The 115,246-nt window shown below is 57.4% G+C and overlaps 12 protein-coding genes across 15 annotated transcripts; 6 read left to right on the top strand and 6 right to left on the bottom strand.

Annotated features, from left to right (window-relative positions):
- The first annotated feature begins 5,111 nt into the window (after positions 1-5,111).
- REG4 (regenerating family member 4) lies at positions 5,112-6,045 on the top strand. Its single transcript, XM_075711488.1, has 5 exons — positions 5,112-5,181; positions 5,301-5,398; positions 5,480-5,617; positions 5,697-5,802; positions 5,972-6,045. The coding sequence occupies exons 1-5, from the start codon at positions 5,118-5,120 to the stop codon at positions 6,043-6,045; spliced, it is 480 nt and encodes a 159-aa protein (XP_075567603.1). The 5' UTR covers positions 5,112-5,117.
- Positions 6,046-7,235: 1,190 nt separating this feature from the next.
- On the top strand, positions 7,236-10,520 carry HMGCS2 (3-hydroxy-3-methylglutaryl-CoA synthase 2). Its single transcript, XM_075711204.1, has 9 exons — positions 7,236-7,348; positions 7,616-8,055; positions 8,330-8,455; positions 8,760-8,924; positions 8,996-9,164; positions 9,250-9,420; positions 9,996-10,102; positions 10,207-10,332; positions 10,414-10,520. Exons 1-9 carry the CDS (start codon positions 7,236-7,238, stop codon positions 10,518-10,520), a joined length of 1,524 nt encoding a protein of 507 aa, XP_075567319.1.
- A 927-nt stretch (positions 10,521-11,447) lies between these two features.
- On the bottom strand, positions 11,448-15,197 carry PHGDH (phosphoglycerate dehydrogenase). Its single transcript, XM_075711094.1, has 12 exons — positions 14,919-15,197; positions 14,487-14,638; positions 14,253-14,318; positions 14,117-14,171; positions 13,930-14,028; positions 13,694-13,826; positions 13,461-13,609; positions 13,100-13,252; positions 12,839-12,971; positions 12,346-12,473; positions 11,903-12,131; positions 11,448-11,602 (listed from the first exon to the last, which is right to left on the bottom strand). The coding sequence occupies exons 1-12, from the start codon at positions 15,195-15,197 to the stop codon at positions 11,448-11,450; spliced, it is 1,731 nt and encodes a 576-aa protein (XP_075567209.1).
- Positions 15,198-15,736: 539 nt separating this feature from the next.
- LOC142593562 (myomegalin-like) lies at positions 15,737-26,017 on the top strand. Its single transcript, XM_075711203.1, has 8 exons — positions 15,737-15,793; positions 22,634-22,702; positions 23,160-23,270; positions 23,534-23,610; positions 24,430-24,553; positions 24,627-24,781; positions 24,982-25,099; positions 25,961-26,017. Exons 1-8 carry the CDS (start codon positions 15,737-15,739, stop codon positions 26,015-26,017), a joined length of 768 nt encoding a protein of 255 aa, XP_075567318.1.
- A 291-nt stretch (positions 26,018-26,308) lies between these two features.
- On the top strand, positions 26,309-52,849 carry LOC104026213 (myomegalin). The gene is given in 39 exon segments (XM_075710918.1): positions 26,309-27,611; positions 31,277-31,396; positions 33,139-33,258; positions 33,502-33,594; positions 33,696-33,911; positions 34,441-34,599; positions 34,967-35,080; positions 35,302-35,439; positions 35,755-35,934; positions 36,213-36,407; positions 37,307-37,450; positions 38,498-38,582; positions 39,131-39,207; positions 39,384-39,500; positions 40,053-40,190; positions 40,527-40,639; positions 41,390-41,517; positions 45,580-45,665; positions 45,777-45,937; positions 46,039-46,354; positions 46,436-46,604; positions 46,736-46,852; positions 46,938-47,412; positions 47,652-47,887; positions 48,084-48,135; positions 48,434-48,651; positions 49,035-49,147; positions 49,149-49,230; positions 49,769-49,990; positions 50,168-50,299; positions 50,450-50,563; positions 50,656-50,833; positions 50,918-51,042; positions 51,289-51,390; positions 51,576-51,763; positions 52,015-52,152; positions 52,231-52,369; positions 52,492-52,538; positions 52,817-52,849. Coding segments are annotated over 39 exon segments (6,729 nt in total). The 5' UTR covers positions 26,309-26,462.
- A 1,117-nt stretch (positions 52,850-53,966) lies between these two features.
- PRKAB2 (protein kinase AMP-activated non-catalytic subunit beta 2) lies at positions 53,967-59,076 on the bottom strand. Of its 2 annotated transcripts, none has more exons than XM_009484081.2 (7): positions 58,902-59,076; positions 58,502-58,668; positions 57,502-57,595; positions 56,800-56,920; positions 55,437-55,570; positions 55,058-55,126; positions 53,967-54,561 (listed from the first exon to the last, which is right to left on the bottom strand). In XM_009484081.2, the coding sequence occupies exons 1-7, from the start codon at positions 59,061-59,063 to the stop codon at positions 54,484-54,486; spliced, it is 825 nt and encodes a 274-aa protein (XP_009482356.1). In that variant the 5' UTR covers positions 59,064-59,076; the 3' UTR covers positions 53,967-54,483. The 2 variants fall into 2 exon arrangements, with proteins under 2 accessions (XP_009482356.1, XP_009482357.1); XM_009484082.2 differs by having other exon boundaries at positions 56,806-56,920.
- Positions 59,077-62,692: 3,616 nt separating this feature from the next.
- Positions 62,693-67,250, bottom strand: LOC104032028 (flavin-containing monooxygenase 5-like). 2 transcript variants are annotated; one of them, XM_075710173.1, is made up of 8 exons: positions 67,116-67,250; positions 65,752-65,940; positions 65,506-65,668; positions 64,654-64,796; positions 64,202-64,401; positions 63,737-64,086; positions 63,290-63,392; positions 62,693-63,044 (listed from the first exon to the last, which is right to left on the bottom strand). In XM_075710173.1, the coding sequence occupies exons 1-8, from the start codon at positions 67,248-67,250 to the stop codon at positions 62,693-62,695; spliced, it is 1,635 nt and encodes a 544-aa protein (XP_075566288.1). The 2 variants fall into 2 exon arrangements, with proteins under 2 accessions (XP_075566288.1, XP_075566289.1); XM_075710174.1 differs by having other exon boundaries at positions 63,290-63,362.
- A 1,175-nt stretch (positions 67,251-68,425) lies between these two features.
- Positions 68,426-71,698, bottom strand: LOC104031605 (flavin-containing monooxygenase 5-like). Its single transcript, XM_075710228.1, has 8 exons — positions 71,537-71,698; positions 71,130-71,318; positions 70,884-71,046; positions 70,498-70,640; positions 69,901-70,100; positions 69,178-69,527; positions 69,017-69,089; positions 68,426-68,771 (listed from the first exon to the last, which is right to left on the bottom strand). Exons 1-8 carry the CDS (start codon positions 71,666-71,668, stop codon positions 68,426-68,428), a joined length of 1,596 nt encoding a protein of 531 aa, XP_075566343.1. The 5' UTR covers positions 71,669-71,698.
- Positions 71,699-75,717: 4,019 nt separating this feature from the next.
- PLPP6 (phospholipid phosphatase 6) lies at positions 75,718-78,808 on the bottom strand. The gene is made up of 3 exons (XM_075710720.1): positions 78,744-78,808; positions 78,037-78,461; positions 75,718-76,090 (listed from the first exon to the last, which is right to left on the bottom strand). The coding sequence occupies exons 1-3, from the start codon at positions 78,806-78,808 to the stop codon at positions 75,720-75,722; spliced, it is 861 nt and encodes a 286-aa protein (XP_075566835.1). The 3' UTR covers positions 75,718-75,719.
- A 338-nt stretch (positions 78,809-79,146) lies between these two features.
- Positions 79,147-81,498, top strand: FAM78B (family with sequence similarity 78 member B). Its single transcript, XM_075710721.1, has 2 exons — positions 79,147-79,409; positions 80,976-81,498. Exons 1-2 carry the CDS (start codon positions 79,147-79,149, stop codon positions 81,496-81,498), a joined length of 786 nt encoding a protein of 261 aa, XP_075566836.1.
- Positions 81,499-87,131: 5,633 nt separating this feature from the next.
- Positions 87,132-96,730, bottom strand: PRDX6 (peroxiredoxin 6). The gene is made up of 5 exons (XM_075710153.1): positions 96,619-96,730; positions 94,223-94,379; positions 90,045-90,191; positions 89,296-89,442; positions 87,132-87,832 (listed from the first exon to the last, which is right to left on the bottom strand). Exons 1-5 carry the CDS (start codon positions 96,708-96,710, stop codon positions 87,701-87,703), a joined length of 675 nt encoding a protein of 224 aa, XP_075566268.1. The 5' UTR covers positions 96,711-96,730; the 3' UTR covers positions 87,132-87,700.
- A 143-nt stretch (positions 96,731-96,873) lies between these two features.
- TADA1 (transcriptional adaptor 1) lies at positions 96,874-112,079 on the top strand. Of its 2 annotated transcripts, XR_012831041.1 has the most exons (9): positions 96,890-97,003; positions 97,240-97,331; positions 98,477-98,542; positions 105,094-105,191; positions 108,089-108,298; positions 109,318-109,469; positions 110,477-110,639; positions 110,911-111,130; positions 111,637-111,674. XR_012831041.1 is itself a non-coding variant. In XM_075710152.1 (8 exons), the coding sequence occupies exons 1-8, from the start codon at positions 96,930-96,932 to the stop codon at positions 111,787-111,789; spliced, it is 1,008 nt and encodes a 335-aa protein (XP_075566267.1). In that variant the 5' UTR covers positions 96,874-96,929; the 3' UTR covers positions 111,790-112,079. The 2 variants fall into 2 exon arrangements, 1 of the variants encoding a protein (XP_075566267.1); XM_075710152.1 differs by lacking the exon at positions 110,911-111,130 and having other exon boundaries at positions 96,874-97,003; positions 111,637-112,079.
- Positions 112,080-115,246: the final 3,167 nt, after the last annotated feature.

The raw sequence follows: 115,246 nt of genomic DNA, 5'->3' as shown, positions 1-115,246 counted from the left end.
AAACTCTTGGGATGAGCGTGAGTGTTTCAAAACCTGTTAACACAAGCTCCCAGCGTTCTTGCACAGTACTGCCCTCCCCTCCATCCAAGGGTGGCTGTGTGTCCTGTCCTCCAGATACCATATGCTGCCTCTTTATGGTGTTATCAAGAAGTGTCGAGGATGTCGTTACATGTTTGCAGTGTGTGTCCTCCTGCATCAGGAATGGCATCCAGCCCTTTGAAAGTGCCGCTTTTGCTCCAGCCCTGGGGCAGGGCTGCCTTGCCTTCCCCTCCCAACAAGGAGGCTGCAGCACTGACTCCCCAGCAGGCTTCCAGCAACAGCAGCATGCCTGCAGCCCGGAGCTGGGTTTAAGCGGCAAACCAAATAGCTCAGAAACCGTTGTCTAATGCAGTTTGGTTAACAGGTTTGGGGCTGTCCTCTGCTCTCAGCTTCAGCCTGTATCGAGATTTCCCAACCGAGGTGCCCCACATGCTCTGTGGGACGGTAGTGCCATTCGTACTGCAGCTCTCCTGATATTTTTGGAGTTACGGAAGCCAGCTGTTGCTGACCTTAGACAAACAGACGCTCCTTCTGCTTTGTCCGCAAGAGTAACGCTTCCCTGAAGGGCTCTGAACCGGTCGGCAGCTGAAGTGAACGTTCCTAGGGATGGTTTGCTCCTACCTCTTCAGGGGAACCCTGCAGACACGCCTTCCAAAGAGATCGGGGCTGTGGGCTGCCGCCAAAGGACAGAGAAGGCCGCTCCCCTCTGAGCAGCGGCCATTCAGCATCCTACCATGTACAGTATTTTCTCTGATGTTTCTTTCCATTCTAATCAAGAGTAAAAGCTTTTTCTTTCAATTCGACTCAATGGTACATGAAGGCAGGGCCTCAGGAGGAGCTGGTTCCCGGGGCCGTCGTTTTGGGCTGAAGTTTTTAATTCTGAAGTTACTGCTTTTTACGACGCACACAGCGTTCCCCGGCACGCTCACCGCAGTGTGCCCTGTGAAGTTTAGCTGCAGCTGACTCAGATCTCCGGCAGGAGCCCACAAGCTCCTGGAGGTCTGTCCAGGTACATGTTTCACTGCAAATAATGAAGTGTTGCTACATCAATGCTAAAGAAACAAAGGGCTTTTCCTCATTAGCCCCAAATAACCAAGTGCCTTTTTATATATGTGGCTACCTTTTACAAGATGAGTGCTTTCTGTGGAATGAAGCCAGTTTCATGCCTGGTGTGTTAATACGATGGCCCTCTGCCTTTCTTTTTTTTTTTAACTACTTGTAAAGATAATATCTCCTTAAGGTGGTATTTTATCTCGTAAGTTGTAGAGTAACCATTCACACAGCAGCATTTTCCTATATTAATAATGGAAAATATTTGCTTATTTTTACATTTTTATAAAAGTCTTTTATGAAAATAGTTGCTTGAAAATGTATAAGCAATTTTTATCCCCAGAATAAAAAGAGTATGTGCCCGGTGTCTGTGTGCTGCTGGTTTTTTTTGTCTTCCCAGCTATTGCGGCACAGCCACTGGATTGTAAAGACAGGATTGTGAACAAATCATCGGTGTTTGACAGCTGTTCAGACCCCTGGCAAGGGAGGGCTTGTTAGGACCTCTGCAGTCCTCATCAGGAGAGAGCTTTTGGGGAGCAAGGGTGCCCAGCAGTGCATGAACCCCACCGCTTAGCTCCATCCAAGGGAGTTGTGCCTGGGAGCTGAAAGCAGCCTAGTTCGGGTGTGTAGCAGGAGGACTCTGGTTACCTGAGAAGGGGGCAGTAACCAGCAGCCAAGCAGCTGGGCGTAGTGGGAAGGACGGGGAGGGACTGGGATGGGGACTTTTTGAGATGCTTTCAGTAACAGCTCTCTCTTGCCTGGGAGCTGGGGAAGGGCTGGGGCTTTTGTGTGGCTTTTAGGAAGGTTGTGGGCAAGCGTGCATCAGGCGGTGGTTCGTGGAGCCGTGGATTCACTCACCCTTTCAGGTCCTGCTTGTTTCCCTGGGCTGTTTCTGTTCCTGCAGCCAGGAGGAGGACCCTCATCCCTGGAGCTGAGGCTGCCTCCCTGGCTTTGGCTTGGCAGCTGATGCATGAAGATGTGCAATTCTCCAGCCTCTGAAACAGGGAATCACGGCTCCTCCGTGCTGTTTTCAGACTTGAAAAGTCTGACTTGAACAATTAGAGAATAAATTGACAATGGCTGTGTTCCTGTATTTTGAGCAGGGAGGTGCCACCGAAACCTTGGGCTCAGCCGGCGCTCGCCCGGCCAGTTTCCAGCTCTCACTGCAGACTTGGATGGAGCTGGTAGCTGAATTACGCCACCTTGCAGGGATAAAGCTGCTAGGGGCATTTTAAGGGTTTAATATGCAAACAGTGCAGCTCCCTTATCTTCTAGTAGAGCCAGCTCGGCAAGTACAAACCTCTGGGAGGCTTTCATCCGTGTTCTCCCACAGGTTGCACATCTGTGACAAAGTTTAGCGAGCTCTGCTGTGTGTCTGGCTCAGCTGCGTCAAGTTTGCTGGTGCTCAGGCTGAGACTTGAAACTGCGTCTCCTTGTGATGGTGCATGCCTCTTCCCCTGCCCGGGATGATGAGGGGCTTGTGAAGACTTGTGTTGCATCCAATTAAGCTTAATTGAACCAGCCAGGGAGCTGGTGTAACCCTAATCTAACTGAGGAATAGTGGAGTAGCCTCAGGCTGCTTTGGGGAACGTTTTCACGGTTTTTCATAAAACAAGGGTGGAGTCCTGTCTTCTGCGGGTGGCGGGGGGGGGGTTGCTGTGTTTGGAGAGTTTCCCTATCAGAGCAGCTGATCTCTGTAAGATTGGTCCATTCAGGAGAAATGATAGCAGGCAGCAGCTGTGTTTGGACACAAGGCTTTACCCCTTTGATCCGGGAGGGTGCCTAGCAAAGCTGGCCGAGCCTTGAGAGGTCTCGGGCAGCAGCAGCAGCCGTATCCCGGCTGTGTGGGCGAAGGAGACAGGTCTGATCCTCCTCCCTCCCCAGGGTGAAAGCCAGACCTGCCTCTGCACGCTGGTGGGGAGCTGCTCCCTGTGAGCGTAGCAGCGCTCGCTGCGCGTTTCTGCAAATGCTGCCACAAAGGAGCCATGGGAGATCCCTGGGGGCTGGAGGACGTGGCTCGAGCCTGACAGCCAGAAAGAACAGCTTCAGCCAGCTCCAAGCCCTCCGTGTTGGGAGATGAGGGGCTTGGCTCTGGGGCTGGATACTCTGCGGGTAGCTGCCTCCTGGGCGGCTGCCAGTGGCCTCCTCCAAGGGTCTTCAAGAGGGCTGGGGGAAGGAGAGCTGGGCATTGGCCATAGCCGGCAGCCGCAGGGCACGGGGCAGGAGCTGGCAGCTTTGCAGGAGACCACGGGACAGGGAGCGGGGAAGAGCTTTCAAAGCTGCTTTGGTATGTTAGGAGCTAACAAAGCAATGCTCCAGAGCAGCGTGGTCGAAGCAGTAGGGTAGATGAGCTTCAGCCACCTCCCACCGGTGCAAGAGGACACCCCGGGGAGAGGAGCGAGGACCACGAGGGAGAAGGCCGTGCCCGACCGTGCCAAAGGGCTCTGGCTGCTGGGGCCCCCCTCTACGGCTCCATGCCAGCAGCAGTGTCCCCAGGGCCAGGGCTGCAGGTTGCCCACGTGGGGCAGGGGCAGTGGGGTGCTGCTGCTGCAGGACCTGCCCCTGTCTCCTGGAGGGATGCAAACTGACGAAGCCCTGCGTCGCTGTGGGGCGTGGAGGCCGGGCACCCCCACCGCTGCCTGATGGCGCCCACCAGCCCCCAGCCGCAGGCTGTTCCTGCACCCTGCTGACAAACATCCCCGGGGCAGTGCAAACAAGGGTGGTGTGTGGGTGACGCATGGCAGGGTGTGGGGCCCAGCTGGGTGCCATCCCTCAGCCAAGGATGTGGGCGATGCCAGGGGGTGGTACCCACAGCCTGGCTGGTAGCTGCAGGGATGCTCCAGCCGGGATCAGTGCAGCCACCCCTGGGGCTCATCCATGCCAGCCCCTGGTCCAGCCAGGGCTAGGTCAGTGGGCATCCCTGCCCGGTGCCAGGCTGCTCTCTGCCGCAAGGCTAGCTCCGTGTTTGCACTAGGAATTAACACTAATTGCAGGGGGTTTATTGACCAACTAGGAGAGGTTCTTCCTGTCTTTCCTGCGGAAACGTTGAAGGTAAACAGAGTGGAGATCTGGGCGGCTTTCCAGTAAAGCAGGGAGGGATGGAGGGGAGTCAGCAGTAAGATTTTTATGGTGGGAATGACCTGAGCTGGGCAAACAGTGATGCTGGTGAGCACCAGGCTATAAAGTGCAGCTCCTCTCCTCTCCTGACAGCCCAGGGGAAGCCATTATTCCTCCCAATCTCCGGATCGCAGGTGAGGAAGGGGACCCTCGCGGGGCAGCTGTGACTGCGGGATGCTCCAAGGTGGCTTGTGAGGGAGCAGGAGCCGGTCCCAGCCCCGGCAGCTCCCAGGGGAGCTGCGTGCTGCCCTTGCTGGATGGGGCAGGCTGCAACGATGCAATTTTCAGAGCCGCGTTGACTTTTGTCCCTGCTTCTTTGAGAGGAAGACGAGCTGAGCCTGCAAATCGGCCCTGGTGCCTGGGGATTAGCCCAATAAAGAGGAACTGCGCTGATACGGCTGATTTGCCTCCCCGGCCTGGGTCTGGCAGTGCTATGAGCTTGGGGGGTGAAAACGATGCTGTGCACGTAGTCCCTGCAGCCCTACTGGCCCTGGCTCTGCCTGTGCCATGGCTGCTGCTGTCCGATGCCAGGGCAGGGCTGGGGTCCCCCCACCTGTACCCATGGCAGCGCTCTCTCCATGTCCCCACAGAGCAGCTCGGCTCACCCAGACGCCTCCCGCTGAGGCTGGGACTGGCGGGGCCGGGACACCCCGCTGCCAGCGTGGGCTGGGGACCCCGAGCCATTCCAGGGGGGACAGGGTGTGGGCACAGGGCAGTGACCTGTGCCAGGGAGGGGAGAGGGGGGCACAGCCCCCAGGGCTGCTATGTCCTCCAGCTGGCTGAAAGGGGCCAGATTCAGTCCATAGCAGGGCAGGTTTGCACCCTCTGGGTGCAGGCAGCATCCCCTGTCCCCGAGGGACCTGGTGGGACCCCCTGAGCTCTTGCAGGAGACACATCCAGGAGCGAGGAGGATGGTGGCAGCAGCCAGGCTCACCCTCTTGCTGCTGGGCTGCGCGGGGCTCCTGCGGCCGGCTGGTAAGTCCCTCGACTCAGGGGGCAGGCACTTTTGCAGCGGGGCCAAGAGGGAGCCACGCTCCTCTCCGACCGGCGACGCTGGCTGTCCCCCATCCCTCCCCATGGCTCTCCCTCCACAGGTGCCAGGTACATAAACTACTGCCCCGAGGGCTGGTCCTACTACAAACTCAGCTGCTTCAGGTACTTCCGTCAGCTCCTGAGCTGGGATGAGGCCGAGGTAAGCTTGCCAGGGTACGCACGTGGTTGGGGACCCCCCCGTCTCCCGGGGGTGCCCCGGCACTGACGGCTCTCCCCGCAGAGGCAGTGCCAGGCCAGCCAGGCTGGTGCCCACCTGGTCTGGGTGGAGGAGCCCCAGGAGGCAGCCACCCTGCAGAAGGTCATCTCCTACTACCAGCGTATGCAGCCCGTCTGGGTTGGCCTCCGCTACGGGCGTGAGGTGAGGCGGGGGGCGGCGGGGGGTGGCAGGGTGCCAGCGGGCAGCGGGGCCATGCCTCTGACCCCTTCTCCCCGCACAGAGCCAGACCTGGCAGTGGGCTAGCGGGCACAAGTACAATGTCGCCAGTGGGCTGGCCAGGAATGGTGCCTACGGGGGAACCTGCGGCGTGCTGACCCACCTCAGTGGTGAGTGCCCGGACCCCGTGTCCACTGCCAGCACTCGGTCTTGGCCGGCTCCCCCCCACACCCACCGCCTCCTCTGGGGCCAGTCCCCCCTGGGGGACTGCGACGGGCAGAGCTGGTACCTCTGTCCTTGCTGTGGCCCCCACTGACCCCCAGCCTGTCTCTCCGGCAGACTTCACCCTGTGGTCCAGTGCCGACTGCGCCCAGCAACATCACTATATCTGCAAGTTCACCCCCTCACACTAGGCATGGCCTCCGGGCCCATGGGGGACCCCATGGAGGACCCCACGCCGGATATGCTCCTTCCTTGCCACTTCTGTTCCTCTCTCCCCAACTCCTAAAAATACATCTATAAAAAAACCAAGCACGCAAGTGCTGTGTGCGTTTGGTGCTGGTGCAAAGCTCTGGTACAGTCCACCCATGGGCATCTGGGTGAGGGAGCAACAGGCGCTGCCGTGGCTCCCTGAGCTTCCCGGCTGCCGGGGGTTTCAGCGCTGCTGGTGCTGGTGGAGCCATTTGGGGGTGAGTCCCTGGGAGCCGCAGGGCCAGCAGCTATCCCAGCTAGGCGCTCGTGCTTGCCCTCTGGTGCTAAACGGGAGGCATGGGGGGATGCAATGTCCCTGGGGTGCAGGTTGGGGGGACAGGAGTGTCTCCAGGGTGCAGGCATGGAGGCGAGCTGGGGCACAGATGTGGGTGGAGATGGGAGCTGTAATGGATGTGCAGGTGTGGGGATGGGTGCACCCCCTAGGTGCAAATGGCTCCACAGGGGTCCAGGAACTGCGATGCTGCCCCGTGGCCGTGTTGACAGCAGCGCCGGGACCAAAGGTTCCTTCTTGTGTCACCGCAGTGTTGCCACAGGCGTCACGTGGCTGTTTGCTCTGGTGTTTTGAAGATGGCTCTGCCCCCACCCAGCTCATGGGTTTTTTTCCCCTCCAGAGTCGCAGCATGTGATGGAGGTGGACCGCGTCCTGGGCGGCACAGATGGTGCCGGCCCCAAACCCTCAGCCGCCCTCTGCTCCCTCCCCGGGACCGCGGGGGCGGTCAGGGAGGCCGCAGCACTTCGCACACCGCGCGATGACCGCAGCCGTGCCAGCAAGCCGCGGGCACCAGAGCTGCCTCCACCCCACGGCACAGGGAGCCGGGGCTATGGGAGAGCCCATCCCGCTGCTCGGCCCCGGCACCAGGCGAGTGCGTCCCCAGGCTTGGGGCACAAGGCAGAGACGTCTTGCAAGTCCCCCCCTCCAAAGCCAGAGCTCGCTCCGCTGTCCCTGTTGCGTTGGCTGGAGCTTGGTGACCTTTGAGCGCTGGGGTCTGGCATGCTGATAAGGGCTGGGAGGGCTGTGCCGTGCTGCCTGTGCAGTTTATAAAAGCACCGTGCGAGGCCCATCCCGCCGTCCATCTGTCCGTCCTGCCGTCCGTCCCTCTGTGCGGCAAAGATGCTGCGCTTGGTCAGCCGTGCCGCGCGCTGCTGGGGGGCGAGGCGGGCGCCGTCAGGGACAGAGCGTGCACCCCGGGGCGCCAATCACCCCATGGCCGTGCAGAGGGCATGGTGAGCACCCACGCGGATCGGTTGGGGTGGAGGCATAACCTCCACTGGTGGAGGGGGGGGGCGTGCTGGGAGGTGGCAGCGCTTTTAAACCTTGCTGGGGAAGGGGATGCTCTCCCCCCTCTCCGCAGCCCCACCGGGCACAGGGCACCAGAAGGAATTTGGGGTGCTCATGGCCTGAGCTGCTTGCTGGTGGCACCTCCTCAGGGCCACCGCCTGTGCCGAGGCTCAGGGCTGCTGCGGGACCGTCACCGTTCCCTCTCCCCGCAGCCTCTCCAGCGCTGCTGGGACGGGCGCCTGGCCCAAGGACGTGGGCATCCTAGCGCTGGAGGTGTACTTCCCCGCCCAGTACGTGGAGCAGGAGGAGCTGGAGCGGTACGACGGCGTGGAGGCCGGGAAGTACACGCGGGGCTTGGGCCAGCAGCAGATGGGCTTCTGTGCCGCTCATGAGGACATCAACTCCCTGTGCCTGACGGTGGTGCAGCGGCTGGTGGAGCGCGGGCGCCTGTCCTGGGACGCCATCGGACGCCTGGAGGTGGGCACCGAGACCGTCATCGACAAGTCCAAGGCCGTCAAGACCGTCCTCATGCAGCTCTTTCATGACTCGGGCAACACTGACGTGGAGGGCATCGACACCACCAATGCCTGCTATGGGGGCACGGCCTCGCTCTTCAATGCGGCCGCCTGGGTGGAGTCCAGTGCCTGGGACGGTGGGTGTGGGCAGGCACTGTGCCACGGGGATGGGGGGCTGGACATGGGGCGGGTGCTGTGGGATGGGGGAAGGAGGCAAGAGGTGGCCTGAAACCCAAAGATGCTCTGGCAAGCCCCAAAGGGAGCTGCTACCCCTCCAGGCTCTCCATCACCCCTGTTTCTCACATGCCTCGGCCATCACACCCAGCAGCATGGGGATGGGGATGTGCAAGGGTTGCAGGATGGAGGCTCCTGCCTGCTGACGGCCCCACTGGCCCCCCTGTCCTCCCCCAGGTCGCTACGCTGTGGTGGTGTGTGGGGACATTGCTGTCTATGCCACGGGGAACGCACGGCCCACAGGAGGTGCCGGTGCCATCGCCATGCTGGTGGGACCCAACGCCCCACTGGTGCTGGAGAGAGGTCAGTGCCATGAGACCCCGGGGGCAACAAGCTGATGGGTGCTATCCCTGCGGGCCATACATCCATGTCCCAGCCCTAGATGGAGCTGCTCTGCTCTGGCAGCACCGGCTCTGCAAGCCCCGGTGGCTGCCCAGTGCTGGGTACCCCAGGATCCCAGCTGGCCACATCCCTGTGGGCACCTCGGAGTGACCCAGGGAGGCTGGTGGATGCCGGGGCTGGTATGGCCGGCAGCACCCATGGGTGCTTGCCATCTGGCTGGGACCCCCCAGCACTCCCTGACAGTGGGCTCTCCCTGTGCCCTCAGGCCTGCGGGGAACCCACATGGAGCATGCCTATGACTTCTACAAGCCGGACCTGGCCTCTGAGTACCCGGTGGTGGACGGGCAGCTCTCCATCCAGTGCTACCTGCGGGCGCTGGACCGCTGCTACACTGTGTACCGCCGGAAGGCGGAGAGCCAGTGGCAGCAGGGTAAGTGGCGGCACCCCTGGGGTGCCCACACCATCCCACCGGATGCTGACAGCCCCCATATTGCCTTCCAGCTGGCATCCAGCGGCCCTTCACCCTCAACGACTTCAAGTTCATCATCTTCCACACGCCCTTCTGCAAGCTGGTGCAGAAGTCAGTGGGGCGGCTGCTGCTGAATGACTTCCTGGCCGCCCCCAACCCCGACACGGCTGCCGGCCTCTACAAGGGGCTGCAGCCCTTCCGGTGGGTCCACGCGCCGTGTCCCACATCCCCGAGCCCAGCTGGGGACGTGCCTGTGCGGGGTTCAAGCCGGCCTCTCTCCGGGCAGTGGTGTGAAGCTGGAGGACACCTACACCAGCAAGGAGGTGGAGAAGGCGTTCCAGGCGGCCAGCCAGGAGATCTTCAACCAGAAGACCAAACCCTCCCTGCTCCTCTCCTCCCGCAACGGCAACATGTACACGCCATCCATGTATGGCTGCCTGGCCTCCCTCCTGGCACAGTGAGTGCCCCCAAAAGCTGGCTCGGGGTAGGGGGGAGTTTGTTTTGGGGAGGGCAGTCCTTGGCCCAGCTGGCTCGGGGGGTAGGTGCCAGCACTCATCCCCCTCCACTGCAGCAGAAACCTGGTGCTTTCATTGCACATAACCCCCGGCATGTTTACCTCCCACCCCGCGCTGTCTCCCAGCCAGCCTTTTCATCCCAGTTTGCTGGAGCTGGGCCGACGCATAAAGCCCTTCTGTCAGCACCCAGAGAATGAAAACCTCCTTGTCGTGCCTGGGAGAATAGCTGTCCCTTGCCACCGCCGGCGGCAAAGGAGCCATGGGAACCGCCAGGCGCCGGGGGCGGACACAAAAACCTCATCCTACTGCCCCTCCTTGGGCAGCCCTGGTGCTCCCTGGCCCTGAGCCCCTGCTGGCCCTTGCCAATGTGGCCATGAGTTGCCATTTAATCCGGCCCCAAGTCCCAGGACCCCCCTGACTGTGAAGGGGACAGGAAGCAGCCCCTTACACCACCCCCACAGCCCTGCATCCCCCCCAGCCCCCAATCCCCTCTAACCCCGCTAACCCCTCACTGCAGATGCTCAGCACGGGACCTGGCCGGCTCCCGGATCGGCGCCTTCTCCTACGGCTCGGGGCTGGCTGCCAGCATGTTCTCCCTCCGCGTCTCGCAGGATGCAGCCCCGGGTGAGCCCCGTGGGAGCAGGGGGCCAGGAGGCGAGGGTGGCGTGGGGCTGCAGGGCCAGGGCCCCTGGCAGTGCTGTCTCATTTGGGGGGTTTCCTGCCACCAGGTTCCCCCCTGGACAAGCTGGTCTCCAGCCTGGCTGACCTGCCAGCTCGCCTGGATGCCCGCAAGCGTGTGGCCCCGCAGGACTTCGCCGAGATCATGAAGCAGCGGGAAGATACACATCACTTGGGTGAGTGGGGCCGGGGGGATGCAACACCTCCCCGCTGGTGCCCCATCGTCCCGCTGAGCCATCACTACCCTCTCCCCGCAGCCGACCATGCTCCCCATGGCTCCCAGGCGGATCTCTTCCCTGGCACCTGGTACCTGACGCGGGTGGATGCCAAGTACCGCCGGGAATATGCCAGGAAGCCCAACTAGGGGGGACCAAAGCGGTAAGCCCCAGGGAGGGGGATGTTCTCCTCCCTACCAGCATCCCTGCTCACCCCCAAATCCGGGGCTGGCCTCCGTGGGAAACCTCACCTTGGATGGCCAGGACGTGGCTGGCAGTGCCTCAGGCCCTGGAGCTGGTGGAGGCAGCAGCGTTTTCTGCAAACCCTCGGGCAGCACAGGGGAATAAACACATCGATGAGAGGGGGCGGCAGCCCGGCTCTGGCTCCTGGTCATGAGTGGTCCCCTCCTGCCCTGGGGCCCTTCCCTCAACCACCGCGGGGCTGGATTGTGGTCCCTTACGGGATTTATCCCATGGGCACCCAACGCAGCCACCTGCCCCATTGGACACGTGCCTCAGTACACCCCATTTCCCCAGGATAGGAAGGTGCCCCGACATTTGGGGGGAGCCAAGTAAACCCCAGCTCCCCTGTCTCCAGTTTGGGGATGGTAAGATGCCATTTTCCCCGTGACGCTGGCAAATTGAAATAGCCCCATGGGAAAACCAGTGGGGGAGGAGGAGGCAGGCAACGCGGGGACTCACGGGAGGGCTCAGCCCCCCTTGGAGCACTGCCTGCTCCCTGGGTCATGCCCTGGCACGGGACCATGGCCGGACGGGACCTCAGCGGGGCCGCAGCAGCCGTGGAGACCTTTGCACCCTTGAACAAACAGCAGCAGGGCCAGGGAGGCAGGAGGGGCTGGGCTGGGGGCAGGAGGGACAGAGCCCACAGGAGCTTTGGGAACAGGGACCCCAAAGACAGACTGCACAGAAAAAGCATCACGTGCTCTCTCCTCCTGGACCCTTTATTGAGCATGGGGCCACCCCAAGCCCAGCGTGGGGGCCGGGTGTGATGCTCCCCTGGCCGCAGGGCAGTCCAGGTGCTGTGGCCACAGGGCATCCTTGCCAGCGGTTGGAGGCTACAGATGGAGCTGGAAGACTTCCGTCACATGTGGCTTCAGCTCACCAAGGTCGGACAGGGGGGCCGAGAGCCCCACGATGCTCCACTGCTCCCCCGCCACCACACCAGAGCTGTGGTAGGACTGGAGCTGGACCCCTGCCTTCCCCAGCAGCCCTGGAGAGGAGGAGAGGGGTTAGGGGCTGCGGGCTGCCCCACCACCCCACCACCCCACCACCCAGCAGGTAGCAGGGCTCTGCCCACCCCAACGCTCCTCAAAAGGTCCATGATGGTGTTTCTTTCCCCCACCCCAAGTCCTTTGCTCCAAGCCCCCAACCCTCTGCCCAAGCCCCCTCCATCCCTGTCTCTCCATGCAACATCTGCCCCCTCCCTGCTGCAGCTGGGGCTCAGCTCCAGGACGGATGTGGGATCCCCCCAGGCTGCCCCCCCTACTCAGGGGTGATGCAGGGAGCTCACCAGTGAGCGTGGGCAGTGTGCTGGGCTCAGAAGCTTTGGCTCGGTAGATGAGGACTGGGCCAGCCAGCGGGGCTGGCTGTTTGAAGGTGGCCCTGTTGAGCTGCTGCAGCATGGGGGTGCTACCCTGCACCATCCCCGTTGCCCGGCACGGGGTGCCCTGCAGGGCCACCTGCAGCAAGCCGGTGCTGCCATTGGCCTCAGGGGCCACGTCGACGTGGGTGGTTTCGACCTGCCAGAGAGATGTGGCCGCTCAGTGCCCAGGCCCTGCATGTGGCAGGGCATGAGGAAGGGATGTCCTCAGAGGCCACCGCAGGTGTTGCCCCCCCAGCCCAAGAGGTGCATTAGCAGCCCCACGGGGTGACCCCAGGCTCATGCTGCTTGGCAGGGAAGGACAGGGTCTGGGTGCACCAGGCTGATGTGTGGAGCCCCAGGTCTCCACACACCTTCAGCCCAGCCTCCTGGGCCAGCAGCAGGGCGTTCACCAGGGTCACTTCCTTCTGTGCCCCTCCAGCCAGCATGCCCGCGGCCACGGCAGGTGTCAGGTAGCTCCCGGCTTCTCGGAGGGGTGTCCCTGGGGGGCAGGGAGGAGGCAGGGGGTGGATGGGCCAGCAGCAGAGAGGTCAACCCCGCGCTGGAGCAGCCAGCCTGGGGCTGGTTCTTCCACCCACCCATCCCTACTCCCACCCTCCCTCCCATCCATGCACCCATCCACATACTCATCTGTATCCCCAGCCCTCCATCCTCCCACCATCCTCCCACCTTCCTTGCATCCTCCCACCCTACTATCCAACCACCCTCCCGTCCACCCCTCCACCTGGCCACGTACCCATCCCTCCTCCCATCCAACCAGCCCAGTGGGTCCCCACACGCCCCTGTGTGCTGCCCACCCATCAGGGTCCCTGTGCCTGGACATGGGGCGCAGCCTGCCCGGCTCACCTAGGGTGCAGACCTGCACGCTGCCCTGTGCTTGCTTGCCCACCGTGCACAGCACCATGCCCAGGGCCCTGGCCAGGGCAATCCAGGGCTTGGTCTGCGGTGCGAAAGCCTTGCCGAGAGCCTGCCCATTGACCTGCGAGGAAGAGCGGGACGTGTGATGGGAACCCACCAGCGAGCACACAGGGTTGCTCCCAATGCACCCACACTTTACAGACAGGGAAACTGAGCCACAGAGGTCAGGTGCCCAGTGGGGGGACTCACTATGCCAGCCAGCCCCTTCCCCGTGGCCATGTCCACGATCTGCATGGCGATCTCCTTGCCGCAGCGGCTTTGCGCCTCCCGTGTGCTGGCACCCAGATGCGGGCAGCAGATGACATTGGGGTGGTTCACCAGGTCACGGTCCTTCGGGGGCTCCTGCCAACACAGTCCCATCCCGCCATCAGCCCCTGGCACCCACCTGGGAGTCCGGAGGGGCATTTCCTCTTCCCTTGCAAGGAGGGGAGCTGGGAAGGGCTGTCCCCGGCTCCACGGTATTTGCCAGGCTGCCCTGGCCCAGCTTGGACAGAGTCAAGGCGATGCTGAGACAAAGCCAAGCTCAGGGGGTCCCCGCAGCCCCACTCACCTGCGTGAAGACATCGAGGGCAGCCCCGCCACACTGCCCCGACCGCAGCGCCCGCAGCAGCGCATCCTCGTCCACAATGCCACCACGGGCGCAGTTTACCACCTGCACGCCGCGGCGGCACTTGGCAAAGGTGCTGTCGTTCAGGAGCCCTGCGGAAGGAGGGAACGCCGTGAGCAGTGGGGGGCTGCCCCAGCTCCCCCCAGGTCCCCCCCGTGCCAGTGCCCGCCCTGTACCCATGGTGGAGGGCAGCAGCGGTGTGTGCACAGTGATGAAGTCGCAGCGGGGCCAGATCTGCTCCAGAGGCAGCTGCTCCACGCCGAAGGTGGCCGAGTCTTCGGGAGTGATGATGGGGTCATAGCCTATGGTCTGAGGCAGAGCGGGAGCTTGCTCCTGCAGCCTGGCACGGTGCTCGCAGCCAGGCCAAGGGGGTCCATGCTCCCCATCGCTCCTCCCTGCCCCAGCTCCTTACCTTCATGCCGAAAGCCTGCATGCGGGTGGCCACCTCCCTGCCGATGCGCCCCAGCCCCAGGACACCCAGCGTCTTCCCGTTCAGCTCCATGCCCATGTACTAGGGTGCAAAGCAGAGAGTGAGCGAGCGCACCCCACACGGGCACCTGCTGCCACATCCTGCCCTGGGTGCTGCGCCCACCTCCTACCTTCTTACGGTCCCACTTGCCCTCCTTCATGGAGGCAGCTGCCTGCGGGATCTGCCTGAAAGGGGAGGCTGCGGTCAGCACGGGGGCACGGGGCCATGGGGCACACGTCCATCCCCCCGTCCTGCCCCGCGCTCACCTGGCCAAGCACATGATCATCCCGCAGGTGAGCTCGGCAGCGCTGAGGCTGTTCCCAGTGGGTGTGCTGGGGATGGAGTGTGGTGTCACTGGTGTGTCACCCCCGGGCTGATGGGGGTCTGCACGCCGTGAGGATGGAGACCCGCAGGTGCCATGGGTGGGGAGGGCACCCTGCTGAAGCCCCCCCACCTCCCCAGGAGCGCAGGTGGGGATGTCCCAATGCTCCTGCTCTTACTTCATGACTAGGACACCCTTCCTGGTGGCCGCCTCCACGTCGACGTTGTCCACACCGGTGCCCGCTCTGCCCACCACCTGCAGCCTCTCCGCCGCCTCCAGCACGTCGGCCGTGACTTTGGTGGCCGAGCGGACGATGAGCCCATCGCAGTCCTGGGGGGGAACGGGCACCGCAGGTGGGACCGGGGCCGGCACCGGGGCCGAGGCTGGCGGTCCCGGGGTGGTCCCAGGGGGGCGGCGGGTTGTGGGCAGCCGCTGCCTAGGGGCTGGGATCCACCGTGCGAAACCGGCCGGGCTCTTGCATCAGACGGGAGGCGGGGACCGGCCCCGCGGGGCGAGGGGGGTCCGCTGCCACCCGGGACAGCCGGACCCCGGCTGCGCCCCCTCACGCCCCCACCCACCCGTGGGTGCAGCCCTGCCGCCCCCCGCTCACCCGGATCTCCCGCAGCAGCTCCTCCTTGCTCAGGCCGGGCTTCTCCTGCACCCGGAGGCCACCGGCCTGCAGGATCTCCCGGCAGCAGGGGTCCAGGCTGTCGCTGATCAGCACCTTCTGCAGCTTCCCCAGCGCCATGGCGGGGGACGGGGCGGCCGGGGCGGGCCAGGGGTGCCGGCTCTCTCCGCACGCCGCCGGGAGGCTGCTGCCGCCCGCCCGCCGCGCTAAAAGGGCTGCGAGCGGGGCACGTTTTTCGGGCTCATTGGGTCCCGTCTCCATAATCCCACCTCCTTCCCTTCCCCTCCCCGCCCCAGCCCGCCCGGCCCCCCCCCCCCCCGCCCCCCGAGGGAGGGAGGGAGGAGGCGGAGGGGAGCGGGGCCAGGGCTGTGGCGAGCCCCCCAGCAGCCCCAGAGCAAGGGGGTGCCCCGGCAGGACCCCGCTGCCCCCGGGCCCGGGGAGCCACGAAGCCGAGGGGAGCGGGGGGCAGCGCGTCCCCACCCCCGCGCACTGCGGCCGTGCCTCAGTTTCCCCGCACATCGCAGCAGAGCGAGGCAGGAGGGGAGCGCTGGTGGCAGCCACGGTGGTGCGGGTGGCTCCCCGCAAAGCGGGGGGTGCTGCCGGCAGGGCAGCAGCCTGGCCCCCAGCCCATGGCAAGCCTGGCCACGTCCCTCAAGCTCACCCAGGAATGGGGGTTCCCCCGGCCCCACAGCCCAGAGGTGAGGCTGTGCCGTGGCCCCTGCCTGCCCCCGGCATTGCCATTGAGCAATGCCCCCGATAAGGGGCCGGGGGCACGGGGCCAGCCCTGGCCATGGCTCCCAATGACGTGGGGTGCATGGGAGCCACCCAGCAAACGCCTTCCATGGGGCAAGAGCCATGTGGCTGTGTCCAGTGAACTTGTGGGGGAAAGTGCTCGCCCTCGAAAGAGAACGGTGTGGGGACCCCATGGGGCTGGGCACAGCCCAGCATGAGTGATGGTGAGGGGTGGAGAACGTCCACTTGCTCATGGGGACAAAACCTCACAGCGCAGCTGGACCAGACAGACCTGGGTCCTGCCCAGGGGGGAGCCAGGATCTGGCCCTTCCTTGCCCACCACTTTCCACACACTTCAGGTGGGCAGCAGGGACACGGCACACCAAAGCCATGTCCTGACGGGACTGAGCCCTTCCCTGGGCTGTGTGCGCCCCAAGCAGCAGGGCTGGACCAAACTGCCCCATGTGAGACCTGCGGTGGCCCCAGAGGCTGTTAAACCCAGCAGAGCCCAAGTGATGGACCAACGCCACTGAGGTGTGAGAGCCTGGTGCTATGCACACCCCAGCACTGCGTATACCCTGGTGCTATGTACACCCTGGCACTACCTACAGCCCAGTGCTACGTACACCACGGCCACAACCAGGGAACAACCGTGACGCCAGAAGGGGGAAGGTCCACGGCAGCTGACACAGGGCGAGAGATGGGGTCAAGGACAGCAGGTGGAGAAATCTGCAGCAGGGTCCAGAAATGGCCCCTCGGCAGGGCTGTGTGACACGGGGACAGGGACAGGGCTCCCTCTCCACGGCCTCGCACATGACGTGGGCTGGGGGCACCCATGCTGCCGGACGTGCCATGGCTGGGACACAGCCCCGCAGCCCCTCCAGCCCTTGGCACAGCCCCACCGCTGGCCCTGGCCTCCGTTAACCATTAAGACCTTGCTCGAGGTGCCCACTGACCCGGCATCTCCACCCCCTGCTCCCCGTGCCGGCACCACCTGGGTCTACTCAACGCCTCCATACGTCTCCGTGGCCCCTCTCCCACGCGGTGCCTGTGGCCCCCTTGTGTGGAGGCCACGCGTGGCCAAGCCACCGCTGCCGTGTCGTATTTGCTGGCTTTTCCCGGCCGGCTGGTGCCCTCTCCTGGGGAGCGGTGCTGGATGCACAGTGGCACCCCGGCACCCTGTCCCTCTTGGGGCGCCTGCTGGGATGCAGGGAGTGCTGGCAGGGTGGCGGGGCCAGCGGGCATGTCCCCCCACTCCTGGCCCTCCAAGGGAGGCAGCCGGGGAGACTTGAATCTGGTCCCTGCCTGTGTCCCGAGGAAGGGCCCCTCAGGCTGGTGGGGACCCCAAAGGAGGGCCAGGGGGATGGGTGCCTGGGGAATGTGGGCTGTGGTGGCCGATGAACCACGGGGATGGAGTCTGGGGCTTATGGGGACACGGCAACCCACTGCCGACCCCATTAACATGGGGGTCCTGGATGGGCTCTGCTTGGTGGCAAGTGTGGGGGGCCACAGGAGACGGCTGGCCAAGGGGCCATGGGTGCAGGATGGAGTGGAGTGGGGGGGGTGGTCCCTGCAGAGGGGATGGGACTGGGGGAGAGGGCAGGGGTGGCACTGGGACTGGGGCATCAAGCAGGGAAAGGAATTGTGGGGGGTCAAAGGGGACTGGGGTTATTAGGGTCAGGATAGGGGGTGGCAAAGGAAAGGCAAGGGTGAGGGAGATTGGGGGTATTAGGTTGGGATGGTGGGTGTTAAAGGGGGGTTGGGGTAATGGTGGGGTCAAGGGGGATTAAGGTGACAGGGGTGTCCCAGTGAAGGACTGGGAAGTCATGGAAGATTAGAGAGCAAGTGAGGGTGTTGTGGGGCCAGAAGGGTACCCAGGGACCTCATGGGGATCTGGGGGTGACAAGGGGGATTAGGGTGGCAGGCTGGGATGGAGGCATCCAAGGAAGATGAGGATGGTAGGGGATGACGAGGAGGACTGGGAGTAACTGGGGCATCAGGATGGATGGCTGGGAGTGCCATGGGGGATCTTGGCTAAATGGGGGTCTTTTGGGGTGACTGGGAAATTGAGAGAAGGATTGGGGGTTCAGGGAGGGATCAGGGATGGTGCCGGGGGGACTGAAGGCTGGGGAAGGATTGGGGTTCAACCCAGAGGGACCGGGGGGGAGTGTAGGGTTGGGGCGGGGGTTGGCTGTGTCAGTCAGGGCAGGCTGGCTGCTGGGTGGGGGGACTGGGGAGACGAAATGGGGGGTGGAGAGAGGGGGTGAGGGGGGCAGAGGGAGGGAGCAGGGAAGGGAGGGAGGGAGGGATGGAGCAGGGAAGGAAGGACGGAGGGTCAGAGGGATGGGTGGAGGGAGGGAAGGAAGGACGGAGGGTAGCAGGGATGGATGAAGGATGGAAGCAGGAGGAGGAGGAGGAGGAGGAGGAGGAGGGGGGATGCAGCGGCGGGCGGAGCCGGCCGGTGCCGCAGAGCCGCCTCCCCGGCGCACGCTGGGGCGGCCCGGCAGCGCCTGCGGAGACCCCGAAAGCTCGGCCCGGTGCCGCCGGTGCCGCCCGGTGCCGCCGGTGCCCGGCCCGGGGCAGGATGCGAGCTCCGCGGCGGAGGTGAGCAGCCTGTCCGTGCGTGCCTGTGCCATCCGTGGGTGCGTGTGTCCGTGGGTGACGCGGGTCGGGATGTCCGCGTGCCCTGGGCACGCGTGGGGGCTGCGTGTGCCCCCGCTGGCTGTGGTGATGCCACGGCGGGCTGAGGCCCAGGTACCAACCGGGACCGCGGCGGCCGGGATGCAGCCGGGATGCGGCCGGGATGCGGCCGGGATGCGGGTGGGATGCGGGTGTGCTCCCTCGGGGCTGCGTGGGGCCAGGAACTGCCTGTCCCCAACACTACCCGCCTTGGGCCGTGGGTGTCCCCTGCCTGCTGCTGGGGTCCCGCGGGTTGGTGCTGCTGGCGGGGCTGCGGGACACCCCGATGCCAGCTGGGCTGTGGCTCGCCGGGCCCTGCGCAGTGCAAGCCCGGGACCGCTGCCGGGCACCCAGGCAAGGGCTTTGGGGGAGCTGTTGGCATGTGGGAAGGGAATGGGGGGCCCTCATCCAGCCCTGGGGGCACACGGGTGTTCGCTGCCCTGTGCCGTGAGGAGCCGGGGGTGCCGGGGCAGTGTGTGCTGTGCCGAGCAAGTGGGCAGGGGCTGTAGGGTCCTGCGGGGCCGGGCTGGCACTGGCACTGGCACTGGGCTCTCCGCCGGGCACCGGGCAGGTGCAGTTTGCTGGGAGGTGCTGGGCCAACAGTGGCCTTACGGGAAGGGCTGTGGTTTGGGGTGCCGGCATGGGGGCCTTGGCTTGTCCCATCTCCCCAGCCCCGTTTGCATCCTCCCTGCTCTTCCCCTGGCTCTGCCCATCTCCAATTCCAGCCTGAGGTGCTGGCCAGACCATTTGTCCCGGCACCTGGCCAGGGCTGCCGGGCCCTGGGAGCCGTGCCGGCTGCCACGCGCACGGTGCAGCGCCGGGAGCCGTCCTCGCCAGGAGTGTGGGTAACGCCGGCCCCTAGCTCCCCACATCCTGCCGCGCTCAATGGAGACCTTGTTGCCGTGCTCTGTGTGCGGGCGGGTGGTGGGCAGCCGTGCCGTGTGCCGTGTGCCGTGCGCCGTGCACCGTGCACCCACGCCCAGGCACACAGGCGGCCTCCATGGTCGTGGCTGGCTGTCCCCGGCTCCACCTCCCCCGTGGCGGCACTCAGCCCCTGATGAAACATTTGTGCCTACGAGTCAGCAGGGAGCCGGGCTGTGCCACGCTCCGCATCCTGGCCTCGGCACTGAGCCGCCACGCTTGCCCTGGCCTTGCCCGGCCCTCACCACGGCCCCTCTGCCAGCCCGGAGGCAGTCACTGGCACCCGGAGTGGCTGGGGCTGAGCACAGGACTGAGGGCTGCCGTCAATCGCTCCGTCCATCCCTCTGTCCATCTGTCTGTTTGCGGGAGGTGATCCAGCAGCAGGAGGAGGTGAGTTGCAGTCAGTGTGCTGAGCGGTGCCGGGCGCTTTGGGGATGCTCTCCCGTGGGGCAGTGGCCACCCTCACGCAGACTACGTGCTGTGGCCCTGGCAGCCACCCATGCACTCTCCCCTCTCCCCAGCGGCACCCCAGAGTGCCGGTGCCGGCAAGCAGCCGCGGTGGCCCCGGTGTGATGCCATGGAGATGCTGTGAGTCAGTGGGTGCTCTGAGTCAGGGCCGCGTGGTACCCCTCGTGCCAGGGCTTGAAGGTACATCAGGGGTGGGAAGCGCTGCCCGGTGGGTGGGGGGCCGGGGCTGTGCCCCCCTCCAGCTCTGCGCCGTGCTGGCGGCTCTGCTCTGTGCCCCAGGGTGGCATGGCCGGCATGAAAGGGCTCTTGTCCTCCTGCAGCCCCAGCAGCACCGCAGCAGCCTCCCCTTTGCAGCAAACAAATTCCCAGTGTTGGGCACAGGGATGGGGAGGGGGGAGCCCCCGTCCAGCCCAGCTGGCTGTGGCCACAGCGGAGCCCGGGACTCCTGCCGGCCCAGCGTCCCCGTGGCCCGGCACAGGGCTCCCAGTCCTGGTGTTGGGGGTGCTGGCCAGGCAGCTGGGCTGCAGGAAAGTGGGTGCTCTGCTTGCTCACCCCAGAGCCCACAGCCAGCGACAGCGCCGGGCTGGCCCTGCCTCTGGGTGGCCCTGAGGGGCCCCCATGGCACTGGAGCCACAGGGGTTGGCCACCCTCCTGTCTGGGTATCACCACTCTGGGCATTGGATCTTCTCAGGTGTTGTGCTTCCTCTGGTATTGCACCTCCTTGGGTGTCACAGCCCCAAGTATCACACCTCCTTGGGTATCGTACTGTGTCCCTGTGGGTATTGTGCCTCTGGGTATCTCACCTCCCCAGGTATCAGGCGTTTGGCTGTCATGCCTCCTTGGTTGTTGTGTTTCCGAGTATTATGCTTCTGGGTGTCGTGCCTCCTTGGATGCCATGTCACTGGGTATTGTGCCTCTTCAGGTATTTTGTGTCCTGGGATATCATGCCTTGAGGTATCATGCTGCTGAGTACTGTGCTTCCTTGAGTACTGTGCATCCTTGTGCATTTTGAGTCTGGGTGTCTTGGCTCCTCAGACGTTTTGCCTCTGGGTATCGTGCCTCCTGGGTATCGGTCCTCCTGGGGTGCCATGCCTCCAGAGATCATGCCTCTTGGATATTGTGCCTCCTGGTATTGGGTCTCCTCGGTGTCATGCTTTTGGGTATTGTTTTTCTGGGTGTTGCGCTTCCTTGGATGTCATGCCTCTGGGTACCGTGCTTCCAGGTACTGCACCTTTGGGTGCTGCACTTCTGGATACTGTGCCTCCATGTACTGTGCCCCTGGGTACCGTGCCTCTGCGCATCATGCTTCTGGGTACTGTGCCTCTGGGTATCGTGCCAGTTATGGTGCCCGGCAGGGTGCAGGGCCACACCTGGCCAGTGCTGGTGTGTTTAAAGCCATCATGCCTCAGTTTCCCCTCATGGTGGGTTGTTGGTGCAGGGGCTGACACCCCAGGGCTGCTTCCCCCTGCTCCCCTCCCATGCTGGCAGTGCTGCGTCCCCTGCCCGTGGGGTGCCCGTGTGGTGTCCCCCGCTCAGGGGGCACGTTCCCAGGGTCCCTGCCATGGCCTGTGCTGTAGGGACCTGCTGGCCCTGCCCGGCCACCAGTGCTCAGCCTCATGCGCGTGGGCAGGGTACCGTGGCCATCGTGGTGCTGGGGATGAGTACCCCCCACCCTGCTCACGGGACCCCACCAAAAAGCTGTCACTCTGGGATTTTTTTTTTAAGGAAAAATATCTGGGTTTTTTTATTTGTGGGTTGGTTGGGTTTTTTTTCTTTCTTTTAAGTCATGAAATGACTCACACTTCTCTGCTGAAAATAAACCTGATTGCAGTTGCGGTGGGGAGCTGGTGAGCTGTGATAGCACGGAGGCAGGGGGCCTCTCGGAGAGCAGCCAGGGCCAGCCCTGCCTTAGGCAGCCCCTGCTCGCTGCCAGCACCCAGACCCCATCCCCGGGGCTGCGGGGGGCTGCTGCGGGGCTCAGGTGGCCCTGCCAGGGCTGCTAATGGGGCTAAAGTGCTGCTAAGGGGGCACGGCCATCTGCATGGCCCCCGGGGCCCTGTGTCTTTGCACTTAGAGCAGATGCCTCCCGGCTGTGGGAACACACATGGGCACCCCCACGTGTGCATGGACGCCCGTGTGCCCCTGTGCACATATGCACAGGGGTGCACCACCCCCCCCCATGCACCCCCAAGGATGTGCAGGGAGTTGTACATCCTTGGAGCAAGTTGTACTTGCTTGGAGTTCACCCCCCAACCCAGGGCAGGCTTTTGCGTGACTATTTGATGTCGGGAGCTCACCCCGCCACCCCCCCCAGCGCCACGCCAGCCATACACGACCCCCCTGAGGCAGGGGAGACGCAGCAGCCGCCCTGCAGAGGATTTGGTAAAATCCCCCACCGCCTTCCCCGGCCCCTCTGGCACAGCAGCTGGGTGGTGCGTGGGGGCCCTAGGGCTGGACCCCCAATGCCTTGCGTGACGCAGCTGCGTGCTCCTCTCTGCAGGGACCCCTGCAGTGGTGACGGGCCGGCCGTGCTCCCCGGAGCCAGCCGCATGGCGGGTAAGACACCCCAAGATCCCCCCCCCCGTACCCTGCATGCCCCGGCCCTGTGCCCTGCCGAGGGTGATGTGCCAGGAGCACCCTGGCAGTGTGCATCGCCCCAGGGAATGCCAGGGGCTTGCTGGGCCCCAAGGCATCCCGATGTCCCTCCCGGTGACATCTTGGGGGCAGGCAGAGTGTGGAGCCGCCGCTTTTCTTGTCTGACCGCCGCTTGCCCTCGCTCCCTCCTAGCTTCCCAAGACGGGTCGTGGGGTGAGGGTGATGAGGACCCCGTGCCAGCCGAGCCGGGGGGGTCCCATGGCCCCCCGGGTGCTCAGCCCCAGCCTGGCCCCTTGGTGCAGACATGTCTCCTCCGGGACCTGGAGATGGGTCCCCTCGCCCAGACGCAGACCCTGCGGGACTTCGAGCAGGTGAGACTGCGGGGTGCCGGGACCCCTCAATAGCACCTCCAGGACCCCCCCAGTAGGTCCGGCTGCTTGCAGGATACGTGCCAGATGCCCTGGGTGCACCGGTGGGGCGCAGAGGGCAGGAGGGGGATGCGGGGCAGGCGGCAGTGGGACGGGAAGAGGGGGCTCAGCCCCCCCGGGCGCCGTGCTCCCCCTCGCCACCCTCCTGGCTGAGGCGCGGGGGCCGCTGGGGCTCGGGTTTCACCACCCGCCTGTCCCCGCTGTCCCCGCTCAGGCGATTCCTCAAATAGCTCCGGGAGGCAAAAAAAAAAAGGAAAGGGGCCGCGACAGGGACAGCGGCGGGAGCTGCTGGCGGGCAGGGACCCCGGGCTGTGTCCCCGGTGGCACCATGTGAGGGGTGCCGGGATGCCCCCCCCATGGAGCGCCGGCCATGGCTAATGGGTACCGCACGCTCTCCCAGCACCTCAACGACCTCAAGAAGGAGAATTTCAGCCTCAAGCTGCGCATCTACTTTCTGGAGGAGCGCGTCCAGCAGAAGGGCGAGGGCAGCCGGGATGATGTCTACCGGCGGGTGAGCGCCCGTGGGGGACGGGTGCCCGATGGGGGTTTCCCTCCTGATGCCTCCCCCCTTTGCCGGGAGGAAATGGGGCCGGGGAAGCACAGCTGGTGGGGATGTTGGGGAGGGCATTGGGCACAGCACTGGGGCTGGGGGAGCCGCTGTGTGGGAGTTTGCTCCTTGCTGCCTTTGACCGGAGTGGGGAGAGGGTCGGGGAGGGTGTTCCCAGGTCCAGGCAAGTGTGGGGGCATCCTACCTGCCTGCCTCCCGCCCCACAGAATATTGAGCTGAAGGTGGAGGTGGAGAGCCTGAAGCGGGAGCTGCAGGAGAAGCAACAAGCCCTGGACAACACATGGTGAGTGGGGCCAGCCAAGCCCCTTGCCCTGGGGCAGACTCGGCACCCATGCGCTATCTGCGGCACTTGTGTGGGTAGAGGGGATGGGGGTCGTCTGCCTGCACCCTGCCCACAGCAGACAGCGGAGGGTTTTGCAATGGGGCTGAAGGGGTTTGCAATGGGGCCAGGCACCCATGGGGCTCCTCTTACAGCCCCAGCACCAGCCAAAAATAAGGGCAGCACCTGTTTGGTGGGGGAGGGCAGTGCCGTGCTCAAGCACCACCGGGCGGGGGGCTGGGGGCACGGCAGCTGGGGAGCCCCTGGTTTCAGGAGTGTGTGGGGACTGCTTTGGTGGTTCAGAGCCTGAGCATGACCTCGTGCTGCCGGAGGAGCCATGTTCCCAGGGCAGAGGCACTTGGAGGTTACAGTACGCTTTTTCCAGGGGTCCTGCAGAAACAGCACCCACGGCATGGGGAGAGCTGGGCTGGGGGTACCTGGGGTGGCACAGCTTGCTCAGCCCAGCTGGTTTGGGGTGGGGGCTTTTGCAAAGGGAGGCTATGCTGTGCCATGCCATGCCATGCCATGCTGCACCCTGTCAAGCCATGCCGTGCCATACCATACTGTGCCATGCCATGTCATGCCATGCCGTGCTGCACCCTGCCAAGCCATGTCATGTGCCATGCCATGCCATAGCGTGCTGTGCCGTACCATGCAGTGTCATACCATGTCATGATGTGAGATGCCATGCCATGCCATACCATGCTGTGCCACATTGTGCTGTACCATGCCATGCCATGCCATGTCATGTTACTCCGTGCCATGCCGTGCTGTGCCTGGCAGGGTGGCCGCGGAGAACCAGACAACCCGCAGCCAGGCAGCGCTCCGGCAGCAGTATGAGGAGCGGCAGCGGGAGTCGGAGCACGTCTACGAGCTCCTGGAGAACAAGATCCAGCTCCTGCAGGAGGTGAGCCCAGGGGCGGTGGGGGCAGTGGGGGAGCGGGGGCTGGTGCCTGGGGGCTCATCCTGCTGCCGTGCAGGAGGCCAGGCTGGCACGGAATGAGGCTGAGCAGGCCACAGCACTGGCCAGAGCCGAGGCAGAGCGGTGCCAGGAGCTGGCAGGGAAGCTGAAGGAAGCTGCGAGGATGAAGGAGGAAGACAGGAGTGATGACAGCTGCAGCGCTACGGCCCAGAGGTGGGTGCCCAGGACCCATCCCCTCTGTGCTGCCAGCCTGTGCCCCATGTTGGTCCTTGGGGACCACCAAGGGGCTGCTGCTGTGTGGGGCTGGGGGGCTGCAGGCATCCAGGGGGTGGAAGAGTCACTCCAAAGGGAGAGAGGTGGGCTGTGGGGGAGAGGACCATGCTGAGCATCCCCCACCCTTCCCTTACTCGCAGGAGGATAGAAGAGCTGACCCAAGAGCTGGCCACCAGCAAACAGCTTGTGGAGATGCTGTCAGCCGAGAAGCGCAACCTGCAGCAGCGCTTGGAGGAGCCCCCGAACATGGGGGGACAGGTGGGTGTGCAGGCGCGGGGCAACACCAGCCCGGCACCCCGGGGAGGAGCACAGCCACCCAGGGCTTGGCTGGCAGTTGTCATCCCCCGGGGCTGTGGCCAGGGCCGTGCCACGTCTGGCCCGGCAGCATCAGGCATTTGCACTGTGCCATGGTGCTGGGGGGGGGGCAGGAGGGCCAGGAGGACCCGATGCGTGGTGTCGGGGGAGAGGCCACCAGCCTGCGCAGTCCTTCTGCAAGGTGTCGGTGCCGCCTGTGCCTGTCTGCCGTTTAAATCCCAGGTCTTAAAATACCCCTGGCAGCCCGGCATGGTGCCAGGCAGGATTTCAGGACTGCAAGGGATCAGAGCAGCATGTTCCTGGCAGCTGCGTGGCTCTGGCCGTGCTGTGTCTTGGTGGCACAGTGCTGTCCCCAGCAGCCATGGGCCAGCAGTGCGTGAGCTGCCCACGTGGCGTGGTCCTGCCGGGACCCCCGTGTGTGCCCAGCGGGTGGCACTGGGTGCCGCGCAGGCACCGGTGCATGGGTGCCGGTGGCCTTGTGCTGTGGGGACATGCCCCCCCCCCCCCCCCGGCGCTGCCTGCTGGGGACGGGCACTGTGGCTGGGCATTGGCACTGGCATTGGGACAGGGACGTGGCGCTGGTGCTGGGATGGGGACCTGGCACTGGGCTGGACACTGGCACTGGGGACGGGCACTCGTGGGGGGCGCTGACACTGCGGCTGGGCACTGGCATTGGGGCTGGGTCTCCGGCAACGGCCCTGAACTGTCGCTGTCGCCGTCGCTGTCGCCGTCCCCGGCCCTGCGCGGTGCCAGCCCCACTGCGCACGCGCAGCTGCCGGGCGTGGCGCCTACAAATCCCGGCAGGCGCTGCGGCTGCCGCGCACGCGCGGGCCTCTCGGCCGCCGCCATCTTGAAATCTGAGCCACAAGCCGGGGCGCCGCCGTGGCAGGAGCATCCTCGGCGGCGGCGGGGAGCGGTGGGGCCTGTGGGGCAGGGGGGCAGCCCGGGGTGAGGGGCAGCCCCGGGGAAGGGGGGCAGTGAGGAGAGAGGGGGCAGCCTCGGAGAGGGGGGAGCTGCGAGGAGAGGGGGGCAGTGAAGGGGGGGGGTGGGCAGCCAGGAGAGGGGGGCAGCTCTAGTGTGGTTGGGCTGAAATGTGAAGGAGATGTAGGGTGGGATGTTTCTGTAGCACCAGGAGTCCCAGCGTGTCATCGTCCTAAAAAGGGGGGTTGGTGGCGTGAGAAGTGCCGGTGGGCTCAGGGCTTGAGGGAGCTGTGCCCCAGGCAATGCTCTGAGTGAGCGGTAGAGGCCTCAGGAAGGTCTCCTGATAACCCTCAGAAGTAGGTTTGGGTGCTGGTCGGGAGGGAGGATGAAGGAAGCCTGCCGGATCTGTGCCCGGGAGCTGTGTGGCAATCAGCGGCGATGGATCTTCCACACGGCGGCCAAGCTGAACCTCCAGGTGCTGCTCTCCCACGTCCTGGGCAGGGAGCTGTGCCGGGATGGCAAATCCGAGTTCGTTTGCAGCAAGTGTGCCTTCATGCTGGACCGCATCTACAGGTTCGACACCGTCATTGCGCGCATCGAAGCCCTCTCCATCGAGCGCCTGCAGAAACTGCTGCTGGAGAAAGACCGGCTCAAGTACTGCATTGCAAGCATGTACCGCAGGAACAATGAAGACTCTAGTACAGATGACAGAGCTGGGGATGGGACTGTGGACCTTTCTAACCTGCCTGATGTACGGTATGCTGCCCTCCTTCAGGAGGATTTTGCTTATTCTGGGTATGAATATTGGACAGATCAAGAAGAGCACGGCTTGGAGCCACACAGCTGCCATGCTTCAGAGGGAACAAGTAACCGCCCGCGGCGCTGCCGTGGCTGTGCCGCGCTGCGGGTGGCCGATGCCGACTACGAAGCAATTTGCAAAGTGCCACGAAAGGTAGCCAGAAGCATCTCCTGCGGGCTGTCCAGCCGGTGGTCAGCCAGCATGGGCAATGAGGAGTCATCTGTGTGCGACGCAGCAGAGTCTGCCAGCACCAGAGGGCCTGTGGATGGGGAAAGCATGGAGGAAGGCACACCTGCGTCCTCTGTTGAGTCCTTGGACACAACCGTGGAAGCGAGCCCTCCGCAGCAGAAGGATGAAGATGCAGATAAAGGGGTGAAAGGGAATGGCAAATGTGACGATTTCTCAGATGACCGCATGACCCCAAACTCTTCGCTGAGCGGGAACAGGCTGGAGTTGGCCCTCAACTTGATCAAGGCTTTGGACTACAAACCCCTTCAGAGCCCCCGAGGCAGCAGGCTACCTATTCCTGTGAAGTCCAGCTTGCCCCCTCCCAAGCTCAGCCGTGACTTGGCAGATGGCAGCGCTTCTGCTGGCTTAGTGTGTGCTGGTTCTGCCTTCCTGAATGCAGACAGAAAATCATTTTCCAGAGCTCCTTTGGGTCTTTCCCTGGAGATTTCTGAACTGCAGGAGCTGTGGGATGACCTCTGTGAGGATTATATGCCGCTGCGGGTACAGGTAGAGGTCATTCTGCCACTGTTCGATTGAGCAGCATCCCTGTGGCCCAATGCTGAGCCCACTAGGGATTCTTCTGTGCTGAGATAATACAGATAGCCATGTGTCACTGAACCCAGGGCTAAGAATAGGCAGCTCAGTCCTTTTTAGGTGTACTGCCTCTCTCTCCTCTGTCATTCTCCTGTCGTCTGTTTCCTCCTTGTGTTCTGGGAAATTAACCTTCCCCCCGCCGGCTCCTCCCATCAGCTCTCCCTGTGAATGCAGGCTGCTAGATGGGTCTAAGCTCTTCGCATGCTTTGTCATTTTTCTGCTGAGAAAACAGCAGTTTCACTTCAGCTTTCTCTTTAAGTCATCAGTGTGACTTTTACCCACCACCAAAGGGAGTGTTTTAAGCTTCTGGGCATGTGTTTTCCAGCAAATGTGTTTTCTTTGTGCCTGGGTAATGGTTCAGTGTCAGAAATGCCTGCCCCCGGAGCCCTGCCTCTGCAGGTCAGGCCTCCAACCTGCCTAACGTGCAGATCCGCGCAGGGATCTCTAGTGCATGCCCTGAGGAAAAGGTGTTTTCCTTGCAGCTGGATTTGTGCCAGAGGATGACTTTAGGGTTGGTATTCTAGATAATTGGTTTATTTTCTGATCCTTTGAAAAGATTCATCAATTAACAGCAGGTGTTGCTGAGAGGTGATAAAAGCTCCCACTTTCATGGGACTTCCTGGTGCTGTTCTCTGCCTCAGTGGTAGTCCTCATGTAGCTCCAGATTGCCTCTGTATTGCTGGCTTTAATGAAATCTTCATTAGTATGCAGTCAAAAAGCTGAACTTGTAACTCCTTTACCACTTTCCTTAATGAATAGAAGGCCTCAGTCAGCTCCAATTCAGGAATATCCATGTCAGCGTAATTGCATTCCCATTAGCCGCCTTAGTGTTGTCTAATGCTAGGTAGCCTGGGGGATTAGAAAAATGCTTGTTTATTACTATGGCAACTGTGGCTGTGCTGAATTACGCTTCCTATTCAGCCAGTGCTGCTTGCTGTCCCATCTGCTTGGGCGTTTCCCAGAGCTGTGTGCTTTTCCCATGAAAGCCTGCTCAAGAGATGATGCTAGGGAGGAACATAGAAGAAACTAATTTTCATCTGGTGCACAAAGGTATTGTGCTGGCAGCCACCAACTGAAGATGCGAAGCAGGGCGTTGCTGCTCCTGTAGTCTGTGTTGCTTGCTACTAATTTTCACTGCTAGGGATATATTTACAGCATAAAAATAGGCTTTCTCTTAACAGAACGTGGTGCAATCAGCATGGTGTGTTTATGGCTTGGCTTTGTGTCATGCATTGCCATCCTCCTCTTGGAACTGCTTTAGAGGAGTTTCTCCAACCTCCAGCCTCTGCCATCCGACTGTCCCTGCCAGGAATTCATCCTGCAGGATTTTTTACTGCCTGTTTCCTGCCATGGCGGCAGCAGCAGTTGTGGTCTTTGCAAGGTCTGGCAGAAGGGGGAAAGCGCTTAATCCTTCAGATGGCTTTAACAGCAAAAATGAGATGATGGATGCATCTAGTAAACTAAATGGTTCTTGTACAAATTATTTTTTCTTTCTCTTTGTACAAGCAACACTCCTTCTAAAAGTCAGGTACTGCTGTCCAGTGATTCATATCCATAAATACTTTTCTGGTAATGTGAAAGGAATATATAGGATATATAGGACCACAGTTCCTGTATTGCTTTTGGGGAACTGCAGTTCTCCTTTAAATTTACTGCTCTAAGCTACAACGACCAAGAGATCTGGTGTCAGGGCATTGATCTTATAGGTACTGTTGTCTTGGGCATTTTCTTGAACCAACAATTCTTCCTCTTCGTCACCACAGCCCCAGGAAAATGCCACCAAACCCAGCCTGCGTCAGACATGCTCTTGCAGCTGCCTGCAGTGCCATGCTGGCACTGAGGGAAGTGTTGCCCTACTGACAGCCGGTCTTTTATGCACTATTCTGGGCAGATGTGAGCTTGGCAGGCTTAGATAATGCTGTGATTATTATTTTTTAAAGAAGTGTTCTCTCTAGGTTAGTGTGTGCTGACATTGCTGGAGCTGTAGTGAGGAAAGATTGTCAGTAAAATGCTGATGTAGGAAAAACCACTGGGGAGCTGTGCTCCTCCTTGTGTGGCATGGCTGCAGGGAAGCACAAGGGAGGAGGAGGGAGGCAGCTTGGGCTTTGGGACTTTGGACTCTGGACCTGGCTCTGCCTTTCCCTTCCTTGCTCTTAACTCTTTGCAGGCTTTTTGCTTATTTTTCTTTGGAATGTGCAAATTGTGAGGAAAGGTGTGTATTTCCTTCCCCCCCCCCCCCCCCCCCCCCCCCGTTTTCTTTTGTCAGCCTTATTTCAAAATAGCTGCTGTATGAGAGATTTCCAGCAGTTCTCCCTGTCTGATCTGAAGCCTTCTAGCTCAGCAAATTTGAAGTTACTTGCTGTGATTAAGGTTTCACTAAAATCTTAACAAAATATCAGGGTAAAGAGAAGCATTGCTTCTATATGGAAGCTTCTGTATGTGAGAGGCAATGCACAGGTCTGGGGGAGCTCCCCTGCGCTGCCTGCCTTTTGCAGAGACAGCGTTTCTGTGGCTGCTGAACACTCATCTTCAGATGGGGATTCAGTCTGACAGGGCTAATCAGAGTTGGCTGTTGTTCTCCCTGCACCGTGCTGCCTGGAGCTGGTGGTGCTGTGTGTGCTCTGACAAGCTCTGCCATGTTCTTATAGCCTCTGCACTGCACCCCTGCATTTGCCAGGGCTCCCACTTAAAAAAGACTCTTACACAATTGATCTCGAATCGCTGATGATATTCAGGAATACTTAACGAGTCCTGTGAGGGCTGGAGTGGGTGGCTGGGTTTGAATGCTGCTCGCAGGAGTTAATAATTCGCTAGGCGGGAGGTAGCAAAATAGTAAGAAGGGATGACAAGGGATTAGTGTGTGCTCAGCCAGCAGGGTCTGGCAGGCCACACGTCAGAAAGTAGGTTGTTTCCATTCTCAGTAAATGAGTATGTGTCATGAAAAATATCTCAGCTGCGGCACTGAATTTGCTATGGCTTGTGGAGTTGTAGGGAATTGCCCACGGCGTGGGTGCTGGAGCATCAGGAGCTGTGAAGGAAAGCCCAAAGAATCACAAGCAGAGTGGTTCAGAGGTGGGGGGGACTGGCAGGTCACAGCAGGAGGGTAGCTGGTGGGAAAGATTGAAGGTTGTGGGCTTGATTAAGATGGAGAAGCTTGGCAGAACAGGGGAAAAAGGAGTTTGGTTCAGTGCTGGCTTTGCTTTTAGGCTTTCTGAAGCTGCCAGCAGGGCACGTGGGAAGGAGGGGAGGTTTCAGGGATGTGTCTTGGGTTTGGGGAGCAGATCCGTCATCGGCCTGCAGACAGTGGTTAGAGCTAGAAAAGCTGCTGGGTTCACAGTAAGGGAGTAAGGAGAGACAGGGAGCATTGGGGCAGCAGGGCGCTTCTGGCAGGCCAGGCAGAGAGTTGCCAGGTGCCAGCCTGCCACCCAGGTGAAGGGAGACATGGGCAGTATGATGTTTCAGAGGCAGTTAGAAAAGCCCAGTGGGACATATTTAAGCTCATGCTGCAAGGTTTCTGAGGGCTGAGAGCTGAATAGAAGCCAGTGCAAGACTTCAGCTGTTTCTCTTCCTTTTTTCAGAATCTGCAGGATGAACATCAGCACCCAGCTCCAGATGACCCTGCAGTGGGGGAGCACGTGTCCAATCTGTGTGCTGCAGAGCTGCAGGGCAAAATCCAGCAGTTTGAAGCTGCCAACAAGGTATTTCTTCATGAACAGCAAATTCAGTGCCTAGTGAGTCCGATGTAGTTCATATTGGAGGATGCCTCCTAGCCTCACCAGAGGCAGGCATCTGCACCTCTGTTCCAGCAAGGGTGTGTGCTGACGCATGATTCTCCGTTGTCTGCCAGCTTGAGTTAAAAGCATTTAAGCTTTTCTGCAGCTGCGCTGTGTAAAGTTTCCATGTTTATTTTTGCAAACCATTATTTTGGAAGAACTTTCCACTTGCCTGGTGAGCCTTCCCAGGAGCTGGTGATGGAAAGATGCACAGGGCTATTTCCCTGCCTCTTGGATTTGCATGGGCTGAGCCTGGTGCAGGAGGGGAGGGCACCTGCCTTTTGAGACAGCTGCCTTCTTTTTTGCAAGCAGTAAGAGAGATCAGTGCAGAGGGGGTCCTGTTTTCATTTTGATTTAAAGGCTTTCTTAGGAAAGAAACATGCAGCTGAGTTGTCTTGAGGCGGATCGAATTTAGTACCTGTTGTGAGGGGTTGATGTTCTTAGTTATGCTCTTAACTCTAAGGTAAATTATGCCCACTAGAAAAACAGAGGGATTAAATGGGAAAAAACATCAGGATGGGATCTTTATTTAAATCTGGAGATAGCTGTAAGCTGTTGGAGCTGCTTGGACCACAAAGGTTGACAGGGAAATAAAGAGGCCCAAGGCCCAGTAAATGCAGTTGGAAGTGTTTAAGCAATTTAGGGGCAGTGTCTCTTAGAGAAGAGATAACATGACAGGTGTGTAAACTAGTGAGCAACAAGAGGAAATCATGTGGCAGCACAAACTCCTTAAGAAATTGAGGCTTGAGTTAAGTTCCAAGGAAAACACGTATCATCCGAGACTAAGAATGCCAACAGGCAGCATGTTTAGAAATGCTAACAAGCAGTTGTTTAAATGCACAATGTGTGCTGCGTCATGAACATTATGGTGAAAGCAGAGAGCTGCTCTAAAACTGTTTGAGATGGTAGTCTCTTTAGGGTGAAAAGTCTAAGGCAAAAGTTCCTTAGGTTGTAAACCAGCCACAGAGACTAGTGAGACGTTCCCCTTTGCTTTGCAGCCATGCTGTTGGCATGTTAGCACTGGCTAGACTCTGTTGTGCTGAAGCCAGAACTTGAGGCTAAATAAGCCACTGATCTGATCAAATGTAGAATTACCTAGACCAGCAGTTGCTGCAAGAGTGCCTGGGTGGTCAAAGAAGACAGTAAGAGTAGGGGCTGGAAGATTGTAAAGGGGTAGCTGCAATGCTCTGGAGGACCTCTGAAGCAAAGGGGACAGTTTTTAGAATGTGTAGCTTTTCCATGTTGACTTTTTTTCCAGACCTCTCAGGTTTTTGGGCTGAAGCAGCCCCTTTCCTCTTAAGGGAACAGAAACAAATGATAGAAACTGGGAAGGCTGCTGGGCAGTCCAAGCAAGACTCTCCTAGAGTATGTGGAAGGCAGTATGATGTGTGAACCCAAGCCTGGAACCTCCACCCTGCACCAGGGGGCTGGATTGGAGGGACCAGAAGCACTGCAACAGTCTTGTGGAGGGACTGAAGGCTTTGTGTTTACTCACTCGTCTCCACCCAGCTCAAACAGTATTTACAGACTCTAGAGGGAGCCGTGTTGATCTTGATCTGATGAACAGCTGAGCTGTATGGACTTGAGTAAGGAGTGGGGGGAGTCCTAAGGGTGTTTATGTAGAGCATTAGGCAGGATTAAAAAACCCAACATATTTCTGTCTTCAGTTGTTACAGGAAAAGCTGAATGAACTGAATTTTGAATTAAAATCTGTCCAAGAAACATCACAGACGCAAGATCGTACAATCCAGAGTCTGAATGAGGCCCTGAAGAGCAAAGAGAGTAAGGTAATAGTTTTGGGTGGACAGGGTGGTGCTCACCGAAGGAAGAAAGTGTGCTAGCCCTGTAGGCAATGACTGAAAAGGAATGCTTAAGCCATTGCTAGGCATTCTGGATCTCATTAAATTATTTCTTGCAAAGCTCTTACTTTCATGCAATGCTGACATGTCATAATCCACGCCAGAGGCTTGGGACGGGAGGGTTTGTGCTTGGTTTGCCAATGACAGGGCTTTCTCTCCTTTGACTTGTAGACAGAAGAGCTGTACCATATCATCGAAGGACAGAATGAGACAATGGCCAAGCTGCGGGACATGTTACACAGAAGCCATCTGGGACAATTGCAGGTATGTCCCTGAAAAGCCTCAAACTGTCAGGTTTCGTCCTGATTTTTAAATCGCTCTCGTGAAGTGAATCTTTGAGTTTCTCTGCTTCCCACTCTTGTTAGATGTCAGAGAACCAACTCTCATCCCAGGAGCAGCAAATGTCACTGCTAGATCTTCAGAACACGCTTTTCTGCACCAAGCTGGAGGTGCGGAAACTGAAAAGAGCTCAGCGCCAGAGAGAGCATCAACTGGCTGAAGCCAGGAGAGCAACCCAGCTCCTAGAGACCATGGTGCGTGAGGAAGAGCAGCAGAAAGAGGCAACTTGGAAACACAACCAGGTATGACAGGCACTTAGCCTGGAAGTCCCTGGGTTTACACGACCTAAGAAGCACTGGTGTAGTCAGTACTCCGCTCTCATTCATCGTTTCTGCCTACACCAGTCTGGGCACACTTGGCTAACCCCTTGTCACATGTGGCAGGGAGAATTCTCCAGCCTCCTTAGCTTCGTATCTGAGGATTTAGAATCAGCAAAGACACTTAATAGTGGGTATGTTGTCACTTGTATGTCTTTGGCTGGTGCATCTCTCTTTGTGATGTTACAAAGTTAATGTCCACTGCTGCAGTGATTGACTGTAAAGCTGTAGCTGTGGCCAGAGCAAGGGGTTTAGATGGATGGATACCCTGAGAAACAAAATAAATTCAAACTTCATCACCATGGAAGTGTGTTTTGAGATGTGAAAGCTGTAGTATTGCAGAGCATTTTTGGCTGTTCCCACAGCCCTTGTTGCTCTTGGCTTCTTCAGATTGGCCTGCTGTATACAGGTCTGTTGAGGACTGACTGCCAAGGTATGTGCTTTTCCCTTGCAGGAGCTGCGTGTTGTGGTACAGCAGCTGCAGGCAGAGCTGCAGGACAAGGCTCAGCAGCTCCAGACTGTGGAGTGGGAGAAATGCCGTGAGCTGCAGGCCCAGGAGCAGAGAGTTCAGTGTTTGAGTCAGCATCTGGCTCGCAAGGAACAGCTTCTGCAGGTGAGATGCAGAAAGATTCAAGTTGAGCATAACTAGCCAGGTCCCCTGCTCCTCCTGTGGTATTTGGCAATGCAAAAGTCAGTCTGTAGCTTTCATGCATGCCTCTCAAAGAAGGGAAGAGATGCTTCTGGGTTCCAAAGATGAGTAAGAAGGCACCTGGTATCTGAGTACCTCAGCCCACAGCAATACCTGGTGAGCCTTACAGGCATTAGTCAACCAGCCCCAGGTGCTGGGACTCTACCACCCTTTAATGTGGGGGCTAGAGCAAGCATAGGGTGGAGGTAGTTAGCCCTGATTGTCCTGTGCTGCTCTCTCAGGGGTCTCTGGACTGACAGTTGTACTAGGGGGGTGTGTGTTTGACCTCTAGGAATCAAGGGAGCTTCTGCAATGCCAGCAAAGCTTGGACAAGAGCCCTGCAGCCATGAATGCCATGTTGGAGAAACTGCAGCAGCGAGTCAGCGACAGGGATGCTGCTCTGGAGGTGAGCACAGTCTGTTGGTGCTGTCTCAGTTTTTCCTGAGGCTCAGCCTTTGGGCTACCATCAGCAGTGCAGCCCCAGGCTGACTGCAGGGGTGATCATGTCTTCTACATGCTCTTCATGGCTCAGCCTGCCAGAGGGAGAGCTGAGGTGCCCCACAAAGCAAGTGGTGGGCTGCAGAGCCCTACTACCCCATTCTGAGTGATCACCCCCTCTCACCCTAGCGAGCAGTAGATGAGAAGTTCTGTGCCTTGGAGAAGAAGGAGCAAGAGCTGCAACAGCTCCATCTCTCAATAAGGGAGCGTGGAAGTGACCTGGAGAGGCTACGCAATGTCCTATCCAGCAATGAGGCCACCATTCATGTGAGTGCTTGTTACCTGGGCACGCGGAGTCCAGCCTGGCTGTGGTGTGGTGCTAGACAAACCTTCCTGTGAATGCTCTGGTTGTTGCTGGGGAGAGCAGCTGCAAGGTGTTGGCCTTCCTCTGGCCCGGTGTGCAGGGCAAGTTCCAAGGTCACTCATGTTTCTGGGCTGGGTGTAGAGGCGGCTATGGTGTCTGGAGAGGACAGGGGTGAATCTGTGTGCCTCCACTAGCAGGAGAGACTGGTATTTCTGGTTCTGCTTAATTCAGGATAAAGTCTCTTTCCCTGGTTGAGCTGCTTCTGTTGTGGTCCCCAGAGCCTGGAGAGCCTCCTGAAAGCCAAAACCCTGGAACTAGAGCAGGTGTCAGCAACCTGCCAAAACCTCCGCTGGCTCAAGGAGGAGATCGAGGCCAAATCCTGCAGCAGGCAGAAGGAACAGGAGGGGATCATCCAGCAGCTGCAGACCTGCCTGCATGACAGGAACAAGGAAGTGGAGGTAAGGCCTTAGCTTGGTTTCCTGAGCCTTCAGCCAGTTTGTCTGCAGAGAGAGTGGTCCCAAACCAGAGCCTCCTGGCTGTCTGCCTCTGAGGAAGGCACTTGAACCTGTGCCCAGTGCTTTGGAAGGTGGCTGCTTTTGGCAACTCTAAATACCTGTGCTTGCTGAGACACTGCTCTCTTGGCTACACCCAGGCTGAAGAGCTGTTCCTCCCTGAACAGCTTGCAGTTCGATGGTAGCAATGTCTCTTCATCTCTCCCTTCCTCCCCCTTGTTCAGGAGCTTACAGCAACTCTGCTGTGCAAGCTGGGCCCAGGACAGAGTGAGGTGGCAGAGGAGCTATGCCTGCGTCTCCAGCACAAGGAGAAAATGCTGCAGGATCTCCTCAGTGACAGGAATCATCAGACCATGGAACATGATGCTGAAATCCGGGAGCTGCTGCAGGCCATGAGCACCAAGGAGCAGCAGAGCAGAGTGAGTTGTGTGCAGTGCTGCAGTGGGGAGGCTGGGGTGGATGGCTCTGCTTTGCATTAAGCAAATGGAAGCTGCTCTCCGGCTGCTGTTGGTGTAGTCTGGTATAGCTGCTGAACGTTGAAGAACCACATGAGATGCCATGAGCCATTTCTAGGTTGGTCTCAACCCATCACATAGGAGCAGTTATGAAGCAGCAGCTCCTGTAGCAGTGTTCAGGTGTCAGGTCCCTGTCATTAAGTGGACTGGGCAGGGTTTGTGTGTGTGGTGAGGAAGGAGGTGCAGATCCCCTTAGATATCTGTGCTCCTGGGCTTGGGGCAGCAGAGGGATGCTGCTTCGTGTGGGTGTTACCAGTCCAGAAGGGAAGACTCTGAGCTATTTCTTGTGTAGTGCAGAAGTCTGAGGAAGCTCTGCTCGTTGCCTCTTAACTTACCTGTTAGTCAAACTAGTGCATGGTGCTGTGCATGTACATGCCACTTAGAGCCACAGTTCCTACTCTTGCACACTGGGTGCGGTTCAGTGTTACCCAAGGTACTTCACACTGAGTTTCCGTTCATAAAAAGGGGGCTAAGAGGCCAAGCACTGTCTTCTTCTCTTTGTCTGCCCTCTGTATTTCTCCTCTCCTGAATGGGGTGTGGGAAACTGAGGAGCTTGTTCCTCTGTAGGCAGAGAGGCTGAGCCTTACTGCAGCTGTCTCGCAAGCAGAGATGGGAGGGCTGCAGTGGAGTTGCTGTGAGTAGCCAGGAGCAGTAGCTCCCAGGCTGGTTTGCAGATCACTTCTAGTCTCAAGTGACAGACAAATATTGAGATGGTTTCCCTTAGCCTGTAGGGAAGGTGAGGGACGGGGATCCTACCAAAGGCTCCAAAGGCCTGCCTTTGCCTATTTTTCCTGTTCAATCAGACGGCTGCTGAGAAGATGGCGCACGCTTTGGCTGAAAGGAGCTGCGAGTTACAACTCCTACGCCAGCATGTGTTGGGGAAGGATCCTGTTGCGACCCAGTTGGCTGGTGCCAGGCTGTTGAAGCAGGACAAACAGCCTGTACAAGTAAGAATTGTGCACTGTGTTTCTCTGCTCATGGTCTTGGGGCTCCAGAGAGAACTGACTGCAACAGGAGGAAATGGGAGAGAGGGGAGCATGACAGAGAATGATAGAAATTAAATGAGATTAGGGAAGAGACTTCCTATAGGAGGAAGAGAAGAAACTGAGGAGCAGAAATGCTGTCTGGATGTTCTGATGTTGATACCACCAGCTTTTGTCACTCAGTGTCTCCTTGCATTTTGATCGGGCAGTATTTGAGTCCTTCAGGCACGTGAGAGCATGAAAGAAATCCACCCTCTGACCTTCCAGTATTGACCCAGTCCTTCCTTGGGCTGGGCTGCCTCGCTGTATTGTCCCCTCCAGAATGTGACAATGTCAGGGAGGGGATTACAAGAGAGCTAATTTTAGGTCCCACTAATTCTTGGCAGAGCCTGCTGGCTGTTTGCTGTCTCTTCCACAATTGGAGTTGGTATTTTTAAAGCAGCTTTGCTAAAAACCCCTTTGAGGCTGAACACAACTCCGAGGCTACATATGGCACGCTCCTACTTGAGCAGCTGTTAATGGTGAGCTGACATATTGAATGTTTTTAAGCAGCTGTAAACAGGTTGCTCATTTCTATTCCCAGGATCAAAGTGAGCTCTGGAGACTTCCAGGGATGTGTATATGGGCCAAGCTGTTTTTTCCTTCCTGCATGGTCCCTCTGGGCCACATCCTTGGATGAAGATGTAGGTCTTCGTAGAGTCTCAGTTGAAAGATGGGTTTGCTGCAGTTGAGTGAAACCTATTTAATCCTTACTATGAAGACACTCATTGCCAGCAGCCTCCTAGTGCCAAATAAAACAAGGCCAGAGCCCTGTTGCCCACACATACAGCTTCTAGGTTGGATGCAATTCACTTGTCCCTGCTGCCTGGCTAGATCCCCTTCATTGGTTTCTCACATTTCGGAGCATCAACAAAGCAGCCAGCAGCTTTGCTGCAATCCTGGAGCTCTGGGGAAGCTGTGAGTGCTAGGTTCTCCACAAAGGTGCAAACCTGGAGGCTTTTATGTTTTCAGGAAATACTGCAAAGAGCTTTTGGAGCTACAGCCATTGTCGGACCCCCACAGGTTGACAGCAGCTACAGGGCAGAGGGAGGTGAGTGTGGTGACAGCTTCTTTCAAGGTCCCCAAACATGACCAGGGCTTTTTGCTGTGGGGGAAACATGGTTACATGAGAAACTGAGAGACCAAGCAAGAGTGAGTATTTTGGAATAAAGCTGTGCCTCTTCTTTGGGTGATGGTTCAGGGATGTCTGGGGATGGGAGTATGAGAAAAAGAAAGGCTGGTGTTGGGTTTGAGCTGAGGTGCTTCCAGTGAAGAGCTGATGCTCTCCAGTGAAGGGTTTTTGACTTTATGGTTCAGGCTGGGCTGAGATAAGTGCAGCTGGTTTGGGTTTTGCCTTGGAGCCAGGCCACCTGAACTTTGCCAGGGGTGGAACAGCAGGCCTGGGATGTTGCTCTTGCCTTGGGCTGCTGTTTAAGGATCAAGCAAGGAAGAAGAGTCTTTACTAAGAGACATGGTGATGGGGAGTGCAAGCATTGTGGACCTGTCTTGCCAAAGAGGGATTCTGTCTAATCTTGGGGTCAGAGGGAACGGCTGACACACGGAAACCCTGCAGTAACCAAGCTCTCTTTGCAGTTACGATGTCAGCAGCAGAACTGGAGAAGGATCTTGTTAATGCCAAAGAGGAGCTGGAGCTAATGGCAAAGAAGGAAAGGGAAAGCAGGGTGAGCTTGTGATGGAGCATGTGCTGATCTCCCTTGCTTACAGGAGACCATTGGGCTCACTGGAGGGTTTGGACCCCCCTATTGTGAGGGTATCCCCAGTGAGAGAAATGGGGCAGCAGCTTGCAGTGGGGTATTGGCTTTCTGAAGTCTTTCACGAACTTCTCTTCCCTCCCTAGCGGGAGCTCACTGCTCTGCAGTCTGTTGTGGCTACGCAGGAGGAAGAGCTGCAGGTGCAGGCCTCGGATATAGAGTCCTTGACCAGGACCGTCCAGATCAAAGAGGACCTCATCAAGGTGAGATAACGCACTGTGCTGGGTCAATTCTGCCTGGAAAGGCTGCAGACAAGTCTCTTCTTTCCCCACATCCCGTACCTCATGCTCGCTCACACTGAATGGCAAGACATAGAAACCAAGCTGTAGGCTTTCTGTGATAGCCATGAGCGGGTACCCTCCGCTAAGGAGCGAGGGGCCTCTTCAGAGTGATGTGGCTGGCTGTTCATGGATGGTATTGCTGGTGGTTTGCCTACAGCCCTCTGTGTTACTTTAGCCAGAAGGCAAAGGCTCCAAACCTCCAGAGTGGCATTATTTGGCTTTTTGCTCCTTGTGTACCAAACACCCTTCTTTGAGAGTCCTTTAAACAGAGTGCATTGTGTCCATTCTCAGTTCCTGCTCCAGGCTGTTGTCTGTGCCTAACACACCCTGGGTGCTTTGGCATTTCTTAGGAGACCTAGGTCTTTCCAAACACTGGAAACTTTTGGCAGTTGTGCTCCAGGGAGGATTACGAAGGTGCAGCTGTCCTTGTTACTGATCCCTTCTTCACTGAGCCCTCCTGCTCTTGGTTTTCAGGATCTGCAGATGCAGCTGGTGGATCCTGAAGAAATTCCAGCCGTAGAAAGGCTGACGCAAGAAGTGCTGATGCTTCGTGAGAAAGTGGCCATAGCAGAGTCACGACAACAAGAGGCTGCTGGAAACAGAAGGCAGCAGGTAGCGTGCCATGCAGGGCAAGCTTGGATGTGTTTATATTTCCGCTGGTGCGAAGTTATGAGGCTTTCTTTTCAGCCTTTGGATATGTTGAGATGTACTTGTTCTTGGAAGTGGCTGCGTACAATAGGGGGAAGTACAAAGGAGGAGACAATTGGTTTCCTTTAGCACTTGTCTCAAGGGCAGAGTCTTTTGGGAGTCCAGGGGTGACACTTACCAGCTTCATCTCGTGGACACAAGCAAGAGGGGAAGGGGAAGCCCCTGTTTCTCTGGGGTACCCAGATGCCCACTTTGATTTCTGTCTTTAAGTGTTGCATCTTGTCTGTTCTTTCCAACCAGTTGTTACTGATGCTGGAAGGGCTGGTGGCTGAAAGGAATCGGTTAAATGAGGCTCTCCAGGCAGAGAGGCAGCTCTATGGCAGCCTGGTAAAGTTTCACACGCACCCAGACAGGTAAGCAAGGCTGCCCTGCTTTGCTTCTGGGACAAGCATGGGTAGTCCAGTGGGGCAATCCTTGAAGCAGAGATCATTCTGCAAGTCTGAGAGCCCTCAATGGGAAAGAGGGAGTCTGGGCAAAGAATCAGACAAATGTGGCTTTGGGAGTCCAGGTTTTAGACTGCCTTCTTCCCTTGAAGAAGCTGCAGCAGCCAGCTTTAAATGCAACGTAAACTCCCCCCATTGCTACCTCTTGTTCAGGCCCTGGGATTTCCATCTCTCTTCCCTGGCTTATCCCTTCTCAGCTCAGCTTCCCACCCGCACTTGGCCACCTTTCAGAGGCTGCTGTCAAATTCCCAACCAACTGTTGGGTTGATAAAGATCTATCTAGGTGCTTATCCAGGCGGTTGTCCCGCAGCGCAGTATGGCCTGCATTCTCTGTCCTCTGCACTAATCCCCTGCCCTTCATGGGGCTGCAGCCTGTAGGATATTTGAGCTACCTGATAGCAAGAGAGCACATAAATGGAGTGCTTGGGTACTGAAGAACAGCTGTGACTAGGAGTCCCCTACCATGGGCTGGAGCCTTTTTTGGGGATGGCTGTGCTCTGGGGATGTTTAGAGGTGAGGCAAGAGGTGGCCGAGCTGCCTGGGGAACATGCAGAGTCTGTGCCTGGAGTTAGTGGTAGTCCCGGATGGAGAGGCCGATTTGGTGTGCACTTGCTGCAGTCTGTCTAACCCTCTTCCCTTTTGTGCGGCGTGTCCGCTTAGCGCTGCGAGAGACCACACTCTGCAGGTGGAGCTGGAGGGGGTCCAGGAGCTCCGGGGACAGCTGGAAGAAGCTCTTGGAAGAAGCTTGGAGCGTTTGAGCAGGCTGGAGACGCAGGGCGCCATAGGAGGTGGGGAACAGGAGCGTGTGAGAGCCCTACCCCAGCATGCCTTCTGAGCACTGATGCTCGCCCGCCTGCCATGGAAACGGTTCACTAACCGAGCGAGCCCGTCTCACTGACTCTGGGAGGGTAGCTTTGGTACTTAGTAATGGTACGATAGAACTGATGCAGGGCTTTTTTTGTTTTATTTTTGAGCTGCTTTGGAAATGGCGATCAGTGCAATCCACCTGTGTCTTGTGTGTGTTCCTGTCTGACCCACCCTGGTGGCCACTGATGTATTTGCACATTCAAATCATTCCATTTTAGATGATTTCCCTCATCTCCCTTCTCCTCCCACCCCCATGGGCCAAATAAAGATTCCCTTTCTCTGAAGGAAACACCAAATGTTCTCTATCATCTCCCAAGTGCATGAGTGTGAATTTTTGTCTTCCCTCACTATTTTTCTTACCCAGTGACATCCCCCTCTTGGGTTGATGGTGGCTGGCCCAAAAGGAGAAGGGGTATATGGAAAAGTGGGTTCCAGAGCCAGAGAATTTGAGAAGGGCCGCAAGACCTGGTGGTGCTTCCTGGGCTCTTACACAAGTATTCAGTGTAGAACCACTGATTCATTTTATGCTTAAACCAAATCCTGCTCCAGTATTGATGATTTTACTGAGTTCTCTCCCCCCGCCCAATTGTAAGTTGTGTTAGCCTGGCTTGTGAGTGCCTTCAAGGGAGAGCTGCCTCCTCTTTTTGACAGATGGTTTGGGGTGACGGAGACCTGTCCCTGCTCCCAGGGGCTGGGCCGGGGCTGCTCCCTCCCTTGTATGTGCACATCTTACAGGCTCCACACCCCCCTGGGCAATGGGCAAGGCCCTATTTCTGCTTTGCTATGGACAGTCCCACTTGTACCACTGCATACCTTTTTCTAGGGCAACTTTCACCTCCTCTGGGAGTGTTGGGGCTGGCGTGAGAGCTGAAAAAGAATAGCAACAGCTTTCTGATGACCAGTGCTTCCCATGCACAGTGCACTATGGATCAGCTGTCTTGTACTCAATCACTTCCCAAGGTGTCAGGAGTAAATTTTGTACCTCTGAGTATCTGTTTCTGCTTGCTGGGGGAGCTGAACTAGGAGCAGGTGGAGCAGAAGAGTTCAGTGTTGCTGGGCTGCACTACCTGGACCTGTGACTGCTCTGCTGCACATCTCCTTGTGACTTTTCACATAGCACCACCTATCCCATGCCTTGCACTCATGCTGAGGTCTTCTCTTCCCTGCCTTGCACAGGGATGGGAGGCAGCACAGCTTTCCCATCACACACAGCAGGTCAGCACTACTCCTACTCCTCTGGGTCCGTGCCTAGCTGTGTGGCGAGTTCAGTGGTTCTCATGTGCCCTGAAGGGACACAGCTGGTGGCTGCTGGGCAGCTCTGGTACTTGGTTAGCTTTTCCTTTCTTGTGTTTCATCTCAGTCCCTTCCTCTCACTTCTCTGCGTAGCACCATCTTCTCTTTGTCCTTCTGCTTCTCACTTTATAGGAGCCTTTGTGTCCCTGTCCTTATCTTTCCACTTTTCCTCCTCCATCCTGGCTCTGATGCCTGGCTGGCTCCCTGGTCCCTTGGGTACCATGGAGCCCAGGGTCCAGCACAGACTCATTGGCATGGCATGAGGGAAATCTTGCCTGGTGCTCCAGCACCTCCCATCTCTTCTTGTGTGTGTGTTTAGCTGTAGATCTGTCCCTGGCCTCTGCTACCATCACTGCTGTAAAGTGCCCCATAGGGGAGCATTATCCTAGGCTAATGTGTCCCAACTTTTCCACTCTGTTCTTTAGGGCCTCCTTTCATCCCTGATACCCCTGGCTATGCACTCCTCTGCCTCCCAGGAGGACCAGCCTGAGCATCCCCTGCCTGAGAGCACCCCCTGTCAAACGGTGCAGTGCTTTGTGCTGTCTCCTAGCTCTTTGTGGAGGGCTTTCCTTCCTCTCTCGATTTTCCTTGGGACCTTGCTTCCCTTCCCTTGTTCCCAGCAGGGTGAAGGCTTCCAGCACAGTCAGTGTACCTGGGTGTCCTGTGCCTGTGGGCCATGTGCAATTTTCAAGCCACGCAACTAATTCTCTTTGCCTTCAGGCTAGGTGTGAAAGACAAGAGGAGTCCCTGAAAAATAGTGCTGGGGTTGCATCTCTTATTTCCTTTGCTGGTAATACACAGAGAGCTGAGCAGCCCCTGTCCCTTTGAATTTGCACCCTGGTGTGCTCCTGCTGCAATGGAGGGTTCAAGCACTTGGCGAACAGCAGCCCGGGCACAGTCTGCCCTACATACATGCTTTTCTGCTCCCCCAGCACTAGCTTCTTCCTCTTCCCTTGTGGGGTTTTTTTCCTTGAGATTTGTGCTCCCTTTTTCTGCCCCAGTCCTGGAGTGCTGGGAGCTGTGGCGATGGTGAGAAGTGGGGTGCTGTGTCCTGGCACAAGGGGTGGTTCTCACGTGTCCCCAGAGCAGCTGTGCTGGCTGGGAGCCACCCTGCCCACCCAGTCCGAAACCCCCATGCATGTGGCCCTCAGCCCCCCGGCAATGCCTGCAGCTGAGGGTCTACGTCCCCTTACGCTTGGGGGCCTTGCAGCCATCGAGATGCAGCCCTAGGTGGTTTGTTGCCTGACAGGCTGTGTCCCTAGGGGCTCACAGGGCTGTGCTTTGGCTGTGCTGAATGACACCCACGGGAGCTGCTGCCTCACTGGGGTTCTGCTGCCACTTCCAGCTGCCTCTAAGTGTTTTGCTCCCAGAACAGCGCTTCTCCATGACAGCTGGCCTTGCTCCCTGGGGCTCGGCTGCTTTGGTGAACAGGCTCCACTATGTAGGGTGATGTCTGCCCAGGCAGGGCAGCAAGGTGCCCCTGATTTTTGCAACCTTCTAGCAGTTGCTTGTCACGAGTGGGTCTCCTGAGTGTGCCACCGTCTCTGTGCACAGTGTGCTGTGCAACTGCCTGCTCTGCTGCAGGGGGTGCTCCTGGCTGGTCCTCGGCTCCCCCTCCCAGGAGCTGTATGCTTCCCTGCTGGCTTCTCCTTCACCAGCGATGTTTAACCTCTCCTGCCAGGATTTCTCCATGTTCCCCTGCTCTATGTTCAGCCTTGCCTGGGACCTCCAGACCTGATGGTGATGTGTTTGGCCACGGGCAAAGCAGCTGCATCTCCTGTGGGGCATAGGCAGCTGCGAAACCTTTCCCTGCACAGCCCCAGTCTTGGGCCCTGTCCAAGCTCCCCTCTCCCTGGGGAGAAGAAGGATTAGGGGTACACCCAAGTCCCAGCCCAGGCAGTCTGAGCCTAAGCAGAGCAGGCAGGGCCCTGCAGCTGGGTGGGAGGAAAGCTGCCCACACAAGGAGTGCGAGCCCTCGCCCCGGGCTCTGCACCGAGGGACTGGGAGCAGAGCTGTGTGCAAGCAGAAAAGCGTGCCCCCAGCTCAGCTCTGTGGGGCAGGGTGGGGCCCTGTGCACTGTGATATGGGACACAGGTGTCCCTTTAGCTCTGCTGCAGCTCTGCAAGGCCAGCGCAGGGCTTGCAAAGAGCCCGGTGCCACTCAAGATAGCGGGGCTTGGGCAATGTGGGCAGGGTGGCTGTTAGTGCCCTCCCTGAGCTCCCCCTGCCCAGGCAGAGCATGGGGTGCACCCCTGCACTCCTGCCAGGTTGGGGCAGTGCCAGCGAGGCTCCCTGCCTGCACATGTGCTGCTGCTGCTGGCTGTGGCTTGCAAAGCGGCTGCAGGGTGGGTAGCATGTATGTGTGTGTGTTGGGGTAGCAAGCACAAGGTGGTGTGAAGGCAGAGATGTGGATGGGGCAGGGGCGGTCGCCGAGGTGCCGTCCCTCGGTGCAGGGCCAGCACAGGGTGCTGGGTTGGGGCTCCAGCATGCAGAGAGGGGGTGGCAGGGCACAGGGACAGTGGGAAGACTTCAGTCCTGCTGGGAGTGCCCCAGCACCAGGTGTGTATGAGAGCAGGCACCTGCCCGGGGGCTGCCCGCAGTGGCCACGGGTATCACCAGGGGGGAGCGGACAGAGGCAGTGCTGCCATTGCTGCTGCTTTAAGCGCCTTGTTGTGCTGTGCTGTCCCCTAGGTCAGGCCACAGGCATAGATGCTGATGATGCCAACTTCACTGACAGCATCAAGGAGGAAGCAGCCCATGGCATGGCAACCCAGCACGTGAGTCAAGGCAGCGTGGCACTGGGAACAGGGGTGGCAGAGTTGGGTGCTGCGCCACTGTTGGACCATGTCCTAGCCCCTTTGGGAACATCCCTGTCTCTGTCCCTCTAGAGAAGCCCCCGGGCCACTAAGGAAAGTGGGGGCACTGAGAGGGCCCTGAGGGGGAACATGGCACCTGCCATGCCAGAACGGGAGCTGCAGGCGGAAGAGGAGCTGCGGGAGCTGAAGGCACAGCTGGAGGAAGCTGGCTTCTCCTCTGTCTCCCACATCAGGCAAGAGCCCCGGGACATGGGAGCTGGTGGGTGGCAGCAGCTCGAGGAGGCACCCTGCGTCTCGGCTGCTGCCTGCCCTTCACAGCACCGTGTACCCCCAGGAAAGCGATGCTGAGCTTGTGCCTGGAGAATGCGGAGCTGAAGGAGCGGATGGGTGAAGCCACGTCGCTGCTGGAGAGTGGGGAGCAGGAGGAGGCTGGGCTGGGTGACCCTCCAGCCCCTGAGCCCCGCAGGCTGCAGCGGAAGAGCCGCAGCACCCTTGGGGACCACCCAGCTGGTGGCAGTAGCGATGGCCAGGGGGTTCTGGCAGAGAGGGGAGCTGTGCCCACCAAACGCCCAGCGCTGGAGGCACAATCCCAGGATGACGTGCCCAAGAGACCCTGCCCTGGCACCCTGGGTGGAGGGGACAGGAGCCATGTAAGTGCCCTGGGCACAGGGGGACCGGGATAGGGATGGTGATGGAGATGGGGAGCTCAAAACCTGTCTCCCCTCTGGCAGGCGGAGGGCACGGCCCCTGGTGGGGTCTGGCCAGGGCTGGGTGCAGAGCTGCGCTCCCAGGTGGTGCAGGGCCAAAAGCAGTGCCAGGAGCTGCAGGACAAGCTTGCCGCCTCGGAGGCCACGGTGCGGGCACAAGCTGAGCAGCTGGAGAAGTACCATGTCCTGCTCCGTGAGTTAAAACCCTGGGCGGGATGGGTCCCGTGCCAAGCCTGATGTGCCCTGTGCACGGTGCTGTATGTGGGGCAGGGATGGGGAATCCTGCCCGGAGGGGGACCCTGAGCTGATGGGGCTGCCCGGCAGGTGAACCCCACGCCCAGCAGCTCAGCAAGCAAGTGCAGGTGGACTTCCAGGACCTGGGCTATGAGACGTGTGGGCGAAGCGAGACTGAGGCTGACCGGGACGAGACCACCAGCCCTGGTAAGAAGAGCCAGTGGCTCCAGGGATCCCTGTGCTTTGCCCATCCAGCATGGAAAAGTGACACCATGTCCTGTCCCCTCTGCAGAGTGTGAGGAGCCAGATGTATTCAGCGAGCCGAGCCTGGGCGAGGAGCTGGGGTCCCCATGCCGGCCAGGGATGCCCAGGGTGGGCAAGGCTGCCCAGAAAGCCGGGGCACCGGCAGACGTGGGGGTCCTGCACCAGCACATCCAGGACCTCAAGGCACAGCTGCTCAATGCCAACAAAGTGATCCAGAGCCTGCAGCGCCGTGCCCGCTCCATCTCCGTCACCAGCGGCTACACCTCAGGTGCTGAGCGGCCCCCACCGGGTCCCACGGCCCTGGCCTCGCCAGCCCACAGCCTCACCGACGAGGACGAGGGCTGGCAGTCAGATGGCCATGGCACCCTCTGCCCGCCCGCCCTGCGGGCGCGCCGTGATCTGCAGCACCTGGTGCACCGCGTCGCCCTCCTCGAAGCGCAGCTGCCCGCAGCCAAGCCAGCAGGGGTTTTGCCCAAGGAGCTGCAATCTGCCACCTGGCCAGGGTATGATCATGGGGATCAGGGCAAGATGGGGGGCTACGGAGGTCTCCAGGGGTTGCCCAAGGTGGTGGCTTCTTGTTGTGTGCTTTCCCTGTAGCTGGGCTCTTTGCGTGTTTGCACAGTGGGGCAGAGCCCCAAGGGTGGACGGTGCACGGACTCCCCCATGGCACCCCATTCCCTGCTGTGCTCTCCAGGGGGGGTCTGGCAGCCCTGTGGACACCCAGCTTGCCAATCCCCCCTAGGAAGTACGACTCGCTGATCCAAGCACAGGCTCGGGAGCTCTCCCACCTGCGGCAGACGCTGCGGGAGGGCCGCGGGGTGAGCCGCAGCCTGGCCCAGCACCTGCGTGATGCCCTGCGGTCCTTCGAGGAGCTCCTCCGTGGCACCGACATCGACTACTACCTGGGCCAGGGCTTTCGGGAGCAGCTAGCCCAGGGTAGGCAGCTGGCTGAGAGGCTCAGTGACAAGCTGGGCACCAGTAAGTACCTTTGGGAGGGCACTGGGGCTGGAAAGGAATGCTTTGATGGGTGCCGTGAAGGGCTGGGGCCATTTGGACACCTTGTGCTGTGTGAGCTACCCACTTCAGGCTGGGCTGTCCTGCTATGGCTCTGTTTGGGGCGGGCAGCCTGGGGCATGGGGGCACTGACTGGCTCTTCGCTGGCTTGTTTTTTCAGGAGATCGACATGATGGGGAGGATAAAACCAGCCACGAACTTCTGGCCCTGAGGTACCTGTTCCCAGGGAGGGTTTGGGGGACCAACCCCGGGGCTATCACTGCTCTTGGGGTGAGGGTCCAGAGTGCCCGCAGGGTGTCCGCTCCAGGTGGACATCCTGTGGCTGCCTCTCCTCTGGGAATGGGAGCCCCGGGCTTGGGCTGGGCACCCCATGGCTCCGAGCAGCCTTGCAGCACAGGTGGGACACAGCCTGTGGGGTGTCATGCTGGAGCATGCACAGCATAGCGGGGAAGGGCTGTGGGATCGGGGTCACTGTGCCCTGCCAGTCCCGGTGATGGGCCACCTCCACAGGCTCAGCCAGGAGCTCCAGGAGAAGGAGAAGGTGATTGAGAGCCTGGAGGCGAAGCTGCAGGAGCGCTGCGATTCCCCGGGCAGCAGCCGCCCGCCCTCTGAGTCGTCCCGCTCTGCCACCAGCACTTCCTTCGTGTCCGAGGGGCTGGAGCCCTGCTCCGACGGGGATGTGGCCAGCGAGTGCAGCCAGTGCCACGAGGAGCCTGCCCGACTCACAGGTACAGCGGAGTGCCTGGAGGCCACAGCTGCGGGCTGAGGACATGCAGCCCCTCTGTAACTTGTGGGTCCCTGCAGCAGTAGGTGCCCATCAGGCCTGGGCAGGGGCTGCCCATGCAGCACCATGCCCCACCGCCAGCCAAGGAGGGGTGAGCACACAGCAGCTGGGGCTGCAGGGGAGCCGTGCAAGGGGCTTCCACAGCCCTGCAAGGCTGGGACCTGACTGGCCTTGCGTGGGCCGTCCCAGCCCACAGTGCCTCTGGACACAGGGACTCGGCTGCTTGGGGCGTGCCAGGGTCCCCAGTGCCCCCCAGGGAGGAGGGGCCCCCACCAGGCTGAGCCAGAGCCACACTAACATCTCTCTCCATCTCTCTCCTGTCTCTAGGCCTTCACTTTGACTCCTTGTCCAAACCTGTTAATGCCCCCCTGCCTGCGCTGCCCCCCGGGCTGCCCCCCTTCCTGCCTGCTGGGCCCCCTCCTCCTACAGTCCCCCCCGCTCCTGGGTTGCTGTGGGACCCCCGTCTGCTCCCTGGCTGAGGCACAGCAGGAACTGCAGGTGCTCCGGAGGCAGCTGGGAGAAAGTGAGCGCGTGCCTCCGGCGTGGGGTTGGTCCTGCGTGCCGTGCTGTGCCGTGCCATGCCACATGGCCCCCTGCCCCCTCTAACCTGCCTGTTCTGCCCTGGCCCTTCTCCTGCTACCTGGGGCTACTGCTTCGAGGCTGGGTCCCATCACTCTGGCTGGGGGTTGATGAGGACATGTGGCTCTCATGTAGAGAGGACCTGGTGGGTGGGATGCACGCAGCCTGAGGCATTGGTCTGGGCAGTTGCACATCCTAGGACCCCTGGGAAAGGGCTGGTTTGGTTAATTGTTCTGTAGGAGTTGGGCTGAGACCTTCCAACTCATGTCACATAATCAGCAAGCCCTGGGAGAGCCTCTGCTCTTCAGGGGGAATGGGTTTGACTGGGACAGGAGGTCAATGATGGGGGATCACCATGGGGGACATGGCTGCACTGTTGGGCAGAGAAGGGGAAAAAAGCACATGGTGTGAGTGTGTTACCCCCATTCTTCCTCCCTGCACATTGCCCTTCTCCTCCTCACTGCTTTACCCTGTGTGTGCAGGTGTGACGCTGCCCGTGGCACCAGCAAAGCCCACAGCCCCACTGGGCCCCTTCGGAGAGGGTAGCAAAGCCCCAGCATCGGTCTGCCGACACGGTACGCTGCAGAGCCTGGCTGAGATCCCTGGGGCCACCAAGACCCATGCCGCCTGGGACGTAAGCCCTCCCAACAGGCCACTTTACGGGGCCCTGCCATCAGGGTATCCCTCCAGCCAGAAGCTAACAGGTAAGGTCCATGCCGGAGAGCATGGGGGCATCCTGGCTGAGTGTGGGGGAACAGGAAGGAGACCCGGCACCAGAATGGCTGCGGGACGCAGCTCTGGTATGGGGTGGAATAGTAGGGATGGCATGGGGCAGGTGCCACAGCCATCCCTGCCCTGAGCGGCCTCCTCGGCTGCGGCAGGGGCAGACCTGCTGGAGGAGCACTTGGTGGAGATCCGCAGCCTGCGCCAGCGCCTCGAGGAGTCCATCTGCACCAATGACCGGCTCCGGGAGCAGCTCGAACGCCGCCTGGCTTCCACCGGCAAGGCCAGCGGTACGGTGCTGCACTGGGACCGGGGCTGCCGGGGAGCCCTGCACTCTGGGGGGGCCCAGCCTTTGCACACCCTGCTGCGCATGGAGGGCACTCACCCCGTGCATGGCGGGGTGTCGGGAGAGAGAGTCAGCACCGGTCCCTCCTTTGCAGGACTGCCCAGCGATGTCTATGCCCAGGGGCTGGAGCCAGGGCTGAGCGGGGAGAACCAGGCTCTGCGTGAGGACAACCGGACCCTGCGGCTCCAGCGTGACCACCTCTCCGAAGGTAGGGGTGGGCTGCCAGCGCCCTGGGTCTGAGTCCCGGAGGGCACTGGCTGAGTGGGGTGGCAGTGACACCTCCATGCTCCCCATCCCCAGAGCTGGCGCGGGTGCAGGAGGCGCTCCTGGCTGCCTGCTCCCGGGCACGGGAGGCTGAAGAAGAGCTGGGCCAGAGGCGCGGGGAGCAGCGGAGGCTGGCGGAGGAGCTCACCGAGCACCAAGAGAGCATCCGGCAGCTCCGAGACGAGCGGCGCTCTCTGCAGGAGGACAACAACAGGTAAGGTTTGGGGCATCGTGGCCTGGGGGCCAGCAGGGCTGGGTGGTGTGGCTGGCCCTGGATCCACATGTCACCCCTCTGCAGGCTGCAGCACATGGTGACGCTCCTGCAGCAGCAGTGCGAGGAGCAGCGCCTGCTCCTGCAGACCCTGCGCGCAGAGCTGCACGTCTACGAGAGCCTCCCTGGCCCCTCCACTGAGACCCGTGCAGGTACGGGACCTGCACCCAGCCCCCCGCCAGGCCCCGCCACCAGCCCCAGCTCTTCTGCCCAGCTCCTGGTCTTGGGGTGCCTGATCCCTCTGCAACCCTTGGGCAGTCCCAAACACCTCTCCTGTCGTGGCAGCAGGAGGGACACGGTGGCCCTGCAGGCAGGCAGCAAGGCAGGGAAGGCTCCTCAGCTGCCCCCAGGCGTGGAGCCATGGCTGTCCACAGGGACTCAGATGCTTCTTGTTCCAGGCTGCTTCCCATCTCCTCCAGTGCGGGATGTTGGCACGAGCTCAGCAGCTCCCCTCTTCTCCCCGCTGCCCTCTGACACGTTGGTGGCCCAGCGGATGGATGGTGGGTACCGGAGTCTGCCCACACGTCTGCCTCAGGGGTGCCGAGACCTGACAAACTCACGTCACCACCCTTGCTGAGCAGGGACATAGAGCCCAGGGCAGAGCCAAGCCCCTGGGATGGGACGGGGAGGGCCACAGGGATGGGGAGCAGACAGCGGTCCTCACCCTGCCCTGCTTGTCCCACAGAGCCACGTGGGGCAGACCCACCGGTGAGGAAAAGCGAGGGACCGATGGGGGCTCACGTCGTCGGCCGCCTGGACACCTACCGGGCCCTGGAGCAGCACATCCTGGAGGGGAAGGCGCTGGCCCACGAGCTGATGTGTCTCACACGCCCGGCCCTCGGGCTGCCCAACTGCCCGCTTCCGGGAAAGGAGGTAAAGCGTGGGCAGGACGGGGCTGGCGCTGGCTGGGGGACAGACCCTGATCTGTGGACCATGCATAAAGCAGCTCCTGAGCCCAGTATCAGCCCCGAGCCTTGCCGGGCTGGCAAGAGGCAGGTAGCATCCAGCCTGGGGGCTGTTGCCGGCTCTGCCCTGCAGCGTTGGGCTGGGCACGGCAGGTCCCCAGGTGCAGCGGGATGCAGGTGCCCCAGCAGCACCCGCTCCCGCACCCTTCTCTCCCACAGGCCCTGGGGTGGGCGGGTGCGGGGCACCTCTGGGGCAGCGCCAGCACCCTGCACCGCGTCCTGGAGGAGTGCGCATCTCTCCTCGCTGCTTTCTGGACCACCGTGCTGCCCGTCAGCCCTGCCCAGCATCACGGCAAGGTAAGCACCGGGCCGGGGGCCGGCAGGGCGGTGGGGCTGGATGCTCACTTGCCAGTCATCATGCTCGTATCGTCCCAGGAGCAGGCGCTGCAGGGTGAGATTGCGGCGCTGCGGGCCCAGCTCTCCGAAAAGGAGGATGCTCTGCAGAGCACGGCCGAGCGGCTGCGCAGCACAGCACAGCTCAAGGACAGCATGGAGCAGTTCATTGTGAGCCAGCGTACGTGGCCTGGGTGGCATCTTGCCGTTGGGAGGCATGGCCAAGCCGGCCTGGTCCCCTTGAGCCTGGGGTAGCTCCACAGCACAGGGACCTCACTGACCCCATTTCTCGCTCCCTCGCAGTGACCAGGACCCACAGCGTGCTGCGCAAGGCCAGGACGAACCTGGAGGTGAGTTTGCCCTGGTAGCCAGCGCGGGTGCCCCTGCCCTGGTGGGCCCTGGTGCCCTGGGATGGGCACAGACGGCAGACACCCCGTGCTCTGCTGGCAAAGTGGCAGCTGATGGGGGGTGCTGAGGGGCCAGCTGGGTGCAGCGTCAGGAGGGTGACACAGGCACCCATTTTCCTTGGCTGCCCCCAGCCTCTGTGTCCCCAGGGCACAGCAGGTCCTCCGGCGCAGGTCTGCCCTGGCAGTGCCCGCCGGTATTGCCACGCATGCTCTCTCACCAGGTGAAGGCCCAGCAGGCCCTGCCCGTCGCCTGAGCCCCAGACAAGGCAGGGAGCGATGCCCCCGGCCATGGAACAGCGTGCTGGCTGCCGAGCTGTGCCACGCTGGAGGGCTGGAGCAGACCCTGTCCCTGCGACTCCAAGGGCTGGGGTGGACAGGGGTCTGGGGTGCCTGGCGCTACACAGTTAGTGGGTTTGGGCTGCTGTGGTGATCGCATGCCCTCCACCTGCCTTTGCTTGGCATCGCAGCAGCAGCTGCTGGCTTGGGCTTTGCCTGCCCCATGCTTCAGCGCTCGCCCCCTTCCACCTGCAGTGCTTAAGAGTGGGGCGTCACAGCCCTCCACACTGAGCACCTCTCACCCTGGGACCTGGTCCCATTTCTAACCCTGCTGCGTACCCATCCCTGCTTGTGGATGTACGTATATGTATATAGCTAGAGGTATCGGAGCTGCGTTTTGGGGGCTCCCCAGGCATGTTGGGGCCCCAGCGCGGAAGGAAGATGTAAGAAATGCCGTGTTCAGTTCAGTGGCTGGAGAGTCCCCAATAAAAGTTTCCCTTGGATTGTGGTGTTTCTGGCATGCCCGTCTGCAGTGGTGCTCCCCCCTCCCCAAGCTACCCACAGCGCAGGGTGCCATAGGCACCGGCTGGCCCCAAGGGGGTGGCTCTGAGCCCCACCCCAGCACCCCAAGGGCAGCTCTGTGCCCCACTGGGCATTCCCTTCCCTCCCCTCGCTGCTCCAGAGCCCCCTGCAAACACCAGGCCAACAGCACCGAGAACAATAAATACTGTAATAAATAGAGAAAACGCTGTCACATAGCACTGCTCTGGCAGCAGGCGGTGTAGCTGGGGTCCTGGGGTACCTGCCCTGCTCCGCTCTCCCCAGGCACCCTCCAGCGTGGGCACGCGCAGGTGACCCTCTGGCTGTGACAGTCAGCCCTGCCCCACAGAAGCACTCCATGTCGGGGACAGGGCAGGCATTCAGTCCTTGACGGTGCTGTCCTGGCGACAGGTAAGCATGGCTGCGTCCAGCTGTACCCTCCCTCCTGCCGGCTCGACGCTGAACCTGGCAGAGGGCTAGGGCTGCAGCCAGAGCTGAGAGCCCTCCTCGAAGCTGGGGAGCACAAGGAGGGGGGCAGCCCCACACTCAGGGCTGCGGGACAGGGGGCAGGTGGCAGGCTGGGGTGTCCCAGAGCCCCTAGGGGTCAAGGTGGCCTTGGAGGCTCATCACCAGGACAGCACAGCAACCTTCAGCAGGTAGGACACGTTCCTGGAGGCGTGGGCTGGGGGCAGTGCCAGGACCACCTCGGGGCCCTTGCAGGCTGGAGAAGACAGGTAGGGTGAAGCCCTTTCCGTGTCGGGCGCGAGGAAAGGCTATTCTGGTGAGCAGCAAACAAAAGTGGCCCCAGAGGCTCAGAGAAGCCAAGGGGAGCTGTAGGTGGGTGGAAACCAAGGGTTAAATCAAACCACACCAGTAGGATTGGGACAGTGTCACAGGCCCCAGCGACCTTGGGCTCATCACTGGGGCCTGTGTCCCTGCCAGGTTCGAGGCTGGAGCCAGTGGCCGGTTCGAGGCTGGAGCCAGTGCCCAGTTCTCACACAGTCCCGTGGCCCAGTGTGTGCAATCAAAGCGGCGTTTCGTGTCCTGTGGGGGGGGCGGGCGAGGCCCCGGCTCAGATGGGCTTGTACAGCAGCGTGGTGACGTACTTCTTCTTGTAGCGGTGCGTGGCACTGAGCACCATCACGCCATCCTGCGAGAGGCAGAGCGTCAGCGGGAGCAGGCGGGAGAGCTCAGCGCAGCCTGGCTGCGCCGACCTGGGAGCCGGGCACTCCCAAGGCAGCAGTCGGGAAGAGGGCTCTGCCGGCTCCGGGAGCAGCCCCAGCCCGTCCCTGCTGTCCTGAGCCTCACAGCCAGCGAGACATGCCCAGCACCCACAACAGGGAACCAGGGCAGAGCGAGGGAAGGGTCTGGTATGCAACAGGAGAGCCCAGGGCTACCCAGCTCCACCCCACCGTGGGGAGGCAGCTACAGGGAACCGGGGGATGTAAGGAGACCACAACCTACATCCCTGCATGCGCCACACTTCACCGGACAGCCAAGCTGTCCTTGTGCGGGTCCTCCCATCCCTGCACCACTGTGTCCATGCCGCAGCTGTCCAGGTTCTGCTCCCTGCAGGTGCTGCAGGCTCCTGGGAGCCACAGCAGCTCCCCTTCCTTAGCCAGCGGCCTCGCAGGACCTGCCCTTACCTTGATGGAGAGCGCGTAGAGGTGATTGAGCATGACGTGGTTGGGTTCAGGCAGCAGTGCTGGGTCACACTAGGACAAGAGGAGTGTCACAGGGGAACAGTAGAGCCCTGAACCCCCAGCCCCAGCCATCACAGGGAGCTGCCATTCAGGCAATCTGAGCTGCTGGTGTCTCTGGCTGTTCTGAACAGGAACAGAGCTCAGCTAAGCACCAGGCAGAGCAAGGGGCCAAACCAGCATGGTTAATGGGAAAAGTGATGCTTTTCCCAGGAAATGCCAAGGGCCAGGCCCCAGCCAAGGGGAGACCAGGCACCCTGCAGACAGGACTCCCCTTCCAACCCCAGTGTGGTTCTCCGTATGCAGGCGGTATGCTGGTACCCACCGAGATATTGGTGTCCTTGTTGAGGATGACCTGGAGGAGGTGAGGCGGGAGGATGGGTGGGGATTTGAAGCGCTCCTCGGGCCTGTATACGTACATCTCTTGGCCATAAGGACCAGGTGGTGAACTTGATAAGTCTAAAGAGAAGAGATGAGAAGAGACATGAAACAGCTAAAGCAGGACTGGTGAGCACAGAGCAGCTCCCAAGATGCTGAGAGGGACCCACCAGGGTCTTTCAGGCACAAACATCTTCCATGAGCCATGGCCATGTATCCTATAGCAACAGCTCAGCCTTTTCACAGCAGAATAAGCAGCCAGGCAAGCCCTGGGCATTTCCAAGCAGGGCTGTAAGCCGGTACGTGCACTGACTCAACACAAGCACCCTGTGGTATCCACCCCAAGACCCTGCACACGGCTCTCAGCACAGCTGGGTCCCTCTCCCCGTAGCAAGCAGCCGGCTGGCCCCAGAGCTGTACCCTTTGCAGCAGGGGCACAGGAAGCAGCACGCCTGCATGCTCTTGATGCTGCACAACTGCCTGACAAGGAGGTCCCAGAAAGGGCAGATGGGAAGTCCAGATTGAGCAGCCCACGTGAGGGACCACGGGAGCTTGTGGTCACTGGAAGCTGGACTGGCCATATCTCTCAGCCACATCTGACCTGACTGTTTTGGAACAGCCAGCACCCGAAAGGGCTCCATCTCCCTGGAGCTCCTGCTGCTTGCTGGCTTCTTTCCAGCGAAGTATCTCCTGCCCAGGCTGGGCAAGGATGTGGAGCTGAGGCTATATCTGAGACGGGGTTTGTACCAGGGACAGCAGGCTGCACTCAGAGCACCCTGGACCGAAACACAACTGAGCTACTTGTCAGCATTACACACCGAGCCAGCACTGCTGGTGTCCGCGTGGTAATCTAACCTGCTGCTGTAACACAAGTGGAGAGGGAGGTTTCTGATGTGCTAGCACTAGTACAAATTACCTTGGCATCAAAATGAAGAGTGCTGCTGAAAATAACCTGGATCCTGCTCTTGCCTAGCTTGTACCCCAGATCAGATGACTTACTCACAGTTGAGCAGACAGAAAGGGGTGATGTTCCCGGTGCTCACCAGTCTGAAATGGCTGCCTCACCACACACAGGCACTGACCCTGCTCTGGGACGGTGCTAGCACAGAACAAGTTACACCAGCACAGCCCCTCTATGGAGACAAGGCCTCAGCTGTGGGCTGCTGAGGACATGCTGCCAAACGCTACTCTTCCCAGGTGCAGGCCCACACCTCTGCTCAGGGGGTCTGTTCACCCCCAGAGCAGCGAGTCTCAGAGCAGAGGAGATGGAAAATAGCACATGCAAAGCTTATAATGCCACAAAAACTCACCCCGACCTGAGGTTTCTGAGCTCTCCAAGGAATCCACCTTCAAAGCATCGAACACCTCAAAGTCAGACTTTTTGACGTGAATCAGGTTGTTAATCGTCCCCATCTGGCTGGTGACCACAGGCTGGAGAGAACTGAGGTAAGAGTCTTCCTATGTTCACCTCCAATCAAAGTACACGCGATGCTTCCTAGATCCTCCCAGCCCAAGCTGTCTTTGCTGTGCCACTAACTCTGAGCACAGGTGGCCAGCATCTAGCTCTGCTCTATGCTTGGAGATCTCTGCTGTTTATCCTGGGAGGATTTCCCTTTAACTCCTAGGCTCCTACTTCACCTCCTGTTTTCATCCTCCATCCTGCTACATGGGTAAGTGTCCTCACCTTCCCATGCTGCTACTGCATGATTCAGTTTGGAGGAGAACCTGCAAGTGAGTGCCAACCCCACAGCTCATCTTCCCATGTAGCAAATTCTGAATGGGGCTTAAAGGCCTTCCAGTGTTTCCCTGCCACTCAGTACCCCCCTGATACTCCCCCATACAGCATGTCTAAGCCCAGAGGAACCAGCCTCTGAAAGGACTCATGGGATGGAGATGCCCCTTTCGTTTTGGCAGATACCCTCTGCTCTTCCTGTTCCCTCTCTGCTGCAGTTACGTTATGTCTAGTCCCACGAAGAAGACAAGATCTGCAGGGATAAAGCTCTGAGTGTTACCTCAGATGGGTCATGAACCCACTGGCCATCCACAAAAAATTTGTACTGGTGCTCTCCTTCTGGGAGGTCCAGGATAGCGACAAAGTCATTGTGGCTGTGCAGAGAGAACAGATGTGCAATAGCATTACTCCATTGATGCTCTGGATGCTGATCTTCCACGGGGTCCCAGAAAACAGCACTTTTTCAAACACTGCCCAGCCCCTCTACCCCAACCCCTTCATACAGGGTTAGGCTTGCTCATCGTCAGTGATCTGAGGCATGGACAGAACAGGCACGAGCGTTCAGAGCACTAGCGTGGCTCAAACCCCTAAAAGTCCAGCCACAAGGAGCATGGGAAGCAGCCCAACTTGCAGACCTGCCCTACGTGCCCAGGGAAAATCAGTGTGGCAGACACCTTCTGCAAGGCACGCTGGAGAGGATGCATGGGCAACACATCTAACCCTGCACTGGCATTGCAGGACAGGGGCAGCAAGTGTAGCAGCTCTGTTAAGCCTGCAATTGAGATAAACCCATTCCAGATGATTTGCTGGGATTATGCCCAGAGTCCTACACACTGTTCCCATGGAAATCACAGATGTATTGCAGAACAGTGAGAACATCATTAGGGTAGGAAGACACGTGAAGGACAAATAAACAACCCCCGCTAGCAACAACACAACTAGGCATGGGGAAAGGCCACAGTCAAGGGAAGAGCTGACAGCTTCCAGGTGATGGCTACATACCTGGGAAGGGCTCTGCTGCCAGGACTAGCTGCTGTATGACATCCACCTGGGCAAACAAAGTGGTCCATCCTGTCCTGTCCCTCTGTTTCACAAATTCCCATCCCCATGCAGCACCACCCAGGGAAGAAGCTGACTACATATTTGTGCTCAGAACCTCCAGCTTGGGTGAACTGAGAAAAGCCAGGTGAGAAAAGGGAACAACAACCAGCACAGAGGAGGGAAAACACTCCCTGGGATGGAGTGGAGGAGAACATAGAGTGACCTGAGGGACTGGCTACCTCTTGATGAGCGGGATCTTGGTGCTCCAGTTGTTGAAAGATCCGGAGATGAAGACCTCTTTGCCCCCATCGGCCCAGCGGATAACAGTGGGACGAGCCTGTTGGGATGGTTTCACTGACTCCTCCAGATCTGGCTGCCATGACACAAACTCCTTGTCCCCAGGAATCTGAGCAAAGAAAACCAGAGCCTGACTGAGATGCAGAGACAACTGGCACTTCCCCCTGGCCTCTACCAGCCCACCTTCACATCCCAGACAAGAGCATCACAGAGCAACTCCAGCCTCCCAGCTCTCCACAGACCCCTCACGTGGCTGGGAGCGCAGCCCTGCACAGCCAGTGAGCTGAAGCCCCAGCCAGGGCCCCAGAGGGCAGGACAGGGAAGGCAGCGGGCAGCCCCTACCTTGGAGTCGTGGGAGCTGAAAACGCTGGGGTCGTCAGTGCTGCCCACCATGATCTTGTGCGGGTGCTCCTTGGTGGGGTGGGCGGCACCGGAGCCGTCCGAGCGGTGGGACTTGGAGCCATGGCGCTCCCCAGACACTCGCTCACTGGTAGTGTTCCCCATGACAGCTCAGCAGCCCCTGTGAGAGAGAGAGGACGGCAGTGTGCCTGTGCCCACAGGCTCCAGCAGCAAGGAGGCAAGCAAAGGCGCCATTTCCCACTGCTCTTTGCCAGGGGAGACTGACAGCAATCCTAAAAAAGGCCCAAAGTTCATTCCCACTGCCAAGTTTGGGAACTGAAGGGGAATTTAACAAACAAGACAGCTTGACCTAATTATAGCCATATCCTTATGAACCATCCCTCCAGTTAAGCTGATACTTGTTATACTCCAAAACCGATAGTAGTTACACTACGTCCCACACAAGCCCTCAGCAGCCGGCATAGTAGAGGGGCTCATGGGAAAAATAAAGCCAACCTTTATTGGCAAATCAATTGCTTGGCATTAACACAGCCTCTTTCACAGTCCCACAGTCAGGCTCTACAGACAAATCCCCTACATCCAGCAAGAAAACAGCCAGAGAGTGAAAGTAGCAGCTGTTTAACAGCTCCCGACAAGCCTCCAAGAGCTCGCGGGCAGAAGAGTGGAGCCTCGCGCCTGGCAAAGGCGACAGGCGCATTTAAAGTGCCCGAGTGAAATCGCCCAAGCTGCATCTTGGCCAAGGTGTAGGGCTAATGCCATGGTGTCTGCAAAAAGCTCAGCTCTTGACAGCATTCACTTATGATTCACCAGGCAAGCCACCATGTCAGCTGTGGCACAGTGCAGTGAGGAGGTCTGCTTCTTGTGACCCTAACCAGCAGCACTACCCCAAGCGCTCCGGTGTCAGCCTGGCCATCCGGAAGCACACAACGAGGGAAGGGCAATCCCAGCCGCCTCAGTGCCACTGTGCAGCTCAAGATGGGCTGTCATCCCCAATCTCACCCAGCTCAGAGAAGGCAAAGCAGAAGAACTGGCCATACAGAGCCAAACCATGAATAACTACACACTTCTCGGGACAAACAACAAAGCCACCACAAGCTACGTGGGACTCTTCAGGCTTTACCCAGTTTCCAGCAAGCAAGATGGACTGCGGTTCTTGTCCCCTTCCCAGGCTTATTTTGCAGCTTTCAGCTTACCGTGCTGCTCATGGGCTCTGCAGGGCAAGGCAAGAGGACAGCCGGCCTTGCTTCATGCACTTAGTTGCGACATTTTCATGTTTGTTTAGAAGATCAAGTTATATGAATGGTGCCAGGCAAGGCTGCCAGCCAAAGCCAGGCTTTAGAACATTATGGAGCAATTACTAAAGTATTTCTTAAATCCTGAGGGCTAAAAGGCAGCTCGAGAGGACAGCTAACCTGTACCCCCACCCTCTTCAGTGTACCTGAAGATCCAGGTCAGAGGAGCTGCACCACTTGCTCTGACATCTTCCCCCTCTGCCCTGGAGGAGGCTTAGCCGGCTCCTCACAAAGCCTGCCCCTGTGCCACTAGACTTGCTGTTGAGGAGCTTCTTCCCCAGTATCTCCGCCAAGGCTCCCTTACTTCTCATCTACAGGGAGGAAGGTAGGAAAGGCTGAACATCCTCTTCTACCAAGACAGACCTGAGAGATAGGTGCAGGTGTTAACAGATGTGGAAGTTTCCCTTTCTTTTCTCTAAAAGGAATCCAGTCCCTCTGGCTGTCCCTTACAGGTCACAATCTCCAAACACCTCCTGAGGTTTCTCCCAAGCAGTGGCTCCTTTCCAGCATGTGGCATCTGAAACCCCGCACAGACAAGACAACCCCACCTCCTGCATCACGCACACAGGCACCCTGCTGTGCCGGGACAGCGAGCTCTTTGAGCATAGCCTGCAGTACTTGGTTTTACTGAATTAACTTCTACAGCTCAAACCCTCCTGCATTCAGACAAGCCCTTGTAGCACAGCATGCTCTGATGGTGTGACACAAGTATGTCCAAGTCACTAATGGAAACACTGCCCATACCAAAGCCCAAGCAAACCTCCGCAGTGTCTCAGCACGTCTGCTCCCAGTTTGACAGCAAGCTGCTGCCAGCTGCGGCCCGCGGCAGGGTGGGTGCCTGCCGGATGGATCACAAGGCCCCTTCAGTTTCACCCAGCCCTACCTCCCCACTTTCTCCCTGAAATGTGCCACGCTTGCTGCCTCTCCCACCCGGCCAGCGACCCGCAGTGGGAAACACTGGCAGCCAGCCTGAGTGGGTTTATTTTGGAGAGATGGGGTCTGTGTTCAGCACCCTCAGTTGCCCGCAGCCTGCTCAGCTGACACCTCCTGGTACTGGAATTACCCAGGGAAGCCTGATTCACCTCGACTCTCCCGCCTCCTTCTTTCGGAGAAGGGAACCAGAGCTCGGCCATGGGGTTGCCGTAAGGTTAAGTGGATGAGCTGGGAAACCGGGGAGAGGAAAGTCTTCCTCCCCCAGACTCGTGCCAAGCTGCCACGGCTGGGACGAGAGCTCTGCAAAGCGGTGGCGGTGGCGCTGGCAGGGCTGTCACGGCACTCCCGGCCCACGGGCACGCCCGGCCCACGGCTGCCCGCTCCCCTTCCCTGCCAGGTCACGGTGAAGCGGCGTCTGCCATGGCCCTGAGGAGAAACGGGCTGCACCGGCAAGGGACAGGGCCCTCCTGAAGGGTTCTGAGCCGGCTGCAGAGTACGGCTGGGGTCAGCCACAGATGAGGGGTCCAGGCCACCGTTACCCACCGGAGTGTCACCCGTGGGGACGCCGTCACCAGTGGGGACGCCCAGCCAAGCCTCACCCACCGTCTCCCGCACCAGCGCCCGGCCAAGCAACGCCCGGCCAGCTGCCACCCCCCAACCCGCGGCCTGGCCGGCCGTGACACCCCGCTGTCACCCCCCGGCCCCGACCGCGGCCCCACCTGGCCGCCGCCGCCCCGCTCTCCGCCTCCGTCCAAGATGGCGACACCCCCCGCCGCCACCGCCAGCCTCTGCGGGGCGCTCTGGCCCGCCCCCGCGCGCCGCTCTATGGCCGCGCCCCCCCCAGCCGCGGACCCGCTTCCCCGCTGCCGGGAGCCGCCATCTTTTTTGAGGGCGGCTTCACCCGCGCTGCAGCCGGCGGGCGGCCATGTCGGTTGAGGGCAGAGCTGGAGCCCCGGGGGTGGCGGGGAAAGGGTCAGGGGCGGCTGTGGGGCTGGGGGGCCAGGCCGCGGGGTGGGCAGGCTGGCTGTGGCTGTGGCTGTGGCTGTGGCTGTGAGGTGACCTGGCTGGCTAGGCGATGAGCAGGCCAGCCGTGGGGTGGGCAAAGTGGCCAGGGTGCTGCCCGTGGGCAGGACAGACACCTCAGGATGGACACCAGAGACTGAGGCAGCCAACGCAGTGTGGTCCCTGGTCCCCTCGGCATGGGGACGAGCTTTATTGCCCTTTTCCCGAGGTGCCCTGGCCAGGCAAGTTCCCGGTTTCTCCACCGCCTCTGCGCCCACCTAACCCACAGGTAGAACACATGGAGCTGCTGGTCCAGGATTTAGGGAAGTGGAGTGGTCCCTGTCTTCAGAGCAGCCCCCAACAAGACCTAGTGTGGCCCTGGCACAGCAGGAAGGGGAGGCACAGACCAGGCTGTGTCTTCAAGGAACCGACTCACTCTGTGCCTCCTGACGTGGCGGCAGACCTAGCAAGAGACTACAGAAACACCCAAGCCCAAAGAAAAGGAAGAAGATTGCCAGGAGGACTCGCTCTTTCCTTCATTTTAGGTTAAGGAGAGAGTGAGGCATAGGTAAGGATGGCCACAATCAAACCGATGCTGAAGAAGACCTTGAAGATGCGGGACGTGATGCTGGAGTGGGGAGGACGGTCCCTGGTTTTTAGGGGCTTGACGATGCGCTGCCACTGGGTGAGGATGGCCTCCCTGGCGCCCGCCCACTTGCCTGGGCCCCGCAGGCGGAACTGGTATGGCGTGCAGGGCCCGAAGGCCACCTCCAGCGCCAGCTTGGGGTCGGTGAGGAAGAGGGTGAGCAGGTTGGGCTTGACCCCCACCTGGCAGGCGAGCTCATCCATGTAGGGGATGTAATCCACCTGGATGGTGTGCCGCTGACTCTTCACGTACCTGCAGGCAGGGAGGGCAGGTGGGTGCTGGCAGCAGGGCCAGCAGATGTCCCACACGCCGGCAAGGCGGTATTGGATGGACCGCCATCGGGAAGGGTCAGCGGGGTGGGGGTAGTGGTGGCCGAGTGCATCCCTGCCGTCTGTTGGCACAACCGAATGTGCCGGGAGGCAGCCACAGGACAGGATGGGTGCCTATGAGCAGCCGTGCCCAAACTGGCCCCTTCCCTGTTCGCGGGTAGGTCTTACCGTTTTGCCATCGCTTCTTTCTTCTGCTTGATGTCAGCCTCCATGTTGTGCTGTGGGGGCAGCTTGTTCAATCCTAGGGAGGATGAGCCACAGCGTGGGGGTACTGCACCCCTCTGGCAACAGCAGCCGCTGCGGTGCTGCCCTTGCCTGGGTGCTGTGCGCCTGCTAGCACCACCGCGGCGGGTGGTCTGGCACCCGAGGCATGTCCAAGCTCCTCGGGATGGGAAGGAGCAGCCCATTGGGGCTCAGGGTACGGATGTCCCTGCACTGCTCAGGCAAAAACCTGGCTCACTGCGACGGCTACAAGACGGCCATGCCATTGCTCGCAATCGGGATGCTGACTGCATCAGCTGGCTGCTGCCTCCCAAACGTGGCTGGGCACCATCTGCCCTGGCTGCGGGGGCGCAGGCTCGGGCTGCAGACACAGGGGAGGTTTGCCTCACTTACCCTTGAAGACGCGGGTGGCCCAGCGACACTGGAGCTCGGAGATGGGCATGACGGGGCCCAGGGGCTGGATGAGGCCAATGAAAGCCAGCGTTGGCTTCTCCAGGTCAGGGGGGAACATGAATTTGTAGAGGGTGATCTCGTTCTCCACCACCTTCCCGCAGCCCTCAAGGAAGGGGAAGGAGAAGCTGTATCCCGTGGCAAAGACCACGGCGTCGATATCTTCCCTGGTGCCATCCTCGAAGATGGCAGACGTCTCCATGAACTCCTGGATGTTTGGCTTCACCAGCACCCTGCCTGAAATGATGCGGTTGGGCAGGTCATCGCTGACAGTCGGGTGCTGGTCAAAGATCCTGGAAGGCACAGGCAGACCTCAGTGCGGGGCCCGGACAGTGGGATGGGCAGTGGGATGGGCAGTGGGACAGGCAGTGCTGTGGCAGGTTCCCGGGGTGCTGCCAGGGCACTCACTGGTGCTGGGGCTGGAGGCCATAGAGCGTGTGGTTGAAGCGGGTGTTCATCTTCCTCTCCAGGTAAAAGGAGGAGACTTTGCTGGGCAGCACTCCCCAGAGGAGCTGTGTGAAGCGGTTGATGTAGGAGACATCGGAGGGGTACCCGCCCTCCGCCACCCGGTACAGCACCCAGGTCCCACGCTTGGTGCTGAGGAAGACCTGGGAGGAAGGAGAGGGGAGGTGGTGGCATGGCAGCATCCTCGGGACCAGGCTTGGCCCCGGCCATGCTCCTCAGACAGGGATGCTGGCACAGCTGCTGGGACCACAACAGCCACCTGCATCGAGAGGGGACGGGGTGCTCATGGCTGCGTGCTGGAGGGAGGGGAGCCCACGGGATAGCAGGGGGTTGCTTGGTGCCCTCTGGGGACCGAATAATAAGCACCCCAGCCCCAGGGGGCTCTCCCAGTGCACCTGCTTGGCTGTGTGGCTCAGCTCCACTGCAATGTCGACGCCTGAATTCCCGGTGCCAATCACGACCACCCGCTTCCCTGAAAAGGGCTGTGGGCTTTTGTAGTCCCGGCTGTGCAGGTACCAGCCCTCAAACTTTTCCAGCCCTGGAAAAGAGAGGGAAACCATGCCGGTCAAGGATGCGGAGCAGGGGGCGGCTGTCCCCCTGCTCAGCCTGGTAATGTGTTTTGGGAACAGGCTGGGAGATGGTCAGTCTGGCCCTGGGCATCCTGCTCTGGCTTTGGGGCTGGCCTGGCTTGGAGCAGGGCTTGGACTGGAGACCTCCATGCTCCCATCCCAAAATCCTCCTGCAGTTCCTGCCCAGTGCCAGGCATCGGGGGCAGAGGAGCAGCTGGGTTCTGTGCCATCCCACCAGACCCTGGTGATGGTGTGCTCCAGCGTGTTCCCCACCCAAAGAGGGTCTCCATAGCTGAAAGCCCTCCAAGCATTTTTGCCTGGCACCCAGAGGAGAAGGTCACCACCAGCGCTGAGCTCTCAAGCCTTGCTGGGGAGCCGGAGAGCCCAGCGGGTGCGCGGCCAGCAGCTTGGGGAGCCTGTCTCTGGTGGGAGAGGTGAACTGGCAGTGGTGGCGCCTGCCAGTGGGGAACTTTGGTCAGGCGCTGACGGCACAGCAAGAGCCACCAAGGACAGACCACCGAGATGGGTGGTATAGCAGCATGTTCATGCAATCCCATCTGGTGCATTAATCTGTGGAGGCATTTTTGGCAGCGGCCAGAGCAGGGTGGGGACTAAGCTGGAGAGGAGGGTGCTCCCAGGGGTGTCAGGGAGCAGGTGAGCAGCCCGCGGGGGCGGTACCTGGGAAGGTGCTCAGCGGGAGGTGTGCCTCGGTGTGGTGCCCGGTGCACACCAGCACGGCGTCGAAGACGGCCGCCTCCTGCTTCCCCTCACTCTCCGTCACCACCTCCCACTGGCCCGTGGTGGCGAAGTCGGGGCGCTTGGCCACGCGGCACACGCTGGTCTGGGTGCAGGGACAGTGGGCGTTAGGCACCCTGCGCTCCCCAGCCCCACCCCCGCTGCCCCCCTGGACCCCCCGGCTCTCACGCTGAAATGGACGTGGCGGAGCAGGTCGAAGTGCTGGGCGTACATGCGGAAGTACTCCATGACCTTAGAGTTGTGCATGTAGTTGGGGAAGTCCTCGGGGATGGGGAAGTCGCTGAAGCACATCATCTCCTTGGAGGCGTTGATGATGAGAGAGCGGTAGATGCTGGCGCGGCCCTCCTCAGGGTGCTCCTGCAGGAGCGGGGCACAGCTCAGCACTGGTGTGGGAAGCTGAGGCTGTGGTTTGCAGTGGACACCTGCCTCCCCTGCCTGGTGCCTCACTGTGCCCGTGGGTGCAGGACTAAGCCAGAGGTGGTCGTAGCACCCATCGCTGCACCCAGCACCCTCCCACTGATGCAACCCTGCAAAATTGGGAAGAGGAAGCTCTGGGTTGGCGGGGGCCATGCAGTGGTGACAGTGGGTTGTGGGGTCTTGTGCCTCAGTTTTCCGGCTCCCACCCCCAGCCCCAATGAGGCGGTGTGTTCCCAAAGCTGCCTGTGGTGCCATTGCCCTGGTTGCCATATCAGGTCTTGCCAGTTGCTGAGCCAGCTCCAGCGCCTCTGGCTGTGCGGCTGCTCTTACTCGCTGGGTCTCTGCTCAGGCAGCTGGGTGCTGCTGCCCTGGCTCTGCTCCACCAGCCCCATTTCTGACCTACCACAGGCAGAACCAGTGGACTGTAACCAAGCCACCCCAAACTCCGTGTTGGTGTGGTGTAGTGTGTGTCCCCCCTGGACTCTCCCACTTGCATGTCAGGGCATGGTGGTGAGGCTTGTCTTCTTCTTGGTGGGTCCCCAGGGAAAAGTCAGCAGCCTCATTAGGTGGGGGCAGAAACGAGCTCCGGGGCTTCCCCCGAGGCAGGGAGAGCCAAGGCACAGAGGAGGCAGCGCTCGGTGCCTCTGCATGAGCAAGCGGCACAGAAGCAGGGAGAGGAGTGACTGGGACTTCCAGGGAAGGGCTGGGCAGGACAGGGACTGGGACTGCCAGCGGGGTCAGGTGGGACTAGGATGGGTAGGAAAAGGCTGGAGGGGACCAGCAGCAAAGCAGCAAGGGAAGGGATGGATGAGGCGAGGAAGGTATGGATGAAACTGGGAAGGGAGGGATGGGAAGGGGGAAGGCTGAGCCCAGGGAGTGGGTCCTTGGGGAGGGTCTGTCCTGCTGCTGGTGGGAGGAAGGTGGGTCCGGTGTGGCCGACACACCAGCTGGCACCATGGGGACCTGCTGCTGCAGCAGGTTTTTTTCCTGTGGTTTTCCTCCGCCTGCTGCACACGTGCAAAGCCAGGGAGCAGTGCTTCGTTAGCTGCCAATGACTGATTCCAATCCCATCCGTGCTGCTGCCGTGGGGCAGGCTGGCACGGCGTGGGGCTTACCTCGAAGTGCCAGAGCCCCCCGATGTCCCTGCTCCTCTCGAAGCAGGTGGGTACCAGCCCCTCATCCAGGCAGCATTTCAGGGCACACAGGCCAGAGACACCAGCCCCAATGATGGCTACTTGCTGAGGAGCCATGTCCTGTGGTGCGGTGGTGGCAAGGATGGCAGGGAAGCCTCGGCCGGGGGCAGCGTGTGCTCGGCGGGGTGCGGAGCCTGGTGCTCACACCGGGGGAATGTGCCGTGCTGCTCAGTCGGGGATGGCTGTCCCTGTCCTTCCCGTGGGCGACTGAGGCCAGCTGGGGTGTCACAACTGTGTTTCTTCCAGACATGATCTACAGGTCCACCCTGCCACCGTGCCACACCTCCTGCCTGCACCCGCCCTCTGCAAGGGGCTCACGAGGTTCTGTAAGCGCTTAATGATGCCAATGCTGCCCCAGGACTTCCTGGGTGGGAGGGCCAAGATGTGGCCACACTCCAGATTTTGGCAGGATGCGGTGTGGAAAACAAAACCCAGGGATGTTCAGGGCACTGGTGGCTGGCAGCCGTGCGGGCCCTGGCTTGTGGTGGCCGGGACCTCCTATCACCGCTCTGGGTCCTCAACCCACCCAGCTACCCTCCGGAGGGGCTGCGTACAGTTGATGAGGGTGGCACGGAGCCATGCTGCTGTGACCACTGCGACCCACTCCGGTTGCACACACCCTGCGCGAGGCTGTTTTGCTGCGGATACATGCATGTGCATGCGTTTGCATGCATGTAGCCCACGCTGCTGCAGAGCTGGAGCTGTGCCACCAGCATGAGGCTGACCTCAAACCCATGCGCATCCCCTCGGCACGCAGGGGGACAGGGTGGTGTCAGTAACGGGACGGACATCTGGCTCTGTTTAACACACTTTTATCCAGTTAGGAAGTCAGTTGTGCCTTTGCTGCTTAGCTCTTGTGTGAGTGTAGCCAGTGGTGGCTCAGCTGGGTTGTAGGTGACAGGAAAGCCGGTGCATCCCCACTGGGTTGAAAGCGCTGGCTGAGAGGCACTGGATGTTACCCTGCATGTGAGCAGGTTTCCTTGCCTGTCCCTGATGGCAGCTCCCCGGGAGGAGGTGCAGAGCAGGTGCTGAGGTGTTATTTCAGCAGCCGGGGAGGCTCCATGCACCCTGAGCTTGCGGTGTGGCCGCAGCAGGGCCATGCTGGGCAGGACAAGGGCTCCTGCCAGCACTAGGGTGCACAGGCTGCCATGGGGCAGGGGGTGGCGGGCCAGCCCCACTGGCACACTGCAAAAGCCTCCCTTCCTTCTGGGCAGCCCAGCAAGAGCAGGCACCTACAAGTAAGCAAAAATGACGGCGAAGACAGCCACGGCCCCAGCCAGCTTGAAGATGAGGGGCATGGTGGGGGCTGAGGCGGGCTCCTCCACAGGCCGCGTCTGCAGGGGCTTGACGATGCGCTGCCACTGGGTGAGGATGGCCTCCCTGGCGCCCGCCCACTTGCCTGGGCCCCGCAGGCGGAACTGGTATGGCGTGCAGGGCCCGAAGGCCACCTCCAGCGCCAGCTTGGGGTCGGTGAGGAAGAGGGTGAGCAGGTTGGGCTTGACCCCCACCTGGCAGGCGAGCTCATCCATGTAGGGGATGTAATCCACCTGGATGGTGTGCCGCTGACTCTTCACGTACCTGCAGGCAGGGAGGGCAGGTGGGTGCTGGCAGCAGGGCCAGCAGATGTCCCACACGCCGGCAAGGCGGTATTGGATGGACCGCCATCGGGAAGGGTCAGCGGGGTGGGGGTAGTGGTGGCCGAGTGCATCCCTGCCGTCTGTTGGCACAACCGAATGTGCCGGGAGGCAGCCACAGGACAGGATGGGTGCCTATGAGCAGCCGTGCCCAAACTGGCCCCTTCCCTGTTCGCGGGTAGGTCTTACCGTTTTGCCATCGCTTCTTTCTTCTGCTTGATGTCAGCCTCCATGTTGTGCCGTGGGGGCAGCTTGTTCAATCCTAGGGAGGATGAGCCACAGCATGGCTGTGGCCCGAGCATGGGGTGCAGGCTCAGGTTGCAGACACAGGGGAGGTTTGCCTCACTTACCCTTGAAGACGCGGGTGGCCCAGCGACACTGAAGCTCAGACATGGGCATGATGGCACCCAGGGGCTGGATGAGGCCAATGAAAGCCAGCGTTGGCTTCTCCAGGTCGGGAGGGAACATGAATTTGTAGAGGGGGATCTCGTTCTCCACCACCTTCCCGCAGCCCTCAAGGAAGGGGAAGGAGAAGCTGTATCCCGTGGCAAAGACCACGGCGTCGATATCTTCCCTGGTGCCATCCTCGAAGATGGCAGACGTCTCCATGAACTCCTGGATGTTCGGCTTCACCAGCACCCTGCCTGAAATGATGCGGTTGGGCAGGTCATCATTGATGGATGGGTGCTGGTCAAGGATCCTGGAAGGCAGAAGGAGCCATCAAGGGTGCTGGAGTGGGGTGTCTCTGCCCCGTGTCCTGCTCTGGCCACTGCTCCCTGCTCCAAGGATGCTTGTCCCCAGGTATGCTCAGCCTCAGGGATGCTCATGACCACTGGGGCTGGTCCCCCAGGGATGCTTGGCAGCTGCTACTGCACTGGTGCCACCAAAGGTCCCCAGAAGGGGCAGTGGTGGCTCCCTCGAGCATTGCCTGGTCATACCACAGCTGTTAACTGGGTTTCCAGGGCTGGTGCCTCAGCCCCAGCCTGGGCCCAGGGAGCATTGAAATGGCCAAGCGGGACTGGACACGGGGGGAGCTGGGGGGTACTTCCTGGGCAGGGGGTTTTTGCTGGCACCTGTGCTTTGGCTTCAGGCCGTAGTGCGAGTGGTCAAACCTTGCATTCAGCTGCTTCTCTACGAAGTTGCTTGCCATGGATGGGGTCAGCAGCTTCTTCAGGAACATCTTCATGCGGGTGGTGAAGACGATGTCGATGGGGTATCCCTCATTTCCAACACGATTGAGGATCCATGCACCCCGACGGGTGCTAAGGAAGACCTGGGCGAGGAAGGAAGCATTGCCTCCTGAAGGCTGTGACGGTCCTGGGGGGCTGCCCCAGGGGGGGCATGTCCTTACACCGGGATTGATCCTCTTCACACTGCCCAGGTGCTGGGTGAAGACCCGGAGGGCAGAGGGAGCCAAGGGTGGTGGGCACCCGGCAGGGAGAGAGAGGGAAGAGCCGCAGGGGCAGCCCCAGCCCGGGGCTTGGGGATGGAAATCAGGGTGTCTGTATGGGACTGAGTCTGGGATTGCCAGGTGCCGGCACTGCCGAATGCAGCAAGTGCTGGGATGGAGCGGTGGCCATGCCAGCGCCTTGGTCCTGGTGTTCTTGTGGAGCTGGAAGTGTCTCACAGGGGGCTGCCCTGCCCACCAGGACCCCGCTCCCGCTGCTCACCTGCTTGGCTGTTTGGCTGATCTCCACAGCCAGGTCCAACCCTGAATTCCCAATCCCGATTACAACAACCCTCTTGTCTGTGAAATCCTGGGCATCCTTGTAGTCTCGGCTGTGGAGGTAGCGACCCTTGAACTTCTCGATGCCTGCGGGTGGGGAGGAGGGATGCTTGGCTTCCTGGTGCTGGGCTGGAGGGTCACCTCCCCAAAAACTGTAGTGGGGACCCTTCCTGCCCCTGCCAGAGCCCTCCTGGGGAGCATGGGAGTGCTCCTTGAGTCAAAGCAAGGCAGGGAAATGCTGAGGCCAGGAGGAAGAGCAGCAGGGAGAACAGGGGTTCCCGTGGCCAAGCTTTCTGGGGTCTCTCCTTGCACCGGGGTGTGGGGCGGTACCTGGGAAGGTGCTCAGCGGGAGGTATGCCTTGGTGTGGTGCCCGGTGCACACCAGCACGGCGTCGAAGACGGCCGCCTCCTGCTTCCCCTCACTCTCCGTCACCACCTCCCACTGGCCCGTGGTGGCGAAGTCGGGGCGCTTGGCCACGCGGCACACGCTGGTCTGGGTGCAGGGACAGCGGGCGTCAGGCACCCTGCGCCCCCCGGCCCTGCCACCACCACCCCCCTGGACCCCCCGGCTCTCACCCTGAAACGGATGTGGCAGAGCAGGTCGAAGTGCTGGGCGTACATGCGAAAGTACTCCATGACCTTGGAGTTGTGCATGTAGTTGGGGAAGTCCTCAGGGATGGGGAAGTCGCTGAAGCACATCATCTCCTTGGAAGTGTTGATGATGACAGAGCGGTAGATGCTGGCGCGGCCCTCCTCAGGGTGCTCCTGCGGGAGCGGGGCACAACTCGGTGCTGGCACGGGGGGTAGCGATGGGGAGGGATGGCTGGGGCTGATGTGATGGCCCTTTGTGTGGAGCCCCTGCCCTCAGCCTCCCCCCAGGACCCCGCCGTGGCCGGCTGTGTGCCACCCCACTGGCCACCACCGCTGATCCCCAGCTGTCACACTGCTGACTCCCAGCAGGACATGTGGCTTGCAGGGATTACCTCGAACCTCCAGAGCCCTCCGATGTCCCCCGTCCTCTCGAAGCAGACGGGCTCCAGCCCCTCTTGCAGGCAGGCTTTGATGGCACACAGCCCACTGCTGCCCGCTCCGATGATGGCCACTCTCTTCACCATGCTGCCCTCCACTGCCGGGTCTCTGCCTGGGGACAGTGCTGGAGAGCGGGGCTGAGGGGCAAGGGGGCAGCTGAGCAAAATTTTGTCCCTGTGCACCAAAGAGGTCCCAAGCTGAGAGGCAGCCCCCCAAAAGTCTGTCTGGGCCTGCAAGGCAACTGCTATTCCTCCCCTGGCCGGGACCTGGCGAGTGCTGGTTGTTTTGCACCACCGAGGCGTTGCCTCTGCATGCCACAGGGAGAAATGCTACTGAGTGCCAGGGAGCCTCGAAATCTCCCTGCCCACACCAAGTCCTGGCGATGGAGCCATGCCGGAGTGCCCTGCCCTGCCTCGGGTACCGATGGCTTCCTCCTGCCTGGGCGATGGCCCCTCTGCCTGCCCTTTGCCCTCTCTCTTCCCCAGGGAGAAGTCCATTGTGCCGCCCCGGCACCCACTGCGTGCTGGCAGCCTGCAGGGAGGCCTTCGACTGACCTGTGGCAGGGGGAGTGGCAGCTCGGGGAAGGCCAGCGGCAAGCGGGGAGCTGCGTGAGGGTCTCTGCCAGGTTGCCCCAACTCGTGACACCAGACGGCAGCCTGGCTTTATGGTATGAGGCGGAGGCGAGCAGGGCCTTCCCCTTCATCACTCCTCCCATGGGCCGGGAGAGGAAACCAGCTCCCAGCTGGCTCCCAGCCACCTGCTTGGCTTTTCCGGCAGCAGCAGCTCTCGCTGCAGCCTTGGATGGCGGGGTAAGGAGCCGTCCCACACTCCTCACTAGGAACACCCGCACGGGGACACGGTGGGGACACAGGGTTGCAGGAGAGACAGAGATGCAGCCGGTCCCTGTGGCATGCCCGCCAGATAAGCAAACGCTGCCCTGAACTTTTATCTCTGGGATTAGCAGGATCAGCCCAACCCTGTTTATGCTGGTACCCAGGAGCACACGCGGCTCTGGCTGCTCCAGTGGCACCTGGCACCTCATTGTCCACGTCCCCCATGCCCCTGCGCTGGGCATGTTGGCACAGTGCCCCTGTCGCTGCAGCTCGCTCCAGGCCCATTGGATTCCCGGGGCCAGTGGGAGCCCGGCGTGAGGAGCACCATGCCACCAGGGTGTCGCTGGTGCCAGGGCGGTGGGGCTGGTTAGGAAAAGGCTCTCCCCAGCGGTGCGAGGCACAGACCAGTCAGCTTGGGAGCATGCCGCTGGCTCCTGGTGCGCTCGCAGCCAGACAGCCCCTGGGGGCTGCAGGGCAAATTTGCTCTCCTGGGTCCAGGGAGCTGAGCAAGGCACCTGGCTACAGAGGGGCCAAGGTCTGCAGCTGAAATGGTTTTAACCTTCTAAAACTCATCGTCTGTTTACAGTGAATGTAATAGAGCTCCTTCTATCCCTCACTGTTGGCAAGGGCTGATTCTGCTCCAGGGCAGAGGTACCAAGCCACGCTGCATGCTTGCCTGTTGAAAAGCATCAAAAGCATCTCTTACCAGGCAGGGGGATCGGCACGGGGATGGTGAGGAGGCAGCACTGGCAGCGCTACCGTCCCTGCTCCGCTCTCAGCTAGCTTCTGGCTCTTTTGCAAGCTCTGCAGGGACTGCCCAAGAGCAACAGGTCCAGGGGACTTTTCCCAGCTCTCAAGCACGCCCCCGTATTATGAAGCCTCTGTGCAGGTTGCCTTCGAATTTGTCCTTCTCCCTGGGTGGCTACAAGAGGCTGCGCAGCCCTGGACTTTGCTCCCGTTGTGCTTGGGCTCATGGCCCAGCCAAAGCACATCATCAGGCACAGGGGACCATGGGAGCACACCAGGGTCAAGCCATGGCATTTCGGCCAAGACCAGCTTGTTGATGTCCGCAGGAAAGCCATGGTTCCCCATGCAAGCACCCAGGATGGACAATGTGGTGGGCAGTGCATACAGACATGTCTGCTCAGGGCTTCCGCAGCGGGCAGATGTGCCGTGGGACAAGCCGAGCAGAAAGCACCAGTCTCCTCCTTCCTATCAGTGGGCTGGCACCCATGCTTGGAGGAGCGGTGACAAGTGACAAGCACAAGAGGAGACGATGTGTCGCTGGTGGAGGTGGGAAGAAGCAGAGCAGAGGTGAGAGGGCAGCAGGGCAGCCCGTGACCCAGTGGGGCTATGCCCTGGTGATGGTGGGTACCACCAAGCAGCTCGTGGAGGGTCCTGCAAGTGAGCCAGAAGCAACTTTTGGCACACGCATGCATGTGGGAACAAGCCACAGATGCACAGAGTTGCTGCCGTACTCCTCCATGGCCTGGAGAGGAAGACCCCAGTAGCTGTAAGAACCTCTTGGACAAAAAGGACCCTGTGTTTGGGAGGACGTAGAGCTAAGATTTTTTGGCACAGCTCAACAAGCCCTGATCACCCCAAACCCTGACCCCACTGGAGCGTCCTGCCTGCCCATGATCCCGCAGCCACCACAGAGCTCGGCTCTGCCTTGGGGTGGGAGGGCTGGCCAGGGTGGCTGGGTGCTGCCGTGCACGTGCTGGACCTGCCCAGCCAGGTGCCGGGCATGCAGTGCAACCCAGGGGATTTTTGGTTTTGGTCACTGTACGAGTCCCACACTGGGGTGCAAACCCACAGCTGGTAGCCTCACCAGCTCATGGTGCCAGTAAGTCATGGCTCAGCTCTGGGGGAACCCTGTCATGTCAAGCGCTTTCATTTCAGCCCCCGTGTAACTGATGGTTACACAGATGGTTACAGAGACAGGGTGCTTGTACCAGGCTGCTCCTGCATACTTCACCCAGAGGAACAGCATGCTTAAACATTGCCTGGCGTTAATACGGCTTAACCTGTGCTTTCCAGGACCTGAGTGCACTAATAGACCTTAATGGCCATGACGAGCCTCATCTGGGCCCAATCACACCCACCCACAGGCCAGGAGCGCTATTGAAGCTCAGTCCAGAGTCCTCACTCCCTGCCTGTGTTTGCCATTGATGTGGATTTTGTACTTTTTTTGGCTCAGTCTCAGCCCTGACTCATTACAGAGGCTCCTCATGGTCCCCTTCTGCCAAGGACAAGCAGTCCTCTGTGAAAAACAGGCTGCCAGGACCAAGGTTGCCAGGGTAGGAGAGCCAGCCTGCCCAGAGCACAGGGAGCTGTGGCAATGGCTGGCAGAGCCAGGGCCCCTCGCTGTGGGAGGTGCAGGTAAGGCTCAGCTCCCGGGGCTGCCCAGCAGCCTGGCAAGGGTGCGTTGCTAGCCAGGGCCATGGGAAGGGGCTCACTCTGCAGTATACTGTCAGCAGCACTGGTAACATGCTGACAAACAGGAATTGCTGTGAATGCACTGTAGCCCCTGGGAGACTGAAAATCCTGTGGAGGTGGGAAGGAGCTGTAAAGCTCTGCACAAGGACTTCAGGAGCAGGCTGCTACTGGGAGCTTCCCCAGTTACCCACTCTCTTAGAGATGGCAGGGATGGACCAAACCCTCAGCTGCATCATCCTTTCCCCATGGCACTGGGAGCCAGGTGCTTGTGTCCTTGTTGTTTGAGATCTGCCAGTGCTTAAATCAAGAGCAATAGGGAAGAGACGCATTGCTTAGGAAGGCAGAGCTCTTTATAAACCTGAGGACAGACCCCAGTGAGTCCCCTCCAGGCAGACATTATGGAGCAGGCTGTGCAGGGCACGCTCATGACAGCAACATGATCAGTGTATTTACAGCATACAGATACACGGGCAATTGCAGAGAAATCTCTGCAAAGCCACAGCTACCACATACACCATGGGCTAATGCAACAGGTGCCCAGCCAAGGGCATGCTGATTCACAGTATCAGGACTGAGCTGCCGGATGAATGTGCTGAGCCCTCCCTGGGCTCTGCAGGAACTGTTTTTTCATGGGAGAACAGTCAGTGCAGCTGCTTGGCCAGTGCACGCCCTGCCCGACAGCCTATCAGGAGGGCAGGACAGCACCAAAGGTCCAAGTGCAGGCCCAGGAGCCTGCAGCACCGCTAGTGTTGAAGTCTTGGCTGGATAGATGGGGTCTAGGATTTGAGTTCAAGTCCCAGTATCCGCTCCCTGTGCACGCTTAGAAAACCGGTGCGTGCCTCCTCCTTTGGGAGGGACCCAGCCATCAATGGCTCCAGAGCGCAAAGAGGGCAGGCGCGCTGAGCGGGGACAGCCAGCAGTACTCCACCACGCTGTACAGCGCGTAGCCCAGCAGCAAACCGAAGAGCACGTCCGTCACGTTGTGCCTGCCCAGCATGACCCTGGAAATGCCGACGATGAGAGCCCAGAGCACCATGAGGACCCGCAGCGGGACAGCGAGCACCAGGTGGTGCAGAACAAAGCGGCAGACCAGAGCAGCTCTGGTGGCGTGGCCCGACGGAAAGGAGTACTTGTCCACCGAGATGGTGACGAACATGTCCATCTTGTTGTGGGTGGGCCGCCGCCGCTTGACAAGCCCTTTCACCACTGCCACCAGCACGAGATCCAGCAGCAATGCTAGGAGACAGTAACAGTGAGTGAGCAAGAAAGGAAGGGTTTTTTTCCCCCCACACCTGGAAAACAAGGCAAGAATCAAACCAAAGCCATTAGCTAATAAAATAACCACTTGGCTACCAAAACCTGCTTAAGAGAAGGCAGTATTTCCCATGGCCACGATGCCTGGGCAGGGAGACCGTGGCACTCATCCAGCACTTGGCCTTCTGCAGCACGAGCACATCTTCAATCTCTGCTCTTGCTGCACACAGCCCTTGTGCGATGCCAGACCCTCTGCCTGCCACGGCCAGCAACAGGACTTGGCCTGGCTTGCACCCAGGAGCTCTTCTTTCTGTGTAAAATCTGATCTCACCATGACTCAGGGCTCAAATTGCCCCTTAATCTGAAGGCAACAGAGGGGTTAATATTCCCCACAACTCCATTCCTGACAGCCCCTGCTGACTCAGCATTGCTTTGCCTACCCTTCTGGCTGGGAGTCAAACTGACCTGGGTGAATGATCAACCCACTTCAACCATGGCTCAGGGAGCGGGGCCCTGAGCTTGCGTGGCACTGCCAGGGCTCCTGCAGCCTGGCTTCTCCCTGCTGCTGAGAGGCATTAGTGCCAGAAAGTTAACTGGGCTTTGGTTTTCAAAAGCTGAATAAAGGATGATTTAAATAATGCCAGCTAAAGAGCTAAAGGTTCTTGCGGTAGAAGTCAGAGGCGAAGCACAGATGAGAAGTGTTCAGCCAGTATTTGGCAAGAGCAGCTTCTTATGTAGGGCAGAAGGTGCTTTCTCCATCCCTGTTAGCTCAGCTAGCACAGCACTCACAGCCAGGGCTATTTCTTCCAAGGAAGCCTTGAGTGAGGGATTGATTTCTGCTTGTCCTAAGGCTTGTTTCTGGGCACCAAATCTTTCAGTCATTTCAGTTCATTCTCTTTGGTTAATGATTTAAGAACAAATATTTTTTTTCCACATGTAAACCTAGTTCAATTGTTTGGGGTTTTTTTTTTTCTTCGTATGGTTTGGAAGATTCAGCTTGGAAATTAGAGAAAACGCCTTCCCCACGTGGGTGCTGCAACCCTGGGACAGGGCCCCAGACAGGTGGGCGGCTCTGGCCCAGAGCGCTGAGGGCCAGACAAGGCCCTGGTGCTGGGACACCTCCTCAGAGCAGAGGTTAGGTCAGAGGCCTCTGGGTCCCTTCCCGCAGCTCTGCTGTGAGACTGTAATTTAACCATGTGCTGCTAGATGAAAAAGATGCACAAAACCATATGTTTCCCACCAAGCAAATTTCAATTCAAATGATAAGTGTGAGATACCAATTATTTGCAACTTAATAAAAGAGAAAGAACTAGGAACCTGAAACGGTCTGTTGCTCTGGAGCTACTACAGTTTCTAAATGAGCAAAAATTAAGAATCTAATTATACCTAATAGGACAGGATGCTAGAGGTGGGGGAAATATTACACCACACAAAATTAAAATGCATGCTTTAAAACAGGTTTCCTCACTGGCTGATACAGGTTCTGCCTGTGGGGAGCCCAAGGGTGCATACATCTGTATGCCAGAGCAGTTTTTCAGGGAATGGGCTGTGTCTCACCACTAGGCAGCTGCACCTGGAATGCGCTGTTCTGATAAGCTGAAGAACGAAAAGAGAGTTCAGCTCCCTGAAAGTTTTGTGCAACTGAGGGAGCAGTTTAGCTGTCAGGAGTTTCACAGGGTATGGCTGGAGCTGTGGCAGATGAGCCACACCCACACCACCACATCCTCCAGCTGCAGGGTTACTCACTCTGGTACCAGAGTGTACCATGTCACCCCAGATGAGCCTGTACCAGTTACTCAAAATCAGCAGGCTCCCTCAGGGCTGGTTGAGGTTTACTCAGCTCTGCCCCATCCTTCAGGTCCCATCCTCCCCCCTCGGCTCCAGCCAGCCCCTGCCTGCAGAGCCCTTTGGTGAGCCCCCAGCCTCACCGAAGAGCAGGTTGAGCAGCACCTCCCTGGCCGCTGAGCTGTCGCTCTGGCAGAGCCCGTAGACGGTGCCCAGCAGCCAGGGGATGCCGTGCCCCGAAACCTCGATGACCTTCATGAGGGGGCGTGCGCTGCCCCAGGCCGAGCCCTCTCCAGCGCAGACGCCCAGGCGCTTGGAGGCCCAGAGGTCGATGGCGAGCAGGGAGCTGAAGGCGATGCCCAGGAAGGAGGGGTTCAGCTTCATGCAGTCCTCCTCGGGCAGCGGGGCCGCCGCGGAGCCGCCCGACTCCTTGCGGCGCGACGGGCTGTCCGGGGCGGCGGGGCTGCGCTGGCTGACGAGGGACAGGAACTCCAGGCGGCTGCTGCTGCTGCTGCCGGCGCGTCGGTCGCGGATGCTCCGGGGGCTCGGCATGGCGGGAGGAGGCGGCCTGGGAGAGGTGGGGACCGGGCACCGGCTGCCACGCCTGCTCGGGCACCGGGAGCCGGGCGAGCCGCCCAGGAGCCCGCCTGTCGCCCCCCGCCCGGGCCTGTTTCTCCCCCCTCACCGCAACCTGCTACGGGCCCCGCCGCCCCCCCGGCCTGCCCCCGCACCCTGTCCGGCGCCCCCGCCTCCCGCTCCCGCACCGCCGGCGCCCAGCTCCCCCCTCCCGGTGTGTGCCCGGGCACCCCCGGGTGTTGGCCTGGCCCCCGCACCCCGGCTCCCCCGGTACCAGGCGGCCCCGGCGCGGCCCCTCTTCCTCTTCCGCCTCTCCCCCGTGACGCAGCCGGTTGCCATGGAGCCAGGACGCCCCGGAGCCGGGCTGCGGCGCCCCCTGGCGGCGGGGAGGTCCCCCCCGCCGCGCCCCGGGGCGGGGATCCGCGGGCCGCGCCCCGCCTCTTCCCCCCACCCCCCCGCCCCGCGCACGTGCCCGCCCAGGCCGGCGTACGGCAGCCGGCGAGGGCCGCAAGAGGCGCGGCGGCGGCGGCGCCTTCGCCCTGCCGGCGCCGGTGCGGGCACCGGTGCGCGGGCGGCGATGCGCGGCGGGCGGGCGGCGGCGGGGGGACGGGCCGCCCCCCCGGCCCCGCGGCTCGGCGGCGGCGGGTGACGACGGCGCGGCGGCGGCGGCGGCGGCGATGGGGTGCCTGCAGAGCGTGGCCTGCAAGGCGCGGGTGCGTCGGGAGCAGATCGTGGTGTCGGACGTGTCGGCCACCATCGAGCCGGCGGCCACCGCCATCGAGGAGAGCTCGCCGGTGGTGCTGCGGTACCGCACGCCCTACTTCCGCGCCTCGGCCCGCGTCCTCATGCCGCCCATCGCCCGGCGGCACACCTGGGTGGTGGGCTGGATCCAGGCCTGCAACCACATGGAGTTCTACAACACCTACAGCGACCTCGGCGTGTGAGCACCGGCGCCGCCACCGGCACCGCCGCACCCGCAGCGGGGGAGGCGGGGGGGCGGGACCTGGCGCCCCGGCTGCGCTGGGGCGGGAGCGGGGACGGGGGCGCGGAGGCCCTGCGGCAGGCACCGGGCCGGGCGCGGCGCGGCGCGGACAGCCTGGCACCGGGTGCGGGCGGCCGCCGGGCTCGCCGCCCCCCGGGCGCTGCACCCCCGGGCACCGGGCGCTGCACCCCCGGCCCGCGCCCACGGCCGCCCAGGGCATCACCTGCACCCCGGCGCCCGCTCCGGGCACCGTCCCTGTCCCCTGCGGACCCGACCCCGCGGCCGCCCCGGCCGGGCAGCACCCACGCTCCTCCGGTGGCCCGGGGCCCGCTCGTCCGAGGGCTTTGTGGCCGCCGTCCCCCGTCAAGTAGCGTTTCTTCTGGGGCCGGGTCGTGAGCGCGGGCGGTGCTGGGGGATTTGCCACCTTGGCTTCTGCTAAAAGGGGGAAGCGTTGCTGCGCTCGGCCGAAACGGCTGCTGGAAACCAACTTTTCCCAAGGCCGAGCGTGCGGGTGACTTGCGGGGATGCCAAGGGGCAAAGCTGTCAGCTTTGTCGCTGCGTCTTCTGCCCTTTCCAGGGGTGACGCGAGAAGGGGCCGCAAATGGCTGGAGGGGTGCGTTCTGCAGCCCGCCGGTGGGCTCCTGCTGCCGGTGCCCGGGGGTGCCAGCTTGGGGCGGCAGGCAGGGCAGCGTACGCGGGCACCGGCGGAGCAGTGGGTCCTCGTGCTGCCTGCCCACGTCCTTGCGTCGTGGCAGATTCATCTGCACGTGGCGCTGGAGGGGACGTTGGAGCGAGCGGAGGTCGTCTCTTGCGGGGACGGCAGCCGGGTGTCCCCAGCCGCTTGCAGGCGGCTCCAGAGCCCTGATGCATTTGAAGCCAGAGCTGGGACTCAGCGGGAGGTTTCGCCAAAGCTCCCCGCTTGCAATTGCCACGTAGCGATCCTCTCCCTTGCCGTAACTGTGAGGTGTTGCTAACGTGGTCGGCAGCCAAGGCTTGGGCTGGAATTTCCCCCCCAGCCATATTGCAGGGATTTCATTGAACCGGCGGCAGGCGTAATTGTGGTGTTTTATTATTGTACGTGTCTCTGTGCAGGCGTATGTATTTAGAGGTGTAAAAATCACAAAGTTTTATCGTAGGAGCGGGCTGCTGACGGGTTTGGCCAGTGCCGTGGTCGTGGCGCTGCAGCTGGCAGATGGGGAAAGCTGTTCTCCTCTGGCGCAGGAGCTGATTAAGGAGAGAGTAGCCCCAGAGAGAGTCAGCAATGAGTTTTGGCCCAGTTGGTTTGATTGCAGGTTAATTAAAATAGTGTTTTGCTGGCAGAACAAAGGCTTCAGCTAGCTGTGACTGGCTTGGCGAAGGAACCGAAGCCAAATTTGTTCTTGAAGGAGGCCCTTGAGAGCTTGCTGCAGGGGGGGGAGAGGATCCCCAAGCTGCTTGCCTCCTTGTCCCTCCATCCCTGTCCCTTGCTGGGTGCTGTTGCTGACGTTTCCCTGCTAACCTGGCCTTTCTCTTCCCATTTGCTAGGTCAAGCTGGGAGCTGCCCGACCTGCGAGAAGGAAGAGTCAAAGCCATCAGCGATTCAGATGGCGTGAGCTACCCCTGGTACGGAAACACCACAGAAACCGTGACCCTGGTCGGGCCCACAAACAAGATCTCCAGGTTCTCGGTGAGCATGAATGACAATTTCTACCCCAGCGTGACGTGGGCTGTCCCTGTGAGCAACAGTAATGTGCCGCTGCTGACCAGGATTAAAAGGGACCAGAGCTTTACCACGTGGCTGGTGGCCATGAACACCACCACCAAGGAAAAGATCATCTTGCAGACTATAAAGTGGAGGATGCGAGTGGACATTGAGGTTGATCCCATGCAGCTGCTGGGGCAGCGGGCACGGTTGGTGGGAAGGACTCAGCAGGAGCAGCCCCGGATCCTCAGCAGGATGGAGCCCATCCCGCCAAACGCACTAGTGAAACCCAACGCCAACGATGCCCAAGTCCTCATGTGGAGACCCAAGCGAGGCCAGCCTATAGTCGTGATACCTCCCAAGTAGAGCAGCGCCGGTGTGCGCGCGTGAGGACCTGGGTGCTGTCAGCCTGCTGCAAACGAATGGGGTTTCTGAGCCAAAGCAGACCTCTTTGGTGGTTCTGCCTTTGTAGCTGTGGTTGGAAACGTGGCTCCTCCGTAGTCAGAAAGAGAGCCTGGCTGGTGCAGGGGTGCGGAAGAGGGATCGCTGAGCTGGAGGATTTCCCAGGAAGCAGAATCGAGTACTTCTAGGGGCTTGCGGCTGGCAAAGAGGCTGTCTGACCTGAACGACCCGTCTTTCCTTGCAGGGCAATGCAAGGAGCATGACTGCGATCGAACCGTGCCTGTGGCAAATGCTGCTTTCCACCCAACTGGAGGTAGAAGCGGAGACCGTGCCTGCCGGATGCGGAGGGCTCCTGCGGTGACCCTTCCCGCTGGGGTGCGGGCGTACCTGCGGTGTCTATACCTATGCATTTCAGATCGATAATCGACCCCTCGCCCTGCCCGCTGGGACTGGGCAGGAGGGCCCAGGAGCAGAATGGGAGCCCGGTGCTGGCCATCGCTGCTGCCCGGGAGGGGTTTTCTGCAGCTGAGGGGAAGCAGGATGTTTTGCATGCGTCTGGGTGTGTTTGGAGTAGTTGTGAGCGTAGGAGATGCCATAGCTCTTTTCCGTCTTTGAGTGAGATCTAAGGGCAGGTTAGATGTCCTTTCGTTTTAAGGTGCACTAAATCTTTGCTGTTCCTCAACCTTCCCTCCCTCCCCAAATCCCACTGGCCCTTTTGTTATGGAAGCAAACCCGATTCTCAGCTGAGCAAGGAATTGGGAGCCTGTTCACCCAGCCCAAGGTGAGCAAGTGCTTGCTGACTGTGGGGTATCCAAACCAGCTTGGAGGTACCCTGGGACTCACACGCTTCCACTGCAGACCCAAGTCTCTTGCAAGAAGTTGGGTGCTTGCTCATTTTCCATGCCAATGCCAGCTTACATGGAGACCCTCCTCCCCCTCAGCCACCCAGGGAGCAGGGTAGACATACTGGTGGGGATGCTGGCAGTGGCAGGGAGGGGATGGCATGCCTTGTGGTAACTCCCCAGGCTCTGCAGGGATGGGGGTCTCCTCTCCGTGGGTCGGAGGCAGGGATGTGAGCAGAGGCTGCACAGGGCAGGCCTGGGTTTGCCTGGGAAAGAGGAGGCAAATGTGCTACCTGGGCGCTGCCTCCTGCTGCTGCAGGTGCTTGGGGGGTAGCAAGGGGTTTTATTTGCCTTTCTCTTGGCCCCATGCTGCCTGGATGATTGGGATCGTCTGGTCTGTGGGGCGGTGCTTGTGCCATGGCTGTGACCTGCAATTCCCAACATTTCATCCTTGGGATACAGCAGAGGTGAAAGCTTGTGCCTGGGCTGCCAATGCCCCAGGTGCCCCGTCACTCCCTGGCAGATGGTTACGGCTTTCGCTGCTTTCTGCACTTCGTCCGCTGCCCCAGCACAAGCCCTGCGGCTTCTCCAGCTCATGCCCCTGCCTTCGCGCCCTGGGAGGTTTGTTCTGCCCTGGGGATGCGGGTAATTCCCACTGGGAGGGTCCCACCTTCTGTCCCACTGCCAGGAGAGCCTGGGGAGGGGCGCCATGTTCAGCACTTCCATGGAAAGCCTTTTCTGCGGTATTAGCAGCACTGCCCTCAGCCTGGCTGTCGGGATGCCCAGCCCAGTGCTGCTTTGCTCCCCTCGGTGTGCTGGCACATCCCTGTGGCATCGCTCTGCAGAGCGTGGCCAAGCTCCTGCAAAGCTTCAGCCATGGCTTGTGCTTTTCCAGGGTGGAATGTGCACCCCAGTCCCTGCCGGCAAAGGGGCTCCCCAGGCATCTTAGACCAAAAATCCCTGTGCTACTTATTATTCTCAGTAGTGTTTGCTGCTGATTCGATTCTTTCTTTCTTTTTCTTTTGGAAGCATTGCATTTTGACGCCTTGACGCACACTTCCCCATGCTGGGGCCGGCAGTCCTGCTCCTCCTGCTCAGCGTCGTGGGTGGGCTGGGAACTTGCTGCTTTTGGTGCCTATGTCTGGGTTTTGCCAGGGGCTACAGCCTTGTGGTGGGAGAAGTTTGGAGGGAGAGGGGGCTCTGAGCTTTGGTTTGCTGTGTTTTCTGGAGCAAAGCTTCTACTGGGAGCTTGCCAGCGCAGGAAGATGTCCCACCCTTGTGAGACTCTGCCCATGGTTTTGTCCTGGTATGGGATCGACGGCAGCTTTTGCCATCACTGATGTTTCATTTTTTCAAAAAGTGTGTGGAAGGGGGTTAGAAACTTTAAATACGGTTTTCCGTACAATTTGGGGGAGGAGGAGGAGGAGGGGTAAGGACCTTTCAGTTTGAAATAAGGCAGACATATGTTTTTGACCCAGTGGGGCAGAAACGTCTGTGGCAGCACTGGTGCTAAAAAGCCAGAGGAAGAGGTTCCCCAACAAACAGGTAGCCCCAAGGTGGGCTCCTGGCCAGGAGAGGATGCTGTGTCCAGAGAGGCTGCGTGAGCCAGCTCCCCAAAACCTGCGGGGAAGGGCTGGGGCTGTGCTCCGGGGCTGCGCCTGGGGAGCTGCTGTGGCACCACCGTGGTGCCAGCCGGCTGGGAGAGGGGGAGCTGGTGCAGGGATGCTGTTGAATTCGTTGCCGGCTTTTGGGATGTGCTGGCCAACTGGAGCCTCGGCACATCGTCTGCTGCATTGGCATGACACCAAGACAGCAGCGGCCGCTGTTTCTGCCCGTGTGTGCCTGCAGCATTCTTAGGGAGGTGCTCGGTGCCGCCTGGTGCTGGTGTTGGGCTTGGTGCCTGGCCACAGCCGTGTGCCTGTGCTCCCAGGGCTGCCCCAGCCTGCAGGCAGGCTCTGGCTGAGCCCCGGGGCCATGCCTGTGTTCCCCTCTCTGGGCTCCTGTGCCCGCTCCTTCTCCGACGGCTGGATTTGATGCACTTAACTTGGTTTGATGCATGGGTTGTCTTTGTGGGCATTTCCCTGGGTTTTTTTTAGAAAAAAAAAAGGTTTGTAAAAATTGTTTGCAAAAAAATTGCGAGCAATGTTTGCAAAAATTTGCAGGCATTTTGCATGTTTGCAAAACGTGCGTGTTCACGCTCGGATAGAGGTGCTGGGTGAGCATCTCCCTGAGCTCGGTAGCGCTGACTGGTGGAGCCCGGTGGCGGGTGAAAGCTCCCACCTGCGAGTCTGGGTTCAGCTCATGTCCCCATGGCCCGCAACTGACTGATGGGTGCCCCGAGTGGGAGCCCTTCCCTGCACCCCTCTTTTGTACCAGCACCCCATTATCTCAGGGAGGGGCAGGTCACAGAAACGCCCACCCGCACGCTCCCCTCTTGCTCTGGGCCTCGGGGTGCACCTTCCCCTCCATCCCCATCCTCGGGTCACTTATTTATTTATTTATTTATTATTTATTTAAGGTTTATTTAAGTTATTTATTGGTATTTATTGATAGCTGGAAGTCAGAGGGTCATTTCTGCTGTATGGCAGGGACAGCTGGGTCCCCCCCCTGCCCAGCCCCCTGCATTTTGGGGTGCTGCCGCATGTTTGGGAGCACCGCTGGGGAGGGATGCTTGCAGGCCCCCGTGCTCCCATGACCTTTTGGAGCTGGCGGGGGGAAAGGAAGGGGAATCACGTTGGTGCCTGCCGGGAGGACACCCGGTGCCTGTCCCCTTCCCGCAGATGCTCGAAGCCCCCGTGCCCCCTCCTCAGGCACTGTGCTCCCTCCCGTGCCTGTCTATATTTTTTGACCCGGCCTCCTGGCGTTTCTCCATTCGGCTCCCGCTGGATTTGCTATTGCCGATTTCTGGAGATGGTGAGAAAAGTCAGGATGTGTGGGTGTCGCTATGGAGAAAAGACCAAACCAGGTATTCTGCTGCCGCGTGGGGAAAATCGGAAGGAGGAGAAGAGGAAAGCTGGTTTTGCAGAGTGCCTTAAACACAAATGACTTTACTGAGTAGGGGGCTTGGACTTCTGTCTCTGGATGTTATTACCAACTCAAACAAATGTTGCATTTCACTTCTCTGGGATTAAAAGAAAACCACTCGAGCTGTACTGGAACCAAAACCTGTGTTTGTTTGAGTCCATCTGGCTGGCTTGCATCTCCGGTGCCATGGCGGCATGGGGGAGCAGGCAGGAATTCGTAGGCTCTCGGCTGTCAGCCCCTGCCCGCCTCAGTAGCGGGACCAGCAGCTGCTGCCGCTGGCTTTAAGCCCCCTGGTCTGGTGACGGGCCTCGTTCCCCCTTGTCCCGACTCGCAGGTGGCTTCTCTGGTGTCCCAGAGAGGTTGTGCTTGCCCTGCAGTGCCCCTTCCTCGGGGATGCTCAGAGCAGCCTGTTTGCACAAAGCTTGCCATGGGTCTGTGTCCTCAAGCTTCCAGAAAATTGGGCAGTTGGTCGGAAAGTCCAGAGCAGGGGCAGACAGCCCTTTTTCCCTTAGGAAACCAAATCAAGGCCAGGGCTGTGTGCTGAGGGACTGGCAAGAAACCCAGGAGCTTGTGCAGCCCAGCTGTGGGGAACTAGGGAAGCTGCCAAGCTTGATAAGGCTGAAAAAACTACACAGAAAAGGGATATTTCCCCTTTGAAATTGCAGATCTCCCTCCCACTTCTTGCAGAGTGAAAGAGGGGGAACAAGAGTCAACCCAGAGACCAGGGTTCTTCTTCTTATAGTAAAAATAATACATAGGGATAATGCAGAATTTTGTAATGAGGGTTCATTTAAAAGTCATTTGGGGAAAAATACAAATAGTCACTGTATAGTTCCTGGAGGCAATTAAATATTCATATATACCCTTTTTTTTGATAATGAAAGAGGGAGGTCTCTGAAACGCAGCCACGTTTGGGGAAAGATGTCCTCAGCGGGCTGTCCTGGCCTGCACACTGGGGTGAAGGGGGACAGTGATGGGTGCTGGGAGAAGCCAGTGGCTCTGGACATTGTCTGAGGACTCATGGGCCACGTCCCAGGGTCGGGGGTGGGTGCTGCCCCAGGATTAGGCCCTGCAGGATGCTGGAGGATAGCTCATTGCATGCAGCGCATTGCTTACCATGAGCATCAACCCTACTAGTCCCTGCCTGCTGTGGGGTACGTTTGTGCCCTGAGCTAGCCAATTTTTTTTAACAGCTGCTCATTTTGAGTGTTGCTGATTGCACTGGACACCAAGAGATGTGGGCAGACAGCCTATGAGCTATTCGATGAGCGGGTTTCTTTCCTGGTGTTCTATTAAAACATCACTCATCTCCTGACCGATCCCTGAGGTGTAGGTGCAGGAGAGCAGGGAGGAGTTCACATGGCTTGTATCATTCCCACTCATGCCCTGGGAAGCACGGTAGGACCCCCCACACCCCCTACAGCTAACAGCAGGCTAGGCTGAGGCACATTCCCTGAGCAGGCATCTCTTCCTTCCCACCATGGACGCTCTGCCGCAAAGCAGGAGCAGTATGGCTACTCTGCGCCGCGTTGCCTTGTCTGACATGACGTCTCCTGAGACAACCTGTGTTTCCAAAGTGCCTTATTTACAGAGCAAGAACAAGGGCAATCTGTGCCACTGCCGCCCACCCATGAGCGTGGGCACACATCCCAGCTGCACGGCCTAGGGAACAAAGTAAATGGTGCAGGGTGCTGTGGACGCCAGCAGAGGCAGATGAGGGATACTGCAGGCAGTACTGAAGATCAGTTTATTTGCTCTATTCCCTCTTCCATAAAACACTGAAAACAATCAACCTTCAGCAAGAGATGAGAAAGCAGTAAAAAGTGAGAGATTTGGCTCTGCAGCTCCTCCCCTACACACAGGACAAGACAAAGGTGTTAATGCGTTAGTGATGGCTGCTCCAAAAGGCACGCAGCAGTTTGGAGCCCCCAAAGCTCCCTGATGGGAGGTGTGTGAGCCCAGCAGGACTCCCCTCCAGGGCCTGGCTGCTGACACCATGCTTCTCACCGTGCCTCTGGAAAAATCTTGGCCAGTGCCGAACAGGAGAGACTCCACAGCGCAAGCTAACCTCTTCCTTGCGGGGCTGATTCAAGGCAAGAAAACACCCAAGTTTTAGTTTTGAGGGGATGTGGGGGATGAAAGGGATGGGGAGGACTGGTTGAGTACTGCGAGGCACCATCAGTGAGTGTGATGGTATGAGGCTGCTGATCACATGGTGTCAGGGAGGCAGGAGCTGGACACGGGGAAGGCTCCTGATGCTGAACAACCTGCAGCGCAGCAGGGCGGACGGGCAGGCCCGCTCACTCCGGCTGCGGGGTGTAACGCAGATACTTCTTGCCCGACGGGAGGTCCTTCGTGAAGACTCCTTTGGGAAAGAGCTTCTTGGCTTCCTCGTCAGGTAAGGTGGGCACAACCATGACGCTGTCACCAGGCTGGGGAGAAAATGGGAACCGTGAGAGCAGAGAGGAGCTGGCAGGCTCAGATGCAGGTGGCACGTCCCTGCTGGCAGGTGACACTGCCTCCCCGTGAATGCTCAGCCCCAGTGCCCCAGGCACGTCTCCTGCAGCTCCGCCTGGAGCCAGCAGTGAGGACTGAGTGGGAGCTACACCAGGAGGTGCGGGTGATGTCGAAAGGGAAAGCTGTGCTGTCTGCCAGCCCTGCCAACGGGATCTCACAGCCCAGCTCTCCCCCAAAGCACTCCCACGGGAACAGGGAGTAACGAGAGGGGAATTTGGGCATCTCTACGATGCAGGAGGGAGCACAGCTTGCCCCAGTCTGCTCATCCATTCCTATTGCTCAGGCACCCCTGGACAGGCAGTGCTGGCTCCCTCTTGGCACACCAAGCCCCAGGGAAAGGTGTGCTTCCCTGGGAGGTGGGCTCGTGGGTGAGCTGGCCCCACACCACTGGGAACTTATGCTGCAGGCAACAGGAGTCTTCAGAGGCAAGGCTGCCTCCATGCTCTGCTCTGCCCCAGGAAGTGAAGGTGCAGTTTGTTGTACACTCAGCAGATGGATGCTGGTGTTGAGGGGCGAAGAGGCACAGTGAAGTGCACTGATATCCCGAGTTACTCAACCTCCAAAGCTTGTGCCTATGGGGCCTTCCTGCCCAGACAGAGCGGGTGTTTGGGACAACACTCTGGGAGGCTGGTCCTGCCTCATAACACAGGAGGACTTCTCTAGGACACACTGTAACAGCAGGAGTGTGTCCTCTGGCTCCAGACAGGCAGGCTTCCCCAGTAACAGTTATCAAAGCCAGCAGCAGGACACGTCTAGGAGCTGAGCAGCTTTGCTGGGCTGAGGTAACACTGGCTAGCTAAAGCAGCCAGACTGTGCTGCTTATTCTTGCTTTATCTTGGCTGCCCACACTGTTTTTTGGGAGTTTTAAATAATGCTACTGAACAAAGATGGCCGCAACTAAGCAACTTCAACTAGTAATTTTCCACGAGGACAGGACTTGGTTGTGTACATGCTCGACAAAGTGGAGCTGTTCCCATACCGGCCCTTCCTGGCTCAAAGGCAGGAGAGCAGCGAGCCAGCCCAGGGAGGTGTGCGCCATGCTTGCTGCTTTGAGTGGACTTTGGCACACTGACACCTGGTAACGCCCTTCCTTACCAGAGACAACACAGGCAGGACCTGCCTTGGCCCAAAGCTCAAGTAGCCACAGCCAGAAGGGCCACGCCCAGTATTTGCTGGCACCAGGGACTGAGGGCAGGGAAGGGAGGCTCCTATGAGGGCTGACTCCAGCCTGCAACAGCCCTGGGGCCTGGGCTGGGATCTAACTCCTATCCCAGGACCTCAGCAGCTTTCCCCACCCCGTGGGTCCCCCTCCAAGGGAGGCTGGTTGATGCCTCAATGCACAATTTCAGTGCCTGGCTGTAAGCTTTGCTCCCCTCACCTTCCAGTCCACAGGGGTAGCGACCTTCTTGTACGCTGTCAGCTGCAGGGAGTCCACCACTCTCAGGATCTCATCAAAGTTTCTCCCAGTGGTGGCTGGGTACAGGATGGAGAGTTTCAGCTTCTTATCTGGGCCAAAAATGAACACCTGAGCACAGGGAGACAGGGTCAGAGGCTGGGCAGAAGGTGTTCGTTCAACTGTCCTGCTGGATGTGCTCAGCCCTGCTGCTCCTCCCCTTCCTGGAAGATGGTCTGCCTGATCGCAGGTGTTGGGACAGGGGAGATGCCATGGTGGGGATCTCCTAGAGCAACAAGTGATGCCCAGGCACAGAGAACAAGGTATTTGCTCTGGGAGCTCCTGTTTCCAATGCCAGCTTGTTTTGCTACTTGAAATGTTTCCTCCCCTTGACCTGTGCCCTTCTAATGCAAGCACAGGAGGGGACAGGGCAAGTCCAGCAGATCAAGCACTTTTGCCCCCTCTGTGTTAGGACAGGCACAACCAGGATGAGCTGGTGGCAATAGCAAGATGGAGCTGTTGCCAGCAGGCTAGCGCTGCGCCAGCCTCTTCCTGCAGCACAACCCATGGATCTAGCCCAAGGAAGTCAACCTAGCTCCTGAAGATGGTCATGTCCATCCAGGTAAGCTGCCCCCATCTTCAAGCCCAGACCCACAGACACAGGGCAGGAGGGCAGGCGACACCGACTGCTGAGAAGGCTGCTGTGCAGTAGGGCTCCAGGGCCAGGTACTCACCACACGAGCAGTCAGGGGCATGCCATCCTTGTCCCGCTCATCTGGGTCCAGCATGCCCAGCTTGACAGCGAGCTCCCGGTTCGCATCAGCAATGATGGGGAAGGGGAGTTTCTCCTCAGGTTGTTCCCCATTGTACGCGTTGATGTCCTGCAGAGACAAAATCATCGGCACGCTCACACTCCCTGTTGTGGGTACCACCACGGGAGACAGAGGCCAGGCAGGGAGACCTCCACGCAGGCTTTACGTGTGTGGGGCAAGCTCCTGCAGAGCGGCCATGCAGAAACACGTTCAGCAGCTGCTCTACAGGAGCTTGTGACTTGCTTGGCCCCAAGGTCTCAGGCTGGGACAGCACAGCCAGAGACTCATGGCCTTCCATGAAGCTTCTCTGCTTCCAGAAACCAGGTGACAAACCAGAAACCTGTGTGCCAGGCTGGACTCTGCCTTGTTCTTAGAGGTTAGTTGTTAAGACTGTTGTTGTGGTTTAGCCCCAGTCAGCAACTAAGCACCACGCAGCCGCTCGCTCACTCCCCCTACCCCGATGGGATGGGGGAGAGAATCGGAGGAGTAAGAGTGAGAAACACTCCTGGGTTGAGATAAGAACAGTTTAATAATTGAAATAAAGTAAAAAATGATAATAATAACAGTATAATAATGATAATAACAATAATAATATACAAAGCAAGTGATGCACAGTGCAATTGCTCACCACCCACCGACCGATACCCAGACAGTTCCCGAGCAGCGATTGTGGCTCCCCGGCCAACCCCCACCAGTTTATATACTGAGCATGATGTCACATGGTATGGAATAGCCCTTTGGTCAGTTTGGATCAACTATTCTGGCTGTGCCCCCTCCCAGCTTCTTGTGCACCTGGCAGAGCATAGGAAGCTGAAAAGTCCTTGACTAGCATAAGCAGTACTTAGCAACAACTAAAACACGAGTGTGTTATCAGCATTCTTCTCCTACTAAATCCAAAACACAGCACTATGCCTCCTACTAGGAAGAAAATTAACTCTATCCCAGCCGAAACCAGGACAACTGTCTATGTTCACACCCTGTCACTCACCTGTGGAACTGCCTATGGACCAGCTGCTTTGCCCAGGCAGTGGGTATGGAGAAACAGGGAAGTCCTGCCCATGCTGGCAACACAGGGAGATTTACCCACCTTTCCCTGAGAACAGGTGTCCCTCTTCCAACCCGCTCCTCGTAAGTGATCTAAGCACTACTGACAGATGTGTTGGTGTCACACCTGAACTGGACCATGCTCTTAAGGAACAGATTCTCTAGTGGCAGAGCAAACCAGCAACTCTACAGCTAACAAAGGTCAAGTGTCGAACACTTCACAAGTCTTGTGTGAGGGACCAGCTCCATTCAGCAAGTCACTCCTAGCTTACTTAACTAAAGGCTCTTGAAAACAGAGTGAAAGTCTGAGTGTAGGTGTTGGGACACTGCATGCTCCTTTCTGAACCACAGCTGGGACAGAAGAGAAAAACCATCCCCTTCCACAGCTGTGCAGGCTCTCCCTTGTGACCATGGTTTATGAGGTAGCTCCCTGTGTTAGTCCAAACTTGACCTGCTTCACAGGGAAACTGTATTTTGAGTGTCCCCAAATCTGTTCTGGACTGGGTCAAAGCATTCAAGTTATCCTTCTAGTTTGTGGTACCACCCGTACAGGTCACACTGAGACACAGTAGGGCGGGGAGGAGCCTGCTCAAGGCAGCACAAGCAGAGCAGCTGCCAGCATTAAAGCACGTTTAATCCAAGGTTTCTGCCCCAGAACAGAGCTGCCTGTTCCTTCCATCCTCTTTATGCTACAAGGGGACAAAACTGACTCCAGCACTGATGCAAGCCTCCTGCACACCACTGTGGTGCGTTATCAGCTGAGCTGATAATGTGAATGTACAAGTCTCTCCACCTTCCCCGGGCTTTGAATATGGGGGAACAGGCTGGGTCCTGCTCAGAGGGAACTCGGGGAGGGCAGTGTTGGAAATGCTGCCCCTTGGCACTGCCCACTGCTGCTCAGAGCACACCAGAGGCAGCAAGAGCAGGCAGGCCCTGCACCACTCCTCAGCCCTCCTAGGCTAATGGTGGTGACATAAGGGGCTGTAACCCTGCCCTAGCTGCTCAGGATGCTGCAAGCAGGTCAAGTGGTGCACACGTGACAAGATGTTTCCTTTCCAGCTTTTCTCTTTGCTTTCTCCCCAGGCAGAAAGCACTGAGTCAGCACTGCGCTGCAAAAAGGGGCTGTTTGTCTCAGATGGGTTGTGGTCAGACCTGCCTTGGAAGGAAGGAATTGGTTCTGTTCTCCTGCAGACCTGCCTTGCCAAAGCAGAGCAGGGAAGGAAAGCAGAGCTGGAGAGGCCAGCCCAGGCAAAATGCTTCTGAATGCCCGGCAGAGTTGCAGGAGGCTGTAGATGAAGGTCAGACAGTGACACACAACCCCATCTCTTCAGAGTGGGGGCTGGAGGATGAAGAGAGCTTCTGAGAAGCAATATCCGAATCCTATGGACTGTAACTCATTCCAAAATGCAGGTAATTTCATGACCTGGGGATCGCTGTACAAAATAGCCTCACAAACCCCACCCTATTTTGCAATAAGACAGCCAAGACTGACTCAATCCCCTATGAACTATTTTTCTTCCCAGAGTCCCAGCTGAAACCAGACATCATCGGAGTGATTTATTCACCCCTGACTCACCAAGGCAAAGGCATCAGTAGCCAAAGAGGGCATTAAAACCTCCTCTGACATGTACAGCACGTGCCAGTCAACCCTGCTTAAGGAGCTCATGCATTCAGCCAACCCTTGGAGAAGCAGTGCACAGACTGGGGAGGCAGAAGAGTGGGATCAATCCCTGGCTGAGCCTGTAGCTTAATGCAGACTGCTTTCATCCAGACAGGCAGCTTCTGCCAAGGCTTGGTATCTCTATTAAGCTCTTTTTTCCCCCCATGGTTGGGCAGGAGAACCTTTGGGACACTGCCCCTGGTCTCAGACTTGTGGCAGGCCTTAATACCTGCCTTCCTAGTTCAGCTCTTTGGCTCTCTGTGTTATCTGAAGTTCTTCTCTGCTTTGTCAAGAACAAAGGAAAAGGATCACATGTATGGGCAAGGTCTAAGAGCACAATCACATCCCTGTCCTCTCTTATGCGCTCCACGATGCATGCATGCTGCGTCCATTGCTCCTCTGTGCTCCCCGCACCGCTCACGGCATTGCAGCCTGACACATCCTCCTGTTCCCAGGCTAAAGAGCCCCAGTTGCTCTGCACTGAAGCAAATCTGCCCAAATCTGCAGGCAGCTTTGTCCCCCCTCTGTACCTTTTCTTGTTCCCCTGTAGTCTGTGAGATGGGTGATTTCAGACACAGGCTGCATGGAAGACTCCTGTCTGCTATGGATTTGTCCTCACCAATCGGATCTTTTGCCCTGGAGGACTTTCACAGTTTTCTTTTTGACAGGTGCTGAGCTGACATTTCCAAACCACTGTCTCTGAGGTGTCTCCCAGCCTGACAGAAAGCTCACCACAGCCTCGACCGCTGCCCTCTGCCTTTCTCCACGCTTGTTCTGGAAGGTTTTCCAAATGTGCTACTCTGCCTCAGTAGAGTCAGTGCCGCAAGGCCGTTCTGCAACTTCTCCCGGTTTTACCTGAGGTTGCGCTGAATAATTCCATAGCATCAGCAAAATCAGCTCGTGGTTCATCTCTTTTCCAGATCACCTGAGTATGCTGAACCCCACGCGTCCCTGCAGACCCTCAAGGGATCTCGCCGCTTCCCTCCCTTGACTGCCTGTTCACTTCTGATGCCTCCTTTCCTTTCCTGTTTTATTACAGAACTTTTTGAGGGTCTGCGGATAGACTGCCTTTCTCTGAGTTTTTGGCACCACCTTCACATATGTTTTACCCTTTCAGGTATGGGTGGGAGAGCAGTAATATTGTTTTCCTCTTGTTTCAAAGTGTCAGTGCAGAGGTGCCCTGGATTTTGTGGAGAGCTCCATGAAGATGTTCCTGTTCCTGCTCTGCATTTTAGCACCTCGTATCCTACATGCTTTGCGATTCAAGTATCTTACAACGTTAGCCTCAGCAAACACATAGTTCCAAGCCTGTGCTGTGTTCTGTGTGGGCTTTTCCTCTGGCCTTCAGAACAAAGCAGCAGCAGAAGCTCCCCTTGTGCCTCCCCATGCCCCATACCTTGCTCCAGGAGAGGTGGTCTGGGACGCTGTCAATGGAGAGGGCGATCATCTTCACGTTGCGCTTGCTGAACTCAGGTGCCAGCTTTGCCGCCCGGCCAAGCTCTGTGGTGCAGACGGGCGTGAAGTCCCTTGGGTGGGAGAAGAGGATGCCCCATCTGAAAGATGAGAGCAGGAGACGGCATTAGGGCGAGATGTCATTCCAGTTTGTACTGCAGACAAAAAGCTGTACAGATTGCACTGCATGGAGACTAGTCCAGGAACGGCTCATCTCTCTGCTAAGTGGAAATCCTGTCCTGGGAACACTTCCTTCCCTGTTGCTAGAAGCCTTCACAAGACAAGCCCCGTTCATCAGGCTCTGAGGCCCCCTGCGCCTCACTCCCCCTCCCCCTCCAGAATCCCCCAGGGGATGCTGGAATAGCCCATCATTCCTGATGTGGAGGTGGATGCCATGCCATGTGAGGAAGTTTGCAGGAGCCACATGTACACTCTGTACCCGAGACCACATGTGCGAGGGCACATAGATGCCAACCTGCCAGCCATGTTATTGCAGAGATTATTACTGATTTAGAAGGCTATTCACTATCCTGTATACCTCATCGACCACTGTGAGGAGAAACACCTATGTGTATCATGCAACTTAAAAGAACAGGATAGGACCAAACCTTAACCCAACCACTGCTGTGAGCTGCTGAATGTACTTCATGAAAAAATAAGAATTAATCAACTAACAGGGGAGGCCAGAAGTTAACATCACATTACGGCTACAATTACAACAATACTGCCACTTTGCTTTTGCTCACCACTTCCCATCAGTGGATTTTGCAGTCTTTAGAACAGGCAAATACAAGTCACCCCACTTTACAGGTAAGGCAACCGGCACACATAGAAAGGCAGCAATGCAGCCCAGCAGCAAGATGGGCTTATGGCAAAATGGCTCCCAGTTCTCAGGAGTTTCCAGAGGCTAACACAAAGCCATTCCCAGCACTTAAAATTCCCTGCCAGGGACTTGTCATGCCATTTGTCAGCTCAACACTCACAGGGTTTACTGCACTGCTCTTCACCTGGCCCCCAGTGCTCAGTAAATACAGCCGTGTGCCACAACAGCTGGGGAAAGTCCTGCCTTAGAGATTCGTGAACAGAGCTGGAAGGATCACGTGAGGCAGCCTGCAGCTCTGCCAGAGCCGTGCGATCGCCATGGCTCACCATGAAGTTACAGGGCAGCTACCCGGCCACTGGTGCTACAAGTCTCTTTATACAATAAGTACACTACTTGAATAAAAAGGCAGCAAACAACTGAGTAGAAGCTGGCCAAGAGAGCTGGCATGCGGGTGATCAGGCTGGAACAGCCAGTTTTAAGAAGCCCTGCAGTTTATTTTCTGCTAAGAGGGTTCCTTTTTCCCCATTTGCCCAGGCTCAAAACGTTGACATAAGTGGACTCAAACGCTGATTCAAGCCTGCCAAGTGCTGCCGGGAGCAAGTCCTTGACGTGCTGTGCCAGCACCCTCCCGCTTGTGCCAGAAATGGAGCAACAGGCTTTGCAGGAAACAGTGCCTGAAGGCACCTGGCTTTCCACGTCGGGCTCAAACAGGACCAGAGTCCTTTGCCACTGCTCAATTACACACCTTTGCACGCTGGGGGTCACTCACGAGGGACGTAGGTGACACGGGAGCTGACCTTTGGGACCAGCCTGGACTAAGTGCTGCTCTGGCAAGCCTGGCTTTGCCCTTCCCCGGGCTCTGCCATTTTCAGAGCACCTCTTCCCTCTCCTCGAGGGCTTGCCTCACCTGTGGTGAGCCTGGTTCATTGTCTGGCCATGCAGCCCGCAGGAGGGGATGGGGAAGATGGGGAGAGGCAGCTCTGGCCACTCAAAGGGGCCTGTGTGCACCTCACCTCCATGCTCTCCAGGCCCAGGCGCGGGGGCCTCCCTCACCCCCGGAGCACACCCGTGAGGGCTGCCGCTGCGGCTCGACATGAAAAAAAAACATTTTTGGAACAAGCCCATGGCACGGACTGGCCCAGCTCTGCCTCCTCACATGCCCGTGGCAGTGACAGGGCCTGCAAGGCGCCCACCCGGGATCGGGCCGGCCTCGCACACGTAATTCACTGTTGTGCTCATCTGGAAGGAAACCCTTCGCCCTCGGCGCCCGAGGGCCAGGCCCGGCGCAGCCCGCCGGCGGGGGAGGACCACGGCCCCCGGGGACCGCAGCCCGCCCTGCTGCCCGGTGAGCGGCTCTCTTCCCCGGGGCCGGCCCTAGGGTCAGCCCCTGCCCTGACTCCCCTCGCCGAGCTCCCCCTGCTCCCAGGCACCGCCTGCGCCCCCGCGGAGGGCCGGCGCCCAGCCGGGGGTGCGGAGCCCCCCGCCCTCCCGGTCCCGCTGCCCGCCCCGGTGCTCACGAGTCTCCCAGGAAATCGTGGAAGCGGATACGGCCTTGCGTAGTCTCCGCCTCGAAGTTGGGCGCCTCGTCGCCCAGCAGCAAGCCCGGCATGGCTGCGGCTCCCGCTCCGGCTGCGGCTCCCTCGCTGCCGGGGCTGCCGCTGCGCATGCGCGGGGCCCCCGCCCCCCCCAGGGCGGCGGGACCCAGCGGGCTGTCAGGTGACGGGCGGCCGCCGCGCTTTACGGCTGCCGCCGCGCTTTGCGGCGCGGGGGAGGGAGGCGGGCGGGTGGCCGGCCGGCCCCGCTGCCCCTCTCTTCGGTGGCGGCGGTGATGGCGACTTATGTGAGCGAGCTGGAGGCGGCCAAGAAGAGCCTGAGCGAGGCGCTGGGCGAGAACGTGAAGCAGTGAGTGGGGCGGGGGGGGCGTCCCGCCGGGCCGGGCCTGGCCTGGCCTGGCCTGGCCTGGGTGCTGCGCGGCTTCGTCTTCTCCCGGCCTTCAAAGGGCTGCGAGTTTATACCGTGCCTGTGCGGAATCATCGGCGCTGGCCTGACCCCGGGCCCCTTTGCGCTGGTGGGGAAAGCAGTGGGTTTAGGAACAACGCTTTTCGTTTTGTGTCTGCACCTTCCCCGCTCTTCCCTAGGTACTGGGCCAACTTGAAGCTCTGGTTCAAGCAAAAGATCAGTAAGGAGGAGTTTGACCTGGAAGCACGCAGGCTTCTCACGCAAGACAATGGTAAAAAGCCATCTTGTGTTTGTTTTCCTGCTGGCTGTAATGCTGCCTTGCCCCTGCCACGCCTGGGGGGAGCTCCTCCCTGCTGCATGGTGCTTCTCGAACAGGGAAGTTGCTGTGAGGGGAAATAGGAATGGCCAGGGCTCTGGTAGCAATCGAGTTAAAAAGGTGGGAGGTCCCCTGGCCTGCAGGGGGAAGTCCCTTTTTGGCCCCGGCACTGACAGGCAATTTGGCCTTGTGTAGATACAGTAAAAGGTAAAATACGGTGTCCCAGCAACTAAAAAGCCGGTTTTTTTATGTCACCATAGAGACCTAGTCCTTCCCATACTGCGCTCTCCCTTTGTTTGGGACTGAACTGGTGTTGTGTCTGAAGTGGGGGAGGGAACCCCCAAATTCACCTAGGTGATTTTGCAGCAGGCAGATCCCCTTCCTGGCCTTTGGGGGTGGCAGGTTGGAGTGCTGAAGGGTGAGATTCCTTCGTCCTCGCCTCTGTGTGCGTCCGCAAACATTGGCAGGCATTGCTGAGCGTTTTGTAGGGGCTCCCAACTTCCATGTTCGTGATCTCTGAGGGGGAGGGCAGGGAGTTTGTTGGTGCTCGGGTTCAAAGGCCAAAGAGGGTCCTGTAACCCTCTGACCTTGGCTTTTGAAGTTCATCTTTGCTTCTTCTAATGCGTAATTACTCACTCTGTCTTCCAGTAACCCTTCTGCAAGGAAGTTGCATTTTATCTAGAACCTACTTGACTTTTCACCTTCCTGCGGCTGGCTCTTACTGATCCTTTTCTAGCAAAACCAAAAGCCCTGCTACCAGGAGTCTGTGTGGCAGGAGGGACAGCTGATCCTTCTCTGACTGGCTGAATACACCAGACGTTTCATGTTGCATGCTGTAGGGCTGCATTTGTGTGTGTGGCACACTGAGAAGTGACCTAACTTGTTTCCATGCCATGTGTAGTATCCTTTTTGTTAGTGTGGCAGTGGTAGAGTCCAGTAAAGAAAACTCTCAGAAAATCTTAAATTGAAAGTTGTGCCTGTGTAGCTAAGCACGTGGGGAAACATGACTGTGCAAGGCATAGCGAGCTACTTTACGATTGCTTTGAGGGGGTGCATCTGGGCACTGATGTGTTGCTAATTAACTGTCTGTCTTTACGCAGTCCACTCTCACAACGATTTCCTCCTGGCTATTCTTACCCGATGTCAGATCTTGGTTTCTGCACCAGGTAAGTCCTGAGAAGCCTCACTAAAAACGATTGGCTAGTAACGCTTTGCCACGTGTGTGTTTGGTGGGTTTTGTACAAAGCAATCCCATTTTCTGAGCCTTAATATTCATGTTCTTTTTGCCACACAGGCAGAAGGGTGGCAAAGTAGTAGTGATCAGCTGATTTCAGCAGAGATGCTTTTATAAATAAGCTGTGTGTGCTTGATGCTGGATTGCTGTGTGTGATAAGCTGGTTTGATTTCTGGATTGGGTGTGTGTTGTGAGCTGAAGTGTAAGGGGGATGCTGCTTTGTCTTTGATCTGCTTTGCTTACTGCTTTCTCTCTCTTTTGAACTTGCCGATGCTGTTTGTTCTTCTCTCTGCTGGGGATATCATTTTGGAGAGCTGGATTCTCCTGACTGATCTTGAAATCAAGTACATATCTGATAGAAAAATGCTTACTGGGAATGCTTACAGTGAGTCTTGATTGAGCTATGGCCAGTTAACCCAGTCTTCTGCAGATAGTTAACCTTTTAACTTTGTAAGCATTTAAAATGGCTGTTGTCAGGGTTGCAAGGTATGTTTGGCTTGGTCTTCAAAAGAACTCTCAATCCAGAGATCTGATAGGAAGGACAATTGAGCTGTAATTCAAGATATGAAACTGCTGCGTAGTAAGGGTGAGAAAACTGTAGGTCTGATGGGCTGAGAACCCAAGAGATGAGTTTTTTTGAAAGGAGAGAATACCTGTTATTAGGGTACCTGATATAGCTAGAGGAAGGAAAAAAATGCAAAATTTATGGATACCCACAGCTTTTTGTGTTGTAGCTGGTGCTTAAATATACCAGCTGTGCTAACTAAATGCTGACCTCCCCCACCTCTAAACTTGCTTTGTTTGCCCTTGAACTTCACAAACACCTTTTGAGTCCCAGATTTGTCCGCTTTAGTGGTCTGCACTCATGTAATTTGGAAGATATATGTCTAAATCTTGCTGCTCCTTGCTTTTGACTTAGAGTACTTACAGCTGGATTACAAAAAGAAAGCACAAGAACAAGTGGTTCCCCTGTGAGTATTACCTAGAGTAGCTGAGTCTAAATTAGGAGTGGGAGGGAGAGAGTGCCTGCATTCTCCAAGCTCAGCACTGAGCTGATGTGAGTGTTGGAGTAGAGATCGTACCTCAGAGGTCTTGTTTCTGAGTGGCAGTAGTTGGGTTAGAGCCCATTGCTGTGTGGCTAAAGTTGGGGTTGTTTAGTCCTGTGTGCACCACTCTGTGCTTAACTCTATTGAATTTAATTTGTCTCTTTATCCAGTCCCTTAGTCTTGTGCAGCTCTTCTGCAGCTGTCCAGTCAGGCTTCATCTTCCCTGGCTTGAATAGCTCAGATTTGTCAGCAAACTCTGCCAGCTCCCCAGTACCCCCTTTTTCAGGGCTGCTTAGGAATGTGTTAAAAGTATGAGCCCCAGCACAAAGCAGTGTGGTGCTCTGCAGGTGCCTTCATATGCTCATTATTTCCTGCCTGACTTCTTTTAATTTCAAGGCCTTGCAAAGACTTTTTCTCTTGTCCCATTGAAGCATACTCTCTTTAAGAGCCCTTGAAGAACCCTTCTTTGTAGTGCTTCAGCAGATCAATGAGAGCATGTAATGGGGTGCTAGCTGACCAGCTGGTAACCTCCAGCGTGTCTACAGATCTGCGTAAGCCAGCTTGAAAAAAATCAGTTTAATCATGTGTGTGTTCTTAAATACATGGTTTAGTGCTCTGCAGTTAACAGTACGTACTGCTAGTCCATTCTAGAACCTCTGTTTTGCTCTCCTCAGATCAATCTCCATGATTTTGGAGCTAATTTGTACTAAGATACCTCTTTTGGGGCTACTGACTGGTAGATCTATTACACAGACATTTTGCTTGCCAGTCTGCTGTGTGTGACATAGCAGATTGCATGTGCAAGCCCAGGAAGGTGCAGTATGAGTGGAATACTAGATGTTTTATCTAGATTTCTTTTTCTCCCCCTAGATTCCAGTCTGACAACTGCTAGTTTTTTGCTGTTTTTTTCTTTTATTATTTTTTCTTTTTTTCCCACATAAGAATGGAAAGCTAACAGGCTTATGTCTCCCGCTGTCTTTTGGCTAGAAGGTGTTTACTTCATGATTCTTGGAAACAAGTAACTTTAAAGTGTGCTTGATGCACTTGGCACGCCACCACAAAGTGTACTGATGCACGTACTTTCCACCTTCGTGTGAGAGAGACAAGGGGGAAAGAACTATCTTTAAAATGCCAATTTGTATTTTTAAAAAAATGGTGTGGTCAGCGTTACAAGTGTACTTGATATTGTGGCATTTGGAATAGGAAACCTTGAACAAGGTATTTTTAAGGAGTGATTTTAACACATGTTGAACCATGCAAAAAAACCCCATCTGATCCAAATTTTGCTTCCTCTGGTAGTAGTGGTTCCACGTGGGCTTATAAGGGAACACTGGGTGAATGTGACCTTTTGTGAGAATGCTTTCCATTTCCACCTCTCATCTGCTTAGGCCGTTGGTCATGCAAACTTCAAATCCCAGTTCAACAGCCTGTGTGGCATGGGATACTTAGGACCTGGTGGAGAGGGAGGAAGGTTAATGTCAATTCTAATGTGACAAACAACCAGGTTCTTTAACTCCTGCTGAGCTCTCACTGAGGGCACAGCAGGATCCTGAGGAGTCCTAAGTCTGACTTCTCTGCCCTTTTTAAAAACGGGTGATGCTGTTCCCTCTGGTAGCCTTGTTTGTAAAGATACCCATAAATACTGGAGTGGCACCCAGCTGTACGTAGCTGGGAAGCTGTGAAAGTGCCTGAGGAGAGAGGAGCTTCCCAGAAACATGCCATCCAAAATACTAGAGAGGGACTTAATATTGGTTTTAGGCCGGCTATACCAGCCTGAGTGGTGTGGCACACTTCCCCTTGTAAGAAAATGGTTTTCTTTGGTATTCTCTTTTTACCAATATTTTCAGAAGTGCTTTTCTGAATTTTTATGTCTGGGGTTTTTCTTCCCCAAAAAATTCCATCATGAGGAACTCCAGTTAAAGCCTTTCTTAACCTTGCATGGACTTGCTCACTTAGCTTATCTTGTTTGTTGGATGATTGCAAGCAAGCAAGTTAGCAAGGTTTCTTGAGTTAATACATATCTCACTTGAACTGTTACCTCCTTGCTTAGCTAAACAATGTTAACAATAAAACTGAGACAATTGCAAGCACTTGAGTTAGTGATGTAAGGGTTTAATTTATTTACTAGGAATCTGGAGGCCACTAAGAGATGATTCAGTGAATTAGAACTCTTTGCTGGAATGGCAGGAGCATTTTATTGTATCAGGGTTGCCCACAGGCTTTGCTTGAAGAGCTGCCAACTATGAGACAGGCTCAGGTTGCTTGTGTTCCACTGCTCTCCAGAGAGCTGGGAAGGGAGGAAAAGGAAGGAAATGGGAGTGTGAGTTCTTGACAGAGGAAAGTCATCAGAATGTATTTGACTGAACCTTTGCCCCTGTAAGAAGATTAAAAAAAAACAAAACAAAACAAACAAACAAGGTCAAATAAATGAGGGTGGGGAAAATGCATGTTTCCTGTGCCTGGCTGCTTTTCTCTGTCGTGACTTTCTCTTTTTGTATCTTTGTCCTTTCCTCCCGTGCGGTGCTGGTGCAGCACGCCAGGAAAACTTGACACATTCTGTCTGGACTGGCTGGTGCCATCAGAGAGATACACGGCAGCTCTTAGAAAAACATTCTTATCTGTTGCTCATCTTTGAAGGCATACCAGCAGTCATTGCTGTGGCTTGTAACATCTAATTCTCTTGCTACAAGATTAAATAAAATCTGCTAAGATCTCTGAAGTTTCACGTCTGAGCCAACCCACCCTTGTCATTTGTGGCCAGGAAGACAAGTACTGGTTTTCTTAGAATACTAGAGGGAAATTCTGTTTTCTTTATCTAGTGCAAGTCAGGCTTGGTAATATGAAAACCTGGAAAAGGAGCAAAAAAAAAAAAAATTCTGCTCTGGGCTCTTTACAATGGGGAACAGGAGATAGTATCTCACCTTTTCCTTGTTCTAAGCTAAGTCTGGCTAAGTTTTTGTTAAATGTGCAGGCTGAGATTCAATTAAGTTGCATCTTTCAGGGTCTACTGTCAAAGCCTAAAGATTTAGTTGCCATTTGGTTTAAAAGTTACTATGTTATTTTAAAAAATAAGGCATTTTTAAAATTCGGACTCTGCTATAACTTACTCATCTGTAATACATTGTCAGATAAAGCAATGCTGTTTGCTTTTTCTGTCTCTATCTTTCACTTTCTCCGTCTCAGCCACCCAGTCACCCAGTTAGGTAAGCATACTTTCGTAAGTGAGGCTGCAACGGAGCTGTATGAGACTTCTGACAAGAAGGAAGGGCCTGGGGTGGGGTGACCTTATGAGCTAGAGAGATGTGCTTTTATTGAAAGCTTTGAAATGGGCCAGGTAATTTCTGTGTCTATCCTTAACACACCTAATCCCCCCCTGCCTAGAAGGGGTCTGACCTGATATGGAGGAGAGGAGGAGGAAGAAAGGACTCGTCTGTAAAGAGGAAAAACATCCTATGAAAGAGAAGTAGCATTATATTGATAGATCCAAAGATGTAAGTACTGAGATCTCAATGAAGGGCAAGAGTCTGCAGGTCCACAGTGCTTTCCCATACCCCCTTGTTGGGCCTCTACTCTGATGTTGTAGTGATGAGTAGTGACATATTTATGATTTTTGGAGAGGGTTAATTTATTATCTTTTAATTTCCTATAATTGACCGGTGGATTTTGACAACAGGGTTTATTGTAGATTATTGGTTTTCACCTCACTAGTAAGATGTAGCTAAGCTTTTTAATAAACATTTTTTTTTTTATAGGGAGAATATGCCATCTCTCTGTGTGTGTGTAGGTTGTTTCTAACCCTTTCTTAGCAGCTGACCATTCTTGAACTTCACCTGAATCCTCTGGTTTAGCCTGATCCTTAAAGTCATGTTTTAGTTTTTTTGTTTTTTCATGGCAGAGGACACTGTGCTCATGCTCCAACCATGAGTGTGGGAAGCTCCATGTAGCCAAGGTCTTCCAGCCAGCCTCATTCCCTGTAAACAGGGCTGTAGTATAGCTGTATTTATGAATTCCTGATTACAGCAAATGAAACATAGTTGTGAGAGCTAGAGGTAAACATGCTGGTTAGTGTGAAGCTGGTGTTGAGCTGTGGCAGCCTGCTACGGTAACAGGAGAGAACTGGAACTGGTTGGTTGTCAGTACTTGGTGAATGTGCCAGAGGCTGGCCAAGTTGTGGATGGTGAATTGTGGGATGGCTGCTGTCACTTCTCATCTGTGTCTGAAGGAAACGGCAAATGCTGGCTCAGGTGTGGCCAGGGAACGTCTGAGACGCCCCTGTGCTGTCAGCACCGCCTGGCAGCAGAGCTTCAGTCTCCACTTTGGAGGCAACTGAAGTACCTTCAGAGCTGAGTTGTCCAAGCTCCCTGGAGGGTGCGCAGGGATCCCAGTGCAGGGCATGCTCTGCTCCGAAGGAAAAAGGGTGTTTGCTCGCTGTGCAAAACCAAGGGAAGAGGATGCTGGTGACACAAAGCGGAGGCTGCCTCTGTAGCCACAAGAGGGCTGTCCAGTCCTTGGGTTGCACTCCTTGTTCGCTGTCAGCAAGCGCATGTGCGTCCAATGCAGCGTTGTCTTAAGCCCCAATGTACCTGAATGAATTGTGCACAGATCCTGTAAACCCATCAGCAGGAAACCTGCAAGGCTGTCCTTGCCAACAGCTGTTGTGATTATCAGGACGTGGTTTGGCCTACTGTAGGTGTGGCTGTCAAACAGCACACAGCGGATTTCTGAGCAGTCTCCTCAAGGTGACATGGCCAGATGTATTTATTTATTGGCACTATGCAGTAATCTTTCTCAGCTGCTTGCCAGTTGTGGTCAGTCACAAGCTCACGTTGGTGTCATCCTGCTCCTGGGCTCAGCAGTCTTAGCAGTTCTTCCCCCTCTCCTTTCCCCTCAGTGTAACAAGAACAATCAGCCGTGCTGTTTAACAAGGGTCCAAGACAAAGCTTGCTAAAGCTAATGGAGAACTGTAAAGGTAGATGCAATGAGTCAGACTGCTCAGTCCTGCTGGTTAGCATGTGACCTGATCCAGGAGTTGGTGGGGGGAGAATCCCCCTGCGGGCAAGCTCCGGTCGTCTTCCTGATGGACCAAATGGCTTGTTCCTTCCTTGTGGCTTTCCTTGGAGGCTGTGCTCATGTCTCTCCTTCTGCCATGGGTTTTTGTGTGGTGTGTGGACAGAAATGTCTATTTAAGTAATGGGTCATGAGTGAGTCAAGCTGGCAGGGGGCTGACAAAAGAAAGGATGGGCTGCTAAAAGCATTGTCCCCTGAGAAGTCCTTCCTCTGGGCTGTGGCTGTTTTGATTTTGGGTTAAGGCTTAGCTGGGGGCCAAATGTTAACAGTTTTCTTGTGTGAAGAGTTTCATTCTGGCCCTAAATCAGCAACACCTATCAAGTGTGGTGGTTTGGGTTTTTTTTTTTTTTTTTTTCTTTTCAATTTGTAGAAGGTGCTGGATCTCTGCCATGGCCAGGTGGCTCTGCAACTAAACCTGGAAAACTCAAAGGAAAGAAAAAGATTTCTTCAGTTCGACAAAAATTTGATGTAAGTGTCCACAGGCAAATGATCGTGGCTCTCTGACATTCTGTTGGGGGTGAAGAGCTCTGCACAGCATGCAGTTTTTGTTACTACCAGGGATGATGAAAGTCTGTCGCATGCAATGATGTATGTTATATTTGGTTTGAGTTCTGGATTGAGGCAGGAGCTGGGGGTTAGTAGCTGCTGCCTCTCTCGTGGAAGCATCTTGGGAGAAAGGCTACAGTGTGACCTGGCTTTGTTAGAGAATCCGTGGAAGTACGCTTATATGTCAAAGTTGCAAAAGGTTGTATTCCAGGAACCAACTACACTTCACACATCTACTGAATTCTTGAAGCAAAAGTCTTGCTTGACTTCCTATTTATTCAGACAGCCAAGCAGAATTCCAGGATTGTATGATTCACTCTGTAGAACTCTACAATCCAGAGTGTTAGAAGTAAGATGTTCCTTGGGTGAAATGTGTTTAGAGGGCCAAGTTGTTTAGAATTGAAAATGCTTTGCAAAGGTGCTGTCTTCTGGTACGTGGGAGAGAAATACACAAGATCCAGTTAATTTTGTAGCAAAGGCTCTGTACATCCATCTGGTACTATCACACATATGTTCTACAGTTGTTTCTGTGCTGGCAGACCAGTGGCAGGGGAGGCCTGGTGTGAAAAAGGATGGGGATGGGACGCTGTCTTCCATGTCTGGGGTTTGACAAGGTGGTTCAAACTGAATTAACAGTTTGTTGAAAGGGAGAGTGTCTGTCTCTTACTGAGCCAGATTCATCAGGTGTCTGAGCACATCATGATCCAGCTCAGTTCTCTGACAAGGCAGAGAACTAACCAAGCAAAAAAGACCCCAAACCCCATGTTTTTCTTGCTGGTTTATTCAGCTGGATCAGCGTTCCTTGCAGTTGGTTGAATGCCAAAGCCAGTGCAAAGGAAGAAGGGGCAGCCGTGTGGCTGGGGATAGGGGAGAAAGGTGAGCATGTGAAACCTCCTGCTCTTACACTGTGAGAAGTTAGCTTGGCTCAGCCAAAGTGCATACCAGACTTCTAGGGACTATAATTAGGCATTATATGTTTGTGCTTCAGAGACTAGTGTTTCAAAGGGTTGTGAGTCCAGCTGAAGGCTCGTTGTATTTGGAAACTGCTGAAATATTCTGCAATGTTTGCAGCTGCGACCTGAATTCTGATGGCAGTCTCTGTGTTATCTTTTTGTTTTAAAACTTCACCATAACTTTTCAGTAGCAAGTTGAGGAGAGTCTGAGAAGCAAGTTGTGGTGTAGTGGAAGTCCTGGAATTTGGTTTACTCAGATACCCCTACGTTACACCACATTTCTCATGTGTGTTTATACGTGTGTTCCTGGAATGCTTGGTAGTAAGTACTGTAGGTAGTATCTGTTATTATTAACAGGCTTGTCTATTACTAGTGGCATTCCTGAGTAGTGTGAACCTGAAGTGCCTTGGTATTTCCTGATGTTTCCCTCACTGGTGAGAATAACATCTGTGGATGACCATAGGTTCATTCCTATTGGTTTCTGCTCTCCCAAACCACATTCCTCTTAAGAGTTGCTTACATTTTGAAGGTCTTTTTTTCCAGGCATACAGGCATGTAGCCTTCCTGTAATGAAAGCATAAGTCTTCACAATTACGGGGAGGGAAACCTGCTTTCACATCATTAGTGGGTGGATTGGTTTTTCACTCTGAGTTAAATGCCACACTGTCCTTTGAACAAAGCAGCCCCCCTTCCTCCCCTGAAACTAAGATGTGAGAAATCCACTTTGCTGTATATTCATTGTTTATATTTAAATTATGTGTTTGTCTGGATGTCCTATTGCCTTGTGGCCATCTTCATTCCAGAGCCACTGGATTTGTGGCTTGGAGAGCCGAGGGGCAGGAGTTGTGGGAGTACTTGATAAGCCAGGGCCACGTTGTTCCCCTGTGGGTTGGGGCTGGACCAAGTGCGTGTCTGGGCCCAACGATCAGTCATCTGCTTTTTTTCCCTGCCTTTACCTGGGGACTGAGACTTCCCAGGAGCTACCACAAGCACTCAGAGCTTGAGACACCAGCACATTGAGGGAATTGTGCTGGAATACATGTGGCCTGGGAAATGGGAGTTGGCATCTTCTGGTATGAATTCCTGTTCTGTGGGGTTTTTTTTTTTTGGTAAATAACTGAGTCGGTTCTGAAAAATAGCCATAATCCATCTCAGAATCAGTGGCTGCTCAGTAACACAGCTCTGCTTAGAGTATTGAAAGTGCATGGGGAGACGAGTATGAAATTCAGAACTGGAATTTGGCTAAGTTGTTGCATTTAAAGCTTTAAAGAAATGTAAGAATCACATAAGTTTGGGATCATGCTTTTTAATCATGATGGAAACTGTACAGTTAGTAAGTAAAAGTATACCTTTCTGTACAAGAAATGACTAAATAGAGGAGAACCCTTCAGCATAGAAGGAGGTGACCAAGAGGTGTGAAAGTCCATAAAGTCTTCACTGGCCTGGACAGCATGAACAGAGATTGAACGGGACAATGACTGACCGCATTTGAGACTTACAGGAGAGTCAAATTAATCTAGCAGGTGGGAAGTACAGAGCAAACCAGAGGAGGTGATTCCTCATGTGGTGTGTTGTTACACTCTAGAATTTCTTGCTACAGGATGCTGTGGATACCCAAAGTTTAGGTGGTTCTGGATGCTGCTGGACAAGTTCATGGGCTGTTTAATAAAAGGACACCAACACAGGCTCAGAAATTTCTTCAGTCACAAATTGTTGGGGCTTGGGAGAGTATCCTGGGGAGGAATTGTCCTACTTGATACATTTTTATAGGTGTTTGCTTTCCGACTGGAGAAGGGATGTTTGGCTAGATGAACCAAAAGGTCTGACTGAGTATCTTCTTACGCTCTAATGTTGTGTTCATAACAGCACCGGTTCCAGCCTCAGAATCCATTGTCTGGAGCCCAGCAATTTGTGGCAAAGGATCCTCAGGAGGATGACGATTTGAAGCTGTGTTCTCATACCATGATGCTTCCTACACGTGGCCAGTTAGAAGGAAGGATGATCGTAACCGCGTATGAGCACGGGCTAGACAATGTCACAGAGGAGGCAGTGACTGCAGTTGTTTATGCTGTGGAGGTGAGACTGGGCTGGGCAGCAGTGGTGTTCTCATTATACCAGCAACAAAAGGCTCTGTGTGCAGTATGGGGTAGAGTCCCTCAGTGGGGAGAGGAAACCTGCTTCTCTAATTGCCCATTTGCCTTGGGAGGAGTAAGATTAGAATCAAAGGGCTTCCAGACTTGTGGCATCATAAATGGAAAGTCTTGGATTTCTGCCTGGAAGTGTTAATTTTGAAGTACTTCCATATGAAGAACTCCAGGCGTGCTTAAGTAGCTGTTTTGGAAAATGCTGTTCCTGTCACTTAAAAGCAGGCAGAATGGGAGCTCCAGTTCAAACAGTTCTATAAAAAATAGTCTGTTATAGGTGCAAGTATCTGGCATGGAAGTGAAGTAACAGAATCTGGTAACACCTGCAGGTGAAGTGCCTGCTGTTGCTGGTTCTGGCCATCAGTGGTGCATTACCTGACATATCCCAGGACTGATACAGCCTTGGAGCGTTGATGTGTGGATGGTTTTCTGGAGTCAGGATGTGGAGGCCAACCTGAATTCCCCATCTGGGAGTGAGGCGAAATTAACAAGCAGTTGCTTCTCCAGCACTTTCCAGGCAACTGACGAGTCTGAAAAAGAGGAGTTGAGTAGCTATTTACTGTAGTTTTAGGGCCAGTATTTCAGTACAAGTGTAACATTTAGTGCCAATTATGAAATCTCTTAACACTTTATCAAAGGGATCAGGGGTTGGGAATTTCCTAGCATTTAAGAAACCTCTTTGACATTTGAAGCAGCACATCCCATGTTAAAGTACAGTTCACAGGCTAATGCATACAGTACTCTTATGCAGTTCGTGCTCTCTATATCCAACTGTATCAGATAGTGACAACATACTGTAACTTGTCCAGATCTTGGTTCCCTTATGTCTTTAGGCCCTTGTGGCCATAGCAGCACTACTTCTGTCTTGCCAATTGGTGAGGCACTTCTCATAGCTGTGGCTTGGTAGGGTGAATAAATCGGCATGTGTATTAAGATCGTTTTTCATTGCAGAACCATCTTAAGGATATTCTGACATCTGTGATATCCAGGCGGAAAGCCTATCGTCTGAGAGATGGCCATTTCAAGTATGCCTTCGGAAGCAACGTTAACCCTCAGCCATATCTGAAGAACAGTGTTGTTGCTTATAACAATTTAATTGAGTGGTAAGGAGCTCTCTGCACACTGCTAATTTCAAATGCAGTTTGCTAGTCCTGAAGTTACTCCATGGTTCAGCTTCTCTTTTTACTTAGTAGAACCTGTTAATAATGGTGTTCAGCTTTCACACACTAAGAAGGTACCAGTACAGAGGACTGTACAGCTGAACAGGGAGGGAGAATATGGGGATTTCTCAGCAGTGAAATTTAGGACAGTGTTAAGTCTCTCTTCCTTGCCTGTGCTTGTCCACCAATTTATGAAGGTGACACCTGGCTGTCTGAATGTTCCTAGTAATTATTGCTTTTTGGAAGCTGTAGTGAGTGACACAGGAATTTTGCTGCTTTCAGGGAAACTGCCCATGGGCAGAAGAGCCCTGCCTTTGTAGGGGCACCGCTGTTGTGCCACAGGAATGAAAGGTCAGTGAAGACCGGTGGGACGCTGCCATCCTGTCATTTCCTGCATCCAAATGTATTTATGGCTCCTTGGCAGGCCTTTTCAGTTAGCAGAGCTTCAAGGTCATCTTGTTTTCCAGAGTCTCAATGTCAAACAGCTTGTGCTGTGCATCTGGCAGCGTGTGTATGAGAAAGCAGTTGTGTTTGTCTGTGACGGCATCTAGCAGTCGACAGGAGGTCGTGGGTGTTTTAAGATTTGGTTATAGCACTACAAATGCAATCCACTCCAAACAACTCTGCCTAACAGCTAATGTCTTTCAATTTAATGTTGTGGGTGCCTTAATTTTTATGCTGGGTAGGAACTATTGGCTGTAAATAACAAGTTGCCCAATTGAGGCTGGTTACAAAGCAGGTTTGAAACATGTTGGGGATTGGTTTGCACTATTTTTATTAAACTGGAATTTTAAAGAGATTTTAATTACAGCTGAAATCATCTTATGTACATAAGGGCTAAGTCAACCGATACAGAAAAGCAAACCCTGGGGCCAAGCCCCTCCTGTGTGACTTCCAAAGGTGGTGCTGTTTTCTTGACTAGAAGGTTTTACTGCCTGCTCTGTCTACAGCCCTCCAACCTGTGCGACACCTTCTGCCGGTCAGAGTCTGGCTCCCCAGCCCCCGCCCGATGATGCTGAGCAGCAGGCAGCTCTACTCCTAGCGTGCTCTGGAGACACCTTACCAGCATCCCTCCCGCCAGTGAACATGTATGACCTTTTTGAGGCATTACAGGTAAGCTGTTCATGTTACACTGTCGTGTCACAGGCAGCACTGTCCTGAGTACCAGCTACCAGTCTCGGATTTGGTTTACGTGCACAGAGGGGGATTTGACTTTTCTTCCTACAGTCTGTTTCCTTCTTTCCCTCTCAAATTTATGATTCTTTGACTTTGACTTGTTCCCACTGTTAGGCAACGGTTAACATACAGTTAGCTCATGGTTTAATGCCTGTTCTGCTCCCCTTGGCCAGAGAGTTGATGAGGAAATCCCTGTCTCTTCTTATAGCTATGCAAGAAGGGTGAACTCTTCCTCAAGACTGCAGTGATTATATCAGAACTGAGCTAGACTGAGACTTTGACAGCGATGCAGCAAAATGACTTGCCTGGCATGTCCCTTCTTACTCCTCATGTTCCACCCTGGGTACTTAGAGGAATACTTGGTCCTGGCATGCAGGCTGCTGCAGTGGGTTAGCTATGATCACCCCAACCCTGGGGAGGTGTCTAAGGTAGGCTGGATGAATCTTCCTGTGGAGATGCTTGCCTGTGGTTCCCTCCCTCTCTGGCAGCCCTGGGGACATTCAGACTACTTTGCATGTCTAAAATTAGCTGTGAGAAATTCCCCCTTGATCTCTGCTACTGGGATTTTGTCTCAAGACGGTGGAGGCAGACCATTCTTTGCAAGAGCTGTCATCAAACATTCCTCTCGTGTTTAGTCAGATAAAATTGTTGTTTGTAAGATTTTGATGACAAATTACTGTTTGTCATTGCAAGAGCAAAATGATGATTTCCTTACTGTGCCGCTCCCTTACAAAATGGCATAACAGGCGGTTGTTCTGTGCCGGCTGGTGTGGCAGTGCTGGCGAGTTGCAGCTCTCCTCATGTGTGACAGCCTGCATTCCTGCTCTGCAGGGCTGGCTCTCTGATTGTCCCGTAGCAGAGGGAGGTTCTTCCATGGCAATGTGGGGAAACGTGTATGAAAGCATGAAACTTGTTTTCTAACATGTATCTCCAGGTGCACAAAGAAGTTATTCCTGCGCACACTGTCTACGCTCTAAACATTGAGAGAATTGTCATGAAACTCTGGCATCCCAACCACGAGGAGCTACAGCAGGATAAAATCCATCGCCAGCGCCTGGCAGCAAAGGAGGGCCTTCTGCTCTGCTAGAGCTAGGCAGCTATGTCAGGCCTCAGATGGCTACAGTGCTGTTCCTTGGACTTGATATTCAGATACTTCTTACAAACCTGTGTCAGCATTTCAAGGATGACGTAAGTTATGAGTCAACTTTTCCTATGGAAATATGACTGAGTTGCGGTACACTTTCTCTGCTTCCCCAGAGTCATGTGCCATGGAGTGCTTGCAGCAGTCCCACTGAATTGGAAAGGAGAAACAAGAGATTTGTTTGCAAAGACTGTTTTTTAGGAAAAATAAATGTGAGGATGGAAAAAGTTGGTTTTAAATAAGGTGTATTTGTGTTTTCTTTTGTGAGCACGGGGAATCTGTCTCCTCGCCCTCCCCTCTCAGGTGGTTTCCTTTCTGAGCTCAGGTTCCAGGGGCCTTGTCCAACTTCTGTTGCAGTTGGTGGGATTCTTTTCCATTCATTTAACTGGAAACAGTGTGGGCTCTTGTGAAGATGAGCAATTCTGTAAGCTGATGTTGTTCCTCTTCTACGGGGAGGGGGGGAACTTCTGATAAGAAACTGTGAGAAGACAAAAAGGGAAAGGTCCTTTGTAGCCTGTCTTTTGAACTGTTTTGCATCACAAAACATGAAGGTGTGCACTGTTGCAGGAATCTCTCACCAGTTATGAAAATACACAATAAAATCAGGGTTGTGAGTAATGTTTTCCTATCGGCCTTGTCCTTGAGTCACCCCTGTCTTGCATTAGTTGTGATCAGATGTTCTAGGAGTTGTTGGACCGATGACAAGAGGCAACCTCTGTGCCTGTCAGTACAGCTAACGATTTAGCCATCCCAGCAGGCAGCTTGACCATCCCTGAGGTGGGACAGCAACTCCCAAATACATATACGGATTCACTGTCTTAGTGGTGCAGACTCCTTGGATTTGCAGCATGAACAAGATGTCTCATATTACTTCATCGTAAAAATATGCAGCCATATGTCTCTATGTGGGGAGCTGTGCAGATCACTGTGTGTAAAAGGGGAAATGCCACCTGCTGTGCTTCAGGTACTTTGCTGTCTTCATGAGTCCACTGTGTGCTCCTCAGATGCTGACGGGAACAGGCTTATTATAACATGAGAATTCTATTAAAATGTCTTAATTACTATACTACCTGTTTTTAACCACACCTATGGAGGTACCTGCTGAAGGATGACTTGGCTTATTGTGCCTCCAGACAGCGGAATTGAAACAGCTTCCTCTGGGGGAATATGAAAGGGGAAGCTCATGGTTGCCCTGCATTCTAGTTTTCCTCTGTTTGGGAAGTAGTTGGATAGGAGAGCTGTCATCTTTCCCCTTTCCCATGCAGTTTCCCTTTCTACTGCACCCTCAGGACTGAAGAGGGTACAGATCCCCAATGTTTCCGCCCACTTACCTTTTTTATAACTTCCTTTCTTGACCCCCATGACTGTTCATACTGGACCAGAGCTGTAGCAAGGGGCTGTGCAGCTGTCACTGTATTCCTGGCTTTCCTGCATCCCCTTGTGGGATGTGCTGTGGAGTTAGGCATAGCAAGAGGCAGTGCCTGTGCAGATATCGGTGGCTCTCATCATGACAAGACCATTGGCACATGGAGGACAGGGAGGTGATTCGAGGCAGCCAGCATGGCTTCACCAAGGCCAAGTCCTGCCTGACCAACCTAGTGGCCTTCTGTGATGGAGTGACTACATCAGTGGACAAGGGCAGAGCCTCGGAGGTTGTCTGTCTGCACTTCTGTAAGGCCTTTGACACAGTCCCCCCCAACATCCTTCTCTCTAAATTGGAGAGATACGGATTTGTTGGGTGGACTGTTCGGTGGATGAGGAATTGCTTGGATGGTTGCATCCAGAGGGTAGAGGTCAACAGCTGAATATCCAGATGGAGATCAGTGACAAGTGGTGTCACTCAGGGGTCTGTACTGGGACAGGTGCTGTTTAATATCTTCATTGATGGCAGAGACAGTGGGATCGAGTGCATCCTCAGCAAGTTTGCAGATGACACCAAGCTGAGTGGTGTGGTTGACACGCCTGAGGAACAGGATGCCACCCAAATGGACCTGGACAAGCATGAGAAATGGGACCACATGAACCTCACAAGGTTCAACAAGGCCAAGTGCAAGGTCCCGCACCTGGGATGGGGCAACCCCCAATATCAATACAGGCTGGGGGATGAAGGGATTGAGAGCAGCCCTGCTGAGAAGGACTTGATGGTACTGGTGGCTGAAAAGCTGGACATGAGCCAACAGTGTGCGCTTGCAGCCCAGAAAGCCAACTGTATCCTGGGCTGCATCAAAAGAAGCGTGGCCAGCAGGTTGAGGGAGGTGATTCTGCCCCTCTGCTCTGCTCTGGTGAGACCTCACCTGGAGTACTGCGTCCAGCTCTGGAGCCCTCAGCACAAGAAGGACATGGACCTGTTGGAGTGGGTCCAGAGGAGGGCCACAAAAATGACCCGAGGGCTGGAGCACCTCTCCTATGAGGAGAGGCTGAGGGAGTTGGGGTTGTTCAGCTTGGAGAAGAGAAGGCTGCGAGGAGACCTTATTGCAGCCTTTCAGTACTTAAAGGGGGCCTATAGGAAAGATGGGGACAGACTTTGTAGTAGTGCCTGTAGCAATAGGACAAGGGGTAATGGTTTTAAACTGAAAGAGGGCAGATCTAGACTAGCTATAAGGAGGAAATTTTCTACCATGAGGGTGGTGAAGCACTGGAACAGGTTGCCCAGAGAGATGGTAGATGTCCCACCCCTGGAAACATTCCAGGTCAGGCTGGATGGGGCTCTGAGCAACCTGATCTAGTTAAAACTGTCCCTGCTCCCTGCAGGGGGGTTGGGCTAGATGACCTTTAAAGGTCCCTTCCAACCCAAACTATTCTATGATTTTAAGATTATGAAGAAGCTGGGAAAGGCAACAGCAGAGAACTACAGCAGGGCCTGGCAGGATGAGAGCAGTTGTTGTTGGTACATGTCTTTTAAGGTATGGCAGTGTGTGGTTAAGAGGGGAGTGGAGAGGAGATGGAAGATTTCTTTTGGTCCCTTTCTCTCAACTGCTTTTTTTTTTTTTCTGTATTTAAGCATACATAGCTGTTCAGAGTGAGCCTTAGCTTAAAAGTTGACCCCAGTGCCTTTTACATGACAGTTTTTAAAAGCAACATTGAACCTGAGTAACTGTATGTGGCGAGATCATCAAATCACCCAAGTACGGACTCTGGGGTGTGGGAGGGGGATTTCCCAGATAATTGTTATGCTTCTGGTGTAAAATGAAAGCATTAAGTTTGTTTGCTAGAAACTTTGGGGCAGCTCTGAGGATTTCAGATCTGAAGAAAGCACGCAGCCTCCGACAGCATCACAAGTGAGTTCTGAAACAAAATACTAAGTATGGCACAAGAAGTGCTTCTCTCTTCTGTTTGCCTGTGCTGAGGGAAGGCTCTGTAGACAGAGCCTTGTATTCTGAAGAGCTGAGTCATCTATTCCACA

Source organism: Pelecanus crispus, chromosome 5, assembly GCF_030463565.1.
Source record: "Pelecanus crispus isolate bPelCri1 chromosome 5, bPelCri1.pri, whole genome shotgun sequence".
In the NCBI taxonomy this organism is placed as follows: domain Eukaryota; kingdom Metazoa; phylum Chordata; class Aves; order Pelecaniformes; family Pelecanidae; genus Pelecanus; species Pelecanus crispus.
Note: the sequence above shows the minus strand (reverse complement) of the source record. Positions and strands in the feature narration are given on the sequence as shown.

Bases quoted from the DNA above. Each gene is read 5' to 3' on its own strand.
- REG4 (XM_075711488.1), top strand. From the start codon at position 5,118: ATGGTGGCAGCAGCCAGGCTCACCCTCTTGCTGCTGGGCTGCGCGGGG. The intron at 5,618-5,696 runs GTGAGGCGGGGG...CTCCCCGCACAG, and splicing joins GCCTCCGCTACGGGCGTGAG to AGCCAGACCTGGCAGTGGGC. The intron at 5,803-5,971 runs GTGAGTGCCCGG...TCTCTCCGGCAG, and splicing joins CGTGCTGACCCACCTCAGTG to ACTTCACCCTGTGGTCCAGT.
- HMGCS2 (XM_075711204.1), top strand. From the start codon at position 7,236: ATGCTGCGCTTGGTCAGCCGTGCCGCGCGCTGCTGGGGGGCGAGGCGG. The intron at 9,165-9,249 runs GTGGGTCCACGC...CTCTCCGGGCAG, and splicing joins AAGGGGCTGCAGCCCTTCCG to TGGTGTGAAGCTGGAGGACA. The intron at 10,333-10,413 runs GTGAGTGGGGCC...CTCTCCCCGCAG, and splicing joins GGAAGATACACATCACTTGG to CCGACCATGCTCCCCATGGC.
- PHGDH (XM_075711094.1), bottom strand. From the start codon at position 15,197: ATGGAGACGGGACCCAATGAGCCCGAAAAACGTGCCCCGCTCGCAGCC. The intron at 14,029-14,116 runs GTAGGAGGTGGG...TTTGCACCCTAG, and splicing joins GCAAGTGGGACCGTAAGAAG to TACATGGGCATGGAGCTGAA. The intron at 12,474-12,838 runs GTGAGCCGGGCA...CCTGCCCCCCAG, and splicing joins CGTGCAGGTCTGCACCCTAG to GGACACCCCTCCGAGAAGCC.
- LOC142593562 (XM_075711203.1), top strand. From the start codon at position 15,737: ATGACGTGGGGTGCATGGGAGCCACCCAGCAAACGCCTTCCATGGGGC. The intron at 24,782-24,981 runs GTGGGTGCCCAG...CCTTACTCGCAG, and splicing joins TGCAGCGCTACGGCCCAGAG to GAGGATAGAAGAGCTGACCC. The intron at 25,100-25,960 runs GTGGGTGTGCAG...AAATCCCGGCAG, and splicing joins CCCCGAACATGGGGGGACAG to GCGCTGCGGCTGCCGCGCAC.
- PRKAB2 (XM_009484081.2), bottom strand. From the start codon at position 59,063: ATGGGGAACACTACCAGTGAGCGAGTGTCTGGGGAGCGCCATGGCTCC. The intron at 55,571-56,799 runs GTGAGTTTTTGT...TCTTCTCTTTAG, and splicing joins CTCAGAAACCTCAGGTCGGG to ACTTATCAAGTTCACCACCT. The intron at 54,562-55,057 runs GTAAGGGCAGGT...TGCCTCTCGCAG, and splicing joins TCTACGCGCTCTCCATCAAG to GATGGCGTGATGGTGCTCAG.
- LOC104032028 (XM_075710173.1), bottom strand. From the start codon at position 67,250: ATGGCTCCTCAGCAAGTAGCCATCATTGGGGCTGGTGTCTCTGGCCTG. The intron at 64,087-64,201 runs GTGAGTGCCCTG...TGTGCCTTCCAG, and splicing joins GGCCTCCAGCCCCAGCACCA to GATCTTTGACCAGCACCCGA. The intron at 63,045-63,289 runs GTAAGACCTACC...CCCTGCCTGCAG, and splicing joins AAAGAAGCGATGGCAAAACG to GTACGTGAAGAGTCAGCGGC.
- LOC104031605 (XM_075710228.1), bottom strand. From the start codon at position 71,668: ATGGTGAAGAGAGTGGCCATCATCGGAGCGGGCAGCAGTGGGCTGTGT. The intron at 70,641-70,883 runs GTACCGCCCCAC...CCCCACCCGCAG, and splicing joins CCCGCTGAGCACCTTCCCAG to GCATCGAGAAGTTCAAGGGT. The intron at 70,101-70,497 runs GTGAGCAGCGGG...TTCCTCGCCCAG, and splicing joins TCAGCCAAACAGCCAAGCAG to GTCTTCCTTAGCACCCGTCG.
- PLPP6 (XM_075710720.1), bottom strand. From the start codon at position 78,808: ATGGCAACCGGCTGCGTCACGGGGGAGAGGCGGAAGAGGAAGAGGGGC. The intron at 78,462-78,743 runs GTACCGGGGGAG...CACCTCTCCCAG, and splicing joins GGCCGCGCCGGGGCCGCCTG to GCCGCCTCCTCCCGCCATGC. The intron at 76,091-78,036 runs GTGAGGCTGGGG...ACTGTCTCCTAG, and splicing joins GCTGCTCAACCTGCTCTTCG to CATTGCTGCTGGATCTCGTG.
- FAM78B (XM_075710721.1), top strand. From the start codon at position 79,147: ATGGGGTGCCTGCAGAGCGTGGCCTGCAAGGCGCGGGTGCGTCGGGAG. The intron at 79,410-80,975 runs GTGAGCACCGGC...CCCATTTGCTAG, and splicing joins ACCTACAGCGACCTCGGCGT to GTCAAGCTGGGAGCTGCCCG.
- PRDX6 (XM_075710153.1), bottom strand. From the start codon at position 96,710: ATGCCGGGCTTGCTGCTGGGCGACGAGGCGCCCAACTTCGAGGCGGAG. The intron at 94,380-96,618 runs GTGAGCACCGGG...CTCATCTTTCAG, and splicing joins CACGATTTCCTGGGAGACTC to ATGGGGCATCCTCTTCTCCC. The intron at 87,833-89,295 runs GTGAGGGGAGCA...TTTTCTCCCCAG, and splicing joins CTACCCCTGTGGACTGGAAG to CCTGGTGACAGCGTCATGGT.
- TADA1 (XM_075710152.1), top strand. From the start codon at position 96,930: ATGGCGACTTATGTGAGCGAGCTGGAGGCGGCCAAGAAGAGCCTGAGC. The intron at 98,543-105,093 runs GTAAGTCCTGAG...TTCAATTTGTAG, and splicing joins GATCTTGGTTTCTGCACCAG to AAGGTGCTGGATCTCTGCCA. The intron at 108,299-109,317 runs GTGAGACTGGGC...TTTTCATTGCAG, and splicing joins CAGTTGTTTATGCTGTGGAG to AACCATCTTAAGGATATTCT.